Source organism: Trachemys scripta, chromosome 11, assembly GCF_013100865.1.
Source record: "Trachemys scripta elegans isolate TJP31775 chromosome 11, CAS_Tse_1.0, whole genome shotgun sequence".
Taxonomy (NCBI): Eukaryota; Metazoa; Chordata; order Testudines; family Emydidae; genus Trachemys; species Trachemys scripta.
The window spans coordinates 20,850,805-20,994,983 of NC_048308.1; the positions used below are offsets into that span (position 1 = coordinate 20,850,805).

Below are 144,179 nucleotides of genomic sequence, written 5' to 3' on the forward strand. Positions count from 1 at the left end.
GAGCATGAAAGCTGGATGCTGAGCTGGGAGCATCATGGGCATTGGCCACAGGCTAAGCTAGGAAGGAGCAGAGTGGGAAAGCAGGCTTCAGAAGCTGAGGAGCTGTGTGCACAGCAGGAAGCCAATGAAGTGAGCAGAAGCTGAAGAGCTGCAAGACGAACAGGTTGTAACAGGAAGACATTACAGCTGGATACAAGTCTGTGCAGAACTTATGGCAAGAAGCAGAAGAGGGCTTGAATCTGAAAGAAACTCTCAGGGACCAAGAGCCAGTGGCTAGCATAGGCTTTTAAAGGGATAGAAACCAGGAGAAGGCTATTGCAGACAAAGTGTCCTATCTACTGGGGACTAATCTGGGAACAGGGGACATGTGCTCTGACCAGAGATTATTGGACTTGAGAGAAAGGGCTACTGTTCTTGTACAGGAAAGCTATACAGAGTCAGACTCTGGGGGGCCTGGTAGTCTGCTGCTGTTTTGATTGGAGCAGCCTCCTACCAATAACCGTGCAGGAAGCACTGCTACAGCAGCAGGGGGACAACACGAGGAGACACACACACACACCCCATGGACTGATCCTTGCCAGGAAACCTGCAAGGTACTTACTTGCCTTTAATCGAGGAAGGGACTGGAGAAGGCACCCCAAAAAGTAGGCTGGAGGAACCCTACCCTCTGTTGGACTGCCCCCAGAGGCCAAGTTAGGAATGGCTAAGGTGTAACTTGGAGTTTAATTGCATTAGCCACTCTATCTGGGGTAGTTTACAACCTTTCCTGAGACCACTAGTAAAATATCCCTTCACTATAGCCATGTATCTGGGTGACTATTGGGCTCATCAGATCTTGTGCCTATGAAGCCTATTAGCTAAAGCACCCTGAGCCCCTCTGGTGGGCTACTGAGGACCTGAAGAAATTTGGTATACCACTGTATGCCTGTTTGCTGCACCATATTCCTCCCTTCAGTTAAATCTCCCCTAAAAACTCTTCTTCCATGAAGTCTTGAACAAGTGAAGGAGTGAGAAAGCTGCCCAAAGAGAAAACAAAATACAAGCCAGAGTTTTAATGGAAATGTCAAACGAGTGACCGAGTGACCGTGGGAACTTACTGTTACCCATGTCCTTCCTCTCTCTCCTCGTCCTCCTCCCATTCAACGGCACTAATAAGAGTAGTAAAGTTAAGCGCAAGTGTTTGAAGGATTTGTTGTTTGTGATTTTGAGTAATCAAATTTGCTGTATTTGAAACAAAACAATACTATACTTCTAACAGCTACAAATCGCCTGGTCAGTACTAAATGGGTGATGCGGAATTAACCAAGCTAATGAAGAGCAATCGCCTGATTCTCTGAGACATAATATAATCAGTAACAGGAAAGCTAGACAAATTGTCTGTCACTCTATGGTCTCTAGGCTTAAGGAAGCTTTAGGTTTAAGCCTTATCTGTGTTTAGCCTGGGGATCTAGCTGCAGAAAGCCTCTCTTCTCATTGCCAATCTTTGCACTAGTGAACTTTTTTCAGTTTTATTTTGGGTAAGGTGACTATTTTCAAAAGAAAATGCAACTATCCTTGTGGCTATATTTTTAAGGGTGTGAAATACTTATACAAAAGATAAAGTTTGCTTTATAAAATATGCAATGGTGTCACTATTGCCAGCTTTTGACTTAAGTGACATGCATTTGTACTGGAGGTCCCCCCCCCCTTTCCCCAGTAAATTAGGAGTGTGGCTTTGATAGTGGCTACACTCATCTGATTTTTCTTTTCACTCAAAACATTGTTCATCACTGTTTCTCTCAACTGTCCCTGGTAAACAGAAAGCAAATTCTGCTCACCATAGCAATGCCTAATGGACAAACACCGAGCCTCATTCAAAGCGTATTGAGGTTAATGAGATACTTTCCATGGAATTGAATGGGTTTTGGATTAGGCTTGTTGTATAAATACTTAAAAAATAAATTTTTTGGACTGCAATAAAAAAATTGGGATATCAGGTGTGTAGGTCAATAGGACGGGGCAATGGAAGTTCTCAAAGTGTGGGGGGGGGACACACCAGCACCCAAATCGTAGCCCTGCCTCCCCAACTTTGCCTCTGCCTCCCATGCTGCCTGCCTGCCTCCCTGAGCATCCTCACACTTCCCCTTTTCCCCAAGCTCCCTGCCCTCATGCCGCCTTCCCCCCACCCTAGACCCAGCCCCAGATTGCTCCCCTCTGCCCTGTTTCCCCCCCCCCCCCTCCCTTTCCCCCACCTGTAGGGGAAAGTGATGGGGCCATGGCCCCCTGTCTCCCCCTGCGCTAGGACATCAGATGAAACTGGTTGATAAAGCCTTTTTAGCTTTGGGACTGCTCAAATAGCTCACTAGTGGTTTTTGACTTGAAATCCAGCTGGTTTTACATGTTTCTGGACTGGGATTTGTCTTTAATTTCAGCTTTAAAATTATTTTCCAACTGAAATGATCAATGGGAGTTAGAAATTTTTTCATCAACCTATTCGGGCGTGTGTATATATCTATATCTATATAATATATATATTTGAGACAGAATATACAAAACTTTTCTCTGCAAATAATTAAACATTCTAATTTGGAATCATTTTTGATTAATGAAGAAGCAGTTTCAGAATGCTGTTCTGTGACTAATAACTGATCTCTAATTGTTCCATCTAAAGGTTATATATTGCCTTTCCTCCTGATTGTCTCTTCCTAATGCCTCCTCAGATCCAGCTATTAGCAACATTCATTAATTTCCCTTGAAAATCGTCTGAACTTTGCAGATAGAAACAAAGTTCAGTTTTTAGTTTTAACAAAATAAGTGTTTGATTTCTTTTTGAGATATGATAAGGAAGATGTGACATAACTGAGGTGTGCGTATGTATATTAACTAAGGGCTACTGTAGAATTGTTTTATCTATCTGAGTTTCAGGCAGATTAAAAGTAGGGGACAAGTTAATTAAGAAGGAATATCTGTTCAAAATATGTAATATTTATTTCTGTGTTAGAGATAGTGAATAGGTGGAATTAACCTGAAATTATGGTGGCATAAATGTATTTAAATAAAAACTGGATGACCTATATGGAATGTAGGGCCTGATAAAAAGTTTATTGAAGCTAATGTAAAGACTCCTAATTACCTTAGTGGGCCCCTAAATATATTAAAGGGTGGCTATTGGTGGCTATGGGAGTAGCTAAACACATACCAGTCCATGGAATTTTTCATTTATTATCCTTTCCCTAGTCACTCACGATTAATTGTGGGTTTGGTTTGCTTTTGTCTGGAATATTTTGACATCCGGTATAAGTTTTTCAAAATAAAATTTAATATTTTTTAAAATGTTATGCATTTTATAAATAAAATCCTTCATTATTGACGGACAATAGCCTCATAAGTTGCAACCAGGTTCCATCATAAGCTCTATTTTAACCCCACTGTACTTTGGGGTTAAAACCAAGACTCAGCAGGCTCCCATCCAACACCTCCTCTTCGCTGATGGCGCAGTAGTGACAACCCACACAGAGCCCACCTCCAAAACCTCATGGAAAGTTTTGCCAAAGCCTGCCAAAACTTCGGGCTTATCATAAGCCTAAAAAAGACAAACATAATGTGCCAAGGAGATGACGAAGCACCCGCCCTCAAGATCAACAACTATGAACTTAAAGTGGTGAAGGAGTTCACCTACCTGGGGTCCACTATTGCAGTCAACCTTTCACTTGAAACAGAACTCAACATCCGCATCGGAAAAGTCACCACAACAATATCTAGACTGAGCAGGAGCACTGTGAGGGGATCCCCGGGGTGCAGTCTGGGACTGCGGGACTGCTGTGCCCCCTTAACCTCCAGCTTGGGCTGTCTCTCACAATGCTTTGCTAGTGACAAGCTGCAAACCCCTCCAGGTGTTATCACTCAGCACAACCGCATGTGGAGCCCCATACCCAGCTAGATTGCATGAATGCTCCCGAGCCACTCATAAATCACACAGAGAAAGGCACCAGCCAAGACCTCCCAGCTTTGTACTTCAGGAATATACCATCTTGCACTGCTTAAGACAAGCGGTGCAAATTTATTAATTGGTTCACCGCTTCATCAATGGAAAGTGGACATATACCAGCCTCTGTAAAACTGAGCAGATTTATCAAACACTTCAGGCAAACTCACTGGTAAAGATGAACAATTATACAAGTTCATTGACTACAAAAGATAGATTTTAAGTGATGAGTAATAGGCAAAAAGTCAGAGTGGTTTCTAAAATATAAGCACGCAATCTAAACTCTCAACCCTATTAGACTGGGCAACATCTAGTTTAAGCAGTTTTCTCATCCCACTGGGTATTGCCATTCATAGTAAACAGGTTTCACCCTTGAAACATGGACCAGTCTCCTCTGTTGGAGTCTTCAGTCTTTTGAGTCTCCTTGTTGCTTGCAGCATAGGTGGGGGAAGGAAAAAAGGTGAAGCATAGGGCCACTGTGTTTTGTTTTATACGCTTAGTCCATGTGCTTGGAGAATACAAGTCCAGATATGTCTGGTGGGCATTGCTGAGTCACCAGGTAAGGTTGAGCAATTCCCCTGGTATGGCTTTGTGCAAGTGAGTCATTGTGTTGTAGGTCCCATGCTGGACAATGGCTATTGATGATGGTTGTTCGACACCTGCTCAGGCGTTGATTACTTTCCTTGCTGTTGTTACTGGGAAGCTAATATCTGGCCAATTCCCCAATTTACCGCATGTTTTAGCGACAACCATACAACACAATCTCATAATTTCATATGCACTAATGACCTACATATTTAGATAAAACAATGTATTTCTGCAGATCATAAACTTTTGCCTAATACCTCACATGGCATGCTTTATATGCAGTATCACAATTTCTATATAATGAGGAATATGGGGGCTACAGGGTGCTCCCCCAAGGTATAGAATGTCACCTATAACAACAAGCAAAACAACAAGCTGACAGAACACACAGATCTTTGTGTGATCGGGCAAGTGTTATCAGCTCACTTTTGTACAAGAGCGAGGCATGGACCTTATACTCTCCTCATCAAAAGCGGTTCAACAGCTTTCATATATGTTGCTTTCACTGAATCTTTGTAATCTACTAGAGCAGTGGTTCCAAAATTTTAGCAACATGAGGACCCCCATTTTGATTTAAAAAAATTTGCGGACACCCAAGACCCCCACTCAGCCCCAGGTCTTGCCCCCACTCCACCACTTGCCCCACCTCTTCCCGCCCCCACTCACCTCTGCCCCTCCTCTTCCCCACCTCTTTCCATCCCTCCCCCAAGCGTGCCCCATCCCTGCTCCTCCCCTTCCCTCCCAGCGCTTCCTGCACACCGCTGAACATCTGCTTCTCAGTGTGCAGGAGGCGCTGGAGGGAGGGGGAGGAGTTATCAGCGGGGCCTGCGGACCACCTGGAGTACCCTCACAGACCCCCATTTGAGAAACACTGTCCTCGAGGCACAGAGTCACCAACAGTGAGGTGCTCAGGCAGGCCAGTATATCCAGCATGCAAACACTCCTCAAACAGAGACACCGCCGCTGGCTTGCCCATGTATGCCGAATGAATGATGGGCACATCCCAAAGGACATCCTCTCCAGTGGATTGGCATCTGGAAAAAGACCCAAAGTATGCCCAAAATTGTGTTTGAGGTTTCGCTTGCACACATCCTTGAAAGAAATAGACATGGAAGTGGATAACACTCAGAACCGCCGCTTTTGGAAACAAGAGCTTAACAAAGATCTTGAGCATTACAAAAGGAAGCAATCCAGTTTAGCAGAGGAGAAAAGAGCCTGTGGAAGGCAGAGCCCAAAGGGTGAAAACACCCCCTTTAAATGTGACAGATGCGGCAGAGATTGTCTTTCTTGAGTGGGTCTCTTCAGCCACAGCTGCCATAAAAACAACTGAGTAAATTCACCTCTCAGGGGCCCATATCCATGGTCTCTTGAGACTGAAGGATTCCTACTACTTTGGCTAGAAAAGTCATTTTAGTCTGATATTTGTCAGGCTAAAGAGAAATTTTCTGCAAAATTTGAAGAGAATTTAGCAAGTGTTTTAGTTACAAGACATTAAATAAATTACCATACTTTAGCACTTTGAATTCTGTCAATGTTTTATTGGATTCTGAAGCTCAAACATGTTTTTTTAATTGTCCCATCAAACTTTCTACATAGCTAAAATCTTAAAGATTGTGATTGGAATCTGGGCCACACATCTGAGAGAGAGACTACTGGAAGCCCTTTACAAAGCATTTAGAATTGCCAAACAATGGAAATCACCCAATCCAAAATGAAGCTTATGGAAGGTGGACTGTGCTCTGACAGTGTAGATGTTTCTCTGACCAAATGACTATGCATTGCTAGCATGTATGACAATGGATAATAATTGGGCCAGGGAAAGAGAATCCGAATGTAGATGGATGTAGAGGACTCAAGTCTCTACTTATTTACAAAAAAAGTGGAACAGCTTCAACAGAAGAGATAGAGAGAGACCCACACAAGACTATCTCACAGCCTCTGATACTCTCCTGTAATATAGGAGATGCAAAGTCGAATTCTTTCTCCATCTCAGGCAAAGGGAGGAATTGACCTTGGTTCTCCTACCACATTGAAGGAATAACCTAACCTAACCAAACCACTGGATTAAAGAATATAGGAAAGCTGCTACCTTCTCTTTTGCCTCTCCCCATTCCATATGTTGTCAGTCTAGTCCTCCTTTGCTTTTGTCAATGCCCAAAATCAACATGAACATTTTTGTTTTGACCCAACCAAAATGTTTTGCTTCAACCTGTCTGAAAATGTTTTCAAATTTTCCGTTTGCTGAAAACTTACTTTCATTTTGGGTGAAACTGAAAATGATTATTTTTCTAATTTCAACTTTTTAGGATTGCCAAATTCCCAGCCCCTCCCACCAATTCAAGAGGGAGCCCTTAGTATTAGATGGGATTCTGTTTAAAGACAGCAGGATGATGTTCCCTAAGGTGTTAGAGAAAAAATATGTTAAAAGATACATAAGGGTCATTTAGGGATTTGAAAAATGTAAGAGAAAGACTAGAGACATTGTATGGTAGCCTCAAATGAACAATGACATTGAGGAAACTGTTAAGGTTTGCCCCAAAAACACAGGCCAAATCAAACAGAAGAGCCCACATTGGTGGCACAGGAAAAATGGGTCCTCTGGAATAATAAAATAATATATTTGTTTATGTAGACTGGAAAAAATATGTACATATTCTAGTTCCCTGATACATCTTTTCTAGAAGATAGTACAACTAAATAGGTGATTCTGCATATCAAATCTATTTTTGCTAGTCATGACATAGCAATGTCTGACAATGGGTCACGGTTTAGTGGATATAACTTCTAGCACTTGGCAGTGAAGTTTGGGTTTATATATGTAATCTCTAGACCTCCTTATCCCCAATCCAACAGGTTGGTGAAAAACTAATAAACCATTTACTGCAAAAGGCTACGCATCAGACACTGATTCACATTTAGCACTTTTAAATTACATGATGGCACCAGTAATATGTGGGTTGTCCCTTGCTGCTTTATTTAACAGAAAACAGCACAAGAATGCCTGTAAAGTTGGAAACTGATGTCTGAAGAACTGGGATTTTCAGAAGTATAAATACCAGATAAAACCAAAAATAAACTCCAGTCTGATTGGGGGTCCCAATAGCAGTAACCATCTGAAGAAATGAGACCGTTTCCATCTGTGATGGAAATCAATGGCACAAACATCAGTGCTGTTCCAAAAAGTTGCCCTGTGGTCTTATAACGCTGTTGCCCCACCAAACACACATACTGAAAAGTAACAGGCACCACCTTCTCCAGCTTCCAGAAGGGAGGGAGAATAAGAAGCACCGAGCCTTCACTTTTGCCTGAATAGTTCTCAGAAAGGGACCAACCACAACAGGTTAAGACAGATGAGTCCTAGGACCTGGAACCATTAGAAAAAAATTGACTTACTGCCTCCTGACAACATTGTATTGATATCTCAAGGGAGATATAAAGAGACAGTACAAGGTACCTCATAGAATACCATTAGTAAATGTAATTAGTAGGGTGGCTATAAATATTTGAAGTTCTGTATTTATATAAATGTTGATTGTTCATGGTTGTCAAATTTGGCTGGGAAAGGAAATTGTGGGGACTGTACCTTTTAAGATATTTAACACAGAGGCAATTGAAGCTGAGACATTGAATGAAGCATATCTCTGTCCAGCAGCTTGTCTCTGAGTGATTGCTAAACACCACATAGAGAACCAAGAAGCAGATGGTGAGTGAGATGGATGGAGGTACATATGTCTTAATTCACATAGGGCCAACCAAGGGCCCCTTCTAGCTGACACGTCAGAATCTGAATAGACAAACAATTGCTAATGCTTTTCATTTTTGCCTACCACAAAGTGACTGAATTTTGACAAACACAGACATTCAAATATATGCGCTATTAGATATCCATATTATGTAAATTGCACTTCCTACTGCTCATCCATCTGCCACCATCCTTATTAATGCTGCTGACTCTTGGCTGTAGGCTACCTATATTTATTCATCTTTTTCACTCACCCACCTCCCAGTTTTGTTTTGTTTTTAATTTGACTTGTCCTGCTGCACTTTCTAACTTCTATCCCCTTTCTAACAGCCAGTTAAAATAATTATTTCAGTGGCTCCACTCAAGTGAATAAGTGCTACTCAGTGTGAGCAAGGGTTGCATAATTGAGTCTCATGTATAGTCAAATGTCTATCCCCTTCTCCTCGGGTCTGGCAAGAGAATTTGGTTTAATATGATATTCACTAAAGGTATGTCTACATTCAGAGCTGGGAATGTAAATCCTAGCTGAAGGAGATATACCCACATTAGCTGTGACCTAGCTAGTATGCTAAAAACAGAGTGTAGCCAAGGTGGCTAGAGCGACAGCAAAGGCCCAAGCTAATAGACATGTACCTCAAGGTCACTAGCCACTTGCACCACTGAAGCTACATTCTATTTTTAGCTATGGCTGTGGCCAGGGCCAGCTCTAGGTTTTTTGCCACCCCAAGCAAAAACAAAAACAAAAAAAAACCTCCAAGAGCGCAACTGCCAAAGCAAAAAAACAAAATAAAAAAAACCCTTCCGAAAGCACAACTGCCGAAGCAAGTGCCGCCCCTGGAATTGTGCCGCCCCAAGCACGTGCTTGGTTTGCTGGTAACTAGAGCCGGTCCTGGCTATGGCTACACTCTATTCCCAGTGCCAAATGTAAACACACCTTAATCTGATAGCAAGGATCCATTAATGTATCTCTACGTGAGAGAAAGTTAAATTGCTTATATCTATATATATTTTTTTAATTAGTGTCGCATTTAATTTTGCTGTGGTCAGAGAAATAAGTTTCATGTATCTGACTTCTGGTTAACTGCAGCTGGTCACGTGTTCAGAGACAGTGCTGTTCAGTCTTTACATAGAAAACACAGGTCTGTGGAAAAAGCTGTTCTTATCATAACACTGTTTGAGTGCTTAAGAACTTCCTCATTCTTTGTCTGAAATGGCTGCTAGCTGCAGGGTAATGTGGTTTTACTATGGAGTAGAAAGATGAGATTTGTGTGAAATTACTTTTAACACTGTGTCAGTTTTTGATGTTAAGGTCAATATGTGCCTAACTTACTTTAAGTAACTGAGCTTATTGTAATTCCAGTCTGTCACATTCTGTTGCTGCAGATGTGACACTGTACTGTGTAACTTATTTAATTATATAATTATATGTTTCCTGAATGTTTGTCTTTATATTGTAGCAGTCATGCTGTGAATATTATATTTAGAATTTTTTTGGTTACTTATAGTTCTGTAACTTACTTGAATTTAATGCAGTATTTTGAAAAACCCTGTTAGGATGATGTACGTTTAGAAAGCAAATTGCTTTGGCTTGCATTTTTAGGGACTGATCTTGCAAACTGTACTCATACGAATAAGAATTACTAATGTGACCAAGAGTTGCAAGATCAGACCCTTGTACTTAACTTTGTTTTTTGAAAGGCTGCAGTTCTGTAGTTCGTTAGTCCTTTCCCACGTCCAGTAATGTTGTTGGTGCATTCAGCTGGTGTCTTTTAACCCTTGAGACTAAGGATTTATATTACATGCATATGACTTTCTTAAACATTTATTTGGCCAGCAGCCTGGAAAACGTCAAAGTTCTATGGGTTAAACTACCCTTGGCTACCTGGTGAACTGCTATTGGAGGGCAGAAAGTGGAACAAAGGTTCTTCATGTGATAACCTCTGTTAAGAGGTTAGGGTGGTTCAGCTTTAAGTAAAGATTCATGTTATGCCTTGTGACAGCACCGTGTTAGGCGGAACGTACCGTGAGTAATCAGCTCTGAACACTTTAGGAAAATATTGGGGGACAGTTGAATAATGAAGATATGATGATACAATTATATAGGCAGAGACTAGAACTATAAAAATAGTATAAAATTGACCTAAAAATAATCAAATTATAGTTCTTATAATTAAACCTAAAGATCCTTTCCCTGTAAGTTTGATAGGATGGTTTGTTAATATTTCCTTTGAGATTTTTTTTCAGTTAGTAAACTATGTATAAAGGGCAAAAGAGAAATATCCACATGGCTGTTAGTGGCATTTTTGTTTGTTTTATAGCTTTAAAATGGGAAATGTAAGGATAAAACTGATAGTTGTGCTGAAAGCCTATATAATGACTGTTTTTCAGCTTCCTTAATTTTGGCTGCATCTGTTCTGTTCGAAAACAGGAGACTGCCAATAGCCACCGGTGAGTCTTTTTCATCAAATCTGTGTGTGTGTGTGTGTGTGTGTGTGTGTGTGTGTATAACATATAAGGAGGAGAATGATAAAGTAAGAGAAGGAGGAGAACAAAAGAACTAGGGCCAGATAGGGAAGCCTGGGCAAGGGGTGGCAGTAAAAAGGGGGAATGGCAAGAGGTGTGGAGAAACAGACAGCAGAGTCCACAGGGGAGAAAGAGGAGAAACAGAAGATACTTTGGAAAATACTGGTAGAAACATAGAAAGAAACTGAGTCCCACTTAGGGTTATCACCTTTGAAATGCAAAAAAATAAAAAAATAAAATGCAGAAGACAAGCCTGCTGTAACCCTAATCCCCAACCACAAAACAACTCTGCAAATCTCCCCCTCCCTCCCCACAACAGCTCACTTATAGTATCCAGAGGGATAACATGTATAGATAAGATTGATGACATCATTGATAACAAACTTTGTTTCATCAGCAAATTTTGCCAGCCAGTCTTTGCAGGCTGTTTCGTTTTAGCCTGTTGTCATTGAATGGGCAGTTTCTGATGGGAGCTTTTTTTTTTAGGGGTGTAGTAGGATCACTTGCACTGTTGCCCTAATCTTCCATGATTTAATATGTCTTGCATGTCTCCTCACTCTGGCATGACTCAAACCCACTCTCACACATGCGGGTGCACTTGTATGTTGGTGGGCAGACAGCTGCTGTATTTTCAACAGTTTTGATCTATTACTTAAACTGTGGAAGTCTGAACATTGCAGCATCTTTAGCTGGACACAGAAACTTTTAATATTAGATATCCCTGTGTATTGTGAGAATATTGCAAATCTTTAGATTCACTTAAAAAAAACCCGGCAGATTAAATTATTTTTCTGTCCACTGGCAAATGCATAAAAAAGCTGACCAGGCCAGTCAAATACTGGCCAGGCAGTATCCCTAGTTCCACTAGAAACATCACTTCTTTTCAGTTATAGAAAAGAAATGCTGTCTCTAGAAAGCCAAATAGACATCAGAAAGTTAAAACGGAAATAGTAGAGGAGGAAATCACATCATCTCAACTAAATTAAAAAAAATAATGAGCCGTGTTCTGACCATTTTTGTTTGTTAGTGAAAACTTGTCCCATTTTGACAAAATTCTGTAGTGAATTCATCAAGGTGGGATGAGGCCTTTGCATTAATAGGTCTCTGAATTTCAACTGGAGAGGAATACAGCACATATTTTTTTCAGTTAGCTGTCAATAATTCGGTAAAACAGTGCTTACAAAATTCTCAAGAAATATTATTTTCTGGGCATATAGGATATAACAAATTAACGTTGAGAATTGTAGGAAATAATTGCATGGCTCTGTTCAACAGCAATTAGGATGCTCAATTATGCCAGTCATAAAGACTGCACAGGCTTTCATGGTTTAGCATCCAGCAAGCCTAACTCCTATTCCAAAGACAAAAATGTTTACTCATTCTGGTCTCAGAACTGGGTTTCTGGGATTTCATTCCTCAATAGGACTTTGATTGATTTTATTTTGGTAGTTTTATCTTATTTCATAATGTTTATGTCACACCACATACCTCCAAACAGTTATTCATTTATAGCTTCTAGATATTTGTGGGTTTTTTTATTTGCTGTCAAAACTTGATATAAATAAGAATCTTAATAAATGGAAGTCATTGATCAGGTATAGCAAAATGCAGCAATGACAGGGAACCAAGGACCTTATCCAAACTCTACTAGACTTAATAGAAGGATCCTTTTATTTCTGTGGGCTTTGGATCATGCCTCAAATGGGGGGGTGGGAGTAATGATATTTGCTTGTCAGGCAAAGGTCATCTGAAGTACAGTGGTCATTAATTCAGGGTGATAACTATTGGGCATATATAGGCTTTATTAAAAAATGGTGAATAGTAAGTCTAAGGGTCAGATTCTGTATTGTGCCTCTGAGAGGGGCAGAACAGACCTCGCAGCCTAGGAGAAAAGAGGTAGGTGGGGTATAAGGTGGCTTTAAATCACCTTAGGCCTGGAGAGAAGGCCCCTGGTGTAATTTAGGCCCCAGATTGCCTAAGTTACAGCTGCCTACTAGGGCTTCCCTATGGGACTCAGTGCTGTCTGAGGCTTTCCTCTGCATTCTAAGTGAAAGTTACTGGAACATAGAGTCTGAACTAATGATTGAGGCAACAGTTTTTGGAATTCAAAATCTGGAACATAGAAGTCACCTCTGGCATGTGGTATTTTTTGGAGAAGAGCAGAGTTGTCAGTGCCAGTGATGCCCAATATTATCAACTAGGCTAGCTGGGTTTTCTGGACTCTTAGGAGCATTAGCAAATTTGGGGGAAAATCATCATTTTTATAAAGGTTACTAAATCAAATGTAACTGGTCAATATCAAGTGGCTCCAGCGGGTGTTCTGCTCCCCTGAGGGACTCCAGGAAGAGTTATTGGGGGAGGCAAAACCTGGTTATAATTAGAGCTGGGCGAAAAACTGATTATCTTTCTTTTTTGGTTCACTGGCATTTCCAAAATAATAATAATGATAAAAAAATTGAGTTGAACTGAATACTAAAATCCTTTAGCCAATCAAAATAGTTCATTCTGGACAGAACAACACATGTTTGCAGTAAACCATTTTGTTTGGGGTCTTTTTTTTTTTTTAAAAAAAAAAGGGGCTCAAAAGGTGGGACAGGGAGGAAAAGGTAGGGTGGTAATGTGATTAAGTCCTCTGGTTAGGGCACTCACCTGTGATGTGGGAGACCCTGGTTCAATTCTCCTGTGCTGGAGTGGGGATTCAAATTTTCACATCCCAGGTAAGCATCCTTACCACAAGGCTGGGGGGAGCAGGGACTCTCAACATTTGCTGTCAAAGCTGTTTAACATTGTACACATAAATATTCATGGTAGTAGACACTTGAACTTGGGTCTCCCCTCTCCCAGGTGAGAGTCATATCTACCAGGCTACAGAGTCAATCTCATGTTCTTTCTCAGGCCCAATGAACATTCAAGTATTTTATGCAAAGTGGAACAGCTTCATCAAGAGAGATGGAGAGATACCCACTCCAGAGTAGCCAGTATCTTAGTGGCTGGGATGCTTCTCTGGGAAGAAGGAGAACTAGGTTGAAATCTCTGCTCCAGAGTAGGGATTCTAAGCTGGGTCTCCACTGTTTTAGGTGAGGGCCCTATGCACTGGGCTAAAGGCTATAAACTGGGCACCGGAACCCCCACCATCCCTTTTGGCCAGTTTGTGAATCTTACCCTACCCTCCCAGCCCACACTATTTGCTGACTTTATATCTGATTCATGGATACTTCTGAGTCAACCAAATCTGCATTTTTTGGCAAATAAATTATTGGTCTAAATTTTTTTGCCCAGATCTAATTATAACCCATAAGAGGTGTTATCAAAGGTGGAATCTTTGGTCTTGGCCATGCAGTGTCACAGTACAAGTCAGAAGGCCAAAGTTTCCCTTCACCAGCTGGCCATTGAAGGGTAAGGAGCTTGGTCATACCAGCAACATTTAGACTTGTCACAGTCAAGCATACATAACTTCCTATTCCACTAGCCTATGGGTCCATTAATGCTAATCAGCTAAACTGAGTCACTAGAAACAAAACATCACCAACTGTTTTTCCAGCTGCTTCAAATAACCACCCTGAAGGCTTGAGAAACTGTAAGATCTGAGAAGTTTAAAGTTAACCTTTTCTTTTTTTGTTTCTTTTCTCTCTTTTTATCAGATGAACTATATGTCTGCTGGTTGAGAGAGTGAGTGAACATTTGTGTGTGTGTGTAGACAATAAGTAATTGAATTCTATGTAATTAAAACAAGAACAGTACATTAAACTAATCTCCCAGGTGCAACAGCCTTAAACTACATAGAAACTGCTGTCCATGATGTCATGTGTGATCTCTTCTTCTCTTCTTGTAATTATATCTTGGTAGCAGAGGAAGGACTGTTACTATGTAAGTAAAGTCTGGCAGGGCAACCATACAATTGGCAATATGATCATAACTGAAATGTCAGCTAATTTAACTTGGTAGTAATTAGGACCTCCTATCCTTGCCATTTGGCTGAAGTATAGGTTTAGATTAACTGGCACTGAAGATACTCTGTGATTTAGGGACTTAAGGATAAACCCCCAACTGTTGTCTCCCTGGATTGTTAGATAGAAATCATATGAGGATAATTCGCTTACTTGATTTTAACCTGATGATTAGATATGAATCCATTTGATCTGAATGTAGTTATTTGTCATATGTTTGGCTTTATTTTAGCTATCAATTATTAAGATTTTTTTTAAAGTATATATATTAGAATATTATGTCAAGATGGATTTCTTACTTAGATAACAGTGCCTTTTAAGAATTACAAAAACCTGAAGTGGTGAAAGCCAATGAACCTAATGATCCATAGACCTAAAGTCCTATACCCTATAATCCATACTTTATAATCCTATTCCTCCTCCCACAGCTTCTGTCTGGAGTAATTTCCTAACCCTAACAAAACTTTTCTAAGAATGGAGAGGCAGAATTTTTTGCCTTTCTTTATCATACAGAAAGGAAAGGGTAAGGCCTTGTTTACAGGAGGTCTCGATCTTTTAGGGCTCTAGGGTGGCAGGGATACACAAAGGGACTTAGGCATTGTAATGCTGAGCAGATGTCGACAAGAGGTTGTTTGCTAAGCCCCACTGCTGTCTCAGATATGTGCCTTCCTGCAGCCCAGATTTAGGCACCTATCTCTGCTTAGTGATCCATGAATGGGAACCCTGCTCTTGGAGTCAGAGGGCTTAGGAGCCTAAGCTGCTTCATGCCAGAATGAGTTATGTGCCTGCCTCGCTTCACACAAGTCTGCCGGAGCAGGGGGCGCCTTCTTACAGCCCACTGGCTACAGCATTTGCCAAAGAGGTAGGAGATCCTGGTTCAATTCTCTCCTCTGATAGAAGGGTGAAAGGGCTTGAACTGGGGTTTCCTACTTTTTCAACCAAGTGCTCTAAACACTGAGCTATAGGATATTCTGACCTATGGCTCCCTCAGCCACTCCTGTTGAAGCTGTTCCAGTGTGGGTAAATAATGAAAGGGGGACTGGACTTGGGATCTCTCAGGTGAGTGCCCTAACCACGGTGGGACCAAATCATTTTTGCTCTTTCTAACCTATTGAAGTATGTATCCACAATAGGACAGTCATTGGGCCAGAGAGTGTGAGGATGATTCTGCGTCCAGTCCCCCTGCTCCAAACACTTTCATTATTTATCCACAGGGGAACAGCTTCAACAGGAGAAATTGAGGAACCACCTCTCCTGAGAGGAGGGAGACCCCTGTTCAAATCCTTCCCCCTCCCCTCCACCCTGGGCAGAGAATCGTGAATTGAGCCTCTGTCTCCCACATCCCAGGCAAGTGCACTAATTACCAGACTAGCAGTTATATTACCACCTCATTCTCTGGCCAGATTTTGAATGGGATTCAAGCCAGTAGACGGCCTCTTAGCACAGCTACCAGATCGGGCCCCACAGACGGCCTAGGTGGCCGAACACCTATCTTACCCAGCTTGTGAAAGGTTCTGGTTCTTAGGCATCGTGACGCCTAAAGTAAGGCAATAGGGTGTATGCCCAGAGTAGAAATACAGGTGCCTAGGGAATTTTTACCCTAAAAACTTAGGCACCAAATGAGTTTAGGTGCCTACAGCATTCGGCAGCAGTTTTATGGATCACAGTGAAGCCAAAACTGGGACTTAAGCTCCTAAACCCCAGAATTAGGCACTTGAGTGCCTTCATGGATCCCACCTCTAGCATCCACATGGTGCACTGTGACTATAAGATCTCATCTGTACTGATTTTGTGTCTGACTGAGTTTCTGTGTATGTATATATATATATGACCCCTTTCACTATAGTATCTGTAGTTTTATGGAACAATGAAGCCAGATCAATAAAGAGAGGAATTTGTAGGAGGTTATTTGGCCATATTACTCTATGGTGGAATAATTTTTACCAGAGGTATATGTCAGTAAGAAGAGTAGAAGAATATAGACCCAGTTCTCAATTGCACCAGAGTTCTGCTTGGTATAGCTGAAGAGGATGGGGAAAAGTGGCTTTAAACCAGTTTTCTTTCCCTAATTCTTAGAGCTGATCTGGTCTAGTGTGTAATCTAAAGCAGCCTTTCCTTTGGGGCTGTTAAAAGGAGTGACATAGAGTGCATTCTAGCTGCCTGGAGATTTCTTTAAACTGGGCCAATCCCCAAATAGCTGATTAAGTCAGTTTTTCCAAGTGCTCCTTGGGCTGCAGAACATAGTAGGGGCTCAGTAAGACCTGGACAATAAAGTTCATAATATTCAATTCACAAAAAAGTACTTCAAAGGCAAATATTCTTTGAGAAAAAATGTTAGGCCAAATTTTCAAATAAGCCTGTGAAAATGTATCAAAAATGTATTAAGGGTACTTTTTTATGCTCCAGACACTTCACCTATAGGTGTCTCTGTTTTTCATGTGAAGACTAGTGGGATTGCAGATGTTGCATTTGTGATTTGCATACTCTGGAAAATATGGCCTGTCATGTTGATTGCTTGGCCTGTGTTTTCCCCTCTCTTTCTCACAGCAGAGAAAGTATAATGTTAAACATAAATTGGTATATGGCCTAGTATGAGTGAAATATTATTTCAAATCCTGTTCTAGAAAACACACTTCCAATCATGCCTTTGTCTGCCATCAGTGTTTCCTTTTTCTTTCTCTTCCTTTCATTATTTATTTCAGTAAGTGAAAATGCTGAAAGAGTTTGAAGATTGCACAGACTGGAAAACAACTTCCAATGTAGCTACACACCTGCTCTCTTTCAGACACAGATTGCAGAAACAATAAAATAATAATGCTGCCCCTGGCTTTGAGTTCTGCAAATGTGAATGACACTATAGAACTTGTTACTGCTGTCAGTGCAGCGGTAGAACTTAGAAGCTGCTGATATAATTTAAAGAGGAAACAGCACTGTATCTGGGGAAAAGATGCCTTTGGGGCTACAGCAATATGTTGTCTTGTAAATGCTTGAATTGATCAATTGTAGTTTGCCATCCCATTCAAATATTTCACTTTATAAAAGCTTGGAATCAAATAAATCTTTGGTGTAAATTGAAGTCGCATTAGTGGTCTCTTATCAGCCCCTAGAGAATATGTATCCTGTAGAATTTAAACTGTGATGTTTTTCATTTTAAGGTGAAATTAAATGACTTGAAAATGGATTCATCTTCTCATGAGTTCCCAGTGACCGTTTTAGAACAAACTGCCTCACAGCTAGGATGCAATCCAGCAGATCAGAAACTTGCTTTGCACTTAGATGAAGAAGATGAACTGAAACACCTCCGTGAATGTTTCCATATTCCAAAAGTCAAGGATCTACCTCCAAGTGAGAATCATATTTATATTGGGGAGTTATGCATCTTCTGCATATGTTTTTTCATAAATATTTAGAAATTATTGTCACCTATAAGATAATGGAGCAATTGCAGACATATCTGAGCACAGTACGTCATCAGTGTTGCTAAATCAATCCATCAGCTTATTCTGGCACAGAATACTTTATGCTCTCATTCCCATCCTAAAATGATCAAAAAATGTGAAAATACAGAACTTACATAATGCTTATGCTGTCAGTCAGCTTCTTTGAACAATATAGTGACTGATTGAAAATTATAGGCAAAAGAATTTTTATCTAATGGATTGAAACTGCAGTGTCTCTAAGAACTTACAGCTCAGAGCCAATTGCTTCTTCAGTACAACATAGTTTAGTGTTATGTATTTTGTTACAATTATTTTGTGGTAATGGAAGAGACACTATATATATTATGTTAGAGTATATAATATTTTATTGTTAGGACTCAAGAGGAAATTAATACAGGATCCTAAGGGAAATATACAGGGCTATCTCTTAGGAAAAAAGATTGATGTGGGCAAGTAATTCAGTATAAACCATTTATTTGAACAATTGCTCCTCTTTTTCTGTTCATGAATTGTCTGCAAATAGAGCAAGACTTTCCCAAATATAGTCATTTGAAATAATTTTTTGGTCTGTAGCTTGCTTGTAAACAACTAGTTGTGAGCACTAGAAATTTAAACTGTGAATTTGACTGGATAAAGTCACAATGTGTTTCTGTTCCGCTGATTGGATGAACGTAAGTGTTAGAATCAGGTTTCTTGTGTGAAAACTCATAATTATATACTGAAAAGTCTCTTTTTATCAATGTTTTTACAATATTCAATTAATATTCCCTGTTTCATCAAACAATCCTGCCAGCATACACATCAATAGATATTCATAGGAAGCAAAGGTGTGATGCTAAAAAAGAAAGGATGCTAATACTTAAATTCAAGTGAATAATTGAAGAATAAAAAAACTATTTCATTTTTTGCATTATTTTCTCACTTCTATGAAAGGACTCTGAATTATAGACAGACATGTCTAGCATTTGAATGTCAGGCTTGGGACCAGCAAAGCAGAAATGAGTGACAAACTTAAAGCTAAAGGGCAAACAAAAAAACTGGTAGAATTTTAATAATGTGTGTATCATCTTGACCAATGTATGTAGGGCAATGCTGATACCTTTACTCATGACAGTAACCACAGATAATCCCATGTAAATCATTGAACTGCTGTAATAGTAAATTACTATTCAGGATGTTATTGAAATATGGCTCTTATTTTAAAACATGGTTCAGAAAAAAAAAATCCCTACATCATCCTAACTTTCCCAAAGTGGTTACAATAGAACCATCATTACAGAAATGAATCCCTCTTACAGGAGACTTCCTATTCAAATTACAGATGTTAGGAATGATAATCTGAACATATCCAATTGCTTCATATTGACAGATGAGTAATTGGATGTTATTACCTGTTTTTGTTAAGTGCCAGTAATAGGCTTAGTGGTGCACAAGACAGAACATAGACAGTCCCTGCCTTGAACAGTTTACAATCTAAACAAGAGTGGACAGAATGTACTGGGAAGCTCAGAGAAGGGCATAAGAAGGATATATGAGTTTTGTGATTATTTATTATGATTTACTCTGTTCGTATGTGCACCATGGATCTAGCATCTGGATACAGACACAAGAATAAGTGAATATTATTTGTGGATGTAGTAATAGTAGTTTTGTAACAAAGCCTTTCAAATGAGGAATATTGTAAATGCTGTTATCCATAGAGCACATGTTGGAAGTTTTTGTTTGTTTGTTTTTTTAAATAGTGAATGTTTTAAATGGTGAATGTTTACAATATGGCTTCTAATGAGAGGATTAGTATAAAATATCTTGGCTGGCTTAAACTAGCACATTATATTCAGTTGCAAGGGCTGATGAGCAGGTTTCTTGTTTCACTAAGGACACTTGATGATACTAGCTTAATTAATAATTCAGCTAATTTACCTCTTTTCCCACCTCCAACCACTGTTGTCCACAAAGGATCCTTCAGTTAGTAGTGACTGTCAACACAGACCCTGCCCCCCAGGCAGCCGATACCAATGCCATGCTCGGTAGCGGGGTGCTGTCTGAAAGGATATGTCGGTATTGAAATTAAAGAGAGATCAAAATAATCACCTTTGCAGCACACCTACTATCATCTAAGTTTTGGTTTAGGAAACCAAATCTGTTTCAGATCTCCCATGAGCAAGTCTAAGCATAAAGTGCACACCAGTTCAATTCAATATAATTCTAGAAGTGTCAAGGACAGCATGCTGTTTCCTTACATGGTAAATCTATGTAGCAAACTTGTTCCTTCCTGCTGTTACAAGCTACCAGGAGACATTTAATAAATAATTCAAGAAACATTAAAAGCTGATACCTAGTAGATCTATAACTAGCTTTTTTCTGCAAAATTTGTCCATTATGAAATAAATAAAGAATTCTGTTTACCTTCAGTGTAACAACACATAGAAAGAAATATTTGCCCACAAAACTGCTACCAAATAATCCACTGCATGTTCCTCTGCAAGTGCGGGTACAGGTGGCACATCAGAAAACACAGGGGAATATGGGGTAAAGGCCAGTCCCTGAACTGTGTGTGTTAGGTAGAGGTCCATGATAGAAGACAGAGGGGATTCCATGAATCTCTGGACAAATTTGTGAAACTATCTCTGCTTTCCTACTCCTTCCTGCTCCTCCTAAATACTGGCAACATGATTTGCTCCTGTTTCCATACTGTCATTAGATTCCCTAGCAAAGCTGCACTCTGTGACCCCTCTGATGAGTCACAGAGCATGGAGGGATATCCAATCTAGTTCTCTCTATGTGCAGGTGGGAAGTGATCCTTCCTGTCATTGAAGTCAATAGGAGCTTTGTCACTGACTTCAATGGAAGTAGGATTGAGCCCACATCATGGATATTTTACTCTAACAGCAGGCTGCATGGTTGTTTGTGGTCCATCTGCTCTGAAATGGAGTTTGCACAGAGGAGTTTCTGGTAGATGCACATTTGGGGGATTCTTCTGAATACCTGCTTTCTTCTCTGCTTCCATTTTGAGCTGATTACCTTACTTTTGTTCTATATTTCCCCCATGATGCATAGAAGAGAGGCAAATGGGTATGGAGCGCTCTCTCTCTCTTTGTCTCTGTCCCAAATATCTCTAGGGAACCGATCAGCTTAGTATTTCAGCAACTTGGAGTCCAAAAAAGTATCTCTTTCTATACACACAACTATAAGGAGATGTCTATATTCTGTTTTCTCTACTTTAGCACACCTCTAATATTATTGTTTCTCCCTCCTCCACCCCACCCCCAACTCCATTCACCATGGTATCTAGGCCACAAGACTGTTACGTGTTTCATTGGTAGCACAACAATGTACAAGGCAGTAAAAGTTTTAACAGTGTTCAGAACCCATTGTTCTCACACATCCTCAGTCCTCTATCTTTTTTCAAAAACTGTCATGAAATACAGCTCCTGTCCTGAAGAACAGCAGGGGTAAAAATTATTTACATTATGTAGATATACTATAATGACTGATCTTTCATGACATTTATCTTCACACATGAGCGGATCCTAGATAACTCGCTCCTGAAGATAAATGTCATTACAGATATTAGCCATCAAGTATTCTTTATATATTTACATAAAACATTACAATGAGGTTTTAACATAGTCTTGAAAGAGGGAGATGAGAACATCCATGGGAGACAGGTGTAATATTATGTACTGTAAAAAGTGTCAAATATCATAATGATAGTTTAACTTTATCATAATGTAAATTGTAATAACTGTTTACACTATATAAATCAAGTGAAAACCTGCCAACGGACTAATTCTATGTCATGTTGTTCTGGGAGTTTGGCAAGCATATGGATGAGGGTTCAGTAGAACAAATGGAGTGAGATGACAACGGAAAAGTTAGATAAATATTCAGACTTCTAAGCACTTCTTTGCATAGTCTCCATTATACTTGCTTTGTTGGGATGCCCTCAGCTTGAAACTGCTGAACTATAATTTCTTAAAGAAAATGTTGAAAGGTAACGGTAAAGCTCCTAATCTCTTCTTTGACCATCTACAACATTCTACAACAAGGCATATAACTATAGCCTAGCGTAGCCAGTAGCTCTTTCTTGGGTAATGAGAAAATTATATATTTCCCCTTCATTTAGACTGATCATCACTGAAAGACCACTTGCTTTCGGTCTTGGATTAAAGGTGACCGTAAATCATTAGAAACACATCTCTAAATTATATGTAGAGCAATGTTATACTTCTGTGTGCAAAAGGATATATGTTATTAAATCTGACTTCTTGGAATCATTCAAGTAGGTGTGGAAAACACTTACTATATCATCTCTAATTCATTTGAATATAAATCTTATCTATTTCTTTTTATATTGTACATATTGTTTTATATTCTGCCATATGTAAGGGCACATGTTTTAACTGCAGTTGTCTTTTTGTTACTACTATGCTAAAGTGCTTAGCAACATTCCTTCAGTATTTTGGAAAACTGTAATACAGACCAATACCTATCCCTCTAAGCCCCTCCAGAAATAATTTGAGGGCCAATGGTGTGAAGAAAAGTTGATGCAGAACAGCTACATAGAGACCTAAGTAGTAGCATAAGCTAATAAAATGAAGAGCTCTATGAATGAAAGGGGAATAGTAGCCACTGGTGCAATGTCATGGCTTTACAATATGCTAGTCAGAGAAGCTGTGGAATAATTAATATGGTGCTGAAAAATAAGCATAGTTTGGACAGCCGCTACGGTGCAATGAGTCATTAAAGAGGAAAAAGGCCCAGACCCAAGCCCTATCTGCAGTTGATAACCAAAAAAAAAAAAAAAAAAGAGAGTCCACAGGATAACAGATGTAAAGGTAGAACAATGTGGGAAGGAGGTGGGGCCAGCTTTCTGCATCAGTAGCCAATGGGCATTTATGTCTGAAGAGGGGACTGCAGTGCAGAGGAGCAATTACCTGTTTTAATGCTTGATTGGAATTTAAGACATACTAGTGAGATTTACAGCTCTAAATTCTGAATAAGATTCTTTTCTCTAGTCTCAGTGAGACTATTATTGTCTTCCTGGATAACAAAGGAACAGTTAATAGAACCAATTTAGAAGTGTGAATAATATTTACACCACTCTATTGTTCATGTTAAAAAGAATGTGCATGAAAAACAGGCACAGAGCATCTGTAAAACAGATTAGATAAAAATTGCTGTCTGATTTATGCTTTTTAAAAGACTTTTAAGGTTTAATTAAGAAGTTACCAAAGTTGTCTTTACTTCTGACAAATGTACTACTGGTTCAGTTCAATGAAGTATTGCAAAACCAAGCAAGAGATATTTTCTAGTCATTTAATCTATTTTTCTATAGCCCTAAAATCAAATCACTGCACAAAGAAATGTAACCTTAATGTTTGTTTCTAGCATGTATTTTAATACATTTATTTGATCTTTCCATTGATCAGGAAATTGGTGCTCTTTGGGGTGGAAGAGGATGATAGAACTTTCTGAATAATGGTACAGTTATAATTGAGCTGTTTTATTTTTTCCCCTCCCAGCTGACCTAACTTTAGTGAATGAAAATGAAAGCTGCATATACTTTGCTGGGAATTCTCTTGGACTTCAGCCAAAAAAAGTTAAAGCTTACCTGGATGAAGAGTTGGATATGTGGGCTAAAAGGTGTGTAATTAACGAATATGTAAAACATTAACCATCATTGCTTCAGGGGGGCAACCTTTTATCTTATCTGGAGAACTAGCCTGAAAACATTTTATTAGGAGAATATTATGTTCAAACCATTCCCAAGACAAGGGTAAAACATATTCAGTGTCTTCCTAGCAAAACTTAAATCTTCTTTAAAAGGTGTGAGCTGGAAAATAGGCAAAGAGAAACTTCCAGAAGAGATCATTTTAGCCTGGCTTTCATTGGTTAAGACAGAGGGAGGCTCCCAGCTGGGTCACCTGGAAGTCTTCAGACTACAGACTTTAACTTGCTCCATTCAGACTTTAGCTGTGCTTACACAGAAAGCACACAGGCTCATATAATTACTGCTACTTGCCAATATACATGATGCAATGTCAGTTCCCATGATGTTCTTATTAGTATTCCTCATTGCTCATAATTCATCCCAACAATCCTTAAAATAGGCAAGCTCCCATGGTTTAGATGGTCCTCAGCGCAGGTAGTATGGCTGCCAGTGTTGGCTGTTCCCCAGCTGTTCCGATACCATGCCTGAAAATTTGTTCTGTATGGGAAGAACAAACTTTCTGTCCATAGCAGAGTCTGAGCAAGCGGCTGAACAGGGATTAGAACTAGCATCACAGAATGGACCTGGCATAAGAAAAGGTGGAGAAATTACAGCACTGGGGACTTCACAAACATCTCCATGTGCTGCTTAAAAGGGGAATTTATTAGAAACTAATTAAACTTGCAATTGAATAATAAATAATAGTAAGGCAGCGGCTGCTGGGCTCATGATTTGTGTAGCTGTACGGAGAACAATGAGGTCCAAAGATAACAGCTATATCAGGTGACTAAAAGGGGACCTCCTTCTGGCACAGCTAGTAGCAGCACTACTATCAGCAGAAAGAACAGGAGTACTTGTGGCACCTTAGAGACTAACAAATTTATTTGAGCATAAACTTTCGTGGGCTACAGCCCACTTCATCAGATTAATAGAATGGAACATATAGTAAGAAGATATATATACATACTGAGAACATGAAAAGGTGGTAGTTGCCATACCAACTTTAAGAGGCTAATTAATTAAAATGAGCTATTATCAGCAGGAGAAAGAAAACTTTTGGAGTGATAATCAAGATGGTCTCTCTGCACATTACAGCTCTGCTAACCACACTGCATACACTATGGTAAAAGTGCAAAGAGACGTAGAAAGTAGTGCAAGTGCTTCCAGTGTGGATCTGATGTAGGAACACCTGGAAAATTCTCACCATAAATGGCCCCACGAATGGGACCAGGTTCACTTTAAAATTGAAGAGAAGAGACAGAATGGGGAAGAAGTTAGAGGAAGGGAATCCGAGAGAGACAAAAGACAGAGGAGAAGAATTCAAAAGACATCTCTGAAGTCTGTCCCTTCCTTTCCATCTTAGCAGCCAAATCCCTTCTCCACACCTTTATTATCCGCTGCTTCAACTACTGCAATCTTCTAGTGTTTCTTCATACAAATTTTTTATTAAGGCTAGTCAAAAAATTTTTATCCTTTTTTTTTTTTTTTTTTTTTTTTTTCACCAGGGCTTTCAGCTAAATGAATATTTTCAAGGAAAGCATATACGGGTGTAGTTTCTGTGAAAAAGTGTTATTTTATTTCCACTGGAAAATTCAAAAATGGAAAATCTTCAGCAATTTTTGTTTTTTGTTTTTCCTGTGAAAAATAAAAATTTTCCCTGGGGGAGTGGGACCCGTATTTTTCAACCTGCTGTTATTTCTGTATTTTCTTTCATGGCCACCCCAAAATTAGATGGCACATTTAATCCCACCTGAAACCTTACTTCTGAAACATGTGGCGAGAAAAGATATGAAACTAGAGAGAGAGAGAAGGAATTGAACTATTGAATTCTCATGTTACCTTACTGTCACTCTTTTCCTCCCTCTCCTCTTCCCTAAGGGATTGTCAAGTTAAATTTATATAGTATGCTTTATGGAGCATGGAATCTTAGCCTGTTTTCTGAGGTGTCCAACATATACCTGGGCAACTGCAACAGGGGAGAGAGGGAAGGGAGAAATAATAATGAGGGAGCAGAGATTAGAAGGAAGAGAATAACCAGATGAGTGAGTTATTTGGGAAAAAAAGAAAAAAGGAGTTTTACTGGGTAGAGTATATTGACCTTAAGAACTCCTCAGTGCCAGCTGCTAAAAGGTTTCCTGTTCCATAACAGAAACTCCTAACAGGTGAGCCTGGCAGACTCACTATGCTGAACACATTGCTTTCATGATATTTATCCAAAGAGGGTCAAGGGGGAGGTATCTAATACAAATTTGTCATACTGATTCTCATAATCATTGTGAGATGTATGTACAGATGATATTTAAGGAGTTGTGTATATGTACTGAAAAATGTCTTAAAATCTGCATCCAAGGCAGAGATGATGAACAGGTTTTGGATCAGACAAAGGACTTTGATTCACCTGTCTCTCTGTCAGCCATGTAGATTAAGCATTATAGGCAATGTTCCCTCTAATTTTTTCCATCCGTGTGCAGAATGAATTTTGTTATGTGTAATGCCAATATTGAGGTAACATGTGGATGTGCACCACCAGTAGAAACAAAAAAACCTAGATATAATTTTAAAAAGTTATAACCATGACAAAGCTGAGGCAGCCCAAGAGAGAAAAGGTGTCACACTGAAGACCGCTGTGGTCATACAGAGGGATGATTCTGTCACCTACACCAATCTCTACAAGGACCTTACAAACCCTGCAGCAAGGGGATTTGAAGAGGCACACCCAGCCCTGGGGCTGCTGCAGGGAGAGAGGATTCCCCGCAGCCGCCCCGGATGGCCTAGACAAGCATCTCTCTCCACAGACACCCCGGAGCTGGGAGAGACAGGCATCTCTCTCCACAGCTCCTCCAGAATGAGGAGGAGTCCTCTCTCCCCACCACAGCACCGGGACAGGCCCTGGCCACCACAGCCCTACACATCCCAAGCTCCCCACCCCCCACCTCACCACACTGCCCCCATCCACCCTGTATTCCCCCACCTCACCTTCTTACACGTACCCTCCAGGGTCAAGGCACACCTGTGGCTGCACGCCTGCGTGGCTCCATTAATTAGGTGCGTGGCTCTTGATGCCCTCTTGGGTGGCCACGTAAACATGCACCTTAGAGGGAATGCAGATTGTTGGCCAAAACAATGAAAGCCCCATTTACATATGACTCAAGAGGGGTGTGGGAAGTCCAACAGGAGACAAGACACTAAAAAATAAACCCCAGGAGAGGAGGGGCGCATACTGACTCTGGGGGCAAAATAAAAAACTTTGGGGGTATAAGACAAAGGCAAAAAGACACAATTTTTTTCCCCATTCCCTGAGGCATGAATGCTTGGATCCTAGTACGACTGAAAATCAGCTAGCTCTGCAAAAGACTGAATTCCAAGGGGAAAATCTCCTTTATTAAATAGGAAAGGCAACCATAGAGGAGTGTAGACCTAGGTTTGCTTTTTATGTTTCTTTTTTACATAATAATTTCTATTTCTATTGTCCTCATTCACTGTCTCTTATATATAACAACTTCTGGTTGTTTTCACTATAAATGTATCAGTGCAGTAATGTTATATTGGAGTTGAACTTCTGTTGACTCTAACAAGCTAGTGTGTACTGTTCCTTTGGGGACAGCTTATCTGGTAGTTTCTTTGAGTGTCCAATGCTTAAAGGCTGAACACTGCAACGAGCGCTCCGAGCACTCAGGGGTTGGCGTGTGCCTATCACTAGCCTGCACAGAAAAAGTGAAGTCTGCAGAGACCTGGATGGCAGTGCTTGTGTGGCCAGAGGCTGTTGATTTCAGGAAGCTGAGCTACTGCAGGCACAGAAAAGAATGCTTCATGCTGAAGGCAGGTAGTGGTAAGGTGCCACGGAACTTTCAGTACCCCTGAGGCACATCACAAGGATATGGCTAGAACTGATGTGAGTTCCTGGTGAGTGGTCAGAGGAAAGGTGGGGAGGCTGACTAGGGAAAGTAGGTTCTACTAATTGGATACATTTTCTACAATAGGCAATTGGCTGCTACAGAAGCATAATAATATACATTACACTGTAAATGTGGAAATGTTGCACTTGCTTGTTTTACTCCTTAAAAGACGAAGGTTGCAGTTAATAAAAATGGCTTACAATTTACAATAGCTAGTTGCATTCTTATAGGGGAGGAGGGAGTTGTTCTGAATGAATTTGAACTTTGTGAAGCACTCTTTCCTCTTGGCTATTAATTCAGCACAGCTCTGCAGTTAGTGTATTCATTTTAAAAAATTGCAACCCTGTCCATTTTTGTATGATTATCATACTTTATCACGGAAACGGCTGGCTTCTTTCAAAAGGTTAAAGTCAGATAGCACTCTTCTCTGTAAAATGATGCAGAGAGAGCATATTTCAGCTCCCTCACTGTCCCTTTTTGTTGGTTTGCTTTCCATTCTTCTGTTTGTCTTTGTGACAATGAAGGATTATTTCCCCGCTCAATGAATATAAAAAATCCAAAAGGAAAGGTGATGCAGCATGAGGTTCCATAATTTCAAAAATGCCTTCAAAACAAAAACTAGATCTTAGAAAAAAATCTGGGTAAACGTGATTTCAAATCCTCTGAACAGAGGGAACAAATCTACAAAGGCTTCTTGCGAAAAATACTGTTTCGCCCAAAACACCTTACTCGGTAAATAGCAGAAAGTTAAAAAACTATATCACTGTGTCACCTAAGGCAACTGAGAAAGTCAAAATAAGGTCAGTACAAAATAGAACAGAGTAGAGAAGCTTACACTTGGAGATGTCAGCATGCAAAAGAAAAACAAAAAGCAATAAAAAGAGAGAGTAGATAGTTGAAGCCATTCAAAATAGTTTATGGTGCCTTTTACCTTTAGGTTACCAAGCACAACTAGGTAAACTCCAGGACAGGTAAATAGTGTCTGAGGGTTGTTCCATTCCTTTCTCCTTTTCACTGGTCCCTGTCTTCTTTTCTTCCCCTCGGTCCTTTGCCCCCACTCACCTGCACTCCTTAAACTTCCTGTCCTTTTCCTGAATCCCTTATTATTTATTTTGATTTATGCAAACAACTAAAAGGTGCCCATCTCACCCTCTAGGCATCCTAATCAGCCTCTGAAAAATAATCAAGCAAATATGAAAACAGGGAACTAACAGCAATCCTCTCAAATATGGTGGTAACTAATTACACCATGCAGCACAGCAGAGGTGATGGAAAAATACTCCTCCCTCCCTAAATATTACTCTTCTTGCAGCATCCACTTTCTAAAGATGGGAAAATAAACCTTGTAGTGCTCTCTGAAGATCAACAAAAATTCAGGCTAATTCTGATGAAGAGAGTGGAAGCAAGTTTCTTAACTCTGTATCATTGTTGGAGAACACCCTGCCAGCAGCAATCATCAGTAGCAACTAACAGATCTGCCGCCATCAGCATAGACACTTGGTGGCAAGATCTGAAGTCAATGAAGCGATGAAGATTTACACTGACTGGGGGGTCTCGCCATTGATCTTTATCCATTGCTAGGAGGAGATTCTGAACTAACATAGCTAGTTCAGTGTCTGTATCATACCCTGATTGGTATGCAGTCTGACAAGGGTCAGGAAATCTGCGGTATATAGATACTGTTGTCTCTCCACAAGGTTTCCAGTAATCTTAATTACAAAGGGAACCTCCAAAACACAGGGCCGGATTTACAACTTCCATGTCCGTAGGCACAGCATCTTCAGTGTTTCCCCTCCACCCCCCGTCTACATCTGACCTTTGTGTTTTCTGTAAAAAATTAAACTTTTTAAACCCAATTTTAACTTTTAGGCACCCCTAGAATGCTAGTGCCCCTAGGCACAGGTCTATTGTGTCTAAACTGGAAATCTGGCGCTGCCAACACAGGGCAATTTTTAGATTGTCAGTGCTAAGTGGTGGTTCTTGAGCACAGGTCATAGCAAATGTCTCTAAGAACAGCAGGCTTAAGGGAAGCACTGGCAGTCCCCATTACTACTGGTTGTAGTACTCCCTCCCCATTCGTCCCACCCTCCCCTGCTCTTCATCAGCCGGATAAGGCATGGATCTAGAACAGGGTAGGCAACCTATGGCACGCGTGCCAAAGGCGGCACGCAAGCTGATTTTCAGTGGTACTGACAGTGCCCGGGTCCGGGGGGCTCTGCATTTTAATTTAATTTTAAATGAAGCTTCTTAAACATTTTAAAAACCTTATTTACTTTACATACAACAATAGTTTAGTTATATGTTATAGACTTGTAGAAAGAGACCTTCTAAAAACATTAAAATGTATTACTGGCACACAAAACCTTAAATTAGAGTGAATAAATGAAGACTCGGCACACCACTTCTGAAAGTTTGCCGAACCCTGATCTAGAACACAATTTGTCACACAGAGTTCTACCATCATATCTCAGCACCTCAGAACGCTCTGTCTGGAACTCAAATAGAATATTTGCTCCCGCACAATACTGTCCTGCTTCCACTGATGCTGAGAATTCAGCCCAAATCAGCAATTTTTCTATGCAAACTACTAACAGCCTGACAATGGAAGATTCGTGAATCAGCCCCAAGCTAAGACAGGCAGGATTAACCAAACTGACAATGTCCCTAGAAAAATGAGCTGATAGAAAATTAGCAGATGCTTTAGGGAAGGCAAAGGCAAAGACTCTCTTCTTTGCCTCATGCACAGTTGAGGCAACTTTATGATAATATCAGAATCAGTGCAGTACTTTGGCCATTGGCACTTGACCAGCCTTCTCTCTTGGTTCATACATCACAAATAATCATACACCAAGTTCAGACTTGTGTGGATGGAGGTAGGGAGGAATAAGAATACTGTAGACAAGTTTTGACAGTTTTCATTAGTTCCAGTTACAATGCTAGTTTTGCAGTGTGGTTGGTAGGTAACAATGGGAGTGCTAGTGTAGACATGTGCTATAGGCCACCAGCATTTTCTAACATCATGTGTTGATACTTGTATCAGGATTAGATGATACAATTCTAAGAACACCATCTGGCAGGAGATGGGTTAAGGCAGCCATGGAGAGGCTGTGCAGAACCCAGCCAATCAGGAAAGGGCTCACTGGGAGAGCCAATCAAGAAAAGGCTTGCTGGAGCAGCCCATATATAAAGGGCTACTCAGCAGAACAAAGGCAGTCTCTTCCTGGAGGGCAAAGGGGGAAAGACTCTCTGTGGAGGAGGATTGGAGGCAGGGCAGGGCAGCGCAGGGCAGGGCAGGGCAGCGCAGCAGAGCTCTGGGCTGACTATGGTCAGACTGAGGCCCTGAAGCAAGGGCATGGAAGATGCTAGGGCTATGGGGGAAGTGGCCCAGGGAAAGTAGGCAGCCAGGAATAGGAGGAAGGGCAGTAAGTGGCTGCCAGTGATTGGGTCCCTGGGCCACGACCCACGGTAGCGAGTGGGCCTGGGTTCCCCCACATTTACCCCTACTTGTCTATAAGGAGACCGGCCTAAATCCAGACTGCAGTTTGCCCCTGAAGCCAGGGGCTAGACTAGAGACTGCAGTTGGCAACTGAGGCAAGTGGAAGGACTGAGGACTGCCTGTCCCCTGAAAGGGGGGAGACAGCAGGCTGGGGCACAACCAGAGGGCCATGTCCTGAAAAGGATGCTGCGGTCCAGGAGCAATGTGGGTCCAGATGGTGGAGACGGTGGAGGAAGTGGACCCTGCACCCCAGCCCTGAGCCCCCTCCCACACTCTAAACCCTGCGGCCCCACCCCCACCACATAAATTTTGTTATGTGCACCATTATGAAGGTGGTGTGTCACACATCACCTCCATATTGGGACACACAACAAAAGTCATTCCACACATGGGTGGGAAAAATTAGAGGGAACATTGGTCGTGACCAGGGCAGCATGGCTCGGGCAGGCTCAGGCTTCATTTCTCCCCCACCCCCAGGGTCTTGTAGTAAATTTTGTTAGAAAGGGGTCACAGTGCAATAAAGTTTAAGAACCCCTCTGTTAGAGCTTTAAATGTCCCGTTGCTTTGTTTCTCTTGGTTTTGCTTTTATCCTACTGTTTCGTACAACTCTCATCTCCATGCATTTCTTCCTTTCTTTCTATAGTTGAAACTATAATCAAAATTTAAATATCTGTATTGGCTCATAAAATAACTGGCATAAAACACTGGCAAAGGAAGATCCTTCCTTTTGTTTGTAGATGATTGGGAGAGGAAAAGATTCTCTCTCTCTCTCCCTCCCTTCCTAACCCTTTTGTACAAAGTTGGATGAGACCAGAAGACCTTGGAAGTTGGAGATTGATTATTTCCTTAGTGAACTTTAAATCAGCTGGGGGACAGCCCCCCAAAGATCTTAAAGGGGAAATGGCATTATGATGTCATGCCAAATTGCAAACAGACAAGCAACTGCATAAATATTAATTTTCTCAGTGAGAAACTCTGTAGTCTACACAACGGTTCTGTATCAGCTTTTCTCATGCGCTTTAATGAACCAGGCATGTATTCATTTATTTGGGTATCTCCATTAAATCTCTGTCACTACCTAAGGGACATCTGTCTGATGTCCAATGAGCGGAATGCCATGAAACCTGCAGTTGTTACTATATCCTTAAAGATTATTATCCCCAGTGTCTACCAGTCTTGGGAATGGGGTGGCATAATATGCAGAAAGATAAATTCTGAGGCAGAGCATATAATTTTACAACCTAAGTGTAATAGAATGTATTGTGCCATCAGCAAAGGCTACAGAGTTCTATGTGATTAAAATAAAAAAGGAGCCAAGAATATGCCTTTAAGTACCATTTTAGCTGTAATAATTTTTGTCTCTTAGCATTTATATTGGCCATCAGGAAAGAGACAGGCTGAAAGCTGTTCCATAATAATATGAACAATAATAATTAATACTGCTTCTCCCATTTTCCATTATGCTTTTATTTTCATTTTTTTCTCCCAAAATAAAATATAAAAGTGTCCAAGGTTCATATCAGTTTTCCGAGTAAACTGGAAATTAGTTCTGGAATTATGTTACAGAACATGCTGGTGAAGAGACCTTTCACCAGTAAATTCACCTTAGGAGGACATTAATGTCTATAGACAGGAGAAAGCTAAAGAAAGAAGAAAATCCCATAGGTTGTTGTCACTTTCCACTCAGCTATGCCTAGTGTGCCCTTTTCAGAACTGCAAATCCAGTGAGGACAGGGAGGTAATTCAGCCCAAGGAAAATCCTTCTGTTTTCCCATCAACAATCTTTATTGGTTGCTTTCCTACCATAAAGATGAGTTTTGAAGGGAAGTTAGTGATGGCTGTCTACCTGTTATCCTCTGCACAGAGACAGAGAGAAATTGTTTTATGGACTGAGCCCAGCCTAGAAACTCTTTCATATTAATCCTCCTGGCTCTAAGCCTGACTTCTTCTGCCCCCAAACCACTGGTTACTTAGCATCTCTGCCTCAGTTTCCTCATCTATCAAATTGGAAATATTACTTGCCTACAAGAACCATGCCCATTTCCTATTAAAATTATTTCTTTAAGGATTAATTTTAAGGCTGGGAAAAGATGCTTCAGCCCAGCTCCAAATGATTACATCTGCACTGGAGGGGAAGTGATATCCTCTGGTCTCAGTGTTAGATTTCTTCTCATTTAATATCTTAGAGCCAGAGTGAGCTGCTTGTAAACAAGATGGGGGAGGTGGCAGTGTCTTTGCTCCATTGTGCATCTACATAGGGGCCAGTGCAGGGGTTTGCTCTTCCTGAGCAAAGTGGGGATGAGATGGGTAACAGAAATCTTTGCTTTGTTCAGAAATTGTTCTTTACTCTGAATCAGTTAATTACTGAAGTGTAAATGTGGCTCATGTCCATCAGAAACCATAGGATTATAAAAAGTCCATATATGTGTGGAAGAGGGATGCTGCAGGACAAAAACTGATCTGGGGAGGGTTTGGAATTGTTTGGGGAAAACGTTTTAAAGAAAGTGGGAAAGGGTATGAGCCCTTCTGAAGTTGGTGACTAGTTCATACGTGTTAGGTGATGCATTCATATGCCAGAAGGCTCCCCCTGAGTTTGGGGGAACATCATACGCCTGCTGCAATTCTGAAGGTTTATTTAGACCACAGTTCTTTTTTACTTTTGTCACAGATTCTGGTTCTTCTTGTTCTCCACCCATTTCCCCACTGGCCCAGTTCCTCTTCTGAAGTATTCTTTTTCAGTTCAGCCACCTGCAGTCTGATATTTCAGATTCCATATGTGCCTTCCGGTGTTCTGCAAGCAGGAAAATTATAGTGTATGAGAGAGGAGTCCAGGAATAACATTCCCCTAAATTAACACCAATATTATTTTTTCATATACTGATTTATTTTGTAATTAAACATTTGCAATTTACATGTATAGATTTATAAATACATTGGTTACCTGACAAACTTATCTTTTTGCAGTGTTTGTAGCAGAGATGACTTCAAACAATGTAGTTCAGATTCAGATGTAGATTCCAAATGCTACAGGTGTTTGGTTTGGTCCTCATAAAGAGAGGAATCATTTTCAAAATACGATTTAGAAATACCAGCTAGGATTTCAGACACCCCCCAAATTCAGTGGACATTTGGATCTGGGGTTCTATGGCTCTGAATAATTTTTTAGGCGGAAGAAAGGAAATGTCTGGAGCAGGTTCACCCCTGAATATACAGCATATACCTACATGTCATTTTGTACAATATGGTGAATTCAAGTGGGCAAAGGTTTTTCTATTCAAAGAGGCTGTAAATCATCTTTGACAAGGATTGCTGTTACCTAACAGCAAGGAAATCCTCCTGTCCTTCCTCCTCCACCCTACGTAGCCCCCCTTTGATGTAAATGCTGCTTTTGGGCTAGATTGTGGTTTATGCTATGTGTAAAGCATCCTTTACTCTCCTGTGCTGGCTACCAGAATTGTCGTTAGCAGTGCAGGTGGGAAAGCAGCATTGCAGGGTCAGTAGTCCCCTTCCCTCACATGTGTGTGGAGTTGGTGGGCAGGGATGGGAAGTTCTTGCTCCAATGCACCAGCCAGCACAGCTATGCCAGGTATATGGCTGGTACAGATTACTTCCCTTCTCCATGCACACACACAGCAAGCACCACCAAGTTCCTATCTTAGTACCCAGTCTGCTCCTGAGACTGCAACTATGTGCTGCCCATTTATACAGGGCTTGTGACAAAGGTGTAATCTAGCCCTTTGTGGTTTTCTAAACAAAACATCCATTTGGGGGTTTGTTTGTTTGTTTGTTTATTGGTCAAAATTTTGAATGAGATGTTTTCCAGTCTTTAAAACCCCTCTTAGATGTCAGTAAATTCATTGTTGGTGACTCTATTTGTTACAAGCTCATGTGGTATAAATGTACCCAGGGCCGGTGCAAGGAAGTTTCGCGCCCTAGGTGAAACTTCCACCTTGCGCCCCCCCCCGCCCCGCGGCCGCCCCCCGCCTCCCCCCCCCGCCCTGAGCCCCCCCCCCGGCAGCTCCCCCCTCGCCTTGGGAACTCCCCCCGTTGGAGCATTCCCCCCCAGGGAGCCGTGCGGCAGCTCCCCACCCCAGCTCACCTCTGCTCTGCTTCCTCCCCGAGCATGCCGCCTCCGCTCTAATTCTCCTCCCCTCCCAGGCTTGTGGTGCCAAACAGCTGATTGGCACTGCAAGCCTGGGAGGCAGGAGAAGTGGAGCGGCGACCACGCGCTCGGGGAGGAATGCTGTAAAAAAAATTGGGGGTACCGCTTTTTGGTGCCCCCAAATCTTGGCGCCCTGGGCAACTACCTAGTTCGCCTTAATGGTAGCACCGGCTCTGAATGTACTGTGTTCAGATTATATAAGTTCCATATTGAAGCGGACTGAGTTAGTGTTGTTAGTAATGTACCAAAGGGAACAGAATACATTTTCATCATTTGTTTCTCTTCCTTTTCAGAGGTGTACATGGTCATTTCAATGGTAAGCGCCCATGGGCTTTTGGAGATGAGTGCATCGTGGAGCTTATGGCTGATATTGTGGGTATGTGTGAGCCAGAGAGAGAACTGTTTTTGAAAAAAAAGTAATTTGTTGTCTTGTGGTGGAGAACCCAGAAACTTTACATCCAAAACTTAATTCTCAGCACTTTGTTTCACAGAAGTCTTCCTGACTGCTCAGTACATGGAGTACCACTTATTTTAAGGTCTATAGGTGGTTTAGGAGATGAATGTGGATGATAATGTATGACCCTGTGTATATCATGAAACTAATTGCAGTGCGGGCTTGTGGGATCATCATAAACCACTTGGTCTTCTATATGAAGCCAAAGCCCTTAAAGGGCAGTGAACACACTTCATTTCTCTTTTAAAGAGAGAGTTGGAGTGAAACAATGATAATTCCTTTGGTTTTAAAGTAAATGATTGTTGTCTAGATGTTTCCTGCTTTTCCTCCTTGTCTTGCCTACATGCTCAGGGTCCAACTGATTGCCATATTTGGGATGGGCAAGAAATTTCCTAGGGTTGATTGGCAGAGACTCTTGGGGTTTTTTTTCAACTTCCTCTGCAGCATGGGTCATGGGTCACTTGCTGGTTTAAACTAGAGTAAATGGTGTATTCTCTGTAACTTTAAGTCTTTTAAATCAGGATTTGAAGACTTCAGTAATTCATCTTATGGGTCTATTTCAGGAGTGGGTGGGTAAGGTTCAGTGGGCAGCGATGTGCAGGAGTTCAGACTAGATGATCATGATGGTCCCTTCTGGCCTTACAGTCTAGGACTCTGTGATCTGGTATGAAATCCTGCCCTATGTTAAGAGTTTATCTCATCAGCATTGGGGCAGAACCAGCTGCCAAAAAAGAAAAGATTTGACTGGCACCTCTTGTGAGCACCAATCCACCCATTGCACCCCTCTAAAGAATCTGGCAGGCTGAACAATGAATACACCTGGTTATTCTAGAGTTAGTGTGGTGGTAGCCATGTTGGTGCCTGACTACTAAAAAGACAAGGTGAATGAGGTAATATCTTTTATTGTATTAACTTTCTGATGGTGAAAAACAAGCTTTCAAGCTATACAGAGCTCTTCTTCAGGTCTGGCAATGTTACTCAAAGTCATAGCTAAATATGAAGTGGAACAGATTTTTTAGCATAAGTCGTTAACACATGTTCTAAGAGACCACTCATGGTGAATTGTCCCATCAATACCTTTGCAGTCATAGGACAAAGCAATCAATATAATGATAAAGTGTGTGGTTTCATCCACTATGGGGTGTCCAATGAGATGATTCTTTTTTCTGATGACTGTCGGTGTGGACACGGTAGTTGTGGTAATGTGGTCATTGTTGTGAAAGAATTCTTTGAGGTGGAGTCAGCAAAAGAATTCTTCTAATTCTCCATGTTAGTTTGGTATCAGGTTCTGGAGCAAAAGTTCAGTTCCTTGGAGATCAAAGATAATTCAACTACGGTTAAGTGTAGTCTTGATAAATTGATTATATGGGATGTCGTTTGGAGTCGATCAAGCACTATGCTCTGGAATGAACTGGCTCAGAAAAATAGGACAAAAACACCATATCAAACATGGATGAATACTTTTCACAAAATGATCACTCAATATCTGCCCTTTTGGTCTTCAAAGGAAACCTATGCAACACCTTTAAAAGTTTAGCCTTGGAGCTTAAATTTTTAATTTTGCTAGACACTAAAAATAATGGTCTGAATAAAGACACTAGATTTATGGCTTATTGCAACACCCTGTAACCCACTAACCCTCCCTTTTTTGTCCTATGATTGCAAAGGTGTTAAGAGGCCACTTCATTTTGAATGTCTCTTAGCCCTGGTCTACGCTGGGGGGGGGGGCGTCGACCTAAGATACGCCGACTTCAGGTACATGAATAGCGTAGCTGAAGTCGGCGATTCTTAGGTCGACCTATCTGGCCGTGAGGACGGTGGCGAGTCGACCGCTGCCACTCCCCCATTGACTCCACTTCCGCCTTTTGCAAGCTGGAGTTCCGGAGTCGATGGGGAACATGTTTGGGGATCGATTTATCCGTGTCTATATGAGACGCGATAAATCGATCACCAATAGATCAATCCCTACCCGCCGATCCGGTGGGTAGTGAAAACCTGCCCTTAGAATGTGTGTTAGCTACTTATGCTAAACAATCTGTTTCATCTTGTATTTATATGACACTGAGTAACTTTCCCAGACCTGAAGAAGACTGTGTAGCTCAAAAGCTTTTCTTTTGCCAACAGAAGTTGGTTCAATAAAAGATATTACATCGCTTATCTTGTGTCTCTAATATCCTAGAGGTATAAAAAGCAGCCATAGAATGTGCTCCTGGAAGCTCAGCAGGCCTACATACAAATGGATTGGGTTTGAGTATGAATTTCCCCTAGTAGCTCCTCTCCAGAGCCACAGATAAGTGCTGACATAGATTTTCCACCCTTGCTACCTTCCAAACTGCTCTGAGGGGAAAAGAAATGATGTAGGCAGTGTCTCCTCTTGTCCCTTTCTCTATACAAAGATCACAGAGTTTGCCTAGAGTAAGAAAATAAATTGAGATTAGGTTGGAGTTAGCTAGCACTTTTTACCCCAGTTTAGCAAATTGAGGCCAATCCTCAACCTCAACCCACTAAATTGAGGTGTAAGGTGTTAACCTGTGTCTACACTAGGGAAAAGTCAAGGTTAGATCAGATTAATGCATGTTAGCTAAACCCAGTGTAACCTAGAACTCTTTTCTTACTGTAGAGAATCACATGGAGTGGGAAATGCAGGATCCATACTATGGCCTGCAGGGAAGAATAGTAGAACTCTGGGGGGATTGGTGAGAATGCCTGGAAAACGTTGGAGACTGCTGACCATCCTATTTGACTGTTCCTCATAAAAGTTCATCTTACAATATTTAAACCTGGTGAAAGAAAGTTTTCATTATTTTATTTTATGAACTCATTTACTTCTAGCAGTAATGAGGGAGAAAATATTTGGTAACTACCTGGTTGTTAAGCAAAGCTCCCAGCCAGCTAGGGTTCTGGCAATGTTTACTAGACTTGAGATAATGGGAGGAAATGTAATCATGGGCTCTGTCTTAAAAGGAAAATCACAGGCAGCCATATTTGTTTGGGTTTTTTGTTTAATTTCCCTCAAACACTTGTGCAGCTGGATTTCATTCACGTGAATGTTTGAAGAAGAGTTTTTATTTGTAAGACTACAGGTGTCCATTTCTGTGCAAACAAGTATATTCACTTTCCCAGCAAAATATTATAAAAAAGATTACATTTATAAAAATCACAATGTATTCATGGGAAAGTCACAAAAATATAAACAAAACCCAAGTCTCATCAGCTGTTCAGCGTGAATAGTGCAAACAGCTTTAATTGTTTTTCTGTCTCGGATCTAACATTGGTACACATCAAGCATACTATATAGAACTGCCTAAGAGATACAACAATATTTCTCTTTGTAGAAGTGGGTTTTGCAATTAGCACTGAATACAGAGAAGTTAGTGGGCATTCTTATTTCATCTGGCAGTGAGTTCCATAGTTCTGATCCAGGTCCTGTGAATGATCTGTCTCCCACAGTCACAAGTTTCTTCCCACTGGTCAACATTTACTGTTCTGGTGCTGTGTAGATGTTATGGGAGGTTGTGTTCAAGGAGAGAAATGTAGCTAGCACCAATTCCATTCAGGGCTTTTAAAGTCAGGACAGAGACCTTGAACAGCACTTGAACTGCACTTCTGGGTGCTATGGCCACTTTGTGCCACCTACAAGGGGACAACACAGCCCCCTGCACAGAACAACCCTCAGCTACCCAGTGCAGAGATGCTTTGCAATTTCTGCACTGCATCCACATAAGCTCTGGCATAAGAGGCACTCCAGGGGTAGACTGAAGAGGGTGCACAAGTAGTCAAGGCAGACCTGCACCCTGATTTTTCACCTGCCACAAGCTCTGTATGAGTAATGGCTGCAGGAGGTGCAAGTTACAGTAGCCCTGGTTCTGCGCTAGCCTTTGTTAGGTTCTACTGTAATACAAGCAACAAAGAGCCCTAGTCCTAGACCTCCACTATATTAGGCACTGTACAAACACAGAACAAAAGTCCCTGCCCCAAAGAGTTTACAATCTAAGTATAAGACAAGAGACAACAAATGGATACTGACAGTCCAACAGGAGTATAAAGAAACAACGAGACAGTATTAGCCCGCATGTTGGATTGCGGTCTCAGTGCACCAGCCTGTACCTTGTCCCACAACAGCACACAATAGGAGAGGTACATGCATCCTCTACTCAGACCGGGTGCTACCACTGATGCAGGGATGAATCTAGCTGCAAATGTTAAGTGCCAGTCAGAAAGTAGGGAATTGGAGTGATGTGTTCTGTGTTGCAGATCTGTCAGACTTCTGCATTCTGTATTTCACCATAAAAACAGTGTATTTTAAAATACTAGTTTAACTAAAGAAAATATGCACAGTTTGAAGAAAATTGTTGAGTAGGAAATTTAAATCTTTGTGTAGCCTCCATCTCATTTCTGTTGTTGTCAATCTCCCTGCTCACCCCTTTTCTTTTAGAGCACTCATAAAACTGTTATAGTATATCTTATAAACATTTCTTCCAGTCTTTCACCAGAGTCCAAATGTTTTTAAGTTGTTACACCTTTATCCATTTTAAGCAGCGTGAACCATTAATAAAGGTCAACACACTATTAACCTGCATTTGTTGTGTTTTCAGTTCTTCAGTGGGCAGGATTCTGTAGCCCTGTTGCATCCTGTGGCAGTTAAGGTTCATTATGTACCCTTGTTCTCTCTTTTCCCCCTAAGGGTTATATAACTGAGCTGTAAAATGTGGTCTGAGTTGGAATTTGGCATTAAGATAATCAGCCCAGCAGGATTTTATTTGTGGGAAATTTCCTTAGAACTAGTTTGCAGAATCTAAATGATTATTTATTTGAAAAGGAGCAAATTAAGATAATAAGAACTTCCCCAAATAATGGATGAATCGTCAATGATCTAGACTGGTAATGTGTCCATAATATGGACTGATTATTTCGGGCTCTTTTTTTTCTTACGTAACAGTGAAAAAGTGAAGCAAATAAATATGAACAACACTGTATTAAAATGTTCTCCTCCCATGTGCTTTTACAATTGAGCTTTCTCCCCAGCAACATGCAATGCTAAGTATATGAGTGTGTGCCAAGGAGAGAGGAAGGCTGAATTCTGAATTTTTCCTTTAGTAGGTTTAATGTGAAGACATAAACAGAATTTTAACACCGTTTGGTAGTGAATATTTACCATATTATAGAGGAGGAAGAATTGTCATAGTTTATTCTGAGAAGCAGTAAGTGTATGTTGTCTAGTGGGATTTATTCAGGAATGGACTAAAGGCTGCAAAGATTTTCTTTTGTCCATTTAAAGGTTTATAGCTCTATAACCCTTTGCTTATTAAATGTGCGCACATTTTCTTTTAAAATGAAGGTTACAATGGTAAATATATTGTGAAATGCAGAGTCAAGGTCACTAGACGCCAAAATTCTTTTCTTTTCTTAAGCCAAATGGCATAACAGGGAAACTGTAATCTTGGCTTTTCCTACTATACTTTATTAAAACATTACAATCTTGGCAGGATCACCTTCTGATGGAATCAGACTAACTGTATTGCTGTCGTTGTACAATGTGCTCAGGCAGGTCTCTGTTGAGAAAAGACTGAGCACTGAGCAGATTGGTAGTGACTTTGAGTGATAAACTGTTTTCAGGATTGGGGCATTTAGCCTTTTCCAATCATTGCACAAAATGCTTTTTACTTATTCTGGTGAGAACCAGACTCCTGTTGGCAGGGGGGCTGGAATGATTTTTATAGTGGGGGTGCTGAGGGCTATTGAACCAAACTGTAAACCCTGTATATAATGGAAACCACAACAAACCACGGGATGTAGCAGCACCCCAGACACCCTTGGTTCCATCACCTATGCCTGTTGCAGTCACAGAGGTGGAGGGGGTGGAAAAAACTGGCAGTGATTGCCTAACACAATCAGAATTATTTCCAATGTTGTAGCAAGGATGGTGTTTTACAAACACTGCTTCCTTTCATTGGAGAAAAGATTTATCAAGCAGAATATATAGGGGGTTATTCTGTCTCAGTGATATGATACAAAGTTAGGAGATAGCAATGGCAAATATAGTTTTGTCTCTTGAATGCTGAGTCTTTGAGTATAGTAATAGGTTAATTGGATCATACAAGGCTTGTTTCTTAAATGCAATGCAGGTTATAAAGGATTCCAATAGCTTGGATGAGGCTTGTTTTTTATGTCCATGAAATTCAATACAAGAAAGCTTTAAATTTTAAAATAAATAAATTACAAGAGACCGAGACTTATGTGATAAATACTGTGTCATATTTAATTTGGGATGTTGGCATGCAGTCAACCATTCTCGTTCATGCGTCGAACAGTACAACAAGGCACAGGCTGAGAAAAGATAGTTCTAGCTCCACTGTGGCCCTAGTTAGAAGGGGTTCTGTGTGCTAATGGAGATGGGGAGGTAGGGGCAGGGGACCCATCACTTCATGGTGACACCCTTTTTTCATCCCCCATGTTTCTATATAGAAATTAAGGATGCAATTAATATAGCTCTGAACTGCACTAACTCCCTCTGATTCCCTTCTGCAGCTGCAATTGAGCAGCCATGTAGCAGCTTGGCACCTGCAGGAGCGTGCTGCCAAGAGGAAAAAAAGGGAAGTAGAGAAGTATAAATTGGCTGGGGGTGGAGTAGTTTCGTACCTATAGATGACCAGGTTTGATGTGCTCGTCGCCAACAAACTTCACAGTGCTTCAAACCTCTGCCCACCGAGTCTGGAAAGTCCATGTGAGGAATTCTTCAGGAGATCTCCTGACTCTTTAGAATCTTGCCACAGTTTCCTCTCATACAATGGCAGCTTGAATGACACACAAAAGGAGCAACTGAAGACCTATTTATATTATAAACTCTTCAGGGCAGGGATCATCTAATACTGTGCTTGTACTCTGGCTAGCACAATGGGTTCCCACTCTTGATTTGGTCCTTAGGCACTACTGTAATAATTATGATTGATTAATAACAACAACAATAAATCATCCTAGACAGCATAGTGCTTGGCCGTTCATCCAGTAGTAGCAAATAAGGCCTACTGCAGGTATGTGATCCCTTATACAGAGGTTTTGGGGCAGTAAATTCATGTCGTTTCCAAACCCACTGGCCACGCACCATTCTACTTCAGGCCCATTCACAAGTACTATATTTTTCCTATACCAGTGCAGTGACAATCCCAACAGAACAGTTCTCTGGAGCCCAACGGATGGCGGAATCATGGTGCAGGGTCCTTCTCATCTGCTTCTCCTCTTTGTGTATGTGTTCACTCTCCCATTCAAACATTAGTTCTCTCTTGTTCTTGTATGGCTTCTCCTCAAGCCTACCCCACATCTGTAGAGATTATCAGGCAACTCAGACAAGCCCATCTTCCAGCAAAAGAGACTTGGCAAAGTGCTAATTCATCTCTAGGGTGTACAGATGGCTGTAATTCATTGCAACAAAAAGACATGAAACCAAAGCCAAGAATTGGTAATTTTTCATGTTTAAGCTCTGCCCTGCATAACATATAGCCCCTCATCCTGCCTAAAACCTCCACAGCAGCTGATAGGAGTTTGAGAATTGGTTAATAAATAAGCAGTTAGAACAATATTGGAAAAATCCATTAGTTGTGCCTGAGGTTCCTATTAGCCTCCATATATCTATATAGTTATCTCAGAGCTATGTACTCAAAGCTGAATCCAAAAGCTTGACTGTGGATAATAATTATATTTTGCAAAAATCTTTTTTTATTTTTATTAAGGATGCATTTTAGCTTGGCATTATATACTAACCACTTAAAAATAGATGATTTTCCTTAATATATATTTTTGTCTAGAGATATTTGTTTAGAGATGTACTTATGGCAAACATACACTGTTGTTGAATTTGGCTAAGGTATTAATGATAACAATAAATCAACTGGTGGTTTGCTGGGAAATGAAGCTACTTCATTATCTCTTAATGGCTATATCAAACCTGAAAAATACATATTTTTTGTCAACTGATCCAGTGAGTCAGACAGGAGAACTTTTTATTTCAGTGGGATGACACATCAAACATTCCTTCTAGTCTTTTGAGAAACATTGACCGAAAACCGTGCCTTTGCTTTTCACATCATTTTACCAGACTTTACACGAGGTGAAAATAGAGAAGCTTCTGTGTTATTACTTTTCAGGTGCTCGAAAGGAAGAAGTAGCCTTAATGAATGGCCTGACTGTTAATCTGCATCTCCAGATGGTAAATTCATTCTTTTTTTCACCTCCAATATTTAGTAAATTTGATATTGTCAAATTAACTTTAGTCCTTATATCTTGAATTTGAAAAGATTTTAACTCTTCATTTATGTTAATTAAAATATTTTATGGAGGTTCCTACAAGAAAGCACAGGACAATGATCTTGGCGCCTTTTTAAAAAGACTTGAGGATCTTTCTGAGTGCTCTGACCTATGTATTGGTATATACAGTACCTTGCTCAGCCCATAGGAAACACATAGCAGCAAAGCTTTTTTTCACAAGCGTTTTAAGGACAAGTCTGATCATTTCTCATGTACACTATAAAACAATGACTAAAGAGCATTCAAGACTCTTGTTCAGGAGATATGTGTGCAAATACCTATTATTTGTGTTTAGGGTTTCCACACACATCTCCAGAGTGACATTTTGATAGCTGCTCTTAGATTCCTCTCAAAACATCAGAGGTCAAGAAGAAGATTCTCATCTGAGAAACTGAGGTGTTAATAATTTCCCTGCAATTTAAGTCAAAAAAGCATGGTAGATGGGCTCATCATGTGAAGGACTATAGTATATAAATATAACTAGGGCCCTACTAAATTCACAGTCCATTTTGGTCAATTTCACAGTCATAGGATTTTTAAGATAGTAAAGTTCATGATTTCAGCTATTTAAATCTGAAATTTCATGATGTAATTGTCAGAGTCCTGACTCGAAAAGGAGTTATGGGGGAGAGGGTTGCAATGATATTGTATGGGGGTTATGGTACTGGTACCCTTACTTCTGCACTGCTGCTGTGGGCTGTGCTGCCTTCAGAACTGGCAGGTGGAGAGTAGTCGCTACTGGCCAGGAGCCCAACTCTGAAGAGTCACCGCCAGCAGCAGCACAGAATTAAGGATGGCATGGTATGGTATTGCCACCCTTACTTCTGTGCTGCTGCTGGCAGGGTGCTGCCTTCATAACTGGGCGCCTGGCCAGCAACTGCCGCTCTCCAGCTGCCCAGCTCTGAAGGCAGCACAGATGTAAGGGTGACCCTCCTGCAGCTCCCTTTTGGGTTAGGACCCCCAATTTGAGAAACTCTGGTCTCCCCCTGAAATGTGTATAGTATAGGGTTAAAGCAGACAAAAGACCAGATTTCATGGGGGAAGACCAGATTTCATGGTCCGTGACTCATTTTTCATGGCTGTCAATTTGGTAGGGCCCTAAATATAACACCTGGTAAATAATCTTTTCACTGGTCAGTATGGAATTATTAAGCTGGCTTCATTAGGCTCAGATCACTTCACAGCCCCCCAAGTTCTGTGCACAGTCCCAGAGTTCCCACTTTTTCTGTCAGTTTGGATCTCACACTACGTGAGGGGGTAGAAAGTGGATGGGCTATAGTTAGTGTGTGTGGCTACAGTCAGAGCATAAGTAGGTAAATGACATTCAGCTTGGGTCTGTATTAGACATTTTGTGGAGCATCACCTTGGAAGTCTCTCTGTCAGGGAGATGCAGGCAATGCAGTGATCCAGAGTTGTTACACAGACAATCTCTGCACAAATGGCCTAGGTTTCTGCTGATTGTCTAGGTTTGGAGGTAGGCCCTACAACCTTCATCACAGGAGGATGGCAGCAAACACCACCCCCATCACCAGAGGATGGTATGGGAACTTTGCGGAAAGCTCTGCACTCCCTCTGCAGGCTTTTCTACAGAAGGGAATAATCTGGATCTTGGTGATTCGAGCAGGGGGATGGAAAATCATGATTACTGTGTTTTATTTCTGTCTCTGCCAATAATTTGCTTGTATGACCTTGGCCAAATCATGTGGGGTGTAATTCTGGCCTCACTGAAGTCGGTGAGAATTTTGCCATTATCTTAAAAAAGATGGGGATTTCACCCTTAAACTCTCCGTGGCCATACTTACAAATCTGTAAAATGAGTACAATGTTATAAAAGTTTTCTACATCAAAGAGTATTGTAAAGACTAAATATTTTTCAAGTGCTCTAGGATTATTTTGACATGCTCTACATAAATGCAAATTGTTTGTATTTTTCTTAAATTACACATGGGGATCAATTCTTTAGTCTTGGCTTAGATAAGTGTTTCAACATATCATTTTTTTTTAACAGTTATCTTTTTTTAGCCCTACTCCAACTCGTTACAAAATTCTTCTAGAAGCCAAAGCCTTTCCCTCCGATCATGTAAGAAATTCATATTTCACCATATTTGTATTATTAATCATATTTTGGAAAGAGTATCAGTAGCCTGATTTGAATATTTATTAGCTAATCCGGTCCAAGTACCATTACAATAAAAATAAAAACTGTCAGATGCTTTTGAGCTCAGCTTGTTTTACAGATTGTAGTTTTATTCCTTTCGTTCAAATAAAAAATGCTACAAGATGAAAAGATTGAATGGGTACATTGATTTATTAGTCTTTTTAAAGACATTGAACAAACTGCTGGCCTAAATCAACTGAAGTTGTAGCTGTTTTATTAATTCATGTTGCTGTTTTACTTTATGGAAACCAAATCAATAGAAAACTCACAACATTAACATTAACACTTGTATATCCCCAGACAGAGATGGAAATACTTGTTTTTTAGCACTTTAAATTACTAGTTCAAACATAATTTGTGTGCTATGAAATAGGAGACAATAGTTTGTGCGTCAGAGCTTACAGCAAATTAATCTTCGAGTTTGTGGCCCAGTGCTACTTAATCATCAACTCAGTAAACTTTTGGAAATTGATAAGAAATTTTATCTTTAAGGCACAATAAAATGACACCAAATACCACTCATAGGATTATTTGTAATAAAGACAGTTACACAGATGCATGAAGTTCAGATTGCCTTTATTCTAGGCTACAGAGCTCAACAGTACATTTGCCTTTGTTCATTTTAACTTCATTTGTGCACACTCTGTGCCCTCTCTTTATGTTCCTTTGACACCCCAATAATAAGCTGTACAACTGCCCTCACCTCAGACCACTGTACTATAATTAACTATCTATATCACAATATTTCTGTTTGACTATATTTGACATTACACCCCCAAATATTATCAATACAGTATCTTTAGTGATAAAACAATTGGCTGAGATATTCAAAGCTGTCTTGGAGATATAGACATTGGGTGGAATTATTATTAGTAGTGCCTATGAGCCCTAGTCATGGACTAGAACCCCATTGTGTGTGTTAGATGCTGTTCAATCACAGAACGAAAGACAGTTCCTACTTCAAAGAGCCTTGGCTAACTGAAGTCAATAGGAGTTTTGACCCATTGAATTTAATGGGGCCAGGATTTCACCCACTAATTTAATGAAAGATGCGTGTATAGAAATCTCTGTTTCTTTTAAAATCTCTGTTTTGCTAAATTGTACTATGTTAAATTCTTTTCCAGTATGCTGTTGAGTCTCAGCTTCAGCTTCATGGACTTGATGTGGAGAAATGCATGCTCATGATACAGCCACGCAAGGTTTGAGGGATATAAATGTCAGAACGCTGCTCCCCTTGTTAACATTGGCTATATATGCGTAGTTAGCATTAGCTATATATGTGTAGTTAGTACAAGAATGGAGGTGTTGTCCCCCAAATTCTTTAGCATCTGCTGTCATTTGTTATGCATATGCATTTCTTCTATTTCTGTTCATGTGCCTAGAATTTTCAGATAAACTTATCAATGGCCACTAATTGTCTTTTTTGTTGCTCTCCATACATTTCTAACTTTAAGGACCAATATTAGCTTTGTTGTCTGACTTAAATTGCTGGACTTATCTCTTAGGAAGAAAATAATCTTTCAAAACAGTTACTTTATAGTACATTTTCTGATTGCCATAACACAATAGGCTCCTCAGAGAATGCAAAATTCAGAAGCATCAGCATGTATCTTCCTTATAGTTTTCTGTCTTAAAAGATTGCCATAAAGACAACATACTGTATCTTTATTATCACAACCTAAGGAAAGGGCCTGCTTCAAGAAATATTTAATTCAGATTATTTAGAGAGATTGCATTACCATCCCTTCTCAACATTAAGAACTTTGCCACCTAACTATAGTATGGATGATGAACATTGGATTCTAAAATCTGAGTAATCTTGTGAGGAGAGAGAGCCTACTCCTGAATCCTTGATAGATGTTCAAAGATTGTTAAGATAATAGCAGTTACTTCCAATTTAGCAAATTTTACCCAAGCTCTTTGCAGTAGCAAATTTAATTTCATTCTGAGTTTTCACTGCCTAGGTGATCCCTAGATAGTGGTGTTTTTACATGCTACTTTGTGGGAAGAAATGTGGGGGGGAAGGAGGCGGAAAATCTTACTACAAAGAATAAAAATTAGATTTTTCTGTTGAAATTTCTTTATATGTAATCACTTCAGGTTTGGGATTTTTTTTGTACTTCTGATTATGTCAGACTTACCATTTTTTGAAATATAAATATGGCAGATTTAGAATGGCTTCCTGCAGGAAACAAAATGTACTGAAAAGTAAGGGTGAGAGCTTATAGACAGCTTTTAAGACTTTTGGGTATCATGATTTTCAAATGCCACATAAAAATCATTATGTATTCTGTTTGCACCAAGATCTTTTTATATTGTAAACTAAAACTGTCTGAAATATTGAGAGGAGTGAAGCACATTGGAAAGCAAAACAAATGTTTTTAAGAATCTACCACCTAGAAAATAAGTTGCTAATGATTTTTCATTTTTTGAAGTAACCTACTCAAAGGCTATTTCCTGTCTCTATCTTTGTAGATCATTGCTGTGCTAGGATACGCTTTTGATCTCCCTATGCAGGCAGCACAGCACATAGTAAAATATAGATTGTGAAATAAGAAATGACAGTTTCATTACTGCCAGGGTAGATGTAAAACATGTGCTTTAACTTTATTTTAGGGGGAGGAGACCTTGAGAATTGAAGATATCCTTGACATAATTGAGAAGGAAGGGGACTCTGTTGCTGTAATTTTGCTGAGTGGAGTGCAGTACTACACAGGACAGCTGTTTGACATCCCCAGAATAACAAAGGCTGGCCAAGAAAAGGTAGAATTGTTTCAAGACTACTTCTCTAAAATCAGTTTAAAATAATCCTTCCCCCTCCCCACCCCCATGAACTGGACAGGTATGTAACATATAGGGGGTCTATCTAAATCACTCTAAAGATTTATAGAAAGTCATAATCGTATTCTTGAAATCTTATAGGGTGACTTAAAAAAAATCTACAAAAAGGCTATTATTCTTTATTAAATTCTTCAGGACTCTTCCTTAAGAGTTCTGAATGGGGAAGAAAATGATCATCTTAAACCTTAAAACCTACAGCACTGTGCATTAGACTTCTATATTTAAACAGAATTTAGCTATGTTCTCTTTCTTCTCACCCACTCACTGGCAGCTGCTATCACAGCGTTTTGCCTCCAGTCAGTCAGGCAAGGTGAGTTCCTAGTGGAGCTGACAGCTTCTGACTCAGCTGATCAGTTAGCAGGAGACAGGCAGGATACTGAGTATATCACCTTCATGAGATGACTGGTTTTCAATACAATGACTCAGACTTGGAAACTTGCAGCCAGTGTACTAGAGACTTACTGTGAATTCTTTTAACCATCTTGATTGCCTCTGGAATGCAGGGGAAGGTAGAGTCTTAATTAAGTTTTCTTATCAACAAGAGATCGGCAGACTTATCAGGAGGCACATTTTTTTATTGGATATATCTTATCTGACCTAGGATACTCAAGGAATTAACATACTGGATGTTACTGGATTCCTACAAACCTGCAGTGTAGCTGTATCTGAACAGTTAACCCTTTTGAGGCTTCAGTCCTGATCATACCAGGGCTTCCTTTTGTTGTTATACCTTCTGTTTCTCCTCTGCTGAGCCCCTTGGGCACAAATGCAGGTCCATGAGTTAGCTACAGTGACCATGGGATGCAAACATTGAGTGCACCCACTGAGCAATCTAATTTTTTTAAATGCAACATAAAGCTGCTTTCCCTTGTGCCAGAAACTGTAAGGGAGGACAGGCAATGGCAACTGCATCTGCCCCTTGCCAGGCTTAAAGATGGCATTGCACCTCCTTGCACTGGCTTGGGTGAATTTAGGTCCGCACATTTTAGAGCCACATAGATCTAGTATTTATGTTTTTATACCATCTTTCTTGAGGATCACCTAGTCCCTTGCTAACTCTAATGAATCAAGCCTCACAACACTGTCTTTTGATTAAAGGGAAGGATAGTCTGATAGAAAGAGGATGTATCCAAATGCTAGTATACTGTATCAGTTAATAAAAGAAGGTTATACTGGGGGTGATGAAAGCATTCACTCACAGGAAAGCTGGAGTTAAGTGCATCAGGCCCTATGTGTTTAGGTATGTATGTGTTTAACTGTTGCATATTTTCAATATTAGGAAAATTAGTCATACATTCTGTACTATGTTTAAGCTTTTCTGGGATTGGTATCTCAGTGTTATCTGAGGCAACTTCTGGTTGGTGACTAGAGAAGAAGTAAACTCCGTAGAGTAGGCAAAGCAAGGTGAAGGTGACTCTGCCTGTAATGGGTCTTAGACACAGGAAAAACTATAGTCCTCATCTCAGAATGAAAAAAACTCTTGAGGGCATTGTGGGTGCTCTCTGACCTTGGCAAGTCCTGTAACCTCTGTCCATGTTGCCCATCTCTTAATTGAACAGCAGTTTACCTAGCTCGTAGCGGTATTTACAAGCGTTAGGATGAAATCCTGTCCCTTCATAAGGTCAGAATTTCACCCTTGGTTTTTTAGAAAATCCTGATATCCTTTGATGAAAGGCAATCCAAGTAGTATATTATATGTTAGTATATTATTATTAGGAGCTAGAGGTGTATGTATAGGAAGGTGTACAGACCACAATGTCCCCATTAGAGCTTATTGGTGGATTTGTGCGTATATATATCTAAGTCACATGTTTTATTACTTCTATGTGATAGAAATACTTCAGAGGACAATGAATTTCCAGCAATCATCCATCCCATTAGCATCAGGAATTGGAAGCCAAATACAGTCTCTTCTGTCTGCAAATCTACAAAGCTTTAATGATTCCAAATAAAGGTGGCATGAGACATGTATCAGTTGAGCACCTACCTTCCTTGAGGAGCCAACTTCCATTGAAAGTCAAGTGTTTTAACCCCTTTGATGCAGTAATGTTCAGGACTTGGGGAGGGTGGATTCAGGATCCTAAATTTACTGAAAACTCATGCAACATAAAGATGCAGGTCTAAGCACTATTCATGTGTTGCTGGTCAGGGAGACCTTAAAAGCATGACAAGAAATTTTAGACATTCAAAGACCCTTATAGGTACTGCCCTCTACAATATCTAAATACTATATATTTATACAAAGTCTTCTACCATACTCAGACACCTGAAATATTGAAGACATTTACTTCAGCAATTTCCAGTCTGTGGTCTGTGGAGAGTTCATAGGTGACATGGGTGTTGACAGAACTGGTTTGAAGCTGCTTCCACAAGTTTCCAGGCTTCTCCTTACAGAGAAAATCTGAGAAGCCTTTAAAAGCAACTGAAAACAGAGGGGATCCAGACTAGCTGTGTATATTAGGGGCCACTGTTGCATGAGAGAAGGGGTAGTGGTACATGAGCCATCCCCCTAGACCAGAGCCACAAAGGAGAGAGAAATGTCCAGGAGAAAAGGGAACCAAGACCTTGTCTACTCAAGAAAGTTGCACCATTTTACCTAAGGGTGTGACTTTAAACCAATTTAGTTTAACTAGTGCAAATCCCTGTGTGAACACTCTTATTTTGATTTAAATCAGCCCTATTTTGGTTTAGCTGAATTCAATTAGAAATTAAATTAAACTGAAATGAGCTGCTCTTAAACCTTGTGTAGACAAGGCCTAAGTGGCAGGGGAGAGGAGAAGATGGCATGCACATTTGATCAGCAGGGGCAGGAAGAACTGTATACATAGGAGGGAGAGATTAATTGAAGAGCTACATTAGGTATTTTTATTTATTTAAAAAAACAACAACAACCCATTTTTCATATAAAAGATGGTTAAAATACATGAATAATTTGTCAATATTGCTTTATCATATAAACTCTTGATGTAACTGCCACAGAACTATTACGCAGTCTCTATTGGGAAGAGGGTGAGTTGCTCAGTTGTCAATGGGAACAGATGAGGTTGATAATCTCTCACTGTAAAAAAAAAAAAAAAAAAAGAGTTCAGGAACCTATGTTTTTACTTCAGACTGAATTATTCCTTTATATTGTATTTCATTACAGACTCACTAGATGGAGAACTCATGTTCACTGTGCAACAAAAGGAATCACTCAGGTTACATCCAAACCCAGACACTTCTTAATCTTTGGGTTATGAATAGATTTAGGGATAAATTATTTACGCTCCTAATCACCCAAATAAAAGTCCTAGAGGAATATTGCCCCTTGTGGCTGATGGAAAACTAGCAAGGAACATCTGAACCCTTTAATTGCCTAATCTGAAGAAGGCATTAATAAATTTGGTAATCTACCAGCAATCATTAATGAAATATCTATATTTACACTACTGCCTGCAACACCATTGAGCACAAAATGCTGCTAACTCAGTTATACAGCCTAGTAAGTGTAGTCCAGGAAAGCATTGACCTGACTTCACTCATTCATCTTTGACAGATCCCAGATAGATTATGAAGAGCAACTGTTCCTCTTTCACAGGAGCTTTCACATGCACTGTTCTGCATGGAACTCTCTCTCCTGCTCCCATCTCTTCAGTTTATATATGAACTATCTTGGAAAGGTTTCTCTCCTCAGTGAACAGGACTCAAGCCATCACACAGATGGCATAATGCTTCATGGAAATAAGCAGATGGGTGAAAGTTGGTTTAAGATGTATCCAAATAAAACAGAAGTGATAACTAGAAAAACTATCCTAAGCTGACCTCATCCTTATCCCCATCCCCTGAAGGCATCAGCACTCCATGTCAGCACTTACTGACGTTTAGGCAGGGAAGACTTGCAGTATCACATCACATTAATGCTCTGTACTTTCCATGGCTACCCATTCAACTCCTCACCCTAGTCGTTCTGGCTTTTGGTGGACTGAAGCTCAGCTACCTTAAAGACCACATCTTTCTGCCCCTTTTGGGGATGATGAAACTGTTAGTGGCTAGAATTAAACTCTTAAAAGCCAGTGGCAAAACTTTATCAAAAGGAAGCTGTAATATTTGGAATGCCAAAATAGACTGGAATGAGCTGTAATCATCTCATGTTCAGATCAGTATGCAAGACCCACTACACTGGTGACTAATAAACCAGTACATCTCATGAACAGAAAGTAAAGTAGGGTGAACAGATGAGAAAAGAGAGAAGGAAATGTAAAATGAAAATTGAAAGTGTTATAAGAGAGAAAGGAAATAAATATAATTTGTAAAACAACCCACTAAGTATTGTTGTCAAACAATGTAGCAGAGGGACATGTTCGTCACAGGAAGTCTTTAAAATCTTTTAAACATGGAGTTTAAATGGTACACCACAATGATTGCCCTAAAACTGCTTAAACAGAGGTTTAAGATGCAAGTTCAGAAAGGTCTGAAAAAGTGTTTTAAGAAGACTGAGGTCAATTATTTATGAATTAAATTACTGATTTCCTTTTGAATTTTTTTAAATCAGTTTCCTAAGTTCTCTGCTTAAACTAAGATTCCTCCCAGAGTGAAAACTCTGACACAGACAGCTTCATTAAGCCATTAAATATTAAATGAACTAAATTAAGCTTGAAACATCACCTCAAGCTATTTTTCCATCTTCGGTCTCTCAGATAAATGAAAATTACTACATATTGTGCCAAGCTCTCCTCAGCAGGGTGTAGGCAGTGGAGGGTATAGCATTACTTTCCTTTTTCCATCTTTGCTTTTAGAGGCTAACTCTCTAATCTCCTGAACCACTTAAGAAATGGACAATTTCTAGGAAACTTTAACTTCCAAGTTCACTTTTGTATAATAAATTATAATATAAATATAAATAAATTATAAATAAATATAAAAATACTGTGCCTTTAGCCCTTTGTGTACAACGTGTACACTATTTTTAGTCTCTCTAGTCCCAGTAGGAAATACTTTAAAATCCTTCATCTTCATTTCTCTTCCTGACTTCCTTTCTAAAATGTCCCAGCTGTGCTTGCGTGAAGCTGTCAATTCTCTCCAAATGTCATTGACCATGCTGAGCTGCTACCTGCCAGTTACCAGCAACTGCCCAGACACTTGCCAACAATGCCTTTCAGAAGTTGAAATAAAGATGAGGATGCAGTGGGGACCACATATCCTTCTCCTCTGCCAAAAGCAGATGGAGAGCTCCCCATGGTCTCTGTAAGCAACAGTCCCACACAGCTCCCCTCCCTGCACAGTTGGTGCAGTGAGAGCTCTTTCAGTTTGCTTTAATTGCCATTTAAAATCTATATAGAGAGAGTCTTACTGTTTACATAACTGTGCCACACATCAGGTAGGGAAGCATGATTATCGCCAGTTCAGAAATGGCAACTTGAGGTTAAAGGGAAATGAAACTTGCCCAAGGTCATACAGGAAGTCCATTGGCACTGAATTCAGATCTTCAAGGTCCCATTCTGGTGCCTTAACCACAAGGTGATCCATCCTTGTAAGGAGTCTTGTGCTACCTCACTGAACTTATTCTTTACAATATGAAGTACCTGAAAAAGAGCACTGTGTAATTCAAAAGCTTGTCTCTTTCATCAAAAGAAGTTAGTCCAATAAAAGATATTACCTCGCCCACCTTGCCTCTTGAATATCCTGGGACCAACACAACTACAACAAAGATATGGCAGACATTTTAAACTACAGGTTTTCTTTGTTCTCTTCTTTCTGCAAAGTGAAGACCACGTAACTTCAGAATTAGAGCATTCACCAAGGTGTTTAATGCACATTCACTTCACTCCTTTAGTTGATTCATCTTAAATATCCTGAATGTTCCTGTGTAGACAAGTTCTTGCTATGTGAAGGCTAGAATGCTTATCAAACCAAACCAGATCTCTGCCCCTATTTCAGTTCACCCATCATTAATATTTATATTGGACAAGTGATGCGGTGCTGGCAGTTCAGCCCATCATTTTGAGAGAATTTTACAGCCCCACAACTTCATTAGCAGCTTCATTAGAATTAGTGTGTCAGACTTTTGTATATGCGGTTTCATTCAGTTAGCTAGATAGTTTTTAAATGGGCATTAAGTACACCAAAGTATTCTTTTAATAATTTAGCTGAGATGCCTTTTGTACAAGAGACAGCAAAAGAGATTTTAAAAAAAATCCTTTGTTTTATTACAGGGCTTAGATGTATTAAAGTCCATGCTCTCACTCTCATTCCTACCATGCCACTTGTAAAAAGTCTGTTTGTGTCTTTAGAGAAAAATGTAAAATAGTATTAACTTGTAGTTCATGCACAAAATACACTATTATTTTTCTTCACTTTAATGGGGTAGCATTATAGTACAAGTTTTAGATCACTCTTTTAATTTAAAAATGCTGCCATCTAGTGGTGGTTCTGTGTATAAAAACAACGTTTTGTTTCATGCTCCTTAGTTATTTCAAACTTTCAGATCGCTAGATATGGCCATCCTAGAACCTTTACAGGAAGTAGAGGGAGGAGTGGGAGTGGTAGTATATTGTAAGGACAAGTACAATAAATTTTAAAATGCATGGTACTGTATATGATGCTACCTCACGTGTTACAAAATTCTAAGGGACAGATTTCCATAAGTGCTAAGCTCCCAAAATTGCAAAGGCAATGGGAGCTTCAAACATTTAGCAGCTCTGAAAATCAGACCCTTACTGTGTAACTGATATAAATAATTTATCCTTGTCGCTGCAGCATGCCAAAACATGTCTTTTAATTAAATACAATCTTTTATTCATTATTAATATTTTTACACGTACCATTGCAGTGTTACAATAGATCAAATTTGGGGGCCTAAAATTGTATCTGTGAATAGAAGCCCATAAAATTATTCATTTGAGGATGGATACACAAACACACATATTGTACACAACTTGTTTCTATCACCAAATCAAACAGATATGACGTTGATGGTGCTATGATATGGGGAGCAGATGTGCACAACTATAAATGTATCTTTTTGCAGAGTCACTTTTATGGTGATTATCCTTTTAGGGAGTCTATTAAAGTCCTCTCTTTCCTCTAGGGTTGCTATGTTGGCTTTGACCTGGCTCATGCTGCTGGTAATGTAGAATTGCATTTACATGACTGGGGAGTAGATTTTGCCTGCTGGTGTTCCTACAAGGTGAGAGTTGCTCTAGCATTTGAGAATGTTTTTAATAATTATGTCTCCATGAACGGTGGGCAAAGAGGGTCAGATTAAATAGGAATTGTATTGGCCCCTTGGACCAAAAATCAAACAGAAGCTTTGTCTAAGGTGTAAATGCAGATACCTCGGGTATGGTGGTTTTTAAGACAAATCTGAAGAAATAAAATATTTAACAATATCTATTTTCAACAAAAAGAACAGGAGTACTTGTGGCACCTTAGAGACTAACAAATTTATTAGAGCATAATAATAAATTTGTTAGTCTCTAAGGTGCCACAAGTACTCCTGTTCTTTTTGCGGATACAGACTAACACGGCTGCTACTCTGAAACCTATTTTCAACAAGCTCACCACTTTAATACAATAGATGAGGCCAAAGAGCTTCAGCTAAAAGCCTTATTGAAATTGTGTAATCATCCTGTCTTTATGCAGGGAGGATGAGGGAATGCTGCATGTGAGAAATAATGAGAGCAAAATGTATACATGTTAATATATTCTTTACAGTATTTAAATTCTGGAGCTGGGGGCCTGGCTGGTGCCTACATTCATGAGAAACATTCCCAGACTATAAAACCAGCGTAAGTATTTCTACATATTGAAGAAAGCCCACAGGGGTGTTGTAAAGTTTAAATGGGAAAACACTTCTCTTTTTCTCTGTCAAAATACACTGTTGCCTTTGTGACATTGCTGATTTATTCAATTTGTCTGACTGAGGATAAGGTTTTAGAGGTTCAGGTTCCAGGTCCAGCCAGGGCTGGAGTTCTGGTTCAACAATATTAGAACTTCATAAGATTCTCTTCTGAGATTTTGGCCCCAAATACTGGAAGTCTTCTGAGCTCAATACCTTGAGGGTAGGAAATCACAAGTATAGTTTATTCTTGTGAGAATTCCCACAATTTTGGACTAGGGTGACCAGATGTCCCGATTTTATAGGGACACTCCCTATATTTGGGACTTTCTTATATAGGCACCTATTGCCCCCCACCCCCTGTCCCGATTTTTCACATTTGCTATCTGGTCACCTTATTTTGGACTGATGTCTCCTGTTTAAAGGGGCTGTTCTCTTAAGATTCATTTGAAGCGGAGAGCACTTAGGGATGGTTCAGAATTAGGGATACTTATCAACAATCCTCATTCCCAAATTTGAGGGAATTCAATTGTACAGTTTGTGTTTTAGACCTTGTCTTATATAAGTAAGTATTTATAGTTGAAGCTAGAACAGTATGCAACATCTAATAATTTTGCTTTCTCTCCTCCCCCAAAAAGAAAATGGATGAATGTGACCACATCTGAAAAAAATTAACTAAAAGCTGCTTTTTTTCCCCCCTCAGAGGGGATAGGAATAGAGCTGTGTACATCTTTGCAGTTTTGCTTCACAAAGGTTCATGAGATTTTTTTTTGCATTTCAGTCCATTTGGTTTTCACCCCGTGACTTTTGCTTTCAGTTTGTGGTTAGAATTAATCCTTTTTATGCAGTCAAACCAACCAAATGGCATCCAAGTTTCAAACCTTGGAGTTTTTAAACCAACATAGGCTGAGTTTAAATGCCTAGTCAAGCCAATATGTACTTTCAGAAGTAATCCCACTAACATGAATGGGATTAGAGAGACCAGGTGGCCGAGGTAGTATCTGTTATTTGACCGATGTCTCTTAGTGAAAGAGACAATCTTTCAATCTTACTCAGGGCATGTCTTCACTACCCTCCAGATTGGCGGGTAGCAATCGATCTATTGGGGATCGACTTATTGCATCTAGTGAAGACGCGATAAAATTGATCCCCGATGGCTCTGCCGTCGACTCCAGAAATCCACCGCGGCAAGAGGGGGAAGCGGAGTCGACGGCGGCGCAGCAGCGGTCGACTCGCCGCTGTCCTCACAGACAGGTAAGTCGACCTAAAATATGCAACTTCAGCTACGCTATTCACGTAGCTGAAGTTGCATATCTTAGGTCGACCTCCCGCCCGTAGTGTAGACCTAGCCTCAGAGTTCTTCTTCAGCTCTGTGTAAGCTCAAAAGCATGTCTCTTTTACCAACAGAAATTGGTCCAATAAAAGATATTACCTAACCCACCATCTGTCTAATATCCTGGGACCAGCATGGGTATAACACTGCAAACTTGAATAGGATTACTCATGTGAAGAAAGGTTATCTGTGTCAGCAAGTGGTTTACCAGGGTCATGGGCTAAGGTCACAATGCTACAATGAGCTCTACATGTACAGCTCCTGATGTCTGTATGGAGTCTCACTGAAATCAATGAGGTGTGGGGTTCCATGTGCTCAGAGTTCATTGCAAGATCAGAAGCCTACTTTGTTTAAAAACAAACATCCAACCCATAACGTGAAACCAAGAAAAAATCATGTGGATTGTTGTTTTCTTGCATCTCTAATATGGAATTGCTTAACTCTTCTGTTTTGTCCTAAATTATAAGTAGTAGTGTATAAGGATGTTGAAATTAAAAGTGTATATGCAGGGATATTTCAGATTACATTACAGAAAGTAAGTGCTTATGCTTGCCCTAAAATGGATTGTGATTTCCAGTTTTTGTTGACTGAAGGTTTTTTTAATTGGCAATTTCACTTTTCAGCTATTCTCTAAATACTGGCTAATACAAATTCAGGCAACAGTTAATTAACCTCATGTTATGCTAAACTGGTGACTGAGAATTTTAGTAAATTATACTAGTTTTAAACTCCATTAATACATACATTTACACATCCTAAATAGGTCGTCTGCATGTAAACCTGTTATCAGAGTCCAAGAAATCTAATAAGAGGAAATGGTTATAACATTAAAAATAAGTAACCCTAATTGTGTCTAAAAGACAGTTTAATGTAAAGAGAATACATCAAATTTTCTTTTAAAATTTAAACACTGAATACCTTTCTTAGACCTGAAGAAGAGCTTTGTCTAAGCTCAAAAGCTTGTCCTTTCCACCAGCAGAAGTTGGTCCAATAAAAGATCTAACCCTTTTAAGTCTCCCTTTTAAAGTTAGACTTAAAAAAACAACAACAACAAACAAACAAACAAAAAACTTATTCTGTGGTTGGTGAACAAAATCAAAGACTGTTTTAGCTCTGACTAATAGTTCTCTAATAATGGCATGTTTTCATTATAATCTCTACTTTTAAAGCTAGGAAGCATTACATGAAGATCTGTTTTCTCAAAGACTTTATAATTAATGTAAAGCTATAGTCTCTGACCAGAGGTTGGCTGCATACAAAGAAATACTTGTTAAAAATGTTATATAGATGCTGTCATATATTTTAAAAATAGTCAGATTGTGATTTTTTTAATACATCAACAAGTGTAAACACTTCTTTTCTGATATAACACCTGGAGAAATTGCTGATACTTTTTTATTTTAGCTGGGACAAGGAAAACTAAATCTAGTTTCAAAGAGAAATAATATTATTGTAACCAGTTGCATTATATTATGTGCAGCTCCTAGACTGTCTAGACTCCTAATAGATAACACAATAATGCTGATTGGTTCTTGGAATCATCTCAATTGCTCACAACAGAACTCATTCTAGGGCGTACAGCCATTTATAAGCTGATCATCACAAGTTTTTATTTGCTTGAGGCAAACACCAGCAAGACTGGAGGCTCTTCTGAACTATTCCACCAAGTACTTCTCCCCCATTTTCGGTCTCCCATCTTTCTTTTTCCCTCATTACTATTTTCCTTGAACTACTTGCTCTTTGTCCTCTCTGTATAAGTCCCTTCTCCTTCACTTAAAAGATTAAATCATCTGCTCCAAAAGATGCACCTTCTGTTCCCTGCTTCTTAATCTCCCAGTCAGCTTTCAGGTCTGAAAAAAAGACAAACAAATTATCTAGCCCATCTCTGCATTTTTCCATCACTCTAGGCCTGGTCACCTTGTTATGGTCCTTGTGGAGTTTTCCCAACAGAACATACAGAATAGCCATTTCTTATTGCTGTTGTGTTCACTCTTAGGATCTCCCCAGTCAGATACACATAATGCACTCTGGGGTTAATGTGGCCAGGCCTGCTGGATCCTACAAGGCTCTTCAAGCCTATTTGGAGTGGGTGGGAGAAGAAAGGGGTCAGGGTCTCATTGGGGGAAGATGTTGGGGACAGGAGAGAGGAAAGGAACTTTGTAGTGAACCTTCTGGAGACAGAGTGGGAGGAGTGATTTATATTTGGGTGTGTGTGTGAAAAAGACACATAGGGGATTGGATCCCTTTCCTCAGCTTTAGAAACCTTGGTAAATGCATCAGCTTGACTTTGTGGAATGGGCTAAGATTAGAGTTTGTTACTGAACCAGTTTCCCTATACTTAGTCATTAAGTCCTGTACAATGCCGAGGTAAATGAACATTTTAAAGTACAAATATATCTACATGTTACAGACCTTTCCAACCTGTGACCCAGTTAAGAGATTTCTGCTGTATACATTGGAGATGGCGCGGAAGCCAAACTCTGGGTCTCAGCGCCACAGAACTTTGAAGTTCAGATCAAGATCTGCATCTGGACTGGGAGGCGAGGCCCTATCTTTATCTCTATAACAGGCTCGAATCAGAATTTAGGATCAGAGCCCTAAATCCAGACAGATGTTAGAAATGTAGAACTTTTGGTGCAAACTTTGCAACATGAGCCCATCTCTCAGTCAAGTTACTTTAAAGCAGGGTAATGCAAAGTCAGAAAAGCAGGAAAGTGAAAAAAATAAGAATAGAATATGATCCTAAGCTTTCAGATGTAATTTTTTGTTGGGACCTTAATAGCCATAGTACTTTTGTATATACTGAGACTTGAAGATCAAATTGTTTGTTGTTAATATATCCCAGTTGCATTCCTTTTCCCCCCTCCCACATCACCCAGCCATTTCAGGTTTCCAAATAAAGCAGTGAGACAAAAGAGAATTTGTCTATGTCAAAGTGTTCAATTTTATAGCTGATTTAAATGCAGAACAATTTGCTGTATGCTGTACAATCAAATAGAGTGGAATTTAACTGCTATTGAAGTTGCAGATTTTATGCTGTATCTAAAAAGTCTTTAATCGTCATTTGAATCAAGGATGACACCCAGTGGCCAGACAAGTTCATTCAAACACAGAAGCCCCGAATATCTTTTCATTTCTTTGTCTTTCAGCCACCCCTGAAATAGGTAATTAAATTCCAACCCAGTTGATCTGTGTCATTTAAATGATTTGACAGGTTGTTTTTAACCCATGGCCAATATTATGTAAACCACTTTAACCAACCCTATTGATTTCTTTAACTTATCTCATCCTTCATATTCAAGCTATTGACTAGGCAATTATATTTATTAAAATATTTTATTGCCTTGTAATGTAAAATGTACATTCTGGCCATCTTTCAAAGATGAAGATCCGAGGTGTATGCCAAAGGACCTCTTGCCTGTAATTAGCAAGTATAAATTAGAGGCCAAGGTAAACCAGTACAGGGTGAGAAATAGTTTTGTCATCCCGCAAAACTTTTTGAAATTTCAACATTTTTTCTTCTTTCACATCAGGTGAAACTGATTTTTCAAAGTTCTTTGTTAAAAATGAGAGCGAGACCAACCCGTACAGGAATAGCGAATAGCCTGATGGTCAGGCCACTATCCTGGGAGTTCGGAGACCCACATTCAAGTCCCTCTCTACCTACTGTAGACCAGGAACTTGACCGAAGATCTTCCACATCCCAGCTGAGTGCCCTGACCATCAGGTTACTGGCTATTCTGGGATGGGTCTTGTTCAATCTCTCCTTTTGGAGCTGTTCCACTTTGCATATATAATTAAACAGTCATTAAATTTCCCATATGAGTACTCTAACCACTGGGCTCTAGAGTCAGTATCTCTCCCTATCTGTATAATTAATTAAATATTTGCTGGGCCAAATCAGAACAGCTCCAACAGGAGAGCATAAGACACAGACTGACTCTAGAGCCCAGAAGTCAGGGTATTCCTGTTCAGCATTATTAAGCATCTTTACCTAAAATGTTAGATGGCATTTTTCTAGCTTATCTTTCCTTTCTTCCTTTAATGGAAACTTTGGGCCAAATTGACTTTTGATGTCAATGGTCGCTAGTTTGTTGACTTTGAGAAGAGTTGTGACCACTTCTAACACCAAGGCTGAATTTAGCCTTTCAAAATCTGTTCCACCTTTTAGAATGCAAACTGATTCAGTGGACTAAGAATGTTTTCCCCACATAGGTATACCTTGACATTTTATAATAAAGCGGTGTGGTCTCAGTCAGAGCAAGGACTGGGTGTCAGGACTGAACCTGTATGATTAGCATTTGATTCCCTAAATTTGGGGCTGAAACAAATACTCAAGGTTTCTTTTTTTCTGGTGAAGAAAGAGGGTTTAATTCTGTAAGTTTAAGGCTATGAAGGAGGAAATTTTGTTATATTCCTGGCTATACTACACAGTTGCTGTGTAGCCTCAGGTGGATCACTCAGGGAGCGATGTTCAAAGGTACAAGGTACAGGTGCCTAGCTTCTTTGTGAATTTCTCCCTCTTAACTTATGTTTGTATGTATGTGCCTCAGTTTCCCCAATTTCTAAAAATGAAAACAACAAAACTTACCGACAGGATTGTTATAAGGAAAAATTAATATCTGTAAAGTGCCTGGAATGGAAGGCACTCTGGGAAAAAAAGTATTTATATTATAGTATTTGTAGTTATAATTGAGCAGTTTCTTTAACCCTGTTGTCTAGTGACACAACTGCTGTGAAAAACAACCTGACTGAGTCCTGGGTTAGAGGAAAAAGAAAAAAAGTTCCTAGCTGAATCCTTATAAAAAGTACACACCATTTAATAAGATGAAAAGAAAACAAATGTATGTAAAGCAGCCAGGAGAATAATAGATAAGCCTTGGCAGAAGAGTAAAGGAATATTGTACAGCGTCTAGTGTTTAAAACGAAAGGATTTATCAAGCCTTTACCTGCTGCTAGTCTGCACTAAAGTTGAGTTTAAAAATATACAGTTTCTGTGATGTGGTTGAGGAATGCAGTACAGACAGGAAACAGCTGATATCCAAAAAGCATCTTAATTTTATTATAGAAACAAAATATCAAAGGAAAAACAAGGTGGGCATTGCTATTTCATACACACCAGGTTCCCACTTCGAAAAGCTTAGGATCTTCAAACAAGATCTTGGCTGTTGGTTTTTTGGTTGTTAGAAAGGCGAGAATTCAACCTTTTCTGGAGGATTACCTTTCTTTTTGACTGCATGGTCCCTAACAAAAACTCAAAGGCCTGGGTTCGTCCTCTTACAAAAACCTTATCCCAGTATGCCTTCCTGATAGCTGGGTCTTTAAGCTGATTAAAGACAAGCAAATACCATCTAAGCTGCCTGATGATTCAGAGGTCCTGAGTACTCACAACTCCATTGACAGCATGCAGATGCTCAGCATCTCTGAAAGTCAAGCCTATAAGCTGTCTGCTTTGCATCTCCATCCCTTCCAGCTGGTAAGTGTTCTTGGCGCCAATGACATTTTACTCTAGTTTGTTGGGTTTCTTATTACCATTATTTTATTCCTGAGGAAATGCCACATCACCATATTTTGGGATTAAAGCCCTCAGTACTGTGACAAAAAGGGCTGAAGCTGCTGTAAAGATAACACATCTGCCCATCTTTGGGAATAGAGTTATTCTAAGGAAGAAAACATGGTTCTCAAATAGGGAAGTAATGTTGCTTAGTCTATGCTGGAAAAAAACTATGGCTGGTTTTGTGGAAGGTGTTTATACGGACAATAGACACATGGCTTGATTTTCATTGACCTTCATTCCTCTTGAGGTCAACTGGAGCTGCAGATCTCAGCCCTTCTGAAAATCAAGCCAATAAACAGCAACCTGGCCAAAGGAAGGATGTGAAGGAGCACTGTAGGAGACTTTCAAGAAGCTGTGCTCAGTGGATCAAGGTCAAAAGTTAGTGGTCACTGATAAAAAATGTACAGGGTGCAGTTTATAGAAAGATCTGTTATTAGTACCCGTGGCTCAAATTGTTGGGTAATATAGCTGTAAGCTGTTCATGAAATGCAACAAGTGTCTCCTGAGTGCATAAACTATCCTAGACTATGACAGAAGTAAACTGTTTCCCTGCCAAGTCAATGAGAGCAATTTAGCTCCTTAAGCTAATTTAAAAACCAAAAGCTAAAATCTCCCATGGGAAGAGACAGTTTAGGAATAAAGGCACTGGCTAATTAGGTTTAATTGCATTGTCTTGGGACAAGTGATTTATTAGGCCAATCTAGACCCATGATGGGGCTGCAGGGGTATGTTCTTGGATTCGCCATGTGAATGGCAAATATCCAAGAGCATTATTTAGCTTTGGAAGGAGTTTTAGGTTACAAAGGAGAGGCTGGTTAATGTGCATTCCATCTATTCCTATTCTCATCTTTTCAGCTTTGGGCCTCCGATTATTTCTTTCTTCGTCAGAATAACTGGTCTTGTTGATGCGGGGATGGTGTAGACATGACAGATCTTGATTTTATTGAGGTTTTTGACACAATTAAACATGACATTCTCAAAAGCAAACTAGAGAAATGTGGTCTAGATGAAATTACTGTAATGTGGGTTCAAAACTGGTTGAAAGACCATACTCAAGAGTAGTTATCAATGGTTTGATGTCATATTGGTGAGACATATAACATAAGAACGGCCATACTGGGAAAGACCAAAGGTCCATCAAGCCCAGTATCCTGTCCTCTGACAGTGGCCAATGCCAGGTGCCCCAAAGCAAATGAACAGATAGGTTAGCATCAAGTGATCTATGCCCTGTCACACAATCCCAGCTTCTGGCAAACAGAGGCTAAGGACACCATTACTGGCCATCGTGGCTAATAGCCATTGATGGACCTATCTTCCATGAATCTATCTAGCTCCTTTTTGAACCCCGTTATAGTATTGGCCTTCACAACACCCTGTGTGGCATCCCACACAGGTCGGTCCTGAGTCTGGTATTCAATATTTTCATTAATAACTTAGATAATGTTGTGGAAAGTGTGCTTATAAAACTTGCAGATGACACCAAGCTGGGAGGGGTTGCAAGCACTTCAGAGAACAGGATTAGAATTCAAAAGGACCTTGACAAGTTGCAGAACTGGTCTGAAATCAACAAGATGAAATTCAATATAGACAAGTGCAAAGTACTACATTTATGAATGAAAAATCAAATGCATAACTACAAAATGGGGAGTAACTGGCTAGGCAGTAGCGCTTCTGAAAAGGGTCTAGGAGTTATAGCGGATCACAAATTAAATATATAAGTCACCAATGTAATGTAATTGCAAGAAAGCCTAATAAGATTCTGGGGTGTATCAACAGGAGTGTTATATGTATAAGACACAAGAGGTAATTGTCCTGCTCTACTTGGCATTCAGCTGGAGTAAAGTGTCTGGTTTGGGACGCCCCCTTTCATAGGAAAGATGTGGACTAATTGGAGAGAGTCCAGAGGAGAGCAAGTAAATTGAAAAAAGGTATAGAAAAGCTGACTTATGAGGAAAGGTTTAAAAAAAACCCAACAACCTTGGCATGTTTAGTCTTGAGAAAAGAAGTCCTAGGGAGATCCTGATAACAATCTTCAAATACATTAAGGAATGTTATAAAGGGGATAGTGATCAGTTGTTCTCCAGGTCCATAGTTAAGAATTGGAATAGATTTCCAAGGGATGTTGTGAAATCCCCATCATTGGAGGTTTTTAAGAACAGCATACACAAACACCTATCAGGGATGGTCTAGGTCAGGGGTCGGCAATGTTCAGCACGCGGCTCGCCAGGGTAAGCACCCTGGCGGGCCGGGCCAGTTTTATTTACCTGCTGACGCGGCAGGTTCGGCCGATCGCGGCCCCCACTGGCCGCGGTTCGCCGTCCCGGACCAATGGGGGCGGCAAGAAGCCGTGGCCAGCACATCCCTCAAGATCCCATCCAGCCCTATATTTCTATGACTTATTTAGACTTGAATATCCTGGGGACAAGGAATGTATCTTTCTCAGCGGTGGCTTCAGGCACCAGCACTCCAAGCGCGTGCCTGGGGCGGCAAGATGCGGGGGGCGGCCTGCCGGTCTGTGAGGGCGGCTTGCCTGCAGGAGATCTGCTGGTCCCACGGATTCGGCGGCAATTCGGCGGCGGGTATGCCAAAGCTACGGGACCGGTGGACCTCCCGCAGGCATGCCACTGAAGGCAGCCTGCCTGCCGTGTTTGGGGTGGCAAAAAAGCTTGAGCCGCCCCGGATCTTTCTGTTTATAAAGAGCGGTGTATATTTGTCATCCTACGTAGCCATAAATATGTCACAATAATGTTAACCATTAGAGCTAGGTGAAATTGATTTTTGTGTGTGCATGGTAATATGCCACTCACATTCCCTTTATTCCTTCCATATCACCCAACAGTTCATTTCCTAGACAATTTTTCAACATTTCATTGCATCCAATCACATTTCCCAAAATTATGGTTTTCCACAAACTTTTGGGGAACTAAAAGTTTTCAGTTAAACCTGTGGTAACGGGGTTCACTCACCACTCTGGCGCCTCCTGCTGGCTGTCCTGGGGATTATCTCAGTTCATCAGGGCGCCCTCCTCTGGTGGTGGCTCACCACCATCACTCCTGCACTAGGACCCATGTCTCTCCAAGGACCGCGGCGTCCTCTTCAGTGACACAGACTTCAAGCTGTGCCATACACTGTGCTCCCCCTTTCCAGAGGACCTGCAGTCCACTGTTCAGCCACTTCCCTTAGTGGCAACTGCAGTGAATCATCTGTCCACTTCCTCATGGCCCCAACATCCTCTTTACCCTTGCCTCAGGGCCGCAGCCTGCAAACCCCAGCAGCCATCCAGGAGCTGTCTCTTGCTCCCCCGGTTCCTTCTAGCAGCACGTCAAGGGTGCTGGCAGTTCTCTCAGCCCTCCAGGGACACAATTCTTCCTCCCTGGACTCTGGGCAGAGAACTGCCCTCCTCTGCCCTGCAGCTCCTTTTTCATATGGGCCTGCTTGGCCCTGATTGGCTGCTCCCTTCAGTCCTTCTCTGATTGACTGCCTCCTGTGCAACCTCTATAGGCACTATTAATCCCTTAGAGCCCAGTGTGGGGCAGGGGCCCCATCACGCTTGTGAAAACTTGAGAATCCTATTTCATTTAAATCTGCCAATGTATGTGTCAATTTTGAAAAGCATGGTCCTGAGTTCTGTTCCCACCTCTTCCACTAGCTAGCCTTGACATTTCTTTTCACCTTTATATAGAACTTTACAATTATTATCTAGGCCATATATATTATTATCTACATTTTACAAAGGAAAAAATAGGAAAGGTGACTTGCTGAGGATCACAAAGTAAATCAGTATGAGGATTAGAACCCAGGACTTTTGTCTTCTGTCCCATGCTGAAATCACTTATCCAGTGAGCCTCTTAAAGAAATCACCCAACTTCTCTGAGCCTTAGATTTCCTAGCTATAAAATAAGGATAAAATGTATTGCTTACCCATATGTGGCTGGAGTCATCTCATGTACCAAATAATTTTTTTGGATTTGATGAATGATTTTTAAAAATGTTGCCCTCTGACAACTTTATTCCTTTCAAAAGGCCAAACCTTGTGTTGTAAGTAAGAGCATCCTATTTAGAGCCTTATCCTCTACAAGTTCTTTCTTATCCAAAGCTGATTCATTAAAATCAAGATGTTTCATGGAGACTGTTGGATTTCGAGTAAGTTGTGATGGGCCGCATGGTTTCCTCCCAGTTCACCAGCCTAGCTGCTTAGTAGCCCACCTGCAGACTGACAGGAAGCCAAGAGCTTGGAAGCCCTGACTTTTGAGCTCCCAGACTCCAGCTCCTCTGCAGCTTGTCAGGCAATCTGATGAGGATCCAGAAACCTGCAAGTCATAGCTCCCAAGCCCATAGGATACTGGCTCCACTGGGCTTGCAGCCTTCCAGTTGCCCATCAGGCATGATAACAGGTAGCTGGGAGTCTGGAAGCCCTGGGTGTGCTGGCTCCCAGGCTTGTGGCTGCCTCAGCTCCTAGGACTCCCAGGATCTGTTGCTTCCAGAGCAGGCCACCAGATGACCTGCCTCTGAGCCGGGGAACCCAGGGCTCCCATTCCTTTTTGAAGTTCAATTTCACAGCACATTCTGAAATGTTGGGGGGGGGGTGTTCCAAATGGGAACCAAGCCAAATTTAGAAATATCAAAATCTGACTAAAAAATGAATTACTTTTCTCTGTACAGCTCTAATCCTGACTGAATTGCCAGATGATAGACACACATTATTTCAATTCACCTGACTTATGGAAGAGGGGAGGGATGCAGGTGCTGTTATATGCTATCTTTCTGTTTCTCCCCCAACCCTAGTGGTGATTTGGCCCCTTGTCTATATTACAGTAGTCTTGGGACTGTTTGATTTACACCAGCAGGAACACTTCCAGATGAGCTCTTCCAGTGGCTGAGGATTTTCTGGACCCCAGCACCTCCTTTTCTTTGTGAGAAGGGCTGATGTAAAGAGATGTAGGAAGGAAGCCAGTTGCAGTGTGCAAGCAGAAGCTTTAATTGGTCCTACAAACTCCAGGAACTACGTTGTATATTCTGGAGTGCCATTTACTGTCTGGTGCATTATCTATTTACGTATAATCACCCAACTCTCATTAGCACCCCTAACATTTCAGAATGTGTTGTGGAATGGAAATTCAAAAAGGACAGGAAGGCAGTAGTACAAGGTCTGTTCCAGGAAGCTATAAATCCTCTATGTTGCTGGAATAGAACAAAGGGAATTTATCATAGGGTACAACTCATCCTTCAGTATTAATTCATACTCGTCACTTTTTTTATATAGCACATTCAATTCATATTGGGTGGTCAAGGACATACCTATCACAAACACCCAAAGCAAAATTTACCAGCATAAAGCATCCACTTATGTTTAGTTTCTCCTAAACTCTGAGTCCAGTCTTCAAAGTTGCTTTTGTTAGGATCTTTAAGACTGTTTGCTGCTTCGTATAATTAAAAATATAGGTGATGACTTCTTAAGTGTTTTTTACAATGCCCAGTGCAATGGAGTCTTAATGACGACTGGGGCTTTTGGTGCCACTACTACATTACAAATAATATTTAGTATTCAGTGCCTTAATCAACTTTGAAAATAAAAAAGCTATTCCTCCATATCATACACAAATGAGAGACATTATTCAAATCCTGTAGGACAAAGAGGATGTAACAGAACTTCTAAAACTAGAGTGTTATTGGATATATACACTCCACACTGAACACCAAGGGATTAAGGAATTGCTCTGGGATCAGCCAGCCCCACCCCACCCCACCTGTAGGAAATGCTCCAACTGGAGGAGGAATTAAGAGGCAGGGGAGCAGCTCATGTGGTGGCAGACCAGGGAAAAGAACAGACCTGCAGCTCCAGTAGAGGAGAGCTGAAGGAAAGGCAGAATCTCTTCCCATGACAACTGCCCAAAGGTCCCTCCCTGAGGGAAGGGAGAACGTGCTACAGAGACAGCCTGAGAGGGAAGCATTGTCCTCTTCCTCTTACATGGAATCTGGACTGCCCCAGCAGGAGAAAGCCCTAACACTGAGCTTGCCCAGGAGGGTGGGCCATACCACAGAAGGAGGCGGTTACCACTCAATTGAGGAAAAGAGCTACCATGCTATACACAGCCACCAGAGGGTGCTTTGTGGTGAATGGAAACCCTTCATGCCTTCTAAACCCAAATGGTGACCTGGGGACAATTGCATGGGGGTAGCCTTAAGCATCCCCAGGCTGTCAAGTCACTGACAGCCCTCCACAGGCCTTGGGTCATATCCCAGTGGAGTGGGAGGGCCTGGCTCCCTTACCAACAATCCCCTGCATGTCATAGGCCTAAGCCTGACACTCCCCTACCGACCATCACACAGAGGAATACAGTACTGTGTGTACGTGCACACATTCATTCTCATGTTTAAGTCATAACACCTACTGCAAATGTCAGGCCCTAACTGGGGGAACCCACATTTAGATCAAGTTTATCATGTTCTAAGTACTTGTGTTAGGTCACGTGAATCAAAATTGGGCACTGCATGCTGGGACTTCTTGTCTCCATGGACTACTCATCCCTAATAAAAATAAGAGCATTTATGGGCCATATTTAAAAACAACAACAAACACTTCTGTTGGTGACAAAATGAAAGTTCAGCTCTAATAAGAGGAGGGATTTTAAAATGACAATGATTTCCATATTGAATATGATCGGTTTCCAAGTAAAAAGATGACTTCTAAGTTCCTGTCCTGTGTTCCTTCCTTTTCATGCATCATCACCAATAATACAAATTCTGCAACCCCACTATCTTTTAAACACCTCTTTTGCAATATATGACTAGTTCCATCCAGTGACCTAAAACCTCATAATGTGGACTGATTCCTGTTGCACACAAATCCAATATGGTCATAATTAATAAATTCTGTCTAATAAGGGTTGCAATTTCATTGAGGGCTTGCATTAATATTGTGATTTCTGTATTCAAAAACAATCAAGACCTAGAGGAAGCATAACTCCCTGGATCTTTAAATTTTTATTTTATAGTTCAGTCAGACGTATGCATTATTTAGAATTTCATCTAGATACTGTTCCCTCAAAGATCCATTCAAGGGATTAAGGAGTATGTGAATGGTTCACTAAATATATCATCATAATCAAAACGATTTGAATCTCCTTTAAGTCAGAAGTCACAGTTCAGAAATATCTTTAGGCGGGATTGCTGCTTCATGTTTAATTTAATCTTGTTGAAACACCGTAGAAAGATTTACCATATTTCTTTCAAAATATAGCATTATCCAGGACTTTATAGAAAACACTGAGAACTTTATTAATATCTCCATTATGAGTAAATTGGCTCCCTGTTTGATTTTTAATTTCTGGTGTTAGGCAGGAGATTTGATTTCCTTTCAGTAAATGTGCTAACATACTGCTGGCTGTATTCCACCTTTTCATATAGCTTATATTTGGCTAGTAGAAGTGATATATGAGCACTCTGTGATAATAGTTGCTCATGAGCTGATATAACAGTTTTTAATTCAACTTCATTAGCCTTGGAGGGGTTGTTTTTTGTAAGATCTTTTCTTAGGATTTAATTTAAGCTCCAGCTCTTTTTGCAGTTTGATCATACCGTTTTTTTGGTCTGGCCACTGAATGAAATTATCGTCCCTCGTGAATGCCTTAGAGGTTTCCCAAACTGTTCTGGGTGAATTCACCAAGCTCTGATTGGATTCCCAAAATCATGGTCATTTCTCTTTCACATACTCTGATCACAGAAACTTGTTTCCTGTTATAAAAGTGAACTCAATCTCCGTTTGTTTTGACCTGGAGGGATAATATGGATGGACATGTTCTGAGATTGAAATATTCCCAGTTGTATTGAGTCTAAAAGTTTAACAAGGAAAAAATCAATCCAAGAGGAGGACATATGCACTCTTTATCTGCAAATACTTATCAGCTGTAAATCAACTCACACTTGATTGACCAAACAGCCTAGGTTTTTCACCTGTGGAGTGAAGTTGTCTTATTCCCTACTTGTAAAGTGATACATTAAAATTTCCACCTGTGACACAAGTGAAACCTGAACTGGTCAATTACTTTTGGGGAAAGGAGGATGATTACTTAAATCTAGGTCATTTTATAATATCACCAACCAAGGCAGCATAATTAAGGTTGTGTCAGTACTTGGATCATAAAACTGTTTTTTGAGATTTAGATTTGTGCCATTAAAATTTGCATCGGCAGTGAAAGTCAGTTTGGACATTTTTAAATGAGACATACCAAAATAAATAAAATGACTCATTTCAAATGTTGCTGAAAATGCAAACAATTCAACAAAAGAGAAATGTCACACTTTTAGCTTATAGTATAATCTTATTGTTTTGGTCTTTTGACAAAGTAAAGCTTCAGAGATATTAAATATTAAAAGTCACTATTTTCATAATAACACCTTTCATAAGGGGTTTTTGATTTTTTTATTGAGTTATAAGAGAGCAATCCATTAATAATGTACAGCAACATTAATGAGTCACATTCACTTAATAATTACAAAATATTTGTAGCAAGTTGAAAAGGGTAAAGAAAGTATACCAGGATATATGAAAGATCAAAACTACTGTAATATAAGACTAATAATTACCTGTGGTTCCAAAGCTTTTCAGGCTCCACAAACATCCTACTTATAATTAAGAACTGATCCAGTGTACAAGAGAACTATGAAATGGTTGAAATTTGACACATCTGTGACTGGGACCTCGGGGGAGGGGGGGCACTGTGGGATTGCTCAATCAGGGCAAACTGCAAAGAATGGGGCAGACAATCCCCAAAACTGTGGTTATTCTAATACTTAGATTCACTAAGCCAGTAACAAAACAGTTTCTACAATACCTTACTGGTTACCCAAAAACCAAAACACAGTTCCCTTAAAGCAACCCAGCCTTGAGCTCTCACCCAGACAGCCACGTCAAATATGATGAGGATTATTGAAAATCTTGTTTATCATATAAAAGTTCTGCTAATCCCAAAGGATCAGACACATTACCCACCAGATTAATGAATATTTAAAATCTTACCCAAATACACACTTACAACCAATTCTTATTAACTAAACTAAAATTTGTTTAAAAAGAAAAGAGAGTGAGTATTGGTTAAAAGATTATCATACATACAGCTATGAATAGAGTTCTTAGGTCTGTTTCATAGTAGAGATGGTGAGCTTTAGAGTTGCAAAGATTCCTTTCCAGAATCAGTTCATTAGGTTATAGTCCAATGTCCAATATCAGTATGATCCAGAATGGAACTGGAGCCCTCCATTTTGCGACTCAAACTTCCCCTGATGAAGCTTAAGCAGATCTAAGATGCAAGGATCAGGGTCCAAGTGTTTTCATAGAGCTTTATAGGCCATCCATAGCTTCTTGGCAGCATGCAGTCCTTGGGTGAACAATAGGCAATTATCCTAGCTTTGAAGTAGATCTCCTATTTCCTAAGCATCACAGATGATTAGCTAGCATAAGGTAATTATCCATCTTCAGACATTTACAGGTAGTTTACTACAAACTTCAAAGAGAAATAAGAATGATGATATTACTGCATTCACAGTTCATCTGTTGACATCTTCTTTTGATCACTGAATTAACAGAATATAGCAATTAGATAAGAACCATTTATTACATGGTCAACCTTTAACAATATATATGTAAACACACAAAAAACACAACCATTCTCTACTAATATGTCACTAAAAGTTGATTCTGGGTCAATTAGCCTGCTAGGTGTGTAACGCTTTCTGTCCCTGTGTCACAACATGGAGTATAGGGTATGTCTTGTTCCAATAAGTGAGTCGCTGGACAGAGAAACAAATAGGGTTCTAAACATAGCTGCTGGGAATCTGTTTTGTGTGATCTCACATGCATGGCCTGATCCAGCAGACATGCTTAGCAGGTGCCTTCCTGATTGGGCCCTGCATGCACCTCAGATGGCTAAAAGCCTATCTTCCCCTGGTTTGTGAATTGTGCTGTGGCTTCAGCAGTAGATAATGCCTGGGTGCCCAGAGAGAGGCAGCGGTGTGCGTGCCCAGAGCAGAAACTTAGATGCCTAGAGATCTTTTACTTCAAAAACGTAGTCACTGAGTGAGTTTAGGTGCTTGGAGGATTTTGTGAGAGTTTTGTGCATCCCAGTAGTGCTAAAACAGAGACTTAAGTGCCTGAAACATGGACTTGGTGTCTAACTCCTGTGCATCCAAGCCTAAATGACTTGCCCAAGGCTACACAGGAAGTCTGTGATAGAGAAGGGAACGGAACTTAGTTTTCCCAAGTCCCATGCATGGGTCCCCAACCTCTGGACTATAAAACACAAAAAATAGGTAAATAAAATGAATGGTTTCACTAACATTCTCGGCATTTTTGTGAAGTGTTGGAATGAACCCATAGAAGCAAAGCTGTTTCTATGGGTTTACAGTGACAATTATTTTGGGGAGAAAACTGGGTGTTTGGAACTCGAGCTTTTCAATCTGTTGAATCTGTTACCATGAAAACCAAATCAGTTTGCAAAACTCGTGGGAAGCCCCTAACTGACCACATGCACAAATACCTGATTTGCGCACAAATATCAAATGTTTGGGCCTGATCTTCCCCCATCTTGCACAGGTTTTACACTGGTTTGAGAGGATAATTGGTTCTTTTCTGCCTGTAATTAGGTATATGAGACTATCTGTTCAACTGATCATGCCTAACTTTAAAAATCAGGCCCTAAATCACATAGCAAGTCAGCTTAAAAAAATGGAAAATGTATGCTAGGAGTCCTAACTGGGCACCCATGTGTTTCAGTACTAGACCACTTTGCTTCTTACATACCGTACATGTTCTTCTTTGGGTAATGATCCCTGTTGTATTCCACTGTGGGAGTTATCCATGCACCTGGCATGGCAGAATTTGAAAGTAGTGGCTGTTGGGCAGTGCATGCACTCTGGCTCGCCTCATGCCTCCAACCGACGTGATAAAGGGAGGGGCGGACCAACTGCCTCTTCAGTTCCTTCTCATTGCCACATGGTTTGGGTCGGAATCTTTTGTGTCCTCAGCTCTGATGCCATTCAGAACAGAGCCGATTGCTTCCCAGCATAGACAACTTACACCTCTCCAACAGCACAAGCAGTACCACCACTTTAACCCAAGTCAGCCTTTTTCTCCTTGGGAGATTCAGAACCCTGAGATGAACCGCTTCTCCCATACTATCCTTACCCATTCCCCAGGAGATCCACATGGCCCTGGGACCAACCACCACCTCCCCTGACTCAGCCATGGGGACCCCAGTGACCACCTGTCAACCCCTACTCATCATATTGGTGACTCTGGGACGAGTACCCCTCTTCAGAATCTATCCGATCTGCCAGGGAGTCATCACCTTTCTTCCCTCTGAGGGAACCATCAAATTTTCCCCTGGATCCGATAGGGGAGGGAGGAGTACTATGCTCTAGTTCCATTAGAACCGGCCAGACTACCATTACTATTGCTGGATGAAGAGGTGACTTTGACATTCCTTTCCCTTCAGATGACTTCAGGCAGTTCCAAGACCTTCTATGCAGAGTCACCAGGGAACTTCAGAGTCTACTAGAGAAGATCCAGGACTCCCAGCACAGGGTCTTGGACACCCTCCATACCTCTGGACCTGCGAGAATTGCCCTCCCTGTCAATGATGCCATACTGGAGCTGGCTAGGAGAGTGCGGCATACCCTCGCCACCTGTGTTCCTACCCCAAAAGGGGCAAAAAGATGTTATGTTCTGGCTTAGGGTTCAGAATTCTTATTCTCTCACCCAACTCCCAACTTGTTGGTGGCTCAGATCACTTCAGAAAGGTCCAGGCAATAACATCCCAGATCTACTCCCACAGACAAGAAGTGTAAACATTTAGATCTACTGGGGAGGAAGGTTTTCTCATCCTCCAGTCTTAAGTTCACAATAGCCAATTATCAAGTGCTATTGGCTAAATATTATTTCCTGAACTATACTTAATTTGAGGAATTCGCCAATGGCCTCCCACAGCAGGATCATACTCGTTTCCAAGCTCTGATAGAAGAAAGTTAGTTAATAGCCAGAACTGCCCTCCAATCTGTAGACAATGTGGCTGATACTACCTCTATAGCCATGGCTATTTCCATTGTTATGCAAAGGGAGTCCTGGCTTCATGCCTCAGGATTCCCCTGGGGGGTCTAGAATACCATCAAGGACCTCCCCTGGATAAAACCATTCTACCAGAAGAGATGTATATTCCACTCTCTTAGACTATAGCCTATCTTTGAAAACACTGGGTCTCTCCCTCAGCTCTTTGCAAATCCACTTAGCAGCAATCAGTGAATTCCATCCACCTACACTATTTTCGCACACCCACTAACCAATCATTTCTGAAAAGACTTGATAAGAACTTTCCTACCTCCTCAAAAGACTGTGGCCCAATGGAACTTGAATCTTGTTCTTTCGGTACTAACAATGCCCCCCCCCCCCCTTGAGTGTTTAGCTACTTGCTAAAGGCTCCTCTCCATGAAGGTCACCTTTCTTGTAGCCATTGGTGAGGAGGGTCAGTGAACTTGGAACAATGATGACAGACCCACCGTATGCTGTGTTCCACAAAGATAAAGTTTCTTTACGCCTACACCCCAAATTTATACCAAAAGCGATTTTGGAATTTCACCTTAACCAATCAATTCACTTATGTGTATTCTTCCCGAAACCGCATGTTTGTGCAATGGTCAACAAGCCTTAGCCTTTTACCCGCAGAGAACAAAACCAATCAGGAAGTCCTTGAGACTGTTGCTATAGTGGGGAGAGCCAGAAGGCATACCATCTCCACCCAGAGAATTTCCAAATGGATATCTGGTTGCATTCTACTCTCTCAGCTCTTGAACGTCTCCACCTACAGGGTATGAGCTCACTCTACTAGAGCTCAAGCAATTACCATAGCGTTTCATCAGGATTTAACCTCCTAGGATAGTTGTAAAGCCACGTGGAGCTCCATCCACACATTTGTAAGGATTATGCCCTGGTACAGGACTTAGTTGCTGATGCCACCTGCGGGATGGCTGTTCTCTGATCAATGCTACTGTCTTCCTCCATGCACCCTTCCCCTACTTGGGTACTTCTTGTCAATCACCCACAGTTGAATACAATAGGGACCACCACTCGAAGAAGAAGAGTGTAACTGGAGGCTCTTCAAGACATGTGGTCCCTATCTGTATTCCACTACACACCCTCCTTCCCCTGTACTTTGGATCTTATCTGATTTGCGGTGGAAAAGGAACTGAAGAAGTGATCGGTCCACACCACCATTTATCACCAACCAACGGACACTACTTTCAAATTCTCTGACTCCAGGTGCATGATGTGCATGCATAACCGCCCACAGTGGAATACAGATAGGGACCACGCATCCTGAAGAACCTCCAGTAACAGGTAAGTAACCCTCCTCATAGCAATTGTTAATCATGTGAGAAAATAAGGATTGTTTCTAATGATGGGAGCATCACAAGAGGTTCAGAGTTCTTGTTCTCTTCAGATAAGAATCTAAAATTTCAGATGCATTTCCAAACTATGCACAACTCTTGGGTCAGCAAAAGTGGGCTGAAAATCTCATGAGAACAATTGAGCTTGTCAAAATTAACAGGAATATTTTTGTGAAAATTTCATATTTTTTTCATCAGAATTTTGAATTCTGAAATGTCTTGATCTGCTCTATAGACCAGACTTTCTCATGAGATTTCCAGCATTACTGGTTGCATTCCCATCTGGTTAGCAGAAGACGATATGTTGAAAGAAAGGATCCAACGTTTTCAATTCTTAAAATCTTAAGTTTACTTTTAAGAATGGGCAAAGATTTGGCAGGGTAGAGGGGGAGGGACAAGTCTTTTGTATTTTTCTCCTTATTTGGTTTGCCTACCTCTTGTTTTTTCATTTTCTTAATCCATTCAGATATTAGGATTAAAAAGCCAAGCATAGGTAAACTATATAAATCCAATAATATAGTATTTCTATATCATCTGAGTAAAACATAAGACATTTCCAGGCAAGGATGCGATCTGACTAGTAAATGGAGACCATTATACTCCATACGTAGTGAAGTTTGAGAGTTTAATATTTAGTGTCATAAATCCTACACTGTTATTTTCCTGTTATATCTTTTAGCATATTTTCCCATGAACACTTAAAATGATTTCTCACAAAATATGATGACAGAATGGTTCATAGAAGGCTTTGTCCTGGATTGTGAAAGTCAGGCTGTGTTAATAGTGTTTGCTTGTTTTCTGTATCACTGCTCAACAGTTTCGGGAGGGTTCTCCCCCTCCGCCCCCCCAAAAGAAGGCAAATGAACCACATGTTTCTTCAGATTGTAAATTATAAATGAGTTGCATAATCATCTGTTACTTAGAAGCAAAGGTCAAAGGAATTTTTTTGTATTTCTTCTATGTTCTTTAACTGGATCTTCTTTGATGTCTTCACCGCACATACATAGTGATCATTATATCCCACACTCTTGCATCATTAATGCAACTACAAACGAAACGACTCAAGTTATGAATGCCCAGCGCTTCTGTCTAACACACACAGATGTGGGAAAAAACTGAGCTAAATAAAAATACTTACTGAAGGGATTGTTCCCTGGTGTAAATGTGCTTAAAAGAAATAGGAACAAATGAGAGGCTGATGCGCCTATCTGGCATATTTTTTCCCCTCCATAAATCTGCTGTCTATGCCTCTTGAGTTCCAAATGGGAGAATGTTTTCGGATAAAACAAGACCAATGAAATATGCTTAATGATCTTTAATTACATGCTTTATTTGTGTCATGAACTTAGGCAAGTAACAGTGTGCATTAACCCAGCGTATTAAACATTTAAAAAGTAGTGATGTGTATAGCTCAGAAATAGCAAAAATACCCCCAAATATTCTTTCTTGTAGGAACATTAGGATTCCTGCTTTATTTTAGAGACAAAATGGACTGAAGTGCTTTCCCTTTTTAATGGAATTATTTTTACTTAAAAAACAAAACAAAAAAATTATTTAGCTCTAAGTACAGTTATGTGAGCACGTGTACCTCTCACAAAAAACACAATCCTAATTAGCACTGCTTTTTGACAAGCTCAGCTGTGAGTCTCTATGTCCATTTGATCCATGGATTGAAATACCTTCTCACCCTGAGAGGTTCTCAGTGCTGAAGCATATTGGCAGGGCAGTCTTAAGAAGCTGTATGATCTTTAGCTGTTTGTGGGATGTCAGAAGGCTAATAATCCAACACATATCAGAAACACAAATACACATACAAAGCTGAAATGGCCATTTCAAATTGTGTTATAATAAAATGTGACAAATCTCCAGTCTGGTTGTACCTATATGTGTAAATAACCATATGTGCAAATTTTCAGTAAGAGTCCGTTCCCAATAGAGATTATTAAAGCATGTTTCCAGAACAAGTCCTTCCTCTAATCTAAAAAGCATTTTTATCATGGTTTGTAAAACAGTCATGTCTGGTTTACAACAGCTAGTTCTCCTAACACAATTTAATTCCCCAACTTGGCTGGGGACAAATTACTTTAAGTACAGGAACATAAAAAAAAATCTATTTTTTTGTCATTTCACGCATTTTGGTATTACAAGATTTTGCCAAAATCACGGCTCAGATTTAAATAGAAAGTTATAAACTGGTGCCTTGGTATTTTGAAAACAAGAACGTTTGAAATAATTAATGCCTTTCGGGATATCCACTTTGCATGCACAGTAGCTACTCTTTAATAAGAAATTTTACTACCTCATCTTACTGTGCAATTTTACTGCCTATTATTTTTACTATGCATTTATAAACCCTTATATTTAGGATTTATAACCTCAGCTATTTCACATCATAACAGGTTGAAATTTGGCATACCAGTGGCAGCCCTGATTTCAATTTTTTTCACAGAAAATTATTAACTGTTAATTGCTAATTTATAAAGATTGTGTGTGTGTGTGTGTGTGTGTGTGTGTGTATATAAATATAAAACCTCTAAGAATCCTATTGACATATCGTACACGAAACAAATTACATCCATAGGAAAAATTGGATTGATGATGGTGTAGAACCAGAATTGTATCTAAACATCCATCATGTATGATGCCTATGGAGTTCTAGAACAGCAAAAAGAAATGTAGCTTGTCAGTGTTTTAGTAATGGTAGGGACAGGCAATACGATTTAAAAAAATTACACCAGCTTTAAATTTCATGCATTTCTATCAACAAACTTGAGTCAATTTCTGAAATTTCAGTTTCCAAGTTCTAGTCATGATGAACCACAGGTCCTGTTCTAGGCCAGTTGCACAGAGTCAATAAGTTTAGATACAACACCAAGCTTTTGGAGTCTCACCTGAACTAAAACCTGAAGTCCAGGACTGTAGTCCTTCATCAGTCTTTACTTGGACAGTACTCCTGTTGATGTCTATGGGTCTCTGTTGACTTCTGTTGCCTGAGGAATGAGTGCATGGCATGGCCCAACTAGTAAATTGCTCTTTAGTATTTTTTTAACCTTACTACACACTATTATTCTAGGTAGTGTACTTCATGTTTGGTGGGGTTTTTTTGGTATGCTAAGCCTATTGGACTCAATGGAATACTTGCACCATTAATTTCAATGGGATTTTATTATAATATCATTGTGTAATATTGTGTTTGATGGTAAACTATTATAGAGGAAAGATACTGTAAAATACTATAAAACAGTTGATGATGCATTTTTTATTATTCAGAGCACCAGCATCTGAGTTATTTGGGCAATAGCTTTTATTATGTTTTATTAGAAATATATTATTTTTGACAAAAAATTCATTGAAATGAATGGATGATTTCATTGTTGATTTCCATGTGACTGAATAGTAAGACTATTCTTTAGCTATATATTATTTCATATGTTTGCTTTATAATAATACAATGAGATGAGAGTGATGGATCTATTCATAGGGGTGAAATTATCCAGAAATAGCAAGTAAGCATTTTACTTGGCACTGTACATAGTTTGTATAACAATTCTTTACATACAGTGTGACTGACCAATCTAGTCCCGTCTATCTTGGACTTTTACAGTTTGGCCTTTTTAATGGGCAGCATGTGGCTAGGCCTTTCCAGGAGTAGTGCAGAGAAGCACCGTTTGTTCCTTCCCTCCTTGTTTGCTCCAGTGGAAAGTAATTTGCTGCTAGCTCTTGCTAGGAGCAAATTACACACACACTCTAGCCTTCCACACAATGATAGCTCAACTGTGCTGGCTGGCATGGTGAAGATGGAGCCACAGAAAAAAAAGCCACCTAGTTGCTTAGAGATGTGTATTGGGTACCCAGCACCAGTTTAACCCTTTGTGCTGAGACCCCAGGTCTACAGAGACCACACACGAGGTGACGTGAGGTTGCCTTACTCCCCTCATATCCTGTTATGACCACATGAGCTGGGCCATGAGCTGGCTCATAGTAAATACTAGGTCACTGCAAAATATTTGGTGAAAAATTTCATATTTTATTTAAATTTCTGCAATATTTCTATTTTGGAAAAAAAAAACCACCCTGAAATGTCTTCAGCATATTGTCTCAAAAATATAGTTATGAATTAAATGGGACTAAATTGCATTAAAAAACGGGGTCATATTATTGAGTAATAAATCCAGTTTCATAATCTGAAAACTTATTGCCAGGTTGGGATTCACATCAGCACAACATTGCAATGGAACAATGAAACAACTGCACCATTTACTCAAAGGCCTCTTTGTCTATCTTTTGTTTGCTGTTCATATCTTTGCTTTTGTGGATTTACGTCAGATTTATAATGTCCTTTGGTTTTCAGTATTTACCAAAGCAGATTTGTGTTTGTCCTTTTAGCCATTAGGAACATAACACTGGAAATATTTCTGCTTTATTTTTCAGTTTGTAAGATGAATTTAGACAAAATGAACATTAATAGAGTCCCAATAGATTGATTGTTTGAAAACTATCATAAATATCATATTTCAGTGTTAAACAGAAATTGCCAAGTCACATAAATAAGTTGTTAATGTCAGCTATCCACATAACTTACTGTATTTCTGATACTATTTGATTAGTGTATGAGAAGCTATTTAGTAACTCTCATGTCAGATTTAAAATATATCAATGCAAGATTTTGTTGTTTTTTCAGTTTTTTTTCCATGTTATGTTTTAGGCTAATAGGCTGGTGGGGTCATGAATTCAAAACTAGATTTCTCATGGAAAACAGTATGTATACTTCTTTAAATATGTCACATGATTTAGAACTTGCATTCATCGCTGTTCACCATTATTTTGAATAGAAATGATAAGACTTTATATTTGCTCACTGGTGTTAAACCTATTAAGGCCCAATTCATCCCTGATGTTGTGCAGCTTCACTGAAGGCAATGAAGTAACATATGTAATGAATTTGCTTTACTGTCATGTCAATCTAGTTGTTTGCTTCAGGATGGTTTGCTCAAACAAATGCACCAAAAAGGCCTTTCAAAAATTCAAACTTGGACTATGGGTAAAATTTTCAAAAGCACCTGACTTACCCTACTAGGTTTCCTTCTTCATATTAAGTAATACTTTATGGTGGGAGTAATTCCATTGGAATGAATGAGAAACATGAATGAAGGGGGCTGAATTTGGCCCTAACTGAAAACAGCCATCTATTGTGGCTTTACTACCCCAAGCTAGAACTTAATGAGGTATAAAATAAAACAATGACCTGTTTCAAAAGAAGTGAAATGTCTGTGTTATAGCCTTGTGCATGGACACACAGGAGTACTTAACAAATCTGGAGGTCAGTCTCTCCTCCAACCCCATCTTAGAGGAGACCTCAGCCTGCAGGAGGGTTAGAATCTTGCTTTGTGGCTTTGCTATGTGAGTCCTTGCCAGTGTGACTTTGGGTCAACACTGCTGGCCTCAGTCCTTTCTTTGAGATACTGCAAGGATTCTGGCCAAAAGTATAGAGAGAGACTGGGCTAGTCTTGCTGGATTGCCATCATCAGACATGTCATCTTCTAAAGCATAAAAAATTAAATCTGTCACCTCAGACACTCTCCACTCCCTCTCCTTTGGGTTCCTACTCACAAAAGACTAGTCTTGAAGTCATTTTGTAGAGGCAGTTCACAGGAGGAAGATGAGTTTAGTAAGTCCTCACAGTGAGTGGGAGGTGCTCCCTTCCATTGAAAGAGCTCTGGTGCTTGCATGATCACATGAAATTTCAAAGCCTAAAGCAGTGGTAACCAAAATCTGGCCTGGAAGTTAATTGCCCCCCCCCCCCAAGTTCTGTAGTGGCCTAAAAGGGTTTATGGACACTACATGTCCCTTGTATGTGGTATTCCATTTAATCCAAGTGGACTTTGTTTAGCTCAAGATGGACCACTGCAATCTGCAGTCTCCACAAGCCACTTATTCATATTAAAGATAAAAAGCTTGAGTCTCCTCTCAATTACTGTGGTTTTGTACTCCTTTTATACTGCATTGACTTCAATACAGATGCTTGTAGTTTACACCAGTGTGAGAAGGGAATCAGGCCTAAAGGCAATTTTAATATGTTCAAGTACATGAAAATTAATTGCAGTCCTCTGGCTCTTGGAAAGCTGCTAATGTAACCTTCAGTTGATAAAATTTGAGTACCTCCAATGTGAAGAATAGTAGCTGCAAGTAAACATGTTCTCTGATAATGAACCAAATCCTAAGGCCCCACTGACTTTAGTGAAAGTTTTAATTGAATGAATAAAACAAATAAAAAAATAAAACTAACAGAAGTTATTAATTTTCCAGAATTGCAACTAAGTCCTGGAATCAATGGATTTCGGTTATCAAATCCTCCAATGTTATTGGTCTGTGCACTGCATGCTAGTTTAGAGGTAGGTAGTTATATTTCTTATGACTATGAATTTTAAGAATCTACAAATTGTAGAATGGAATCTTAGATTTTTCATCAATATTGTCTTTCTTTAAAAATGTAAAATTTAGACCAGGACTACATGTGGTTATGAGAGATATGGTTGACTTTTCACAAACCTTTCTATTGGCAACCCCACACTTGTTTTATATTTTCGGTTGATCTGAATACAAGAACTCAAGATGAAAATAAAACAAAATTGATGGAAACTCACCAGATCATACAAAATCACGTTTCCAGGTGAGATTTTTAACAGAATCATTTTATCTGCCTCTGCCAAAAGAATAAAATGAATCTTGGCAGTATTTGTTGGTGGGACTCAAAACCCAGAATCAGGCAAGATTTTATTTGATTTCAGGCTTCATTGGACTTGCCTGGTTTGACATTTCACTTCAAATGTTTCAATGTTCTGAATGTGCAGGGCCAAATTCTGCTCTCAGTTACTCACCTCTAGCTCCAGACTGTCTCCTCCTGACTTCAGCTTACTTTGCTGTTTTCAGTGGAGTTCCTCCAGATTCACACCAGTGTAACTGATGGGCAGATTGTGCCTCACTGCAGTTTACCTATGAAAACTGCAGGAAACTCGACACACAGTTTTTTCTTAATTCTTTTGTCAGGAGGGTAAGGTTTGTTCAATATGGAAGAAACAGGATCTGGCCACCCAGTGTCATGGATCTTGGGTGGTTGAACTAGCTCTGAGAATCCATCTCCTTTATTCCCTGGCAGCAGAACTTCAGCAGCTGGTATCTGGCCTTTGGAGCCTTCCTCAAAGAGGGATTACCACTATAGGGTTTGGGAGTGGAAAGCAATTACAGCCTGGGGCTGTTAGTTTACTTGGGAAGTACATCGGAGTAGTGGAAGGATGATTTGCATCTCCCTGGCCCTCACACTCCATACTATATCCTCCCGTATTAATTCCTGAACCAGGAGAGTGCCCCCTCTGAAGGCCATGGGAAGGGAAATTTTTTCCATGATGGTGGAATGGGAGTAATCCATGCACAGAAGGTCCCATGATCAGACGTTGAGAGCAGAATTCAGCCCATTTAGGAAAACATTCAGAACCCCTTTAGATGTCCTGTGTGGTGGTGCAGTCACATATTGCCACATTTCATCTCCAGACATGGCTGCATTTCTGTGATGGGTGAATGTATCCCTGTACAAATGATTCTCAATCACTCAGGGATCATTTGTGGATGAAAGGTGAAGTGATGCATAGCTTTCTCTATGCTGCAATACTCTCAAACTTCAGAAACTGTTTTTTAAAAATCAGATTAAAACAATCTTGGTTAGCAATGTTCTGTGGCCAGTCTGAACAGGGTATAATTTTTAAAAATAGTTTCCAAAATCATTTTATTAGCACTAGTTGTACTGGTGAAGCCAATTCTGGAACAAAAAACCAACCCCCTCACACTACCTTTTCATCTGTTTGTTATGAAAAACAAAAAGTATCTTAGGCATGTACAAAACAAACCTTTAAAGTCAGAAAATTGCCAGCTGAGGCTATCTTTTCTCTCCAGCATTACATACTAAACTGAAGGACTGCAAAAGGTCACAGAAATACTTCTTGTTCTGTTTGACAATTTATTCTGTTGGTCCTTAAACATTCAATATATTTTTAAACTTTAAGTGACCTTAGAGATAAGCTAAAAGCAGCTCTGCTATGACCCAGATTGTCACTACTCCAGTTTGTGTGGGTGAATGTAATTTAGCCCACCTCAGGGAGTCTCAAAGAGCGATAGCTGATCATATTCCACTGACTCCCCTTTTCATGCCTGCATTACCCTTTTGGCACAGACAGGATTTCCCAGTGCTAATTGCTCTAGGACAGTGGGAAACAGAATAGTTTCCATGTCTGGCAAGAGATGGCTTGTGAAATTGTATGCCATCCTGCACTGGGACACATTAAGCAGAAGGCAGTGTTTCCAATGGAAACAATGAAAACTGCAAGTGCTGAAGCCTCAATAATGCTTAAAGTGACTGTTATGGCACTAGCTGTTCCCTTTTATGGATTAAAGTGCGTGTGGTGGGAAGATCTCCATGGCCACATTAAAAAAAAACTTTTTGAAAAAGTCCACTCAGACGGCAAATATTCCTTGAACAAAACCAAGTAACCAGGCTTTCTACCAGCAACGTAAGAGAGGGATCAAGAATCCTCCTCCTCCTGTAAACCCAGTAGCTCCAGCAAAGTCTTTTGTATACCTCCTGCACAGGAGCGGTTCTAGTTTTAGGTTTTCCATCCATGAAGATGCTGATCCATTCCTGACCCTTTCACATTCTATATCCACCTCCACTGCAGCAGTATCTCCCTGCAAGGTCTCTGCCTGACCAGCCACATCTTGCACACCGCTGCATATAGGAGATGTGGCATTTCAGCTGTGTTTAGGCCAGGTTACTCCATGCCCATGATAGTATTGGAATCAATGGCCTGTGGATATTCAGCAGGGAGGAGACAGCATGCTGTAAATTAAGTGGGATCTCTTGGCTATCTCTTCCTGTAATCACTTTATACTCTTTATTTTCATATTATAATGTAGTATGATTTAAATACTATTCTGAAGTTTCTCCCTCAGGGTCTGATTTTTGAGTCTGCAATCATTAGAGGGCACAATCAGCAGCAATGACATAAATTAAAATGTAGGGGATGGAATTGGGGCTGGGAGGGATAGCTCAGTGGTTTGAGCATTGGCCTGCTAAACCCAGGGTTGTGAGTTCAATCCTTGAGGGGGGCCACTTGGGGATCTGGGGCAAAATCAGTACTTGGTCCTGCTAGTGTAGGCAGGGGGCTGGACTCAATGACCTTTCAAGGTCCCTTCCAGTTCTAGGAGATAGGATATCTCCATGAATTTGGCCTTAGATTTAACTACCTGGTTTTCAGGGACAATCAGTACTTGGAAGTTTATTTTGTCATTTGGCCCTGCAACATGCACAAACAAAATGTTGTGTTCTGTTTTGTTTTTAAATTTGGTCTTAAAATCATATTTTCAATTGTCCTCCTTAACTGAGCCATCCCATATGACCTGCCAGTGGGGGAAGTGAGAGACACATGCCTCCTTTTTATTCCTCACAGATTTTGGCAAAACTGTTTGTCCCCCTCAGTGTGGCAGCAGGGTTAAATAGTGTCACCACCTATTACAATTTTATCATGAGTCTTGTGGAATGTGGAGTTTGTCTTAAAACACCATTTCCTGGAGTCGGGTAAGAGCCTTTTTTTTAAAAGAAGAAAGAAACAGTTTTTTCCAAACATCGTAGTTGTGGAGAAAAGCTTAAAAACGTGAATCCTAAAGGCTCCAAAGACGAGAAGGCAAGTAAAATGGACTCAAAATGTATTATTTAAAAAAACCAACCTCATGGTTTTTAAGCCAATATCAAGATGTTCCAGGGCCTGACCCATGATTTTTGAAACTGCTATTTTCATTCTTAGTCCTGGTCCAGCACCCATATTTTTTATTGTAGTGGCACTATGGAGCCTGCAATATTTATGGACAATATTTATTCACAAACCAGATACCTGCCCTACTAGCCACTTGATTTGTGTGTTCAGATTCCCATGTGCATAGGTAAATGTGTTCAGAACTATTGCAGCAGCAGATAAGGAGACCCTTTACATCTGGCCCTTAAAGCACATAGTCTTGTATTTTCTAAGGCTCAATTCTGCTACCCTCATTTACCCTGGGGTAGCATGTTACTACTTGGTTCCAGGGGCACTACTTACAGAGAAAGCTAATACTTAACATGATTAAAGATAGAAGAATCCAGCCCCCAGAATATTGTGGCTCTTGAAATGATTAAAATTATTGAAAAGGACAAAAATGGAAGGTTTTTTGGAAGGTTTCTGTTTTATTGTTTCTGTTTTCAGCTGCAGCAATGGATTATCTTTCTAATTATTTACATCCTTGTAGGTCTTTGGTCAAACTACAATGAAAGCACTGAGAAGGAAATCCATTCTGCTAACGGGTTACTTGGAGTATCTGATAAAGCATTACTACAGTGAGGATAAAGCAAATCCAGAGAAACCCTTTGTAAAAATAATCACACCACCTCAGATTGAGGAAAGAGGATGCCAGCTCACACTAATTTTTTCTGCTCCAATCAAATCTGTATTTAAAGAACTGGAAAAAAGAGGAATAGCTGTGAGTAAATCAGTCTTCCCTGCTGCTGATTTTCCCATGCTTTGTTTTATGACTCTACTGCACCGAGTTAATCATTTTTGTTATTATTTCTGTATAATTTCATATAAAACCTGAGAAAGGCCCCAGTTAATTTCAATAGGCTTTGGATCAGGCCTACAGAGGATACATTTCTTATTTATAATAAAAGAGAAGCTTTATCAATATTCAGATTACAAGAATATGATTTTTTTCACCCTAAACTTGAACAAACTCTTTTTACAGGTTTAGAAATGTTTGGATAACTTCCCCCTCACTTCACATTTCCCCACCTCCTCACCCCCCACAGACACCATAAACAAACAGTCTGGTTTTATACATCACTGCTCTGTTTTCTCCCACTCAATATGAAACGTTCCAGCGTTAACATAGTGTAAAGGAAGGCTATTTCCAACCCATTTGGAAAGTGCCAGGAATCTCAACAAGAAGGACATCTTGAGATTCCCAGGCTAATTCTGTTGATTGAAGAGGTATGGCTAATTCAGAAAAGCCTTCAGATTTTTATGTACTGAATAAATGGAATAATAAAATATTTTCATAATTCATCTTTAGCTCTGAAAGAAATTTATATAAGTGGATGTTATTACCCACATTTTATAGATCATCTGCTAGACTGTAGGCTGTCCAGACCATCATTCTTTTTCTCTATGTTCTGTACAGCATTGATTTATTATCATTACCTGAGACTAGCATTAATGCTGGGAGAAATTTTGTGGCTGAAACCCTTTTTTTTTTGGCTGAAAAATGCAGATTTGGGTCAATTGAAACATTTCATGAATTTGTGCTATTTTTGGCAAATTGTTTCAGTCGAACAAATAGAAATGTCCAAGTGGTTAATTTTGATATTTCCAAAATATTTTGATTTTTTGGGGAGCTAGATTCACAAGGGGTAGTAGGTACCATTCACAAAACTGAAGAGGAGGAGGAGGTCATGCCAGTAAGGGAAAATGATACTATAGCTTGGGTGCTCATTGAGGAGAGGGGGACCACCTGGGTTCTAGTCATGTGCCTATGAAGAGCTTTAATTATTTATACAAAATGGAAGAGCTTCAACAGGAAAGATTGAGAGAGGCCCTCCCTAAAGTAGCCTATAGTGGGGTGGGTTAGGACCCTCATCTTGTCTGTAGGAAGCCTGGGTTCAAGTCCTTGCCCTACAGCTAGGATTTAAACCTGAGTCTCTCTCAGGTTAGTGCCCTAAGTAGTGAGTATAAACAGGGCATCACTACACCCTCTTTGTTTTGTGAATGGCACCTACATCTCCCTGTGAATCTTGCCCTTCATTTCCTTTGCTTGCTTTTATATATATATATATATATATATATATATATATATATATATATATATAAAATCAAACAGTTCAAGTTTCCTAAAATGGAAAATATTTTTTTCCAATTTTTCAATTCGTTGAAATATTTTTTTAAAATGTGTGTGGGTTGACCCTGAAACAGGTTTTGTTTTCTTTTTGATTTTTTTTCTCCAGAACTGAATCTGAAAAATCAATAATTCACCACAGATCTAATCAAGGCTGCACTGTGGAAGGTGCTGCCTATGTATATAGTAGAAGACCATCCCTGCCCCAATGAGCTTGTAATCTAAATAGAAAGAAACAGAAACATTTTACAGATGGGAAGCCTGAGACAGAGCGGTGAAGTCACTTCCCAATGCTCACTCAGGAAGTCTGTGGCTGAGTCAGAAATTTGAACCCAAAACCCATATCTTAAACCACAATGTCATCTTCCTCTAACTGACACTTATTAGTAACCTAAAAGGTTATTTTCTCTAAATCTGAAGAAGAGATCTGTGAAGCTCAAAAGCTTTCCCCTTCTACCAACAGAAGTTGATTCAAAAAAAGATATTGCCTCACCTACCTTGTCACTCTCCCTGGGACCAACATGACTACAAAAACACTACAAAATGTATAATACTCAGTAAGGAGCTCTCAGATAAAACAGTTCCTTTAATGATCTGCAAAAAAACAGAACCTTGTTGTTAGCAATACATACAATAGGAGAGGTAAAAAACAGTATTCTCCTTAGAGAAATATTCTAGAGTTCAGATAGCAAGGTAACTGAAAGCTGGTAACCAGTGAGCACAGGTCAAAAAAAGTGAAGGTATCAGAGCCTGAATTTAAGGTATTTAAGGTATGTGTTTGGAGGTTAGAAGTGCTGGCGGGATGATAGTCTAATGCCATATAAATGATATAGTAGATCTATTTCTGCTGGTGACTTGCGTTTCCAAAGGGCAATACTTGTAGGCAGAATACACTTATGTGTTTTGGTGCTGCCAAGGAATTCCAGGAACTACTGCTTTTAAGAGGGCATAGGGCATAATGCTGTTGCCTTGTCATTGGGACACAGTAATGTTTCATTTTTAGGAGATTATCCTATTCAGCAAAATATTTAAGTTCAAAATCACAGCAAGTCTTGTGACATTATTTGTACCTTTATTATAAAACGTACTTTGTGCATACTTTTTATCAAGAATCCGGGCCATATTCAGTGCTGTGCCTCTCAGGATTCACAGTGCAGAAGGTGTTGCCCATGGGTGAGGGGCAAAGATGGCTTTTTTGCCAGATGAGTGCTTCCCTAATTCTGGGCTGCTTCAGGGGCCGATGTAGATCCTGGCATAAGTCAGTTCTGCAGCACAGAATACCCAGAGTTCAGAGTGCTCTGGACACTCCCCATAACATCCCCTATTGCAGGGGCTGCACAGAAGGGAGAGGGTGTGTAGGGCTGCCTATGTTGTTTCTGTATTGGGGATGTTCCTTGGAGGCGCTTTACTTCACCAGAGAGGTGTAAAAGAGGTAGCAGCATGGACCAGAATCTTGATCCCACAGCTAGGTTCTTGTAATATGCCATTATTCATTGTATTTTTATTGTCTCAACCTTAAAGATGTACATAAGAATATAAGAATGGCCCTACTGGGTCAGACCAAAGGTCCATCTAGCCCAGAATCCTGTCTTCCGACAGTGGACAGTGCCAGGTGACCCAAAGGGAATGAACAGAACAGGTAATCATCAAGTGATCATTCCCTGTCACTCATTCCCAGCTTCTGGCAAACAAAAGGATCTCTCTTCCTCGAACTTGCAGTAGACTTTAGGGAGAGAGAGCGGGCTGGTTTTTAGTTAGTGTTATTGCATGAAGGCAAGGAAGAGGTGAGCTTTTTCTTGTGACAAATACATTTGAAGTGACATTAATTTATTAAACGTTCCTTTTCTGTTTTGCAGTGTGACATGCGAGAACCAAAAGCTCTTCGTGTTGCCCCAGTTCCTCTCTACAATTCTTTCCATGATGTACACAGATTTATTGGAATCCTGGGATCTGCAATTACATCTGCAAAACAGGCAGCAAACAATGCTGCACTATCCTGATCTTATTGATGGCTCAACTGTATCTTTTAATCTATTTCTGACTAAGATGCATTTATTCTTCTGAGCAATTCTGTCCTTCTAGTAGACTAGGCTATATTCACTGCAATTTGCAACAACAACAACAAAAAGGGGGTGGGGGTGATTGAATAGTTATTTACAACAGACTGTACTTTTTATTAAAGCTAATATTTCCTCTTTGCTTTGACTTTGACTACACAAGTTCTTATGATTTGTACATTTGAATGGGGCTTTTCTAAAACATTTTATAGTTTCATTCCATTAGGATTGAGAAGAGGAACAAGTGAAGACTTCAATAAATAAAAAAATAAAACATCTCATTGTACTATAACAATATGATGCATAACAAAGAATGGAAATATTAGGCTTATTACTTCAGTAATGTACCAACAGTTTGCAACCTATTTTGCAGTTTTAATTAGCATCAATTCTGTTTAAATAAATGCATAGGTACATTTTAAAAAGAAAACCTGCTTTTTTTGGTAAAGTCATTAGTTGGTGCTTGAGAAACCTCTAATGGAGCAAACATTTTGAGCTTTTGTTTCACTCAGAAGGCCAAAGTAGTGAATTCTCATTATATTACAGCCACTTTACATCACTTTAGCAGCATGAAGGGAGGGACCTTCAAGGAGAGTAATATATTTGCACCCATGTAGACAGGGCTTGTCTACATCAGAAAGTTACTGGTTTATATAACTGTGATTTTAAACACTTACTTTGGTTTAAATAAGGCTTATTAACTGGTTAGCTGAAGTCAGTTAGGAAATGGCTTAAGTTAAAGATGTCAGGAAACAGGACCTGCAACAGAACCAGTCTCTAGGCAACCTAACAAGCATAGCTGGCCTGTATAGTAGGCTGCATGATTAACTACAATGCCTGATTGGTGGGAAAAGTCAGCAGACCATTCTTAAACCCAGCAGCAGCAATTTGGTGGTGGTTCAAAGTATTTACCTGTGACAGCTGCTATGCTTGCTTGTGCCTGACTTGGACTTGGACCCGGACCCAGCCCCATTCCCATCTTGTCTAATTCCAGGTAACCTGGTTCTGACCCTCTGCTCTGATTTCTGACTTTGGTCCTGGCATTTATCTACTGTCTGGTGCTCAAACCACTAGGTATGGCTGCCCACACCCCACTGTCTGACAAAAAGGAGATAACCTACTGTTAAACTCAAATATGAGCACCCACACAGGGATTTGCCCCAGTTCAATTAAATCAGTTTAAAAACTGATTTAAGTTTAATGGGGAAATTTTCTCATGTGACAAGAACTTTGTATATGTGATTATCTGTAATTCAAGGGTATGCCAAACAGGACAGGCAATATCACATCTCACATGCTGGTCAATACTTCCTGAAAATAGCCTCTAGTGCTACTTCAGAGCTTCTTTTTATTTGAATTTTAAGCCAAAAGAGGAGTGAGGGAAGCCTTTGGACTAAACTGCTTTGGGTGGTAAAAGCCATTTCATAAAGTGGGATTCCCAAAGCACTAGGCATGCCATCCATACCCCCACCTATTCTGACACACCTCTACACATCCGTGAACAAGACCAATGGGGGATGTTCCTACATTAAGGGGGCATGGCAGGGGGATCCCCAAAAGCCCTAGGTATTAGGTCTGGATCAAACACTGAAGCTCTGGTTTTGTGCCTCTTGTATTTCCCCCAGGATTTACTAAAGCATGATATAGCAGTTATAATGACATTAAAACAGTTTCTTTTTAATCAAAGAAGCTTTACTGAATTGCAGCTCAGGTATCTGTGCATCAGTGGTTACAGCTTTGTTTTCATTTTTGATTAAAGGACAAGTATTTTCACTATAAAATCATGATATTCTGTAGGTGGGAGAAGACTGAGTGCATATAATGTCATGAAATTAGAAAAGTACCATTGCACATATAGTGTAGTGAATGAAAAGAATTAGTGAATGTGATGTAGGGCATAGTACATAAGAGAAATTCTGCTAGCACTTGTGAAGCAACCACACTGCTGATAATACTGTGGAGTAACCACAATTTGTCCTCCACATAATGCTTAGTAAGTTTACTATTAAAAGGCCAGATTCTGACACCACCACTCATGCTGAACAAAACTTTACTCAGCAAGTAGTCCAACTGATTTTTAGCAGGACTACTCAACAAGTAGACTACTCAGGGTAAGTAGGAGTGTTGGAATCTGGTCCTAAATAACTATTGGAAGACCAGTCACTAGCAGGTATTGGTCCCTTTGGTTTAGTGGGAGATACAAGTTTGTGGTCTCAGTCTAGTAAAGTACTTCAGAATTTGCATCGCTTTCAACACATTGACTTGAATATGACTCCTCATGTGCCTAAATATTTTGTTGGATCATGGACTACTTGCAGGGAGAGGAAGGTAAATTTCTTCCTGTTCCCTGTAAAGCTCAACCGATGACCTGAAAACAATTTGTTAATGAATGTTATATACTTTGCCCTTCTGTGGCACTTAAAAACCGCTGGGTAAACATTAACTAGCTAATTCTATGTACATAGACGTATATTCTATTTGAGTGAAGTTTGATACAGCAAAATTCACTTGATGCTTCAGCTTTTCTGACTTCCACTCTTACTTCCACTAGTGTCTGCTTATCCATAATATATCCAAACATCTTATGTTTAAAATGTTAGAGGCTATAAAGTTTTTACTAAAGTAAAATTACAGTTCAGCAATTAATTTTAAATATTTTCCACAAACCCAATACAAAAGTTTTATTAAATGAATAATACTGAAAGTTAACATTAGGTGTCAGTATTTTACATATTATTCAGTGAAAAGATCTAGTGGAAAAACTGTTGTATAAGAAATGAAGATTATAAACTACATTTTCAAATGCTTTTAGTTATGATTGTCAAAGTAAAATCAGAAATAATTATGTGCTAAAGTAATTAGTTGTATACACCCCAAAATGCTTCTAGCTAATTATGTCTCGGATTTTAAATTCAGTATTCAGTACCACTGGATTTTAATTGTGATCAGATTTAATTTTAGGATGGTTGGAAGAAATTACGTTTTCAAATTAAACTACAAGATGTAAGGATCTAAAGATGCAGGAGGGAAAAAATACTCTGGTAGTGTTGAAAAAAAAATGCCAGGGGGCTGACAGAGATTTGTGATAATATTTGGGAATCTCATACCAAAGAAAAGGGGAGTCTGTCATCCTTCTCTGAACAGGACAATTTATTGTTATGTAGATTTCCTTAATTACTTGGGCTCAGATCATGCACAGCTGCTGAAAAACCTGGGGAAGTAGAAACTGCATAGGTTCTACTTGCAGAATTTTGCCCAGATACTGTAATTGGAAGGATAGGGGGGCGACAGAGGGCAGATTTTTCCTTCCAGAACAAACAGGGAGTTCAGTCCCCTGAAGTTGTTCATCTCTCAAGACGTGCATGAACACTGAGGGAGTCACTGGAGGCCCTGTTCTTCTACAGCAGCTTCAGGTCCTTCTGGAACCTGGCTTCATAGCTGTCCCCAGCTGACTTGGGAAAATCAGAGGTGCAAATCAGTGCCTGTACCAAGTACCATTAGTCCATGAGATATTCTGATGTGAGGTACTCTCAATCTCTCCTATTGGAGTTCCATTTTAATAGCAGCTCCCCATTCAAATCCCTTTTTCTCATCAGGCAAAATGGGGACTTGACCTGTGATCTTCCACATTCCAAGTGAGTACCCTAACAACTGAGCTAAAGGTTATAAGATACTGCTCTTCCCCTCGTCCACTACCAGGTTATGTGGTATTAGTTGCAAGAAATTACTTAGGCCCCTGAGCTGCCTGATACTGGGAGAGGGGCACCCAGTTGTGGGTTGCAAGCAGAAGTAGGTGCCAAACTCCCTAAGGGGGGGAGGCTTAGGACACACCCTTCTCATTGGCGTCTCTTATTGGCTAACTCTGGTGGCTCCCTGCCTAATGTGCTGGCTTTTGCACATCACATTCCAGGGTGCCTAACTCTCCTCATACAGGGAGCTTAGGTGATTTCCCAGGTGCCTAAAGGTCAGTGCTGAGCATTGCAATGCCTAAATCCCTTTGTGGATCTGGACTTAGTACCCACAGAAGTTGGTCACTTTTTCCAACCAGCCAAGGAATGAATTTCCATGCTAAGCCTAGACTTTTGTCAATATTTGTGAAATATATTTACAGGGCTTCTAACATTCAGAAATGAATAAGTTATAGGTCAGCAATTCATATTTTTATGTTCCTAGTTTTTATTACCTAACGTACTTGTCTAAGTATCATTTTATGTTTCTAGTTAAATATAAGTGAAAATTGATTGGGGGTATTTCTCAGTGGAATTCTATCTTTATTTCATCATAATTGTTTCATATTTGAATAATGACAGATGAACTGCTTCATTCAATTGCAGTTTTAAGGCTTTGAAGTCACAATAACAGCAAAGGATTTAAATCCTGAAGCCATTATTATGGAAGGGAAGGCATCAGGGAAAATGAAAACTTATGGTGTTGTAATTTTCCAGCAAGAAAAGTACTTGTACGGCTACACAGCTTCTTTCCTGGACAATTTCCTAACCTCACTAAAATCTACTAAACCTCAATGAAATGACCAACTGCTACAATTTCTAGCACACCAAATGTCTTCTACAGTGCCCAAAAGAACACATTATCAATGTTGAATGAAAGTCCATGTAGAAAGTAAGCATCTCTATGGTTATTTTGATTTGAAGTCACATGCTAGCTACAAACCATTTAATATGCAGCTGCAATACTGTATTTCGCCAATAAAGAGTTCATTAGATCTTTTTTCTCTCTGACATTTACATCTAGTCCTGAGTACATGTTAATACTCCAAGGTATGAATTTCAAAGTTCCCTTTATCTCCATGTTCAGTAATTAATCAAACAATATGAAACTGCTTTAGAAAATAAGGAACAAATCCTGCATTCAAAATATGTATCCAAAAAGTTGTTACATTATAACTTGATTGAGGGGTACAGTGCATATAGCCACTCACTGAGGGAAGTTAATCAGAGAATTATGTATTTGTTACTTGCATTTTACAGAAAGATTTTCAATACTTTGTCATAATGTTAAAATATGACCAAATCGTATATCCAGCAAACTTCCTTCTGCTATGAGGCAGCATCAACGCAGAAGAGGCATAGCAAATCATTACTCAAAGTGACTTGAAGATGGGGATAAGATTTATACAGGATTCCAAAGTATATGTGAGGACAAGGAACACTGACAACGCTTCTTTGGAAATAAAAGGAAACTGTATTCTTATCATTGCCAAGTATAAATACAAAGATATATGTGGATACTGTCCCAGTAATTTCCTAGTTAAAGCACATCTTAAATAAAAAGAGCACACACATAAAACCAGCTGGTGATTCCACCAAAATTTGACTATAATGACTCTCTTCTGGGCCCAATCTAGGAAGCCCTGACATGTACCATTTGCAACATCAGGTATGGGCTTCAAATTTACATGGAGCACCAACAAAACTGTTTCACAGAACTGAGAACATCCTTACAGTGGAGAGAGTGTTGTCTAGTGGTTGCAGTGGGAGGATGGGCTGGAACTCCTAGTCCAACTTACAGCAATACATGTGTATCCTGAGGCTTACTGGCAATTAATGATTGCAAAATACGCTGGGATATGTTCATGAAAGGTCCTATTAATGAGACACCATTATAAAAAAATAATGTGACAAGCTCCAGCCTGGATAGGTAAAATTTCTGTGATATATTTACCTTCTAAGTAAAGAAAATACTGTGGTACAGTCAAATATTGTGGGTCAGTAAATGTTTGCTTGTCTGGTTATTTTTAATGGAATCCACTGTAGAAGTACAAAGTATTAATGAAAACAAACCGTTTCTCAGATAGGAAGTAGAAAGATAAGAATGGAAGTGTCATTCAACTAAAAATTTGATAATGCACCCTGTTAGGATGCCCCCAACGTGTAGTATTTTACTTTATCTTCCACATACTAAATCAAATGCCCTAAAATGGGGTCACAGATGCCATCACTAATGCTAGTCTGTTTTTAGCCTACGCGAGCAGTTCAGATCTTTGCAACTAGGGGGCTTGAAAATGTCAGCACTTCTCTGGACATACTGCTAGACTTTCCTATAATGATACTTCCTGCCCAGAAAGCAGGATGCAGGTCTCTTGAGAGAAGTTAGTTGTTTGTGAAGGGCCACCCATCACACATGCTAAGTCTTATTGTCATTGCCTCTGTGAGGGCTATTAATCTCTTTCCTGGGCTGAGCTGCTGCAGCATGGGGTAGGAATGGTAAGGTTGATGTTTGAGCTGGGAAATGTAGAAACTATCTTCTGTGAACAGAAAGATCTCTGGCACACAGAGCGGGAGAGAGGTTCTAAGGACCCAGCCTAGGAAGGGAAGGCATGATGACTCCAAGGGTCTGACTAGAACACAAAAGAGTAGTGGTACTCTCCTAAGCGCCACCCACAAATAAGCTCTTCCCAAAGGAAATGCTGTAAACAGTAAATTATTAAAAATAACGCCAGGCATGCTCTCCAGGATTATTTGGGCTCATCTCCCCTCATTGGAGTACAAAAACATCTGTGAGGTGTGCTGGGTTCCTCGGGTGTCTTCTTCTCAGGGAGGCAAATATGTCCTGATGGGCTTTTTGAGCTTGCCTTGCCCATGGGGAAATCAAATGCCCTAGTGAATGGCTCCATGGACTTGGTTCCTTCTTGATCAGGTAAAGAGGAAATAGTGGTTTCTTCAAAGCCCACTCACTGGTGCTGCCCAAAAGGAGCTGTATCTTGTGGCATGCTGTGCAGATCTGCATAACATGATCCTCTTTCTTCTTCCTTATATGCCTTGATGAGCAGTGAGTTAACAATGTTGCTACTGAAAGTAGTATTGTTGGGCTTCTGAGTTACCACCATAGAGTAGATCTCACTTCTTAGGACTATTCTCTGAGCTTCTGCAAGCACAGGCAGACATCACTGAATTCCTTAGCCTCAAAAATGTGACCAGAGTTTATCTCAGGAAATATAAGGGCTAGATACTTTTTTTTAAAAAAAGTGAAAGATTTAATTCTGGAGAACAAGAAGGACAGAATGAGAGGTCCTGGCATGCTGTGCCATGTGTATTGGCTCAATCTGAGCCTTGGATGTCTCTTACCTTGAAGGCTGGAGCCAATAAGAAAAGGACCAAGAAGAGCCACTTTAAGGAAGTTTCAGGGAATCAGTCATGAGTTAGAGATTGGGGACAGACATCTGGGTTTAGGACTCAGGTCTCCATCTTGGTGAGACTAAGGAAAGAAGCACTCACTGCAGGACTGCTGCAGGTGATGTTTTGGAGTCCAGTGAGCAGACAAGAGATCAAATCAGTGGGTTACCCAGATTGGAGTCAGAAGGATGAAGACCAAAGTGAAAGTTACTTAGTTAGTTAGAACTATTTATGGTGTATTTATGGTGTTGCCTCCTGTATGTGTGATCATATCCTTCTAGATGAAAGTCACTGTATAAATATGATCATTGAGTGAGCCCAGATCCTCAAAGCTAACTTCCATTGAAATATGGGCCTAAGTGATTTAGGAGTGCAAGTTCCACTGAAAGTCTTTGGGATTTGAGCACTTAGGTACCTTTGAAAATCTCAGACTCCATCATTAAACACAAATATTATAGGGTGAAACCATAGTTAAGAAGCTGGTTCAGAGATGACGGACTTTCAAATCTCCTTACAGCATCTAATTTTCTCCTGTTGCTATAGTGTCCTATCAGCTGAAGCATCACATGCTACAAGAGGGTTGAAAAAAATCACTGAGAATGGGTGAGGCTGGGAAAAAAACAATACCTCTTCATTCAAATTTATAACTTAAACCAATTAATCAAGGATTATTATTCCACCTCCGGGTGGAGGTGGGGTTAGTCCCTCATTTCACCTAGCCCATGGCTAGGAGCAATGAATTATAGAGGAATTGTGGATCTATAACACACCTATTTTTGCACTTTCTTGTTTCAGTTGAAACAGAAAACTAAAATACCCTCAAAAGTCTGGAAATATTGTGAGAAAAGCCTATCTCCAGTCAGTATTACCAAAATTGACATAAATGGAGTCTATCATCTTTAGGTTTTCTGAATGACCTTTGTTTAGCAACCCAGACCAAACAAAATCTCCAAACTCCTTAAAGTTTACCCATCACTAAACCAGAACCTGATTCTAATGCAGAGATTTTCCTTTTGGTATTTTGTTGTGAAAAACATTCATTAAAATGAATAATGTGCATGACTTTTGTTTTCAATCATAAGAATCTTTAAAAAGTAACTGCAAAAAACAGTATCTTATAAATCTATCCTGAAAAAAGATAGGCATAAATGGATTGAAAAGAATGTTTTACCTCTGGTTGAATATTCTTATTATATATATAATGTTTTCCAGAGACCTATGAGATTTGGCTGTGTCTTCTAATTTTTTTTTTCATATTTAGAGAATGTGTAAAAACTGGTTTAATTTCATCAAATCAAACATTCAATGAAAGCTAAGGCGTTAGCTCTGAAATAAGACATCAGTTTTGCAGGGCTATACATCCTTTGAACTTAGATGACATTGTCTCAGAGGACAAGATGTTTGATGAGTTTTATACTTTAAAGCCTCTAGTAGGAAAAATTAGTCTGGAATCTGTTTCTGTAGAATGGGGGAAATCATTCAGTCTTCAAAAGATCAGGAAAAAAAAAGTCATTTTCTTTTTCCCTTAAGTATCTTTCTTTCAAATGCTTATATTGGAAGAGGTTCAACAGTCATTAATTTAGGGGCTTATTTTCCCAGTGATTCAGGGGGGATTTATGTGCACCCTGCCTTGAATATTAAGGAGAGGGAAAAAAATCTTTAGAATGGAAAGATAAAGGGATTTATTAAGTTGATCTCATAAAATCACTGCTGACTATTTTTAATCTATTCATATAATATAAAGAATGTAATACCATATTTAAAATTTCAGTAAGCATGTAATATATATGCTAGATCTGGTGGGAGGTACTGTTTTGTAGTGAGTGAGCCATAACATTATGGAGCAGTGGTAGCCACTGCGTCGTTTTAAGGATTACTTTGCATTCTGACACATGCAGGAGCACCATTGCAAGGTTTCTGCATGTGCATAACAACATGAATATTCACATGCATAAGGTTATGCATGTGCTGAAGTACCTTGATGAGCTGGGACCTAAAAGCCCAGTTTTCCACCAAACTCAAAGTGATCTATTAAAAAAAGATGGCCTGTCTCCTTTAAGGGTAGTGGGGACCTTCTTCTAAGTCATGGCCCCTTTAAGAACATGTAGTTCTGAGGAAGAGCACCAGACCAAATTAGGGAAGGGGGCCCAGGTGCCTGAGTTATGTGACTACTGGCTAAAGTTATAAAGGGGTGCTCTTCGCTCAGTCAAGAAATAGGGAAGGAATGTCTAGAGTTGGGGGGACCTGCAGGGAGGCTCTTCTTTGGAAGAATAAAAATGACAGTAGGCTGGGGAAGCCTGCCAGGATTCATGCACAGCCCCAAGAAAAAGAGTTATGGAGACCCTGTCCCAAGGAAAGAAGGATTTTGAGTTGAAGTTCTAGGAAGAAATCTTGTGATAGCTCTCTCCAAAGAGGCCTGGGGTCCAAGGCGGGACTGACAGAGAGCTCCTTTGCTCTGAGGGACCTGAAAAGCCAATAGAAATGGTGCCTCTAGTCCTGAAATATGGGTAGAGGCCATGAGGGAGGAAGGGGTTGAATCTGGAAGGGCCAAAGGAGCTATCTGTTTATTTATGAGGGCTTAATACATTTCATTCCTAGAGAGGGACCGTTATGTTAACACTCCTGGCTGTGGGCATTGACAGGGGATCTGAGGCATGGTGACTGCAGTGCCAAACCATGAGACAGCATGTTCTGGACTGTACCTTTCATCCTCTCTCTTCTCTCCCTGCAAACGTGCTTGCCACCTCTGATCCCACAGTAGTTTGTCTGGAAAGTTTGGTAAAAGTTAGACATGGGTCCAGATCTACTGCTCTGGATGAGGGGCACACAGCACAGGGGAATGAGGATGCTTTAATTTATGGCAACAGCCTCTAGGAAATCAGCATGGTATATAGTCCTGGCCATGTTCCCTATCCTGCCCCCTATACTGGTAGCAGAGAAGGTGTAAGAGCTGCTATCCTGGCTCTTTAACATTAAAAGAACCCCTTACACTGGTGTGATCCTCCCATGACCATTTACACCATCTTTAGGTTCAGAATATGCCAGCAGCATAGTGGCGGTTTGTGATACGTCACTCTAAATTTGACAAGGAAGGGGTTAACTAGGGGGTCATTAAAAAGGGTTATAAAGGAAGAAACAAGGGGAATGCTGAAGGAGGAGCCCTGATGGGGAAAAGGAAGAAGCAATGTTTTCTTGGCCAGGCCACTGGGTCAGGAAACAAGGAGAAGATGAGAAACTAGAGGACTGTCATGCTTAAAAGCAGTAAGGTAGGAGCTGTTAAGCTTGCTTCCATCAGGGAAAAATAAAAACCTAAGTTATCTGTAGTTTGCTTGGGGGGTTGGACATGTCTGAAAAGAATATGATTCCCAGTATGTTTGGCCACAGTGAAAAAATGCTCTCTAGCAGTTTAATTTAAAGTGGCTGGCTGAATATTTGTGCAGAGCTGTTTTCACGGCTACACAGGGCAAGTTAAAAAATTATTTGTAAATATTTATAAATGTAGATTGACATGGATATGGGGATGTAGGAAATAGGGCAAATGTAGCAGGGAAGAATTCTGAGAGGGCACATATTGAGGGTGAAGACTAGGATGGCGTGGACTATTGGTTGGGGGTCTGGGTGGCTTGTAGTTGTGCTAGAGGCCTTTGCATTAAAGTCAATGGAACTATGCCCATTTACTCCAGCCGAGGATCTGGCTCATGGTATTTAGAGGTGTGACACTATGGTCTGCTGTAAAAACAACCATATACTAGGAGAAGTTTTCCAAACTTCTCTGTATACAAAGGAGACAATAAGGGTGAGGCTAGAATTTGAGAGGAAAGAAGGTCTTTTCTCTTGTGGTTAGGTGATCCTGGCTCAGTTCCACAAGGTCTCTGTGTGATCTTGCACGAGCCACTTAATCTCTTTCTCCCCTTTTGTAAACTGGGGATAATAATCCTTCTTTTGTCTTGTCTATTTAGACTGTAATTCTTTGGGGCAGGGATGGTCTCTCTTATTATATGTATAGCCTCTAGCACAATGAGGCCCTAATCTCAGTGGTGCCCACATTTTTACTGTGGTAATACACAAATAAATAATATTTGTTTTGCTAAAGTAAAAGACCCTTTAGCTCAGACTAGCAGAGATTAGTATATTGTCTTTAATTTCCTTTCTTAGGTTCATTACATTTTGCGGGGAGGGAACAGGTCTCCCCTGACTTCTATCAACTGCTTGTTGGCTTCTCAATATCTTAGTTTCTCTCACTATGGGGGCCTTCTCCACACTGCAGAGGGAACTAAAAATCTTGGGGACACAGCAGGAAGGGAACAGCTTGGGTAATATTATTTTTAATTGGAAATGTTAATAGTTTCCACTTAGCAATCATGAAACTATTTCATATGGACTCTCCAAATAAAGGGTAATATTTCTAAAGGTAGTTCTCCAGGGAAGAAGAAAGTATAGACATATCCTTTTATTGTCTGATCAAGTAAAAAAATCACAGAAGATAACAGGGATGGACATCCTGGATCATCTTCTAATCCAACTACCTGCTTCAAGCAGGAAGGACCCTGTATTACTTTTTTTCACAAACTTGGTGCTGAATCCACTAATTAAGTATAATTATAATCTTTAGCAAGCTGCCCTGTCCTCCTCCTCCTCTTCTCAGTTCAGCTGGAGCAGCACAGCCTCTTCTGGGAGCTGCTCCAGCTTTTGGAAATGAAGAAAGCAAACCACCCTGTCTCCATAGAGAAGTTTCACATACTCTTTCTTACTTTCCCTTTGTTTCTTTGTCTTTTTCCTGGAAGTGGCATCCAACCAGTTCAGACGCCACGTGTTGTGGTGTGGGCAGGAACAAGGACTACAGAGAGACTACAACATAGGTAAATACTTTACAAGAAATAGACCCCCAAGTGATACAAATAGTTGGCATTGCTGCCAGGTGTGGTATGAACTGCATTAACTCTTTATGTGCCTTGCAGCACAGTGTATTTATACTTCTTATGGGTCTGTCTATAGCATTTGATACTTTGATCACTCAATATTCCTGTCCTTCAAGAGGCTGCAGGAATAAACAGGAATATCCTGAAACATATCATATCTTTCCTCTCAAAAAGAACCAAGTGGCAACTGGTCCTTATCATTGGAGTCCCACAAGGCTCAGCCCTCTCCCTCATGTTATTCAGCATCCATATGAAGCCATTGAGATAGTGGTAGAAACTGCATGGGCTGAAGTGCCAGAAGTACTATAATTTCTATACTGTCTTTATGTCAAATATAAATGGCAGCATATCTCAGCTTTCTCAACACCTAGCTGCAATGATCACTTGTATGGAGAGTAGCTAGTCACAATTCATCCCAGCTAATGTTGGTAAGAAGAGAAGTGCTTTGAAAAAGGCTTTTAATTGAACCTGGCTGCAACCTTCACTGTGGAGCCATATATTAAAGTATGGTGAAACAATCTGTCTTTTTTTTTTTTTAAAGTCCTTTACTCTGTGATGTCAAGTTACCTTTTTTTTGGGCACTCCCATACTCCTTCTCTAGCACTTTTAGTACACAAAGGTCTAACATCACAGAAATGTTTACAATGCATTTGAAGTTTGCATGCTGCTAAACCCAGTCAAATAGTCTTTAAATAATGCATCAACATATATTAGTTTTTCCTTTTTTTTGTTTTTAGTACAGTTTTACTTATAAAGATGTTTGGTGTGTTTTTGTCTCCTAATTATCAAAGATGTGCCACTGACCTTTAAAATATCTGACAGTAGCCCAAAGAAGCTGGGATTAATATAACATTTTATTTTATACACATGCAAATTTCATTAACATTGGCTTCATCATTTCTAATATATGTATATAAAAAGATTAAAAATCAGATTTGTTTGGGCTGGGGAAATATGGAGTGTAAGAATAGTGTAATATACCTTGTAAATAGGTTGAGATTGAGAAGTATACACTGGAGGAAGAGCTGAAATTTATTCTTTACTCTTCTTTATATAACTGAGAGCCAACAAGAGACTGATCCAGTAAGATATAAAGTTTTCATATAATTCTGCTCTAAACATCCTGACACTTTGTAAGGTACAGCTGTATCCATAGCTTTTGTCTGATATGGAAATAAGCACCAAGAGATGCTCTAATTTTAGCCCAAGGTAACTTTTCACCAAGAAGGTGAGTGTCCCCTCTTACAGTGTACGTTTATGACCTTAAGTCACTCCAAAATTTAGATCTTCATTGTGCCATGCATTGAACTGTTGCAACTGCTGTTGAGGAGAGGCATTTTAATTTTAAGAATATGATGATTTCCTATTGTGAGTCGTGCCACAGTTCAGGGTAACTGCACCTGTATTCCCCTTCCTTTGTCCAGCAAAGGCACCCACTCTAGGCTCCTGGCTCCTCTCTTGTGCAGAGGCCCACCTCTCTCTCCTTCCTGACCAGGATTTTTCTAGGCTGCACAGTTCCCTGCCTACACTGAGAGTTCCGCAGCAAGTCAGACTACCTAAGCCGGTCTCTATCTGGGCTTTGCTTTATCCTCAGAGGCTATAAATGTCATAATTTCCCACAGTTATAAGTTACCACACAGCCCTTTCTAAGCAAGCACATTTATTCTTATGACGAAAGCATTACAGAGAAAACATTAAAAACATAAAAGAACCTACACACATGCTAACAGGCCTACCAAAGCTTCCCCCTCCTCCCCTTCACAAAACCAACAAGGGCCCTGGTAGGTGAACACAGGTTTTTCTGTGATTACAAGTTTCTAACAGTTGTTAGCTTAAAACATGCGCTCCCCCTCCCCCCATGCATAGGTTAGCTTTTCCTTTATGCAGCTTATGTCCTTGATCTTCAGAGACCTTTAATAGTTAGTCAGAAAATGGTTCTCTTCTCAGGGCACAGTTCAGAAGGTTGGGTTCAGAGGTGGGAACTTAATTCAATACAATCACCCAAAGATCCTGGAGGAAATTGCCATATCTGTCACAAGTAGCATGTGTTGTTCAGTGGAAATGTACCTTTTACATGGACAACATGCTATGGCTAGCAATAAATTGTTGTGTATATGCATGTAAATACTGGAGACTGCTGTATTTTATGAACGTCAGCATGATACAGAGGAATGAACTGCTGACTTGCTGAGTAGCCTTGTGCAGGTCACTTCACTTCTCTGCCTCTGTAAAATGGGGATAATACAGTCCAAGAAGTGTTGCTATAGGGACTAATGAGCTTATATTTTCACAGCATTTTTAGCATATGAAGCGTCATATGAGCATTAAGTCATAATAGGTATAGTGTAGGCAACATCAGCCGGAGCTTTTCTCCACTACTTGCCATGCCATTGCCTTGGAGGGATAGCTGCCATGGGCAACAGGATGACTTATTTTCCACATTGATACAGTCTTTGGCTTCTCTGCTTTCTAAAGAGTGTTAAAAAATCTGGAAAATCTTAACCAATTTATGATAAATGTGGGCAAAACTTAGCGTTAAATATTGCTTCTTGAATTTCACAAAGTCTTTTAGAAATTATTTTATTTTTTCAGTGAAATTCTTGCAAAGCAAAACTTTGGAGCATTCTCCCTCTCTGTCATCACAAATTTCTTTTAATCTAAAATCAACTGACCATCTGAAAAGTTCTTTTTGGAGCTAGCTGGTTTAGTGTGACATGTAACCATTCACCTTAGGCGTCTGCTTAGTTCCTGCCAAGGTTGGGGTGACTGAAAGCTGTTAACTTCCTGACTGATACTCAATTTCCTATGTGAAATTAATTGTTCCAGTTCCTAATGTTCATATCACAAGTCACACTGTACTTAGCGTGGCTTCACTTCCTTGTTCACTGTTTTAGCAGAGACCAAGGACTGAATAGACAAAAAGTCTTAAGTACCTTCTCACCCTTAGAAATTGTCAGCCCATAAGAGGCCTCAGGCACAGTGTCCAAAAACATGAGGAATCTTGTGTTCCTGCTGCCTTTGTTTATTACTTGTCATGCTGGCAAATATTAGACTTCAGTTTGTAAGGATACCGATTGCCTGAGAGTTCTTAATGGACTGTTTTTAGTCTATATAGTTTGTAACCATATCTCTTCTGCTTTCAACTGTGGTTTGCGTACATTCAGATACCTACCACCTGGCTCAAACAGCATATGTATAATCAGCAATGGCTGTGGCTATGAAATGAAGAATAACCAAACTGATTTTTCAAACGCCAGGTACTAGAGGTCAGGACACGAGCAGAACAACATTTGTGTACCCTTGCTTTCACCTGCCTAAATAGTCATACATGAGTAGAGAGCTCTGAGCAGTGACCTGTTTCAAGTAATGCCTCTGTGTTTTTTGTTTCCTTTTTAGCTTACTTAGGATTTTAGAGCTTTCACATTCTGACTAAACTGGTCTTATGTGCACGTCTAGCATATTTTCAGTGTTCCAGAGATCACACAGGAAGCTCATACTGCATAAGTTTAAGCGATATGCAAAACTACCATCTTTTTATAGTATTTTGGCAATACTGCCAACTGGATGCTAGGGAAATTAGGAGGAAGTAATGTAGCAAACTGCAATTCTGCCTTTCACTGTACATTTAACATTTTCAAATAATTTTCACTAAAGAATGGCACTTCTGGTTATTTAGGGTTTGGATATGATAGACAGAGTTTCCTATGTAGTTGCCTGACATTTTTATAAGATTTCTGATACTTGGCTCACATTTTAGTAATAAAGTAAATGTAACTATTCTATTTTTTTAGTCATGCATCATTAGTCCACAGATATGTACTATATAAAGCTGATGAAAATAGCTTCTGTTGTAGAAAAATCTGAGAAAATTCATACAGTTTCATGGGATGTGCCCATGAATATTTTCCTAACATTTTCTAGATATCACAAAATAGTTTAAAAATGTCATTACTCCTAAACCAGCTATCTATAAATTACAAAAGATTAGTGTTTTGCTGCTGAATTTTCAGTCTCTCTCCAATTTTTGGGCATTCACAGGTAAAAAGTTCAGATACTTTATAAGAAACAAATAGAAATTAGTGAGAGCTATAGATTCCTCCTATTTTTCGCTGTGACCCCCATAAAAACCCCCATGTTACCTGTGAGTTTGTACAAAACTTCATATTTTTTTGCTAATCAGTTCACCTCCTCAGGGTGAAAATGGTTGAAATTCTTCTCCGGGCAAAATCAAGTGGAGATTCCATCCTCTTGCAGCAAATGCTAGCATTCTGCCTGGAAAAACTGTCAATTAGAACCCTGCGCGGGACCAATGTAGAGTTATGGAGTGCAACCAGATGGGAATGGCAGTAGGTATTGCAGGGCAGGACAGGAGGAGGATTAAATATAGTCTCATGCAGAGCTCTACTGTTATTCATTGTAACCATAGTAATTTCCTCATCATCACCTTTAAAGCCTTGTGCAGTTCCACTACTACTCCATCTCTGCCCTCACTCCTGATACATCTCCACCCAAGCCTTTATGCTTTGCCTTAATGAATACTTCATCACCTCACCATTTTTCATGCTGCCTTATATGCTCAGTACAGCCTCCTTCTTCCAGTGTGACAAGTCACTCTGCTGGTCATTGCAGCCTTACAGAAAGGTCAAACATCCAGCAGACCTTCAGGGGGTTTCCTTGCAGTTTCTCTTCCTGGGAACTCTGGGCAGCTGTGCCACAGAGTAGACAAACTGTCTCTCCATCTGCTCCCCTGTGACATCCAAGCTGCCAAAGTTCTCTGATGACAAGGCGAAGAGTCTGGAAGAGGGAGGAGGACAGAAAATGAAGACCAGGGTGGGTGACACCGGTTGAAAGGTGGGGATGGCTGGGGAGGGAGAGGATGGTAGGGAGAGACAGAAGAAAGGAGACTAATAGGGATGGTGGATCAATGGGAAGGATGTTCCAGTATCTTGTAACCATCCCTTGTCCCCCTCCATCCGGTTCCCTCTCCAGGCCACTCCACAAACCCTAATAACCACACTTTCTTCTCAGGGTGCTCCAGGCTCTCTCCAGCTCTTAAGATTCCCTGCACTCCTCCAACCCCTCCCCCAGATCTCCCAAACCACCACCACACTTTCTTTTTATCTCCCAACCCCTTACTTGCTTTTGAGGACTTGGGGGTGGGTCCTCTAGAGCAGTGGTTCTCAAAGCCGGTCCGCCGCTTGTTCAGGGAAAGCCCCTGGCGGGCCAGGCCGGTTTGTTTACCTGCTGCGTCCGCAGGTTCGGCTGATCGCGGCTCCCACTGGCCACAGTGGAGTGAGGGCCAAGGATGTGCTGGCCGCCCTTCCCACAGCCTCCATTGGCCTGGAGCGGCGAACCGCGGCCAGTGGGAGCCACGATCAGCCGAACCCGTGGGCGCGGCTGGTAAACAAACCGGCCCGGCCCTCCAGGGGCTTTCCCCGAACAAGCGGCGGACCGGCTTTGAGAACTACTGCTCTAGACTCCTTCCACCTGTTTCTGATGCACTAGAATTTTACTCACAGTCATCAGGTGACTTTTAAGCATGTGATGTGTCAGGAGAATAGCTGGGAGCTAACCTTGCAGTGGCTGAAGACAAAAAAACACAATATTGTAACCATTCTGCCAGGTGGAGCCAACAGCAACCAGGGCCAGGTTCAATATCTAGAGGTTCCTTGTCAACAATACGACACAGAACTAGCTTGAGCCCGCCCACCCCCCAGTAACCTGGGAAAATTACACACCACCCTGGATGCCTCTGAGAGGTGATAATTCCCCACTCACAAGCACAGAGTCTGAGTGTAGAAAAGAAACTTTTAATGAAAGGAAGGAAGTCACCTGACATTAATTAGAGAAAATTCCACAAGCAGGATTCATAAACATAATACTGTGAGCAGGACACCCAGCCCAGAGTGCATAGAGCAGTGCCTTCAGCCTCATGTTCTTGAGTTCCACAACCAAAAGTTCCTTTACTGTGCCCCTCTGACCTCACACCATACCCAACTCACAGTGGTTGTCCTTGGTCAGTGAGTCCCCAGGGTTCAGACATACATCTGTGTGAGTTCACGTCCCATCCAGGGAAGAAGGTACCTGGCTTGCTCTGCCATCTGAGCACTTGCTCTGGCTGGTTGCCTGGCCACCCTGCCAGCTGCACCCACTGGCCGCCCATCAGTCACCTTCTGCTGCAACCTGTCTTTCTGCTCTGACCCCTGCAGGTCAGTCTCTCAGTGATCGTCAGCTCTTAGAGATTTTCAGCTCTTAGCAGACTGGATAGAAATGCTGTCCCACCACAAGTGATCTCAGCTCCTAGTAAATTAGTAAAGGACTTAATGTAACAAAAGACTCCCAATGTAGCCTATTTAGCTCTATCTTTGAACAGTGGTGAGAAACAGGTTAAACCGGACCAGAGACCCTTAGGGAGAGTCTACGTCTCCTGGCTGGGATACCTGTCACCACTCCTCTTACTTTCATAGGGGTCTGGCATTCGAGTCCCTGGCTGAACAAAGTCCTTTCAGCTGAGGGTGACCTCCTTATTTGGGACAGGTTAAGAATAGTTTTGCTCCCCTTTATTCATACAATAAAGACAACAACATTGATAACACCACTTCACTGCCCCTGCATTCAGTACTAAAGTGATTTGTATCCCAGCACCAGCCAAAGCTGATCACTTGGAGCTACACAGCTCCTGTCTACTGGATACTTACGCACAGTAGGTGTGTTCATGTAAATACCGTTTGCTCCTAAAGTCTGTTCCCCCTCACCAACTAGCTGTCGGGGAGAGTTCATTCAGACCCTACTTACAATATCCTATTAAGAGCATCAATAGAGCGTTTTGCAGGCTGTCCTGCATTGTCCGAAAGGGCCAGACTTTGCAATGATTTTGATTACCTTTCATAGCCAGTCAGCCAGGAAATAAGCATGGATAGCGCAATGGAAGAAGTCTCATCCTTCCCTACTGAACAGAGGAAAGTAATTTGTGATGGAAAGTATGGAAGCTATTTATGGAGGTATAAAGTAGTGAAGTGAGCTTTTGTGGAGCTCTTAAGATATAAATTGTCCAAATTTCAGTTCCTTAGAGTCATCCTGTCTGGGTAAGGAAATAGTGTTGAGACTAATTATAGGAAGTAATCCAGACAAGCAGATGTGCTTGCTTGGTTTTCTAAGAACTTGCACATAGGGATGTGTTAAAACAGAATATTAAAGAAACAGAAATGTTTATCAATGTGGGTTTAACCAGCCCGAAGTTGAAACAGATGTAACTTCACTAGTAAACCTTCTGAGTACTTACTATGGTTGGAATTACTGTTTTATAGACTCCAAGTAACTGCATGGTAAGCAACATGTTTACTAAACCTCCATTTAAAAAATGCACGAGTAGATTTGTTGCAAGCTTTTTATTTTAGTACTCAAAGCATTTACAGAAGGTAAGAAAAGGGAAGTTGTCTCAGGGCTTAGCTGCACAATTCCTCACAGCATTTCCTCTTAAACTGCGTATTTACCTTCTGCAAAAAGTTAATGCTATTCTCTATGTTTATAGTAATTTTAGCTGAAAAATCTGTTTTTGAGCTGCCTGTTATCCAAGACACAAGGTTTTCTTCTATAGACTTAGATGCAAATGACTTATCGGTATGGTGGTTAGCTCCTGCTTTGCAGGAAGTGGTTTTATTTTACTTTTTTCCCCTTGCTTTCTTTCTCTTTATAAGCTGAGGGAGATTAAACCAATTGCATCCTTTAGACATGTGACCTAGATGGTTTCCGTTTTTAGAAATAGTTAAACAGTTGCAAGTTGATGGCAGTTTGAGATAAGAAGAAGACGTCCATGATTCTGTAGGTAAGGAACCTTACATTAACCTTAATGCAATTGATGAAGCCTGTTGTTAACGATGCGTGATAAAAGGTACATTTATATATCCTTTCACAGAGACCATTTTAGGCACAAATTTTAATATTGAAATGATAATTTTATTCCTCTTGGCATTATTTGTTAACTTTAGCACTATAAGCATATGGTATAAGCAACTGTGAAGGGTGCACAAAAGTATATAGCCAGTAAAGGGCCAATATCAGCCCTCAGTTACATTTACACAGCTGTGTCATTTAGGGCAGAGTTTGGAACTTTATTGTTTAGGGCTAAACTGTTCTGAAAAGGGAGGAGGGAGAGTATAAATAGCCTTCTCCTGCCTGTGAAAGCTATTGCGCTTATTACATGATGGGGTCATGTAGCTCCATGGGTGCCAGGAGCTATTGTTACACTCTTTGTACTGCAGTGCAAGGACGAGAGAAAACTGCAGTCTAATGAGCCAAATGACTACTCTCTCCTTGTAACACCTTATGCGCAAACCATCCCAAAGGGGGTGAGAAAGAGGCAAGACCATAACTATAGTCTCCCCTTGCTGGCTGGAAAGGGAGAGAGGAGAACATTGCACCATTACAAGACCACAGTAGCATATTTTGGAAATCTCCCACTGTTAAATTATCCCCATTGCACCAGCACCTATGATAGCAACAGTGGGAGTGCTAATGGCGGATAGAAGACAAGTGTTTTTTTTTTAGGTCTACATAATAGGGTGGTAAAACATTTGTGCCCCATCTGCACTAACGTTCCTATTATTATCATAATAATAGAGATGCTGTGGGATACTTCCTGGAAGATGCTAATGTAGACAAGGCCGATTGGATGATGCATTATACATGTTCTTTCTGTACTTTGATCTGCTTAGAGAGGGGCTGTACTTCCTGAATCACAGTATCTCCCAGAGCTTCTCTTTGGGCAATATTGCTCTTTATTGGCCTTAGCATGGTGCTATGTATAAATCTCACAATCTGGCCCATAATCTTATTAAGAGAAATAACTAATCAGCAAGAGGTACAAATGACACAATGTTATGTTTTAATGATGGTCAGCATTCTAAGATTTCATGTTGTGGGACAATATAATAAAGGTTTATTTTTGGTTACTTTGCATATTATGCAAAACTCAGTCACGTTTGTAATTGACTGTCTTATCACAAAAAATAGCTTGGTTATTTTCTGGAAATTTGGGTCATAGCTGAGAGAAATCATACATGGTTTGAAGTTCCCTTTTTCAATTTGCATTGCAAACTGTTTTGTGTTTGGAGGGCAGGCTTTTTATTACTGTGATGACAACCCAAAGTTTCTGAACTTTTCAAGGACAAAAGCATTCTGTGTATACTAAAGCACGCAAAGACAAGGAATATCGTTTATATAAAAAGAGTCTGTATTTGTCTGTTTGATACTTTTAATGTTTACTGTTGCAATGTGCTGTTGGTCATTTGAAATTCACTTTTTTGGAGAGTTGCAAAAATTGTTTGAATTCACAAACTTCTTTTTTTCTTTCTTTCTTTCTTTCCCCTGTAATTTAACCCAGTTTTCCCAAAGGTAATTCAACTTAAAAAACAAAACAAAACATGTTTTTAAGAAAAAAAGAGGTCTGTGCTCGGTTTTCCAGATGGAGGGTCCCCATCCACCCAATTACACCCTAACCCTATGCTGGTACATCTGGGTGCTTATATGATACGTGATAGATCATTCTCTGCCACATGTATAAACAGTATCCACATTATCTTCCTATACTTAGAAACTACTACTGTACCGTGATCTCTAAAGTGTGGCAAATGTTGAGTTTGTGATGGTGTCGTCTGCGTATCTTAACACAGGGCAAAATCATAGCTTTTGTGAGGCTGCTACTCCGCTTGCACACAGGTGAATGGAGAATGGGTGGGTAAGTGGGAACTGACAGGTACCTTTGACTGTGCCCTACTCTTTCCCCACAGTGCTGGCCAATGCAGGTAAACTGGTGTGAGGAGAGAAGTAACCAAGTAATGAGCTGGTGTAGATTATTTCCACTCTGGAGCAAAAAAGGAAGTAGGAGCCAAATTGTGACTCTGGCCTTCTCCTAGATAAGCATTATTATGTGTTGCCCCCTACTTAGCACAACAGCCACAATTGAACCCACATTGATTTTATACAGTTGTACAGAAGAGCTATGTCTGATGCAAGATTTGTCACTTGTCCCCAGCTATGAATACTAGAGAGAGAGAGAGAGCACTCCCAGCCAAACTTTCAGGCAGTATGCAGCCTGATAAATTCAGAGTGCCTCACCCCTTTACTAGTTCTTCCAAATGATGTGTTGGGTACACTCTGCATAGATTTCGGAGTTTGATTCAGAGGTGGGGAAGGCCTCTGGATTAGTGGAATCACAGGCACCTGATGGACTATCTCCTGTTGGCTGGTCAAATGCAATGCCCTCTGGGTTCTTTGAGGCTGACCACCTACAATTCTGATCTTTTCCCATCTTTCTATAAGCAAGTGTTATGGCTGTGCCTCAGCCAGGGAAGACTGCTAACTGTTCTTAAACTTGCAGAGATCTATCCCCTCCTCCAGAAACCTTCTATTGATGCTGGAGTGCTTGGCTCCAGTCATGCACAGAAGAAAGCAGACAATCTGTGAGAATGGACATATATGTTATCAATGAGAGATTTGAAATGTGGCACCTCTTAAGCTCTCCTGGCTATTCAGCATATATATAATGCCTTTTGGGGTGATCATTTTAAAAAGACAATTTTGTTAGAATGCTGGTGTAATTATGGAGGCAATGGTTGCAGTTCCTTTAAGGCTGTGTTCCTGTTTGCACTTAAATGACTTTCTTTTGTATGGAAAGTACAGTGTATTCTCCCCAAACTTACAGGACTTATTCTTTGAGTTGAGAATGTAGAGTTGTGTGTCTCTCAGCCTGGTCTCAGTAGTTCATTCTCTCCACTGCTGGTATCATTTCCTGGATGCATCAGAACCTACAATTTTGTTATTGGTGGAAGTTTTCTATATGAAGCAGCTTTGGTCTTCTTTAAGGTTTTTCTTCTTAAGGCAGGTTAGTTCAGAGACAGTAAGCCAGGTTAAGGATCTCAGTCTAACTTCTGGCCATGCTTCTTCCATGGTATGCCAACTGCCCTACATAGTACAAAAGTGATTTTTCTAGTTGCATAATTTGCCCAAATCTGTGCCCTTATTTGTCCTGTGATGACCTTGCAACAGCAGCAGATGCTGTTGTGACTATGAGGCCTAATTATAGTAATACCCTCTTAGCGAGGCTCACAGCAGGGGTCTCCATTACTTCCAGCTTGTTTAGAATGCAGCAGCACATATGCTCTTTGTCTGAGCAATTGTGAACATGTTATAGCTGCCTTGACTTCTTTAAGTTAGGGGCAGGTTGACTCTAAGTTGACACTACCAGCTTTGAATGCTCTTATCAATATAGCCCTGGGCTATACTGGGGAGCTCCCTGAACCTCAGTTTGACAGATATCTACATTCACAAAATATCCACTTTTTAGAGATGCCATTATCATGTATTAGGTCAACAGTTGATTGTGCCTTTGCTGCACTGGGCACTAGGGTGTGGAACTTGCGCTCTCCCCCACACACACCTCGAAGCCCATGTTGGTCCATCTCTCCCTGATTTTGACAAGCATCTCAATGATTTTTTTTCCAAAGATGTAAATTATTTTTTTCCCAATGGTGTATTTTAGAATGAACACTGTTAGTCTCCCATTTCTCTCCCCAACCCTCATTATTATATTAGACCCTCTCATTTGCTAGTCCATTTGAATTTTAAGAATACGGTCTTTAAATATGTTTTAGTGTCATGTAGGCCCAAATTGTCAATGCATCTCCTGTTCCAATTAAAGTCAATAGAGACTGCAAGTGCCCAGAACATCTGACTCAAGTCAGCAACCCAAATTAGTATTCTTTGGAAAATGTAGATTTTTATCCTGTCTGTATCAGTCTTCCCACTTTTACAGCAGGCTTTACTCAGCTGGGTTGTTGTTAAAATTAAAGGGCTACATAACAGATATTGGTATTATCTAACTGACCTTCTAAGACGTTTTAGGCTCACAAATTACTAGGCAAAATATTAACCAAGGGAGCATATAGGTCCTTTAAAAAGACTTTTTAAAAAAAAACACCTTAAGCAAGCTCAGGTCATTAGAGAGTTTAGAGAAAGTGATTAATGGTTAGTTAAGACATTGACTTATTGTGGTAAAGTAATACAATTTTCCCAACAGAATGGTCTCCCATTTGAGATGGAAGGGTATTAAATACCTGAGCTTTTTATAGCGTTACTTGCAGATATCCTAAATATACCTGAAAATATTTTATTTTTATTGTGGTGGTTCCCAGGGGCTTATGTCAAACTCAGCATCTTATTGTACTAACTAGGCTCTTAACAAATGTATAAGATGACACTATCCCTGTCCCACAGACCTTAAAGCACTCCTGGAGTTGGGCCTGGCTCTAGTCTAACATATCTGTTTTCAGCACTACTGCAATATCATAAGAAGAAAAAAAAGATATAAGGCAGACAAATGAAAAGAGAGCAAGCCGAAAAATGCATTTTAAGTCTGTGCTTGCTCTTGTTCTTGTAATTTCCTTCCCCACCCCACCCGAAGCAAAGCTTTGACATGTGGTGCATTCTGTTGCTGAATCAGATATCACACACACAAATTTGTCTTCATGTTGCACACAGACACTTAGCACCTATAGCTGTTTGCCAGCTAGCCAGCCTGCTGCTAAACTCTTTCTTTCTGGGCAGCAGAGAAGGAACTATAACCCATAGTTATAGTGAAAAGAGTGGTCCATGACTATTGCTGCTAATAATAATAATCCCAAACAACACAATCAGTGCTTGAATCAAAGCCATTATTCTGTCTCTGGCACTAGTAAAATAATAATTCCATATAGTAGACTGAGTGTTTGAGCCAAAACCACCATTCTTATGGCTCCTCCTATCTGTGAGTAACTCTCACATGGGCCACCTGTTTTTTTGGATCTGGGTGAGAGGTTGTTTGAGCTTGAATTAGGCCAGCCTTCCGTCAGCAGATGTTATATTTTAGTTATTTTGAAAGAAAAAGAGGAGGAAGTGACAATAGGCCAGTCGTTCCAAACTCTTATGACTGCTCTTCTTACAATGTCAGGCAGCACTGACCCTATGGCTGTTCAGAGCCAACTCAAAGGATTTGGGAACAGTACAACTATTAGTACATAGCACCCCCTTCCTTGTGGTAGTCCCTTGGCCTCAATAAAGTAAAATGTGGGAAGGGTGAGGAAGGTAACTGGTCCCCTCCTTCAGTTAATTCTTGCTTTTATCTGAGTTTCTCTAGTGCTCCAGTGATACTGGTTTGAGTAGCATGCAGGGATGTTAGTTGAAGAACCAGAAGGTCCTGCAGAGATAGAAGTCAATAAGAGTGGACGACTTTCTCCCTGATTTTTATAATCCTTTGGATCTTTGTAACACAGTCACTTCCTGAAGGGCAGCAGGCTGAGGAGGTGGTGGGACTTCACTAAGGCTATGTCTACACTATCGCAGTAAGTCAACCTATGCTACACAACTCCACGTAGCTGGAGTCAACATAGCAGTCGAGTTACTGCAGGGTCTAAACCATGGGTGGTCGATGGGAGAAACTCTCCTGTTGACTTACCTTACTCTTCTCATTGGGGGTAGAGTACAGGGGTCGAGTGGAGAGCGATCTGCTGTCGATTTGGCGGGTCTTCACTAGACCCACTAAATCAACCGCAGTGGATCAATCTCAGAGTGTCACTCCTGGCTGTAGTGTAGATGTAGCCTAAGATGTGGAATACAAAATAATACATTAATCGAAGTGAAAATAATACATAAATACAAAGTGATTAAAAAAATGAAAAGGTTTCTTACACTAGCTATATTATATGTTGTGGTGTAGATACTCAGTGATATGCTGTTACATACAAACGGGAAGTTGTTTTATTGTTCTTGGCAAATATGGTGTCTTTGGATATGCCTGTAACAGTAAAATAGGACTGTGTATGCATTATGGTCCAGTGATTAGGATGCTAACCTGAAACTTGAGAGACACAAGTTCCATTCCTTAGTCTGCCACAGACTTCCTGTGTTGTCTTGGGCAATTTTCTTAGTCTCTCTGTGCCTCAGTTCCCCATCAGTAAAATGGAGGTAATAAAAACCTCATCCTCACAGGGATGTTTTGAGGATAAATAAATTAAGACTGAAGTGCTGTAAGATCTACTGATGGAAAGCACTATATAAGAATGAGGTGTTATAATTTCTTGGGTTCTTCACTTTGTGCTAAGCATGCACATGATTAAAGAATATTTAATATTTTAAACATAATCCTCCTTTTAAAATAACTTAAGGTACCACAGGTATTTCTCCCTTATTGACAACCAGGTGCTATAGTCATAGTTAGTGATGTCAGGTAAATCGAGGCAAAAGAGACTAAACCTCACCAATTAAATCCCCTCCCTTGAACAAATCCCCTCTGGGGCAGATGCCTTTCTTTTCTGACCATCTCTCCAGCAGCATAATGGAGAGAAGTTCAAGGGGTGGGGGAGAAGAGGGAAGAAAGGGCTGCCAGCTTGTAGCCCATTCAGTGCATCATTAGAATGCGATCTGGGGATTGCTGGCAGTGCCCAGTTCCTTCACTATGGCAGATCCATGGAGTGCAGAAGAGACAGGGACAGGGCCAGCTCAGCTTTTTTGCCGCCTCAAGCAGTGAAGGAAAAATAAAAAGGAAAAAGCCGATTGGCGGCACTTCGGCGGCAGCTCAATCGTGCCGCTTCATTCTTCTGCGGCAATTCAGCAGCAGCTCAAAGAGGAAGAGAGGGACTGAGGGACCTGCTGCCGAATTGCTGCCAAAGACCTGGACTTGCCGTCCCTCTCCATTGGCTGCCCCAAGCACCTGCTTCCTTCGCTGGTGCCTAAAGCCGGCCCTGGACAGGGAGAGACCAGAGGGGCTTGCTGGCTTCTACCAATAAGGATGCCTTTACAGTTGCTTCTGGGGCTTAAAAAAGTTTGCCCCGAAGAGTGAAAAGGTGCAGCCCCATTGCAGAGTACTGCCCTCACTTCAGGAACCACACCAGAGGCCCAATGGGAAAAAGCTGAAGCGGGATTGAGGAGCTGGCCAGCTTGTGATTTCAAGGAAACAGTAAACAGGGGACTGTAACTGGAAAAAAGGGAAGCAGGTGAAGGCTGTGACCAGGCAAGGAATGAGGAATGTAGGAAATACATCAGTTAGACTACTGTTGCTTTTTTCAGGTGGGAAGTGAGAGGCAGGGAGCCTGCTCATTTTCAGGAGGAGTAGGAGAGCTGTTCTAGGAGTTATGACATAGGAGCTATTGTAGGCAAGGTGGGGTAGGAAGAACTCCAGGTGGGTTAGTTGATTGGTGGTATTTTATTTGAGAGATCAAAAATAATTTTCTGTGTGCATAGGGGGGATATTTGGGGTGTATCTAGCTGGCCAAATCCCTACCATTTGTTCTGGACACTAACTGGTCATCACATCAGAAAGAAAAAGCCTTTGGTTGCATAACCATTTTAAACATGTTTATCATGTTTTTAAATACTTGGGAAAGTTTGTTCTTTTGCCTTTCCCATGCAATAAATTTGGAGCCACCAATCTTACAGACCTTGTGTTCACTGGGAAAATAATGAGTTTTTAACTTGATTTAACTAACCTGCTTTGAAGACAGGGCAGTTACAGTTATGGTTTTAACCTGTTTAAACTGGTTGAGGCTCCCCCCTTTGGCTTTTCCTCACCCAGTTAACAGGTGAAAACTACAGTTGCCTTGAATTCACGTGGGTTTTAACAGGTATTAGTTTAACATGGGTTAAAAATACACCCTTTTATCTAGTGAGGGCACAGCTATAGTCAAAATGAAAGTGAAATTTTTGCTAGCACAGTTGTGAAGTCAGAACTTGTATGACACAGGATGGTCTTCTTGAGTCAATGGAATACATTTTTCAGGTTTTTTCAAATTCTTTAACGGAAAGCTCAGTCTGTTGCATAATTCTGACTGCTTCACTCATTTGAAGTGCTTTGGTGCTAGATGTAGAATTGTGCCAAAATTCTCATCATCAGGTGCCTGGTTCATGTAAGTATCTATAGTTTGGGTGCTTATCTGAATCTTGCCCAGATAAGTTTTGCAAAATGGGGCTGGAAATATTTCAAACCGGTTTTCTGTGAGATTTCTAGCACTTCTGCTTCTTGTTGCCACTGAAAATGTTGCAAAAACAACTTTTCTCATGGTATTTCATTGGCTCTGGTCTGATAGCATGAAGGAAACAACACTTTTTTGAACAATGTAGAATCTCAAAAAAGGTACAGTTCAATATGGGTCTAAAAACTGGTGAAAATTCAGGATTTTTCCTAGTTAAAACGTTTCTTATACAAAATGAAAAATTCTCATTTTGCAGTATTCTGGAACAACATTAATAAGCATTATATGCATGAGTTAGAGTGAAACTTTTGTATTTAGATCTAGTCAGTCTTATATACGCTGGTTTGAATTTCGTAATTTTATTTTTGTGTTGATAGAGGGTTTTTCTTTCCCTTGGCTACACATAGCTGGGAATATAGTTTGCCTGTAGTAGCTCAAACGCTATTGCCCAAGTTGAGCAGTGATAGGAACACATCGATCAGCTTTTCTCTAGCTCTGTCTGGTCTAGCATTAAACTAATTGGATCAATGTGATCCTAGCTCTGCTGCTGACAGCAATTGTTACTGTCATCAGCATAATGGACAAACAATTTCTAGTTTGTTGAACATCAGCTGATATTTTTCCAGCTGTTTTTTGGCACTGAAAGAGAGTCAATATTCAACATATCTGGAGTATACCTTATGTAGTTTACGCAACCTAATAATGGAAATCACCTTGGTTATGAGTCAATTATATTAAGGTAAGACATTAAATATGTTGCAAACAGGAAGGACTGTAAGTAGCAGTTTGCATGGGGAGGGTTCTTTTTTTGCAATAGTTCATATTCACGTGGATTCTTTCTATTGCTTCTTATGTTTTTGTAACCTAGGTAAGCCACAAAAGTAATGTAACCCATATAATGCACTTTGAGCTTTGTGTTCTGTTTAAAAAACTGAAATATTAAGACCACACATCCCATAGGCCATTTTCAGTAAATGGGGAAAAAAGTAAAGCCTCAATGATTTTGTCACATAACATGTTTTTGGACATTAGAAAAACTGTAAAACGCCTGATGCTTTAAAATAACCCTCATATGATGCAACTCAGAACCAAGTGACATGTGTGCACTGATTTATGCAGTAGTCACTTATAGACATTAAAATTCTCTCTGACCCCATACTCTATAATGTTCCCTTTGTGCTATATACTAATCCTCTCCCCACTAAGCAAGTGTTATGCAGTCCCACAGGGATTGGTGGGGAGGGAAATGGAATCTTCACTTGCCAGGTCACAGAATGCCAGAAAAGAGCCTGAAGTCAATAAAAGTATGTTTGTGGGGTTGAACATTAGATCTGCTTAATTATTGGACTATTTGCTCATCACTGAGTCAACCACTGTTGGCTTGGTCCCTCAAACATTTCCCATGCTATTGTGGAAGAAGCATCATAGAGCACAGCTCCGTGGAAGGCACAGCATAGACCCTTCCTAATGAGTCTCTGTCTGAGTATGTCTACATTGTAGCTGGGAGCAGGCCTTCCAGCCAGGGTACACAGAGTTGCGCTCTGTCTGCTCCAGGTAGCATGTTAACAATAGCAGTGTGGACACTGTGGCATGGGTGGCAGCTCGAGCTAGCCATGTGAGCTTGAATCCAAGGGTCATGTTGGCTTAGACTTGGGAGATTAGTCCAAGCTGCTGCCCTTGCCGTAATGTCCACATTGCTATTTTTAGCATGCTAGCTGGAACAGAACTAGCATGACTGTGTAGCTGGGCTGGTAGGCATGTTTCCAACTGCAGTGTAGAAATACACTCTGTAGCTTGCTCCCTTGATTCTGCTTCTTTTAAGGGCCTATGCGCGCATACATGGCTGGGAGGCAGGCTTTAGAGTTTTGTAGCTGGGACTGAAGTCATAATACAGGCAAGATTCCAGAGAAGCACAAAGCTGCCCTAATGCAGGACAAGATCTGGGCTTTAGTCCTCTATTTACACCTAGCAAGGGCAGCTATCACCAACATCCTATTATAGGACTGTTGTTCACATCTCTCACCCTGTCCACAGTATACCCCCTCTATTTCTCTTCCTTCACATCTCCTTTCACCTAATCTGGAGACAAACTGAACTACTGCTTTTGTAAATACACAGCTCATTTACTGAATTTTCATATTTTTATCAAAACATGTAACAAGAATAAAAAAGGTGGGCACATGCCACCTACCTATCTTTGTCTAAATGCAAAGCAAAGGACAGCAACAAAGCAGTCATTTGGTTTATTGTTCTTTTGTCTTAATTTTTTGGCCTCTTAAGATACTGTAAATGAACCACTAAAACAAATATGTGACTAACAAGCTACAACCAAACTATTCCGGGCAACAGACCACACCTAACATATTTTTAATACTATTGTTACCACACAGGAAATCACTGAATTGAAGAATAACAGTTTGCAAATTATATTGTTGTGTACATGTTAAAATAGAGAGTATGTTGGCACCTACTCTGTGGAACCATAGAAAAGGCGTGAATGTAAGCTATATTCCAGATTGGTGCTGCAAGTCTCAAGTATGTAGGATGAAATATTGTGCTTCTCTTAAACTTTAGTACATATACATAGAATTGTAGATGGTAGCGTTGGAAGTAGAAAAGAAGCAGACCAAAATCTTACTCAAAATACTGTAACAGGCAGATAGTTTGACTATGATAGATATATGCACATATGACATTGCCATCTTTGTCTTCGTAGCCTTGTGGAGGAATGGATGTTTTTTTTTTTTTCTCTCAAGAAATGTGGTGAGTCAGTGCTTAAGTCTGATCTAACTTAACCCCAGTTGTCTGCTATTGTAACTCCATTGACTTAGGTGGATTCAGTGGTGAGATCAGAATCAAGAAAAGAGTACTTGTCTTCTGTAGTCATAATGTATTTTGAACCGATTATAAGGAAACTGTTAAATGGCAACAGAATCCCATAAGAACTACAATGCTTTTATTCCAAGTGTGAACCATTAAGGATTTTTCCTGTACTTGCTTATCATGATTGAAAATTTGTATATTTACTTGCCTTGGTCTAACTAGTCTTTATCCTGAAAAAATATATAATGTTTAAAAACTGCAAGAGAGAGAGAGAATGAAAGAAGTTGAAAATAGCCTTCCTATATACTAGATAAGTTCAGAACCTCACAGAATACAGGATTTGGTAGTTTGGGATCTTAAGGCTGCTTAAGGAGAGTGTGGTATGAAAACATTTTATTATTTGTATTACAGTAGTGACTATGGGCCACCAGTCAGGATTGGGGCCTCATTGTGCTAGGAACTGTGTAAATATATTCTAAAACATGGTCCCTACCATATTCTGCACGGATTTTTTCTTGGCCCAATGCTGTTCAATATCTTTAACAGTAATCTGGAAGAAAATATAAAAGTATTGCTTTTAAAAGTTGCAGATGATTCACATTGATGGAGTAGTAAATAACTATGGGAACAGATCAATTATACAGATCCAGCTGTATTGCTTGGCAGGCTGGGCTCATTTGAACAACATATGTTTTAATATACGTAGTTACATTCTAATATGGCTAAATGTCAGTCACACTGACGAGCTGGGAGACAGTATTCTAGAATGCACTGGCACAGAAAAGGGCTACCCATTGAATATGAATTCCTAGTGTGATACTGTAACAAAAAGGGCAAATGTGATTCATGTATAAATGGGAGAATATCAAGAGGAGTCAGGAGGTAATATTACATCTGTATATACCAACAGGGAGACCATTACTGGAATATTCTGTCCAGTTGTGGTGTCAAAACTTCAAAAAGGATGTTGGCAAATTAGAAAGAGGTCAGAAAAGAACTACAATGATGTTTCAAGGTCTGGAAAAGATAATGAGAGACTAAAGAAGCTCAATCTATATAGTTTATCCAAGAGAAAGTCAAGAGGTCACTTGATCATGATCTACAAATACCTATATGGAAAAAAAGAGGGTGATAGATGGCTCTTTAATCTGACATAAAAAGACATAAAGCGATCCAATTGTTGGAAGCTGAAGAAAGACCAATTAAAATGAGAAAGAAGGCATATATTTTAACAGTGGGGGTCATTAATTGTTGGAACAAATTGTGAGTTTATAATAAAAAAGGGAAAAACAAGACAAACTTTAGATTATTACTTTCTCTAGTTTTCCCAGTGCATCCTGTCAGCTCATTATCATTTCTTAGATAGTAAGCTCCTTAGGGCAAGAACTATATTTATCTGTGTCTTTGTAAGAGATATAAGACTAGTTTCTGAACACTTTAATGAATTTGTCTCCACCTGTAGCAGTCTATAAAAAACAAACTTGACTGCTGATTTGCATAAACAAGGTGCTAGAGTGGCTGCTGTTTTCTGATTTTACTACTTTTTGGTTTTAATTTTAAAGGGTTTTTATGCAGGTTGTTTTTCTTTGGTTTGACCTGGGCTTTGTATTTGGTGGAATGTGTTATTGCCTGTTGGTCAACCTAACTTTAAAAGGGTTAGGGTTAGAAGAATGGAAGACGACAGAGTCCTTCAAGTGACTAGTAAAGAAGACAGTCTTATGAGGAGGATTGATGCGGATTTTCTTTGCTCACAATATTGGAAGAAAACTGCTTGGCAAAGAAGATATGATAATACATAACTTGGTGTATCCCAGGAGGAGCCAGCCGATACTACAGATAAAATTTTCAAAAGGACCTAAGCGACTTACGAACCTACGTTCTATTGAAAGTGATTGGAACTTAGGCTCTTAATCACTTAGGTAATTTTACCGTACATCTATCTGGAGTGAAGGCACTTTGTTAGCAAAACTTTTGTCATTCAGGGTGTTAAAAAAACACACCCCGAATGACAAAAGTTTTACTGACAAAAAGCGCCAATGTGAACAGCGCTTTGTCGGCAGAAGCACTCTCCTGCCGACAAACGGCAGCTACACTGTGCGCCTTTTAGCGGCACAGCAGTAGCGGCACAACTGTGTCAGTAAAAGCTGGATAGTGTAGACAAAGCCTAAGTTATGGCAAGCTGCCTATGGATTGCAACGCTGCCCAGAGTCTCTTCAGTCTCTTGCAACATAGCAACATTTGCTTCTCCCACCCACAGCCTCTCCTTACCCCTGAGCTTGTGCGGGAGTCCCCAGAAGAGAGAGTTATGGCTGTCTTCCACTAAGCCTCCCTTGGGTGGATAGGGGGCCTTTACACCACTCTGGACCTTTTCTTTGTCATACAGGGGTTAGAGCAAGGATGAGAATCTCAACCAGAAGCACTGTGTGGAGTAGTTCTTGATCATAGTTCCTGATCTGTGGTGGCTGACATGTGCTCAGCGTGACTCAGGGGAGGGCTTAAATGCTCCTCTAAATTAAACTGGCTGCAAATGATCCCAGGCCACAATGGCATTCCTTTCCCTCTGCACTAGGAAAACAAGAATTCCATTTTGAAAAAAGTCAGAGGTTTTAAAACTTATTTCCCTTCCTCATTGTAACAAAAATCATACCTTTCAGAATTTTGTTTTTTAAAAGTCACACTCCTGATGTTATGACACTCACCTGGGATGGGGTTAAGGCCCTGTTCTGAATCAGACAAAGCAAAGACCTGGTTTCCTACATCCCAGATGAGTGCTATGACCCATGGGCTACTGGCTGTTCTGGGGGGTACTGTATGTGCTCTCTTTAGGGTGACCAGATAGCAAGTGTAAAAAGTCAGGATGGGGTGGAGGATAATAGGTGCCTATATAAGAAAAAGCCCCCAAAATCGGGACTGTCCCTATAAAATACAGTCCCGATTTTGGGGGCATCTGGTCATCCTAGCTCTCTTTCTCTGGTTTTGGTCAGAAATTCCAACTTGGACTTGAGAAACAAAACAGATATGTTTCTGTGAAAAGCTTTGGTTTAAACAAATTGGCATTTTCTGACCAAAATACCCAAAGTTGTGTTTTATAAGATATATTGGTGTAAGGACAGTTTTGGCTGCCAGCATGGCACACAACGTCCCCAAGACAGCTGAGAATTGGGGCCATAATATTTTTACATTGCCTATGCAATTGGTGTGGTTCAAATATATTTGTCTTGCTCTAAATATTTGTGAGAGTGTATCCAGGTATTTCCACAGTGACTTCAAGATAGAAATAATTGCTGTTATGGGGTAATTGGGCAGAGGTGATGCATGGGAGGTGAGGGAATTTAGGATCATATGCCCCCCAAGTTTTCTGTCAGGGTTTATATTTTGATTTTTGTTTCTTTTGCGGCCAGGGGGTTCAAAATATGTGCTCCCTCACTATCAACAGTTACATGTTGTCTCTGTAATTGGGCCACCAATGCCATCTGCTCTCTCATAACATGTTGCAACGTGAGCTGTCACCTTCCAGGAGGGAAAATATCTACCAGAGTTGTGCTCCACTTCTTGGTTTAGAGGGGATAGGGCAAGTAACTACAGGGAACAGGAGAGGCCATATGAGCCCTGTTCCCCAGCAAGCCTCTGATCTTCAAACACCATTAATCAGATGCCATTAATATGGCCTCCCTATGACTTGCTGTTTCTGTCCATCTCTTAAGCTCTCTAGCTGAGCTTCAATCTCTGCTGCGGAAGAAGGTCATGTTTGGGTAGTCATGATAGAACAGGCTGATAGGGGAGTCTAGCCAAAGTAAAAGAAGGAGGGGAGGGCAGGTGAGAGGTACTCCGGACAGTGAAAAAGTAACTGGATGTGTGCCTCCTATCCCTTCAGTAATTTAATTTGTATTTGGTTTGTCTCTTATCCACTCATTGTAAGCTCCAAGGAGCAGAGTGTGTCATCCTATGTGTTTTCTCAGCACCCAGCATGCTTTGAGTCCTACTTTAATACAAATAATATTAACGGTAATCTTGTACAGCATGGAAGACACTGAGAGCACAAAACTGAAAATAACCAGCAAAAATGTCAGAACAGGTCTATGAATCAATGTCCTTCTCTTTTTTCTAGAATAGATAACTCTGAGCCATTGAGGTATGTGTTGTTTTGTTTTACTTTTCCTGTGCCGTTGACTAGGGCAGGCAGGATTTTGTAATTCTCATTTCCTGTACAGATAGCACCTTCAACTTTTATAGTTTGTTTTTTGTCTCAATCACAGGCCTTGGCTTTTGTTTTGGTTGTTTTAATGGTGAATGTGGGATAATGAAAGGAGTGTTTGACCTTTTTAGTTCTGTAATACTTGGTCAAGGTAATATTAACTGTTGATATACAATATCCCATTAACCCAGGAGACAGAGTAGCAGATGAAGATCTTAACCTGTGAAAACTGTGACACGGTCCATTTCCCCCCCCCCCCCTTGCAATGTTTCAATTTTCTTATATTTGGCATTTTCATGGCCGCTATTCATTATCCTTTCTATTTACGGAAGTAGTCTGGGGAAATTAGACTTAATAGAGGTGCAAAAATCACAAGGAGGAAAGAAGAGAAAAGTACGTTGGAAGGAAACTAAAATTAAAAGGTTATTTTGGTAACTGACCCTACAATTAGAGTGCAAGATAATTGTCATCTTGTCATGAAAAATAAACACAAATGGCAATGTTCCTTGAGTTACCACAGCCACAATTCATTTTCCAGTGGGAGAAATGACTTACAGTACCACAACTCGCTGCATATTCTTGCTATGAGATAGTGATGAATTATGTCTGCACTGTATATTGTGTTCTCATATGATCAAATAAAATGCATGCAAACCAAAGTTTAGAAATTATGCTATCCTCCCCTCAGAATCATCTTTCTGCTTTGTGGTAAGGCTGTGGCCTGACTTTATGGAATCAATGCAAGTAGTTATAAATAATGTATGAAAACTCCTACAAATTAAAAGTACCTGCACAGCACCATATAACTAAGAAAACATTGTGGTATTGTGTACTGCCCTGTAGAAAAATGCATAAATGGATTAACCCAGGTAGACCCTGATGCCTGAGTAAAGCCCCAGTGGCAGTCTTTCTGAGACATAATCACAGTTAAACCAAAATTTAATGATGGTAATCGGTAGAGCTGGGCAAAAAAATAACTTTCATGAAAAAATTAAATATTTAAAATTAAAATTAAATTAATTAAAGAGAATTAATTTTTTTGTTTTATTTCAGTGGGAGAAAACCCCCTTTCTCTCACTTCTCTCCATTCTTTTTCCCCATTGCTGGAGATTAAAAGAATGAAAGTGGGAGTTTTCCAACCACAAGTAAATGAGAAATTATGCCAAATGCATCATTTTGAATTTTCATCAAACAGGGAATTTCCAAGAAATCAAAAGGCTTTGTGTGAGACACTTTGATTCAACTGAAACACCATTTTTGGATATTTTTTTGTTTGGTTAAAAGTGTATTGTGTTTGGTTGAATAGTGGGGCCCTTTGGTCTGACTTTGTGGGACAGCAGGCAGGATTGAGGACAAAACCTTGATTTTTCAGTACAGCTTCTGTGTTCCAGAGGGTCCTTCTATAATTGTTTTGCCTGGTGTGGCTGTGAGAACCCTCTGTTTCTGGATGAGCTCAGCAACATGCCTCTCTGATGCTTTTAAATGTGAACAGCTTTGGACATTAAATTACCTGTGTTCGTTTTCCACCCAGAGTTCCAAAGACAGATTCTTACCTCCTGCAGTTCCCGAGTGCATGTTCCGAAGTTAGGGTTGGGAAAATGCAGTCTCTGCCAAGTGTCATGCCTTTGTCACGTGAAGGTACAGAAAGTTTCCCTTGCCCTTTGCTGCTGCCCCTTCAGGTATTCAGCAGGGCTCTGGGAATGCCCTGGGGTTTGGGCTGCTGTGTTTTGAACCTGGTTCTCCCACATCCTGGGAAAGTGCTCTTGTGATGGTGCACCTCATTTTTATTTATTTATTTATTTATTGCGAGAAAAGGGTTGGTCCGATGTATGCACCTAATTCCAGCAGAGGTTTCACCTCTATGAATCCCAAGTGCAGACGGGTACCTGGCTTTTGTGGTTCCCATTCTTAGCACCTAACATCCCCATACATTGTCTAGGACCCTGAGCCTGCTGAAAGGGCAGCCAGGCATCCTCTTTGCCCCCTTCTTTGGGGGATGTCTGCTCCTGTTGCCATTCCCAGATGTGTGGATGGAACTGCAGAGAGGTGGCTGTGATGGAGGTCAGCACCCAAGCAGGGAAGATGAGGGACTGTGGGTAAAGAAAACCAGGGGCTGGTGGGGTAGACAACAGTAGTGTTGGGAGTGAGGGAGGGAAAGAAGCTACTGGAAGGAACTAAAAAGGAACAGGAGCTAAGGGAGGAGCAAGAGATATGAAAACGGGGTATGGAGAGTGACAGGATTAATAGAAGGACTGGGTGATGCAACCCGTAGCAACCTCCTCCATCCTCCAGTTTCTTTCCTGTCCAACAATGCCCCCCACAACACTCCTGTAGCTGCCCCTAACTCCCTCCATGCTGCTTCTGGCTCCCCACAAGTCCTTAGCCCTCTCCAGAGAGGTTTGGGCAATAAGGTCTTGCCTCTATATGCCTGTTCCCATTGCTCTAGGGAATGCTGCAAGGCAAATTCAGACTCAATTTAACGCCTTTCACCAGCACTAAATCCATGCAGTCTCTTCAAATGTGATATTTATTTGTAAATATGCAAATTAGTTAATTAAATCATTAGCATAAAATACCCCACCTGGGTTTGGACAAAATATCTTGCCAGCCTTAGAAAACGAGGCCTCAACTTGATCTTAGGCATTACCAGTAACTCTTGCTAAGTCTGGATGCATCCAAACAAAGGTGTGAGTTTCCCACATTGGCCTTTGCAATCTTCTCTTTCCTGGTTCCAAAGAAGAGAACTGCTACAGAATTCATGTATAAAAGGGGCATATGCCTTTATACTGTGCATGTAGGTAATATAAAGTGAGTAAACTTCTGGCATACAAAAATATGTAGTATTGTTTGAAAATTTACAAGCATAATAAAATTATTGTTATGCATTGCAAAAGGCTTCCTGACTGCAGCCCTTTAAAGTAGCAACTGCAGTAGAATACTTGGTTTCCTTGCGATTCGGCAAGTTCTCACTATGCTGTAATGGTACCTTTTTAAAAAAGTATTATCTGACCTCTTTTCTGTGGCGCTGATTACTGTATCTCAGTCCCTCACAAACATTACTGAATAACATCTCTCTGAGACAGCAGAGTATTATTATTTCAATTTTACAAGGGGGCACTGAGGCACAAGGAGACCAAGACCAAAATCTTTATTAACTTTGTGCATCTCAAGTGTTTGTGCTCCAATCTTATGTAACTGACCTGATTTTTCTCATAGTACGTAGCATTTTTATAGCAGTTTGTGTTCAAATAACACATTATCTGATTAGTCCTCCCAACACCTGTGATGTAGGTGAGTGAGGATGGGTATTCCCATTTTGCAGATGGATGCATGTAGCCGGAAAGCCAGTGACTTGTCCAAGGTCAGACAATTACTTAGTCATTCAGGCACCAGAAACTAGATCCACAAAGGAAACTAAGGCTTAGTGTTGCAAAGGCTAACTTTAGGCATCCTGTCGCCTTGTGGAATCCAAAGCCCCAAATCAGGTGTTCAGGGTCCTATACAATGTATGGGGACAGTTAGGTGCTAGGAATGGGAACCACAGAAGTCAAGTACCAGTGTCCACTTGGGATTCATAGGTGTGAAACCTTTGCTGGAGTTAGGTGCATACATCAGACCATTCCTTTTCTCTAAATAAATAAGAGGTGCCCCCCATAGCAAGAGAACTTGCCCAGAATATGGGAGGACCTGGTTCAAAACCCCATTGTACCTGAGAGGAGCAGGAGTTGAACTCAGGTCTCGTGTGTCCTAGATGAGTGCACTAGCTACTTGGCTCCAGGGTTGTGGTACTAGGGGGGCACTGTGACTCTCAGCTTCGCCTGTTAAAGCTGTTCCACTTTGTATAAAATATTCATGGGGTCAAAGAGCAACCAAGAATGATTCTCTATCTCAGTGGTTAGTGCACTCTCCTGGGATGGGGGAGAGTCAGGTTCTAGTCCCTACTCTGTTGAATATTTAATTATTTATACAAAGTAACATTCAACTGCCTTAATTACAAGACAACCCGAACTCTTCCTGCAATCCTCTCCTTCATTCTCTAAACCCATTACAACCTCTGTAGGGGTCCTACAGACAACAGCCTCATTTCCTTCACCACCCTGTTTAATTCACTGAGCATCACTTGCACTGAATGAGGTAGGGGTCCTCTGGAAAAAATAACATGACCATATAATTAAAGCTTGTATCTTAATGAATATGCAGAAGGGGGCTGAATTAAGGTTGCACAGGCGACCTCCAATCTGGCATTTCATAGCTTTTGAATGCTTGACTTTGCAATCTGAATAATATTTTTTCGACATAGTTTTTGTATGTAACTTCCTATATTTTTTTAAAGAAAAAAACTAATTCTACTATATACCAACGTCCCATGATGCATCAAGATCTGTATCTGAAGCCTGGATCTTCACCACTGAAATAAACTTTTACCACTTGAACTAACAGACTAGCTGTCATGAGGAGAGGGCTGTTAGACTCTGTGGACAAGCCCCTTAAGAAGGACACTTAACAAACTGTTCTTCTGTCACCTTCAAGTGCTCTGTGTTCTGTAATATCTGCATACTGTGTGTTAACCCCTTCTCCCAACTTTGTGTCCCCTTGTTCCTCCCATGCTCTGTCTCTCTCTGGGGGTTCTGTATCTGTTTTCCCCATACCTATGCTTTCGCCCATGTTGCTGTGCCCCCCCACTGTTCTGTGAGCTGTTGTAACCCTTCCTCTGTGTTCTGCATCCTCCAGATCATCTGTTTTCTCTGTGTCTTATAGAAGGTTCAGCTCTCTGTGGAATTCTTTAGTGAGGCTTGTGGGCAGGGCATATGTGCAGACCTTATGTGTAGCCTTATGATTAGTTTGGGTGCAAAATGCACTTGTTACTAATGGCAGGTTCCCCATGCACTGCAGTTAAGGAACTCTGGCCAAATAAAGAGTTAGACAGTTTACCACAAGATGTATATTGCTAAATCTTCTGACCACGACTAATGCCAACTTTTATTAGGCCTAATGTGTCCTTATGCTCACTATTATTACCACTAGGCCTCAAGGTAAATACTAGGTTTTAGGCTTACTGCAAAGCCCATTTTAAAATTATCTTTTTCCTTTGCTTATTCCTACCTGTATTATAGTTTTAGTTTCATTTGCACTAATTTAGCAAGATATAAATGGTTATTTACCTGATCGTCTGACCTCAAGTTATGGGTCAAAGATCAACAGAAGCTTTAGGGTTTTTGGGGGTGCTGTCAGAAAAAGCTTTGTTCCCTGAAAACACATGCAGGAATTGGTGACTTTCAGCCAAATCTCAATGACTTTACATGTCTCTGGCTCCAAAGTAATCTATCTGTCAGATTTCAAAGAACTACTGCAAACAGTGGTGGTGGTGGTGGAGCTATTAACAAAAAAAAAGAGGTGTCAATGAAAAGTATTAAGCAACTAAATATGTGGATTGCTACTACCCCCTCCTTCTGCTCCCCAGTATAACATATCACTTCACCCAATTTTGAAATATACGACTTGTGTGTGGAAATACAGCAAGTGTTTAATGGGACACAGTATGCTAAAGTTTAGCACAGGAAATGCAAAGTATCTAACCAATGGAAAATGTATGAGGAATTTAGACAGAATATAATGACTAGAATTCCATTGTGACCAGGACACTAAGTTTAGTACCCATTCTATTGGATGATCCATGGGAATTTTTTCATAACTGCAAGGCCAGAAGGGACCATTCTGATCACCTAGTATGTCCTCCTGCATAACCTAGTATGTCCTCCTGCGTAACCATAGAGTTTCCCCAGAATATTTCTAGAGCATAGCTTTTAGAAGAACATCCAGTCTTGATTTTTTACTTTACATAACAAGAAGCCAGAACCATGGCTTTGTATTTCATTCAAAAGATGGCCCCTCCATAGTCACAGTGCCCCTTAGCATCGTAGAGGTGCACATGTAAGTTATTTCTACCACATCATTAGTACTACTTCCTGCAGGACTTGTGCATTCCATATAGGTTTCCCACCAAAGTACTAACCAGGCCTGACCCTCCTTAGTGTATGGGATCTGATGTGCTCAGGCTATAGATGAAATGATTGAAGCTAAGAAAGGTTCAACAGATCTGTGCTTGAGAAGACCAGGCTAACAGGGCTTCAGCATAGTTTTATAATGTGCCTGTAATGTGGATTTTAAAATACTGTAGTGTAGAAGTCAGTCAGGTTAATTACTTTCAAACCATGTCACTTTCCTTCATATGGTCTAAAAATGTATAGCGTGAACAGGGCCAAAGACAAAGTTTGATGGCTGCCGGTTGGATGTGATAGAAGGTTACAGAGAGATTACACCATAGAGGAGAATGGCATTTGAGATAAGGATAATCTTTTACATAAACTTAACTCTTCCAAGAGACAAGATGGGTGAGGTAATATCTTTTATTGGATGAACTTCTTGAAGTTGGTCCAATAAAATATATTACCTCACTTGCCTTGTCTCTCTAATATCCTGGGACTGACATGGCTACAAAAACACTGCATTAACTCTTCCAAGTCCGTTTGGATGTATGAGTGATTAGTACAGTAATCAACTGCTGGTTACCCGGGTGTTCAAAGATCACCATGATTTCCTGAACTGGTTCAGCCTGTGTCTGGTACTGACTGCAGTGAAATACAATATGCACTGATATGTTTTTAGGTAAAGAGCACATGTATCTAGAATAACTTTACTGTTCTGTGTTTTTCAGGACAACACAGTAACCATGCAAGGACTTCCAGCTTCCGATACCTCCTCTGAAAAACTGAATCCCACCCACCAAAATATAGGGGCTGTTCAAATGAGGATCAAAAATGCCAACAGCCACCATGACAGGCATAGCCAAAGTAAATCAATGATCCTTTCTGAGAATGTGAAGGTCAAAGAACCTGTAAGTAAAATTCCACAAGTGTTTCCTGGTCTGATTTTTGTAAAACCAAATTATTATCTTCAGGCTTATTGTTAATTCTTCTAGAAACCCTTACAAGTAGGAACCCATACAGGCAGTAAGAAATGTCACTTTTTTCAAATAGCATCACCAGTTATTAAAGTAAAACTGTTTAATCCAAAGATATATCATGGATTTGGTGCTAGCACCTTTAATGACTAATCAGGATCTCCACTCTCATGCTTCAGTGTAATAAAAAATGAAGCTGTGCAGGTGTATAGTGCTTACGTTTCCTAACATTTTTTTATCACTTCTAAAAGCCAGAGGCTAAAATCAGACAAAAGGAGTAAAACAGACATTAAAACTCTTTGAATAAAGGGAAACTTTGCAACCCACACACCTAAAATAGACTTGCTGTAGGAATCACTGTTTTGCAGAGCTCTGATACTGAACTTATCTTAATATGTTAACTGTGAACAGAGTTGAGTCATTTTTATCCATTAAAATGATTTAAAATAAAATAGTTAGTGATGAACTTTATTGCCAATTATGTCCCTGCCCCTGTACTCATTCTGAGCTACTAAACAGACTGATTGGTATGAGTCTCCCCTGGTTAATTTTCTTCTGTAATGGTGGCAACTTGCAGCTGAGGCCATATGATGTTACAAAATTATTTATGCAATGTTAGCTACTTTTTTGGACTCCAGATCCGTTTTGTTCTCAGTGAATGCGAACGAGTTAGGTTAGCTGGGGACAGACCCCCAAGACTCAGTCAGTCTTCACAGCCATTCATTGCTGTTCTGTTAGAGAGCTGAATATTTCATAGGAATCCATTATACTAACCGAGTTATTAAATGGAATAAGCTTGCTATAGAAATTGTATTTTTCCTGCATTATTCACCCCGAGTTCAAAGGCAAAATTAACCCACAACACTTTCATCAAGGTAGTCTGAAAAGTATATGATTTTAATCATTCTTTTTATTTATTTACTTACATGAATTTAGCTCAGGGAAGCAAATCATTATATTTCTGTACTGAAAACATTGCTTTAGATCATGGCAACTGATGAGAGATTCATTTCTGTATGTTTACTTTCCAATTTAAAAGTATCATTTGCCTCAGACACATTGCACATATTGCTTTGTTTTTATCCTAAGTGAAATGTTCCTCAGTTATGAACTTGAAACAGTGTTTACAGTAATTTATTGGAAATACTATAATGCATTATCAGTAAGAACTGTACCTTTGAAAAAGTTTAAAAGTTAAGTATATTTAATGATGCCTAACATATTTTATTGGCTGTGTTTAACAAACGGCACTAGGCTGCAGTTGTTTTTGACAAGCATGAAAACATCACAGCATGAGACTGCAAAAGGAATTATGTAGAGAAATTACAAGTGATCCATCTCTCAATGAATTATCCACCTCAATAGCCTGCAGAACTCAGCTACCAATTAACACCTACTTTATTACATGTTGGGATGTACTTAATAACTTTCATGTGTTTATGCACTATTACCTTGACTGATGCCTCTTGTACAATTAGGCATAATTGGCATATCAATATGCAAAAGTTAAAAGGATTAACCCTCTTAAAACTAATGAGCATTTCTGTATCCAGCTGCTAAATGAGACAAAATTAGCATTTTTCACTTTTGGGCAGGATTTTATCATGCAGTTTCTCATTGTTGATATTACCTTGTTACATAACTTTAGTTTTGGGGGTAGTATGCTGGACTGTTACAGAGCAAGGGTTCTAAAAAGTTAAATTAGACCTAAACATTCACTGCTGCATTCCCATAACCATAGCAGGTAGAATGTATGTTCATTAGTAGGGAGCTGAAAAGTTGCTTTGTGTTACATTTGTTTAGTAGCTAATTATAAGAAGTGGTATTTTGCTCAGTATATGTCATTTTACCAAGCAAACTTGGCTCCAATATCATAGATTGAAAGCTTTTCATGCTACTGATTTCCTTTCTGTTTCTCTTTTTGCCACGCAGAATTTTCTGACTAGATATTGACCTACTGAAAAGTATTTTGGCATATTTACTCATATAAGCCTGTTAAAGTCGTTTGCTAAAGCCAAACTAAAACCACAATTCTTAAACAAGAATTATTGAAATATATTTTTAAAGTGTAGTGTTATTTTAATGTAAAAAAATTACCAAAATATCTGTATCACTTTCATGTTGACATATCAGATCCTCCATGCCTGATTAGTAAAGGCTTTTGGGGGAGGACATGAAAGGGAGAAGATATAACCTTTGTCTGTGAAGTGCCTTGAAAAAGTGAAGAGTTCTTTATTATGGTTGTTTTGAGTAATGTGTTCTTGTTTTGTAGTTTCTGGGCACTTAAGTAAACAACCTTCAGTTTTTCATCCAAAGGAGTATAGATCAGAGCTTAAAGATACATATACCAACATATCAATTGAATCTTATTTCAACACACTGTGTTGCAGGGCAAAAAAGGACTTATGCTGTTTTATATCAGTTGAGAATCTGATTCTCTGTTAAGATACTTGGTGTGAGTGTGGGGGTGTATGTCATTGGTTGGGCTTATCAAATGTTTGGAAACATTTTGTATTGGTTTCACATAAACTGTATTTCTTTCTTTTCAAATGTTAGGGTTTTTTTAAACATTAGCAATATGAGTGAACTCATATGAAGCTCCATGTTACTCTGTTACTTCAATTATGGAAATGCATTAGGAATATCTACTGATCTCTGATCTGTTAATAAATACATTTCTTTTTCTATTGATCCTGGGCCAAATCTTCCTTGCCTAACTCATGCAAAACCCATTCACTTCAGCTGGAGTTTTGTGTAAGTTGAGGCAATTCAGGATTTGGTGCATTTTGAACAGTTAGAAAAATATTACTAAAATATGTTTGGAAAAAAATAAAACACATTTATGAAGGACCTCTAGTAGTGATTTGTAGCGAAGAGACTACATAATTTTTGTCTAAGTGATTTGTGGCATTCTACAGTATTCAGTGCTGTGTTGTGTGCACACCTTGAGCTCTCCTTTTGAAGATGAACATATTATTTTCTATAGTGTGACAATGGAGGATATGCAGCGTACGTCAGTAAGGCCATATGAACTGTGCATTTTGTAGTAGTAAAGATGTTGAATGTGTAATAGAGAAGCTAGCTGATGCGAAAGCTTAGATGCTCATGTCTTTTAGTTTGCGATATTTACAATGGAAATGCTCGAGTATTCTACAGAGGTTGGAACTGATATTAATGTAGAATTTAAAGAGCACAAATCTTGAAGCTGGACACAGACTGTAGTACACAAGAGCTCTTTCAGTGTTTAATATTAGTATCTCAACCACCAATGTACATCAGTATTTCTATCTTTTAAACCCAGATAAATGCATTTTGTTTCATTCAGAGCAAATTCACCAATGAAATGTCTTTTTTTATTGGTGTTTAGATTAAGAATTAGCGTCTATCTTAGACATTCTAAAATGCTAATGTATTAGAGTTCTTTTTGATTAAACAGACTTTGTTGGTTTATTTAGCTCTCTGATACATTATCAGAGAAGCAGGAAGCAATTTTCTTTTGTTTCTTACTCCAGTCCTGTGATCATAGAATACTTGCCAAAGTTATGACTAGCCAAAAAAACAGAAATAAAATAGCTAAAAATACAAGCCTTCTGTTTAGCAGAGTTTTTGAGCCGTGTTATGAGATTGCAGGGCTTCTATATGTTTATTTCAAATCAAGCTTATAGTCAAGTTTGAGGCTTTGTATAGATTGTCCTGAAGTAGATCCTGATATTTAATTAAAATGACACTAAATCACATTGAATTGATAAGACTTGGCATCTCAAACAAAGGTAATTGCCCGTATTGGTTTTGTACAAAAATAGAGCTGCTTGGAAAATGTGCAGCCAACACAGACTGTCAACTCCATTTATAGATCAATATGTGAAAACCATTGATCAGGCAGGCATGTGTAACAGTAACACTTTGCATTTATTTGTTGTTTTTATAGCATGTTAAGACTTACAGGATTATCGGCTTCCAAAATATTTTGACTTCCTCATAAATATGTTATCTGTTTAATGTTCATTAAAAGACAGACTGCATCCTTTCTAAAAATGTTTTTAGTTTTATGATATTTCTCTTGTTGCTGTAGGAAGTTTTAGCTGAAAATGGATTATTTCCTTCTCTGTAAGATCATTGGCGCTCATTTTTAAAATAGTATATTAGTGGAAGTTTTTGAAGATTTGTTTTTCCTTGTACTTTCTTCTTTTTTTTTTCCTGGAGAAAAACAGGCATTGGCAAAAATGTTCTCTCAACAAGTAATTGCTTAATTCATTAAGATATTCTCCTCATTCACAATAATATAAATTATAAAAAATAAAATCTATTTATTTTGTTCTAAAAAGGTCTGTTCACACTTGACTCTCTTCAGACTTATGTCTCATAGATATCCTCGTATCTATCTATCTATCTATAAAGAGAGAGAGAGAGAGAGAGAGAAATATCTACATCAATATTGATATATACACATACACACCTAAAGATATACATAGACATTTTTTTCTTTGGCTTTCAATAAAAAATACGGTAAACACCATTAACAGGGAACGGTTTTGACTCCCGAGTATCTGAGGTAATTCAGTTGTTGCGTGTTCAAAAAATAGTACTAGAATATTAGGGATAGAAATATGAATCTATCTCAGATGACACAATGTGATAATTGTTAGTAAATGGTATCAGAGGGGTAGCCGTGTTAGTCTGAATCTGTAAAAAGTCACAGAGGGTCCTGTGGCACCTTTAAGACTAACAGAAGTATTGGGAGCATAAGCTTTCGTGGGTAAGAACCTCACTTCTTCAGATGCAAGACTCAGTGTTAGTAAATGCTTACTCTTTAATGGCAACCACTTTAATTTCACCAAGCATGTAAGTGTTATATATAAAATAAGTAGATTTGTGTTAAAGCAGTGACTTGTATGAAAGTAATTCCAGTCCTGTTTCTCCAGCAAGATTGTTCGTGGAATCATAGAAGTTAGAAATGGAAAGGATATGTTATATAACCCATTCTTTTTCCTACCATTGAAGGAAAATAAAACAGAATTTTCAGATACCTCATCTCTATGTTCTACTCTGTGTAGTTCAAATATATTTTATGTCATCAAATCAAAATGGCATTTTACTTCTATTCTCTGTTGTACAGTAGAATATTGTACATATAAAATGTTCACAAATTATAAGTAAAGTCATAATTCCTTAGGCTCCAATTCAACTACTTTTACATATGTTAACTTTAAGTATGTGACTAGTCAACTGAAGTCAATAAGCATTTGTAGGAATAGGGCCTAAGACCTGGTCTACACTGGGGGGCAGGGGAGGATCGATCTATGTTATGCAACTTCAGCCATGTGAATAACGTAGCTGAAGTTGACGTACTTAGATCTACTTACCGTGGTGTCTTCACTGCGGTAAGTTGTCGGCTGACGCTCTCCCGTCAACTTCGCCTGTGCCTCTCGCCCGGGTGGAGTACCAGAGTCGACGGGAGAGTGTTCGGTGGTCGATTTATCATGTCTAGACTCAATCGCTGCCCGTCGATCCAGCGGGTAATGTAGACAAGCCCTGAGTCTTTACTTCAGCAAAATTGCATTGAAACCAACTGCACTTCATAGTGCTGGACTGGGCCCAAATATTGGTTTAGAAGGAAAAACTAAGGTTTTGAGAAATTATATTTTAATTTTTTTTCACATGTGGAAAGCAAAGCTTAGGACGGCACCTTTGTTTTCTAAAATAGAATTTTTGAATGTCTTTTGTTTGTGTATTTTGTTAGTGTGTGTGTGTGTTTTGTCTGTATATGTGTATTTTATATTTATATTGTAGGTACCAGAACTGAATTGATCTTGGCTAAAAAGGTGCATGTTAATTTTATTGTTAAAATCTCCATCTGTCTATATTCAAAGCAATTTCAGTATAACATTTCAGCTGCATAACTTGAGAGACAACATCATAAGATCTTGCAGAAAAAGAAATAAGCAGTACCTATTTCTTTTTGAAAGAGGGACTAAATTCATTTCAGCTCTGCTGCGGAAGTGGTGAATGTAACCAGCTTGTGGTGTTTGCTAAATCAAACTGAAGTTCAGACAAGATATTATATGAATTGGAATTGCTGATTTTTGACTTTTACTCATTGTGACACATGGATAGGAAAAAGGTTCAAAAACCTCCAGTGTGGTTGGTTTTTTCCTTCAATCATACATTGTCTCATGCTGTGAAAATCTTCACCCTATTTACTATGTACAAATTGGTCTTGCCAAAGGTTCTGAAAGTTTACTACTTCAGTTTAGATACTAACACTTCAAAGAAAGATACACTAATTTGTAGAGTTGCATGTGCTATGCCAGACTATTTTAACCTGAACCTAAATAAATTCATTTATACTTTACTACTGATTGAAAAGTGCCATAAATGTACATCGGATACATTTTTTTTAAGTTAGTCCTCTGATTACTAATTTGAATCAAAAATGCTAACCTTGTTAGCATCTGGACTTATTTCCATAATAACAACCCCTTCAGAACCTACAAAGTAATGAATAATTGACAACAAATGAAATGTTTTGATAGTTGTCGGCACAAAGCATGTTTAATGTTTTGTGTTGCTTCCTAGCTAATTATGTAGATGACACATTTGTCAGACCTTGACTGCCATTAGAAACGTGTTTCCAGAGGGGAGAAAAACAGGCTATTCATAGAGTAATTAACTAGAATGCTCAATGACCTGTGAGAGATTCAAATGGCTGCCAGTTCAGACATTGTTTTGTTACAGAAGCAGAGGGGTAATTAAAATTCCAAATTACAGTGCTATGATGAAGCATTTGTTTGTTGACAGTATACTCTTACTCTAGTTTGTTAATTCTTTTTTAAATTGCTTCTAATCCATTTTATAGCTTTAGGAGTTCCGTCTTTGAATTTACTGACAACTAATATTATGGTAAATTGTTCTTCAGTGGAGTACTGCAGGCTTGGCAGTTTCATGGGAGCACAAGGTGGGTGGGATAGAATAGCTTTTCTTTCTCTAAACTGACATACCATGTGCTGTCATTGAAACGAACTAACACAGCACATCTTGTGAAATGATATGTTCATAATTCTACATTAAGAAAGATGTCTAGTTATAGGAGGAAATGATTCAGATAAAGTAATAATAATCAAACAAATTGACTAAGGTGTCCTAAAACATTACAGTAGAGCTCTAATATTCTTTAAATGACGATGATCATTTAAGTAAACATTTTGGGAAGCTGAGATCTAGTTGAAAACAGAGGATCATAAGGCAATGGTCTGCATGAAGAAACCTAACACATAGCATGAAGAATGGTATATGTCATAAGAGAAGATTATATCTTTGCCAACAACCTTCCTAGGCAATAATGGATATGACAGCATGAGATGTCTTTTCAGTAAATATGAGGATTGTTTGCAAATCCAAAGTGGTAAAGTTTGCTAAACAATGAATTAAATGCAAGCCCGAGTGAAATATTTATTTACTTTGCCAAAAGTGAGAATATGGCTTTGTTAAAAAGATCTGACAGAAGTAACATGGTGTTTGATGCAGGGGAGCTGACAGCGGCATGGAGTGAGCGCTGATTATCCTGAAGACACTGTCAGCTAGGATTGATTTCCACTTTCTCCGTTTATGTAACGGTTCCTGTAATACAGCTGACCCCGAATCACGTTACCTTGTCATTTCTCTGCATGGATCAAGAAGAGATGAGATGAAAATAGCTAGGCACTGACCTTGAACTTGCTAGAAAAGTGAGAAGTGACAGTGGTGGTTTTTGTGTGTGTAGTTCATGTACAAAGATTAAGCTAAAATGTTATTCAGTTGAGTTCACTGCAGCAGCACAAGGGGGCAGAGCAGTACTAGAGATTACAGGTAAAGTAGATACTTTAGTTGCATTTGATTTTTACAGAAGTTCAAGTCTGTGCCAAACAGCTCTCTTGTTTTTAAATTTGGGAGATGCTCTAAAGAAGAATAATTGATTAATCAAAATCCTTATATTTCCATAATCTGTAATTTTAAAGCATAATTAATGATAAGGGTTACTGAATACTGATATACCTTTTTAATGAATAATTTAAAAAGTGCTAAGAAGTGTTCCATCACAGTATGTTCCACATAAAGATTTCCCCTCCAGTTCCTCCAATATTTAGTGAGAGAATAAGGTGTTTGTACTGCCATAGTAGTAGATCCATCTTAGCCTTTTAGAACATTTATCAAATGTGAATTTATTCCTCAAAAATATACAAGTCATCTATGGTTTCAAAGGAAACAATTTAGCTGAAATATGTTCATTACAAAAGTACAAGTTGGTAGAAGGCACACAAATAAGGAGGACATGTAGTTGAGTGGGGAGGTGGTGTCCCAGGTATGACTGTTCTTGCTTTGTGTATCTGCTGGACTTAACCATGCCTTAGGGGGAAAAATTGAAAAGTAGGTTATAAATATTATCAGCATCTACCAAAATGACTGTTGTGTAAAAACAAAAACAAACCCTTCACTTACTTTGTTTTACATTTTCTTTGTTTAATTCTTATCAACTTCTTTGCACTAGTACCCAGGCCCTAACCTATGGAGTTCCATGTGTGGAATGCTGTTTCAGAATTCCCCACCATGGAAAATATTCAGGAGCTCACACTTGTAAAAGGATCTGTCTGTTGTTGGTTTTCTTACTTCGGTCACTAGAGCTTCAGGCAGGAAAACACACACACCACATAAGATGTCTGGCTGCAGTTCCCCTCTTGATTTGGTGAGCAGGCTTTTGGCAACATCAAGGCATACATGCCTGCTGAAAAGTCTGTGACCCCCAGTCATCATCTAAATCCTTAAATCCTATTCTGAGGCATTGGCTTGAGCATACATGCTCTGGGCTTGACACACATGCCTTCTAACTTACAGCTCCTGAGGACTCACGTGGTTTCTCTCAAGTACTACTTTGTTCTTCTCCTTATCAATTTTGGGGTGGAGCTACAGCACTCTGGACCTTAAAGCACAAAGATTTCCCTAAAGGGATTATTAGATACCACTCTGGAGGTACAACCTGGTTCAAAGGTGTTGGCTGCAGAAATCCTTCCCCAGAGTTTTTCCTCCTTTGATCGTGCAATGCTTTTAATAAGGGACCCTATTCCCTGACGTCCCAAAATTAATTTTATTCTTACCATCTATTTAATTGCCCTCTCAGGTTTCTGTAGCGAAACAGGGAAGTGTTTTATCCTTCCTTAGAATCCCTCACTTATTTGAGAGTGGGTAAAGTATACATCAGTTTTCAAAGAGTATATTAAAAATTGACAAACAGCAGCATCTCTGAACAGTAAAACTCATGGAAAAACATTATTTTTGAGATTAATGCTAGTTGTTCAAGATTAGGAAATGTACTGCTGCACTAGCAAGTTAACAATATTCATGCATTACCCCTTCTTAAATTATTGAATTTTGCTGTTACATATACTTAATGGAAATTTTGCAAGGCACTATTTATGGGAGTAGGTACATAGGATATGCACAAGGGTCATATTGACTAAATTTGTCCCAGGTAAGATTATGGAATAGTTACTGTTTAATCATTTTGTTGTAGGTGACCTATGATTAGAGCTGTACAACCTGTGTGTGATGAATCCACAACTCCATTAAACTTGTCTATTTTCATTACAAACTCAAAACTCAGACCAGGTTTATTGAAAGACTCTGTAAGGGTTGCAAATCTTTCAAATAAACCCAGTCCCAGTTTTGAGTGAAAAAGGCTGATTTATGGCTTTCTATCCAAACTCTGTAAAATTTGTGCTTTTGATGTGAAACCAGGTGAAGTTTAACTGTTCCAGCTGAGTTTCTCTTTTCTCAAACCTAAACAATCTAAAACTCAGGAGGGGTCAATGCAAATGCAGGAAGCTCAGAACCTGCTTTACATAAACCTTTGCAAAGTGAAGTCATTCAGCTGTCACAGTTAAGAAACGCAATAGTCTGAGAGATTAAACCTAAGATTTTAAATAAATAGTAAACCTCTAATTATATTTCTTGTAGTTTAATATCTAACTCAAATTGAAATGGTGCCAGTGCTTTTGTGTTAACTTCACTGCTTAATAGGCCATTCGAAACAGCACATGCTTTGTGTGTGTGTGTGTATCTGTGTGAGAGAGAGAGAGAGAGAGAGAGAGAGAAGTTTTTCTGCATCTGTTGTGAATATGCTGCTCTTTAAATATTCATTTTTGGTTCTCTGTCATGTGCTGGCTCCCAGCTAGCATGTATGGAGACATACTACTGGCATTGCATTCTGTATGCTGGAACTAAAATATTACCAAGAAATACAAAACTAAAGCTTTTGGCCCCATTGCTGGAATGGGAATGTAAAGAAACAACATATCTGGCATTAGAGAGTGCACTTAATATTACATAAGTAGTATTTCAGTTGGATTCTATGCTCTTCATTTCTCCTCCTCTGGTGTGGCCTAGTAAAGAGGGCACTGGGCTAGCACTCAGGGGACCTGGATTTTGTTCTTGGCTTTGCCACTGGCCTGATAGGTGAATTGGGGCAAGTCTCTTCATCTCGCTGTCTCAGTTTTCCTATCTGTAAGATTGGGATGATGATGCTGTAAAGTGCTTTGAAATTTTCAGATGGAAAGCACTATATAGGAGCTAGATGCAATCTTACCCTTCAACCATGCTCACTCTCATAATGGTAAGTACATTAATGTAAAGTGAAATTACTCTACATTTACATTGGTATGTCATTGGAGTAGAATTTTGACCCACGTCCTTAAGTTGCCTTCGTGTGCTGTTCTCCTATATCAG

At 39.9% G+C, this 144,179-nt stretch overlaps 2 protein-coding genes across 7 annotated transcripts in view; both read left to right on the forward strand.

Annotated features, from left to right (window-relative positions):
- Positions 1 to 9,415: 9,415 nt before the first annotated feature.
- On the forward strand, positions 9,416 to 91,533 carry KYNU (kynureninase). 6 transcript variants are annotated; one of them, XM_034785444.1, is made up of 16 exons: positions 9,416 to 9,522; positions 10,683 to 10,742; positions 15,979 to 16,111; positions 17,920 to 18,109; positions 23,730 to 23,850; positions 35,765 to 35,847; positions 44,067 to 44,128; positions 46,235 to 46,306; positions 47,509 to 47,583; positions 49,001 to 49,147; positions 56,292 to 56,390; positions 56,918 to 56,991; positions 82,074 to 82,126; positions 83,675 to 83,760; positions 87,698 to 87,928; positions 91,192 to 91,533. In XM_034785444.1, exons 4-16 carry the CDS (start codon positions 17,941 to 17,943, stop codon positions 91,333 to 91,335), a joined length of 1,416 nt encoding a protein of 471 aa, XP_034641335.1. In that variant the 5' UTR covers positions 9,416 to 9,522; positions 10,683 to 10,742; positions 15,979 to 16,111; positions 17,920 to 17,940; the 3' UTR covers positions 91,336 to 91,533. The 6 variants fall into 6 exon arrangements, with proteins under 6 accessions (XP_034641335.1, XP_034641334.1, XP_034641337.1 ...); XM_034785445.1 differs by lacking the exon at positions 9,416 to 9,522 and adding an exon at positions 10,214 to 10,317; XM_034785443.1 differs by lacking the exon at positions 15,979 to 16,111.
- A 30,582-nt stretch (positions 91,534 to 122,115) lies between these two features.
- ARHGAP15 (Rho GTPase activating protein 15) overlaps positions 122,116 to 144,179 on the forward strand; it is a 398,066-nt gene continuing 376,002 nt past the window's right edge. The window contains exons 1-2 of the mRNA XM_034786034.1: positions 122,116 to 122,208; positions 133,179 to 133,358. Coding sequence (XP_034641925.1) covers positions 122,116 to 122,208; positions 133,179 to 133,358 — 273 coding nt within the window. The remainder of the gene's footprint in view (positions 122,209 to 133,178; positions 133,359 to 144,179) is intronic.

Coding starts and splice junctions, on each gene's coding strand:
- KYNU (XM_034785441.1), top strand. Junction 35,848..44,066: donor GCTTATGGCTGATATTGTGG/GTATGTGTGAGC, acceptor ATTACTTTTCAG/GTGCTCGAAAGGAAGAAGTA. Junction 82,127..83,674: donor TAGATTTCTCATGGAAAACA/GTATGTATACTT, acceptor TTAATTTTCCAG/AATTGCAACTAAGTCCTGGA.